Genomic DNA, 144179 nt, shown 5'->3' on the forward strand with positions numbered 1-144179 from the left:
GTCTATTGTGAGCTGAAATTTCCAGCTCCAAACTGGAATGCAAGTGTTATTCTGTTTTGTACATTGCTGTGTGTCCAAACCCAACTCTGAATTTGCATTTGTCTGGCACATAGTAGATGCTCAATAAATGTATTTGAATGAATGTATGAATAATGAACTTCAGACCAATTTATCCAACTCTTTACTGGATTTGTCCACCTTAAGATCCCAGAAACCCCTCAAGTTCAACAAATCCAAAACAGAAATGACCTCTACCATTTTCTCCTTCAAACTGCCCTTTCCCTCTTTTCCCTTTCTCTCTGAGATCGTACAAACTCCACCAAGTCTAGGAGAAAGACAAGACAGAAACATGGGCAACATGTTTGATTTGTTCTTTTTCCACCTGTATCCAATAGGTGGTGAAGTCTTTTCAACTCTATTCTAGAATCCATATCTCCTTCTCCATACCTTCTGGGTATGCCTTGGCTAAAAATTTGTCACCTCTCCCCTGAATTATTACAGTAGTCATCTAATTGTTCATTTCTTTCTGTCTCTCCTATGTAAACCATTTTTCAATCTATTCTGCAGAATACCTACCAGGGTGATCATTTTAAAATACATTTTATTAATTTGTAAAAGCTACACATTAATTCTAATATGGAAAATGCAGAAAAACTTGAAAAAAGTAGAAATCACCAATAATTCCACTATACAGAAGTAAATACAGGTTTAAAAAAATTTTTGTACCGTTTCTTCTAATAGTTTGGCTGTGCATATAGATATTTCTTTTTCTTTCTTTCTCTCTTTTAAACCCAGTCATTGTATTGAAGCTTTGAATTTTTTTGTTGACATTTTATTATGAATGCTTTTCTATACCTTTAAATGTTGTTGAATACATTTGAATTCTTTAAAATATTACATCAATTGACTATCTCATAATTCATTTGATCATTTCCCAATTATTTAACATTTACATTGTTTGCAATTTCATTATTATAAAATGTTTCAATTCTTACACATAATTTTTTTGTTAATCTCTGATTATTTCCTTATGATAAATTCCTAGAAGTAAAATTATTAGATCAAATTACAGAAGGTTCTTAGTAAGTTTGCTAAGTTGCTTCTAAGTAACTTCTTAAAAATGCAAATCTAAACATGTTATTCTCTTTTCAAAATCTCTAAATATAGATTTCAGAAAATAATTCAGACTTCTTACTTAGATATCCTGTGCGATTTGTCCTCTATTTACTGCGACTGCAGTTTCTACCACTTCTGCACATGAGCCCTTTACTTCAACCACCTCAAACTGCGTAACAGCTCATGAATGGGTCAGACCTTTGGATGATGTTTTGTTCTTTGTCTGGAACACCTGGCTTCATTTGCTTTATCTAGCCAATTTCTACTTGTTACTTCAAAATTTAGCATTAAGCATCATCTATATAAAATACATAATAAAATATCCTCCATTTAAATACTTACACTGAGTTAATTTCTATGCTTAAAAAATCACTTTATTTAATCATCACCACCATTCTGCTTAGGTATTATTACGTCCCATGTCCAATTGAAGAAATGGATGCTTAATTAGTAGGTGGCTTATGTAGTTAAGTGGTAAAGAAGAGATTTAAAATCAAGTTTATCTCACTTTATCAGTGCCATTTGCTTCCTCTCTGATCTTCCTGTATTTTAGATTCATCTTATCTGGGTTTTTCATAGCATCCTGGGCTTACCTCTGTCTTTCTTTTTGTCCATATGTCAATCTTGCTGGTTAGACTCCAAATTTCTTAAGGGAAGGAATTATGACTAATTTTTAATGTCGGATCCAGTCAATTTTTATTGAATGAATGATAAATGAATAAACAAACACCAATTGTACTCTTATAACTCTGACCTTGGTTTTCCTTAATTTCCTTGTGGTCACTGATGATGACTTCATGAGCTTGTCTTCTTAGAGGATCACCACTCATTTCCTCTGATGCCTTGATTCATGTTGGGGTCTTCCAACTAAGCAGACATATCATCGTGGTCATGAAACCCCTCTGCCAATAAAGGTGGACCCCAGACAGCATCCCATGAATCAAGCAGAAAGAGAATGCCAGCCATAAGTTTCTGTTTGCCTACACGTGCCAGAGCATAAGAGGGAAAACCCCACAAAAACAGAAGGCAGAGATTTAATGGAATAGAAAGAGACCCCTGTGTGCAGCAGGAACTGGCCTCAAAGGATTAAAGAGAAAACGAAAAGTGAAAACACGGCACATAAACGTTAATTGGATTTGAAGAGATCAGGTCTTTGGGAACCATTGTCCACCAAGGCAGTCCATTTGTGTCAAAACTCTTTCCACCTCATCCTCCCAACATTCTGAACCCAAGAGTGGTGTGGTGTTTACTTACATACAAAAAATTCTGTCACCCTCCCCTACCTCCCTAACAGGCACCTTTCATAGCAAGAGTTTCTGAATGAGAGCTGTTTAGACGACATATTCCACGATTTGGCCACCAAAGTGGCAATTATCCTTTATTTCCCTTCTCCACTTTCACCACAAACATTGCATGCAGCATCTCCACAAATGCCACCTAATAGTTTGTGTCACCCACTCAGGAGAAGCAGAGTGAACATACACATACACACATATACTTAGATGCACACACACACAGACACACAAAGTTGCATGGATATCCAATCATAATATAGTTACAAATGCATAAACATATTCTCACATATAAATAACATAATGCACACATACACTTCTGCATATAAAAAGGGGAGACTCTACAGTCATCTATTCAATCAAAAAATATTTAACAAGTGCCTACTCTGTGCCAGCTACTATGTTCTAGCCTAAGGAAAAAATGAAGGATAAGACATTGTCACTGACCAGAAATAAAGTTGCACACATACAGTCAACTGGTCAACAAAGCTGACAAAAATAAGCAATGGAGAAAGGACTCCTTATTCAATAAGTGGTGCTGGGATAGCTGATTAGCCATATGTAGAAGAATGAAACTGCACCTTTCACCATACCCAAGATGCATTAAAGATTTAAATGTAAGACCCCAAACTATAGGAATCGTGGAAGAAAATCTAAGAAGCACCTTCTGGACATTGGCCTTGGGAGAGAATTGATGACAAAGTCTTCAGAAGCAATCGTAACAAAAACAAAAATTGACAAGCTGGACCTAATTAAACTATAGAATTGCTGCACAACAAAAAGAAATGATCAACAGGAGACAATCCACAGAACAGGAGAAAATACTCACAAACTATGCATCTGACAAAGGCCTAATATCCAGAATATACAAGGAACTTAAACAACTTAACAAGAAAAAACAAATAACCCCATTAAAAAATGGACGTAAACAGACACTTCTCAAAAGAAGACACACAGGTGACCAACAAACATATAAGAAAATGTTCAGCATCACTAATCATCAGAGAAATGTAAGTCAAAACTGCAATGAGATAACCATCTCATACCAGTCAGAATGGCTATTATTAAAAAGTCAAAAAAAAATCATAACAGATATTGGCAATGCTGTGGAGAAAAGGGAGCACTTATACACTGTGGGTAGGAATGCAAATTAGTTCAGCCACTGTGGAAAGCAGCCTGGAGATTTCTCAAAGAACTTAAAAACAGAGCTACTATTCAACCCGGCAATCCCAATACTGAGTATATATCCAAAAGAAAACAAATCTTTCTACCAAAAAGACACATGCATTCACATGTTTATTGTAGCACTATTCACAATAGCAAAGACATGGAATCAACCAAGATGCCCATCAATGGTGGACTGGATAAAGAAAATGTGATACATATACACCATGGAATAGTATGCAGCCATGAAAAAATGTGATCATCTTCTTTGCAGCAACATGGATGCAGCTGGAGGTCACTATCCTAAGTTACTAACACAATAATAGAAAACTAAATACCACATCTCACTTACATGTGGGAGCTAAACATTGAGTACTCATGAACCTGAGGATGGCAACAACAGACATTGAGGACAACTAGAGCGGGCAGGGACAGAAGAGGGCAAGGTCTGAAAAACAAACTATTGTGTACTCTGCTCATTATCTGAGAGGTGGGATCATTTGTACTCTAAACCTCAGCATCATGCAATATATCCAGGTAACAAACCTGCACAGCTACACCTGAATTTAAAATAAAAGTTGGGGAAAAAAGACTTTGTCATTTCCCTCAAGGAGTTCACAGTCAATAGATGAGATGATAGATGATAGATAGATAGGTAGGTAGATATAGATAGTCAATTACAGAGCAAGAAAGAAGTGGAAGGCCAGCAAAGCCATCTAATCTAATTCGGAGCTCAGTTTTCCCAGTGAAGGTGGAGGTGGATCTGATCCTTGAAGAGGACTAGGAAGAAGTAATAAATAGGCCAAAGCAAAGTGGTATGAGTTTGGGAAAACTCCAAGTAGTTCAGCATGGCTGGATTTTAGGGGATAAAAGGAAAGAAGATTTGTATTCTGGAGAAGGTAGCTCTGGATTAGCTAAGTCTGCCATGTTATTAGATTTGGAATTTCAGGCTGGGCTCAAGGAAAGGTGTGTTGAAAGAAATAGTGGTAGAGATATAGGCAAATTCCAGATCGTAAAAGGAATCTTATTCTGAAATTCCAAATCTTTGTTTTTGAGACAGACTTGCTCTGTTGCCCAGTGGAGTATGATGGTGCAATATCCACTCACTGCAACCACCATCTCTGGAGTTCAAGTGATTCTCCTGCCTCAGCCTCCTGAGTAGCTGGCATTACACGTGTGTACCACACTGACTAATTTTTGTATTTTTAATACAGATGGGGTTTTACCATGTTGGCCAGGCTGGTCTTGAACTCCTGACCTCAGGTGATCCTCCCACCTCTGCCTTCCAAAGTGCTGGGATTATAGGCATGAGCCATAGTGCCTGACCTGAAGTTCCATATCTAATAACATGGCAGACTTAGCTAATCGAGTGCTACCTTCTCCAGAAAAAAACAAAACAAAACAAATTTAAAAAAATAGAAAAACAACTTTCTCTTCTTATTAATATAGGACCAGATCAAAAGACATTTTATATATCAGAAAGAAAAGGGGAGTATATAACCAAAGTAAGGCCGAGTGCAGTGGCTCATGCCTGCTGGGCAGATCATTTGAGGCTGAGAGTTCCAGACCAGCCTGGCCAACATAGTAAAACCCTGTCTCTACTAAAAATACAAAAAATACAAAAATTAGCCAGGTGTGGTGGAATGTGCTTGTAATCTCAGCTACTTAGGAGACTGAGGCATGAGAATCCATAAACCTGGTAGGAAGAGGTTGCAGTGAGCCCAGGTTGCACCACTGCACTCCAGCCTGGGCTACAGAGCAAGACTCTTCCTCAAAACAACAACAACAACAACAACAACAACAACAACAACAACAACGAAAACCTCAGCAATAGCTTCAGGCTGAAGTTGGAGAAGTAGAGGCCAAGTCATTCAGCGTTATGTATCTATCCAAGCTGTTTGAACTATTTTTTTGAAAATTTTCTGTAGAGTGTTTTGAAAGAGAATGGCATGATTAGATTTGCCTAGCACAGGGCCAGAGAAGCCCCTGTGTCTCCTTCCTGACGAGCAAACACAAAACTGCTTTCTAGAGATCAGGCCATATGGGATTCCCAGAAAAGACACAAGCCCTGCTATAGATAAGCTCACGACACAAAATTATAAACCATACAACTGCAACCTATTTAGTGTCAAAAATGAAAATTAAAACCCAAAGAGATTTTTCTTATTCATCCTTATCAGACTGTTTGAATTTAAAAGTATATCAATAACTTTGTCATACTTTCAAATAGTTGAGAATGGAAATCGATTGTTGTCAATCTCAGATGCTGCTGCTAAAACCATAAATTTGATACAACTGTTTTGAAGAGCACTATTTATTAAATATTTATTAATAAATATTTATGGCAATATTTATTAAAGTCAAGATGTAAATATTCTACCATACAGTGATTCCATTTGTAAGTCTATTGAGACTAAGACTCTCTGACTTGGATAAGGAGAAAACACAGGGTCTCTGCTACTTCATTGTTTGTAATAGTGAAAAACTGGAAACAATCTAAATGTCCATCAATATTATAATGAATGAGTAAATTATGATTTATTCATATATAATGACACCACATAGTGGCTAAAATGAACCACATCAGATCTATGTGCCATCTCATATACACTGCAAAATACAACATAGAATAATCAGAATCTGTTGTGAAAATGCATACTTCTTTAATAATAATTACATAGATAAGCATTTAAAACTCACAATTAGTTCTTTATATTGCATGTGGATACATACATATTTTGGATCAAGTAAGAAAACCTGAATTTAAAAGACACATACACATACCAAAATTCAGGATAATGGTTGGCTGGAGGGGGAACTGTGTGGAATGAAGGGACTGGGCTTAAATGGTACCTTCATGGTTTATTATGTAACAACAACAACATTTGATCAAGAAAAATAGGGTGTAATGCTAATTTGTTATAGCTGAATGGTAGACACAGGGGTCTCATGTTATTCTCTGTATTATAGTATATTTTCAAAATAAAATAAAATTTAAAAACAAGAACAAATTCCATGTAAGCATTTTTTTCCCTAAGCAAGTGAATGACCTGGTTAGATTTGTGCTTTGGAAAGGTCCCCTAGCCTGTGAGTGGAGGAGGTCTTAGCAGAGGGTAAATGGAGGCAGGAAGACCTGGTAAGAAGGCTGTTTGCAATAGGCTAAGAAAGAGTTAATGAGGCCTGGCATAAGTTAGTGGTCAGAGATGGATTTGAAAGCTATTTAAGAGGTAATATTGCCAATATACTATCAGTCTCCTTTTTCTTTTGGTGTCTAAACATTTTGTTCATACAAGCTTCCCTCATTTCTCCTTTTCAATGAAGTATGACATACGAAAAGACAAGTGCATAAATCCTAAATATGCGGCTTCATACATTTTCACAGTGACCTCCCCCCAGATCAAGTCTTCTCCCAGTCAACGTGCAGCTCCAAAGGTAACCACCAATCAGAGTTCTATCACCATCGATGAGTTTTGCCTGTTTTGAACTTTATTAAAATGAGCCCCTATAGTATGTATTGTTTTGTGTCAGGTTTCATTTATTCCATTTTTTTTGTGCAAATCATTCCTATTGTTGTATGTACAAGAGTTTGTTGGTTTTTATTGCTAAATGGTATTCTTCATGTGAACATTTAATTCCATTATTTAATTGGTGCTCAGTTGTGGATGGGGACTCCCCATCCACAACTGATAGGGCTGTCATGAGCACTCTTGTACATATCTTGAGCACACATATTTCCTCCTGTTGGATATATATTTTAGGAGTGAAGTTTCTGGAGAAGAGGGTTATGTGTATTTTTGGCTTTAGTAGATACTGGCAAGGTTTTTCAAAGTGATTGTAGAAATGTACATACCCACCAGCAGTGAATGAGAGTTCCAATTGTTTCACATCTACACCAACACTGGGCACTATGGCTGTTTTTCGTTTTCTGTTTTTTAAATTTAGACCAGAATGTCATAGGTATGCAATGATATTTCATTGTAATTTTCATTTGCATTTCCCCATGGCTAAAAAGTTGAGCATGCTTTTATATGTTTATCTCTTACTTGTATATCCTGTTAAGAAGTTTTAAAAATAGATTGTCTCCCTTTTTCTTATTATTTACACAGTTTGGGAATCAAAAGAATACTACCAAAGCCTCCCGGATACTAATATTTATCTCTGGTAATTCACTTATTTGTTGTCTTCTTTTAGAAGACCTGGAAAGGCTGAGGTGGTGGATCACCTGAGGTTAGGAGTTCAAGACCAGCCTGGCCAACATGGTGAAACCTCGTCTCTACTAAAATACAAAAAATTAGCCAGGTGTAGTGGTCCGTGCCTGTAATCCCAGCTATTCGGGAGGCTGAGGCAGAAGAATTGCTTGAACCTGGGACAGTGAGCTGAGATTGTGCCACTGTACTCCAGCCTGAACGTCAGAGCGAGACTCCACCTCAAAAAAAAAAAAAAAAAAAAAAAGGAGACCTGGAAGATCAGCAGCACCCCACTGTACTGGTGTCAATTTACTGTATTAGCTCATTTTTACACTGCTGATAAAGACCTACCTGAGACTGAACAATTTACAAAAGAAAGAGGCTTATGAGACTTACAGTTCCACATGTCCGTGGAGGCCTCACAATCATGGCTGAAGGTGAAAGGCACGTCTCACATGGCAGCAGACAAGAGAAGAGTGCTTGTGCAGGGAAACTCCCCTGTATAAAACCTTCTGATCTTGTAACACTTATTCACTATCACGAGAACAGTGCAGGAAAGACCCGCCCCCATAATTCAGTCACGTCCCACTGGCTTTCTCTCACAACACGTGGGAGTTCAAGACGAGATTTGGGTGAGGACATATTAGAGGGGTTTATGCAAAAACAAACAAACAAAAACAAACAAATCTCGCATTTCTTGTCAGAGTCAGATTTTCTAGAAGGGATGCTTACACAGGGTGGGGAGCAGATCCACCATGAAGAACTTCAAGGTCTTTCTGACCTCTTCCATGCCACAGCGCTTCATAAAGCCCTCTCCTCCCCATCACACTACTGTGATTATTTACTCCTTATTTACTAGACCTACATTCTAGGCTTTAGGCTCACGAAAGGCCAGGCTCTTTTCTTTCATTTTGTTGAGTCAGGCTTTGCTGAGTCAGTGGTGTAACGAGGCGTTAGCCCTAGGTGGGTCTCAGGGAAGTCCTTCTCAATAGCAGGTCCTCCTGCTGAGAGCTGTCATAGCTCCTCCTGCCTTCTTTCTTCAGAACACTCATGCCAGTTCTTACTTACGCATTTGTAATCTGACTGTTTGTATTCCCCTTTAGACCATAAGCTCCTTGAAGCTGGCATTCCATTTTATCTACTGTTCTACTTCCAGTGTTTACCAGTGTCTGGTACACAGGAAGTGATTAATAAATATTAGTCAACAGATAACTGAAGTTGTTTAGATCAGAATCCCAGATCTATCCCGTATTAGATGCGTGAACTAAAGCAAGATTCTTAACAGCTTCAGTTTCTCACTCAGTAAAACGAGACTATTCGTAGCTATGTTTTTTCTTTTGTTTTTTGGTTTTTGGTGTTTTTTTGAGACGGAGTTTTGCTCTTGTTGCCCAGGCTGGAGTGCAATGGTGCAATCTCAGCTCACCACAACCTCCACCTCCTGGGTTCAAGTGATTTTCCTGCCTCAGCCTCCCGAGTAGCTGGGATTATAGGCTTGTGCCACCACGCCCACCTAATTTTTGTATTTTTAGTAGAGATAGGGTTTTTCCATGTTAATCAGGCTGGTCTTGAACTCTGGACCTTGGGTGAGCCTCGGCCCCCAAAAAGTGCTGGGATTACAGGCATGAGCCACCGTGCCCAGCCTCTTTTGTATTTTTTTATTGATATATCATAGTTGTACAAATATTTGCAGTACAAGTGATACTTGATACATGTATGTGATGTACAATGATCAAATTAGGGTAATGGGAATACCCGTCACCTAAAACATTTATCTTTTCTTTATGTTGGGAAAATTGCAATTCTTCTCTTCTAGTTATTTTGAAATATACAATAAATTATTGTTAACTACAATTTCTCTAATATACTATGCAACATTAGAACTTATTCCTTCTATCAATTGTATTTTTGTACTTATCAACCAACTTCTCTATTTCCCCCCAATCATATCTACTTTAACAGTTGTTTTTGAACATTTAAATGAAGCAGACTGCATGAAAATACCTAGGTCAGGATTTTGCACATAAAAGCTTCTTTGGAAACATTTTAGAGTAAATGAATAAACGTATGAATTCATTCTAACTGGCAGAAATCTAGTGCAGATTTAGAACTGTTAAAGTTTTTCTTTTTTTGTTTTCTTTTTTCTACCTCTACCTCAGAGAAAATTTAAGTCCTCATTAATTCCTAACAGGGTCAATGTTTTGCAACTCTCTATACCCTGTGGTCTGTTTAATTGGATGGTTACCAACAGTCATGTGACTTTTTGACCCAGATGATTATTAATTGGTTCAAAATTGCCGGGAACTATTCAGTGCCAGGCAGAAATGCAGAATTTGCAGAGGATAAGACTTGCTTTTACCCATGAGAATCTGACAGTCTTGATACAGACCTTTATACATGCAATTTTGGTACATTAAGCTAAGAGGTTACTGATGTCTGCACCCAGCATGCTCTGAGCCAAGCCCTGGGGTGTGGCTGGGGGGCAGCACACCTGAACAGAGTCTGCAAGTTTAAGGAGCAAAGAGTGGGGGTATTTCTCAAACTTTACTGTGCATGTGAATCACCTAGGGATCTTGCCCAAAGGAAGATGCTGATTCTGTAAGTTGGGGTGGGGCAGGGGTCTCCCAGGTCTATATTACTACCAAGCTTCCCAGGGATACAAATGTTTTTAGTCCACGAAAAACAATTAAAGAAGCAAGTGAAGGCCCACAGAATACCATGAACAAAGAAGAATCTCATCTTTACTGAGCAATAACCCAAGGCTCAAAGAGGTTAAGAAACTTGTCCAAAGTCACATCACCTAGCCAGTAAGTGGCAGAGCCAAGACTGCAATCTGGGTCTGAGTCCCCAGGTGCTTGTTTCCTTCTCATCGTACTGCTCCTCACAATAGCATGCAGCTCCACTGTTTCCTTAGGTCCCCATGAAACGGGGCTACTTCTGGAGTTTGGTTTGTCAAGTACTATTGGAAGGTAAAATGGAAAGACTTGGGGACTAGGATCATAAGGCTTGGGCTCTGGTCTCACCAGTCCCTCCACTCCCTGGGTACCTTCCCTCTCCCACCCCCACCAACAAGAGTTGTTCTGTCCCTCTGGACATTGGTTCTTCAGATTTGAAGTGAAAATTTGGACTCTGTCCTTAAAGATCTTCCTAGCTACATTGTGGGGCCCAAAGAGACATCACCACTTACAGAAAAATGCGTGAAACTGCTGAGCTATTCTAGGGGCTGGAGGGAGTTGATTTGCGTAGCAGCAAAGAGCAAGCTGAACTTGGTGGCAAGAAAGGAGGCATACTTGGGTCTATTTCCAATCCTCAAAGCCAAATGGAGCTTCCCTAGCTGGATTTTTTTTTTTTTTTTTAAGATAGAGTCTTGCTCCGTTGACCAGGCTGGAGTGCAGCTGTATGATCTTGGCTCACTGCAACATTTGCTTCCTGGCTTCAAGTGATTCTCCTGCTTCAGCCTCCAGAGTAGCTGGGATTACAGGTGTGCGCCACCACACCCAGCTAATTTTTTTGTATTTTTAGTACAGACGTGGTTTTACTATCTTGGCCAGACTGGTCTTGAACTCCTGACCTCAAATGATCTGCCTGCCTCCGCCTCCCAAAGTGCTGGGATTACAGGTATGAGTGAGCCATCATGCCTGGTCCCTGGCTGGATTTTGAAGTTGTTTGGGATTGATGACTTCTTTTTTTCCTTCTATTTTTCTCCCTTTTTACATAGGAACGCCTGTAACTATTATCCTATGCCTGTCCCACCACTGAATTTAGGGAGTAGATAACTTAAGTTTCACAGGTTCAGAGAGAAAAACTGTATTCCAGGGTGGATTAAATGTGGAGCCCCCTCTTTACCTAATTTGAATGGATTAGTTTAGATAATGAGATTTGGGATTTTTAAGTCATTAAGATTTAGGATTTTGACTTGATGCTGCCATATGCTAGGTCTTTGGGGAATCTGGGGATAGGGTGAACTCTTTTGCATGTGGGATGGATGTAGATCTTTTGAGGGCCCAAGGGTGAACTACGGTACTCCGAACAATGGTTCCCTAAATATGTCCATGTCTTAAATCCCTGGCATCTGTGAATATATGTTCCATGGTAAAGATCTTTTGAGGGCCCAAGGGTGAACTACGGTACTCCGAACAATGGTTCCCTAAATATGTCCATGTCTTAAATCCCTGGCATCTGTGAATATATGTTCCATGGTAAAGAGGAATTAAGGCAGCAGATTGAATTAAGTTTGCAGTGAGCCGACTTTAATATAGGGTGATTATCCTAGATTATGAGCAGGCCCATGTAATCACCAGGGACGGCCCTTATATGTGAAAGGGGAGGCAGAAGAGCAGAACCAAAGAGACAGCAGAGGGAGGACTCAACCCAATGTTGCTGGCTTTGAACATGGAGGAAGAGGGTCACAAGCCAGGGCAAGTGGGTGACCTCTAAAGAATGAAAAGGCAAGGAAACAGTGTCTCCCCTCGTCTCCAAGATTGTAGACAATACATCTATCTACGTTGTTTCAAGTTTGTGATAATTTGTTGTAGCCACCATAGCAAATTAATATAAGAACTGTCCTACAATTTACTGCTCTAGGATCTTAGACAAATTGTTTCATGTTTGCATTCCTTAGTATTCCTTATTTCTCAAAATAAGAACTGCTGTGAAGATCAGGCAGAAATCCCTGTCACACAGGTGTTTGATAAATGTGAATTTCTAGCTTCCCCTTTTCTTCCAGGTTGCAGAAGAAACACAAGGAAGGGAAGCAAGAGCCTCATGCCATTCCCAGCGGTGCACGCGCCTTCCTTTGATGTGAGCTGTGTACAGGATTCCCTCGGTAAGCTCCCGCAGCACACCTTATCTAGAGTGAAGGCCGCTTATCTGCCTTTGGGGTTCCCACAGCTCCTACCTCCCTGATGGAAAAATCCCCTTTAGAATACAAAAACTCTTTAGAAGAGACTGAGATGAGAGTAGAGCCAGGGCCTCATTCTGCAAACGGGCTTTCAGAGATGAAAGAGCAGGGCAGACATCCGTATCTACCCTATGACCACCACATTCCCCACTGAAAAAATCAGGAGTTGGTGCCCTGAGATGAAGCAAGCCCGCTCAAAGAGGCCAGCCCTCGATTCTTCCTCCTCCTTCCCACACACCCGAGACAGACCTCTCTCAAACACTCCAGGCTTGTAATCCTTAATTAGTTGTGTTATGAGCTTTTATTTAAAAAGCACTTTTAATACAAGTATAGTTTCGCAGATACAAGTTTTCACTTTGTATGCTACAAAAGTCTTTGAATATTATTCTCTTTACAAAATGGAACCTTACAAAAATACTGACAATTTAATGTTTTTATACAGTTTTCTCTAGTTGCAGTTATTTCTTTCATTATAAAACAATGTCTACCACAGAACTATGATACTTTAGTTGATATTTTAAAAAAATTAACTCAATGCTTTTTAAAGCAGCTAATGTAAATAACACAGGTCGAGACACAGTTTATAATCATAGTGGATAGAGCTAAAATTGTTTCAGAAATAATATTTTACATAGTTAACTTTTAATGTTTTATACATTATTTATATAATATTTATATATAAAAATCATAGCTTGCTATAAGTTGAAATGAAAGGACGGATTCTGTATTACTACAGGATGTGCATGTGGTTGATCCATATGGTTACATGTAACCCTTTGAAAAGGTCTGCATCCAAGATCTATTAACGCATTTCTTCCTTCCTCCTTTCCTCAAAGGTTCAGTAGAAGGGGTCCCTGTCTACCACCTAGAGCGGGACCTTGCATGGAAGGACACTTACGGATAGAGGATGAGGAAAACTCTCTACCGAGATTTAACCCATATGTTCTGCCCAGCAGAACCTACCAAGAACTGCCCTAGGGGTCAACCCCAAGACAATAGTGCTTTACACAGCTTAGCAAGAGCAACTCCTACAAAGACCCTCAGCTCTGTCATCCTGAAGGGTAGCCGCTCAGGCATGAGACTGCCTGCTTCTCTGGCTCCTTCTGATTTGCAACAGCCAAAAGGTTGGTTCGTTTTTCATTCTGCCCCCTTCACTCTCCCATCTGTTGTGCAGAAAGAAGGCTGCTTTCCATCAGCTGGTAGCAGACCATGCCTTGCTCATCCCTGGGCCCTCAGGAAATCCTGGTGGGCCCGCAGCAAGGATTTCAAGGCAGTAACCGAAGTTGAACTGTTTCTAAGAGTGTGCAAGTGCCCGGTGATTGATGCGCACAACGTCAGCATCCTGCAATTGACATTTCAACATCACAGGATGATGCGTCGAAAGAAGAAAAGTGAGGGCCCGTGCCCTCGATTTCTTCTGAAATTGTGCTATTTGTGAAATTCACTCGTCCACAAAGAGTCCGCTAATCACTAATGTGAGGAACTACGGTTGTTGGCCTACGGGCAGGGAAGGTGATAAGATCTTAGGACTGGGAATCTGGATTCAGGATCTGATCACTTGACTGAGCAAACTTGCTCTTTCCTTCTATTTAAACAACAAAACAAAACTTCCTGAACTAAAGTCACAGTACAGAATAGAATGGGATGGACAGAGAGACTCAAGAGGGCAGCCCCGCAATGGCTATTTTCTCAATTCAGTGCTATTTCTGGCATTGTGTGCTACAATGTGAATTTTTGCTTTTCTCACAGGCCTGGGATTCCTCAGGTCACAAAGGTGACCAGCAGCCTCTACTCACATCATTTTAGTGTTTGTTCCTGAACAAGCCGTGTTCACTAGAACATGAACACTTGAACCAATTCCACATTCAGGACTCCGGCACTTGGTGTTAGTTTGCTGTGTTTCCACATAGGTGAACACTACCTATTTTGGAAGGCCACAAAGTAAAACATTTTTTTTTTCTTTTTAAAAATCAGTCGGGCAAAAGTTTTTCCCTACATTCTACTGTCTGATGAGATTGGAGAGCAGCAAGAACTTGCTGTCAGCAGTCATTTTACAGACACAGCTCAGGAGGTGGGCGGCACCTACACCATGTTGTGGTGATTGTTCCTGTCAATAATGTCCACAGGTGAAAGGATTTCCTTCCGGATAGTGGGGGCAGGCAGGGATAGCGTCGTCTTAGTTTTGAAGAGGTCAGACACGAAGAAAACCTAGAAACACAAAACAGAGATTAAAGTCAGTAACTGACCTGTGGGGTCTGGGTACAGTGGGAAAAGGAAGGTCAGAGGAGCATAGACTTTAGGAAAAGTGGCCCCAGATCATAACTCTTTGAATAGGGAAGGACAATAGAGATCATATCATCAAGTCTTATTACACAGATAAGGGAAACTGAGGCCTGGGAAAAGGCCGTGACATGCCCCAGGTTGCACAACACCGGTTTGGCAGAATCCACTTTTTTTTTTTTTGAGACGGAGTTTCACTCTTGTTGCCCAGGCTGGAGTGCAATGGTGCGATCTTGGCTGACTGCAACCTCCACCTCCCAGGTTCAAGCCATTCTCCTGCCTCAGCCTCCTGAGTAGTTGGGATTACAGGCATATACCACTACGCCCAGCTAATTTTGAATTTTTAATAGAGGTGGGGTTTCTCCATGTTGGTCTGGCTGGTCTCTAACTCCCAATCTCAGGTGATCCACCCGCCTCAGCCTCCCAAAGTGCTGGGATTATAGGCATGAGCCACTGCGTCCAGCCCAGTAGAATCCACTTCTAAGGACTCTCAGGTCCAGTGCCCACATCTGCAACCCATGCTTCCTTATTTCTCAAGGCAAACAAATAGCAATGAAAGATAAGTTCCTAAACAAAGGAAGCAGATCATAATTAGTTACAGTCATTAATTCACACTACTTTCCCTTTTCTCACAAAGGAATCCAGGGTGTAACCAAAAAAGATCAGCCAACATGAACTCCTATCAGCAACAGTTGAAGTCAGGCAGTGGTGACTATTTTTCTTGAAAACCCAGTGATATCAACTATTTGATGGGGGTCAAGAAACCAGGTTCTCATTGCCAAAAAAGTCAGCAACTAACCTGGAGGAAAGGTTAATGAAAAATCTCCTATCACTTATTCCCAGCGTTCTTTTTCCTCATGGGGATGTGACCTCACTGAGTCTTTCTTAGAATACTTGAGAAACATTTATTGAACGCCACTTGCAAAGCTGTGAGGATGGCTCAGGCATAGTTCCTGCCTCAATGAGCATACGATGAAAGATTCAAGGACTTGATGAGCTACTAGAGTAAGAAAAATTTATGCTTTGTATTAGATGGCAAAATGAATACACAGACATCCATTTGAGCCATTTAGTAAGAGGAGTTTTTACTAAGTAACCATAAGCGGCAGCTATCAGTCACGTAATTTAATAGGAAACATGGTTGGGTTTCAAAATAGGGCCTAAAATACTATCAAAGTTCCTATGTCCAACAGCTTTCTGAATTGAAGAGTCTTTGTCCTGCGGATGGTAATGTGCTCATTACTAATGACGGCATCGTGGCTTCACTCTGGCCACATTACAGGCAGGAAAATGAAGTTCTTAATAAGATTTGTCAAAACTAAGGCTCTAGCAATCCAGGTTCCGGCCACAGTAGGGAGTTGAATTATTTGTTAAACTGATTTTCACAATGTCCCTTCTGTAGCAACACAGCCATCAAGACAGTGCTATAAAAATCACAGCAAGAAATTGGTAATGCTGGTTACCTCAAGAGAGGGGAACCGGGTGGCTAGAAGGCAAAGGTGAAACAGACATTTACTGGCCACTGTAAAACCTGTTATACCTTTAGATTTTGTTCCTATGACATATTTTACCTACCTAAACATTTAAAAAGTATTATTTTGTTGTTAAAAAATAAAGCTAGGCTATTTCTATGCTACTACAAGAAAATGAAATATTAGCCAAGAAGTGTAAAATCAGGCTGGACGTGGTGGCTCATGCCTGTAATCTCAGCACTTTGGGACGGCAAGGCAGGTAGATCACGAGGTCAAGAGATCAAGACCATCCTGGCCAACATGGTAAAACCCTGTCTCTATTAATAATTCAAAAATTAACTGGGCATTGTGATGCATGCCTGTAATACCAGCTACTCAGGAGGCTGAGGCAGGCTTGAACCAGGGAGGTGGAGGATGCCGTGAGCCTAGATTGTTACCACTGCACTCCAGCCTGGTGACAAAGCGAGATGCTTGTCTCAAAAAAAAAAAAAAAAGAAGTGTAACATCTTAATACATTCACAGTTTGAGGGCTATTAGATGTACCACTTTGCAAGGGAAAAAATTAAGTCTCTTCTCCCTTTCTTTTGTCAGGAGGTGAGAACCATGGTACCAAAAGATTTGTCTTCCAGTCAGAGTCAAACTTGAGAATCAGGAAAGAAAAGATCTGTGCACCGCCTGCCAGTAGGCTCTAGGCTCCCCTGCCAGAAAATTCTCTGTAGTTGGTTTGGGAAAATGTTTTCAAGTGCCCTCAGTATAAGGAAACAGACTCGATTAAAGCTCAATGTGAAGATAATTAAACTTTTCAACCCTTCTCCACCCCAGCCCCAGCCCCACAGTTTCCCTTATCTCCCCTAGTGGACTGACTTCTTTTTGTACTAAAATAGTGTTATCATCTGAGAGGTGCAGACAACAATGTCCTCATCTCTAGCTCAAAATTATCCTCTCCTTTTTCCTTCACTTCGTCTGGGAGAAAGAAGTTTTGATAAATCCTTCCATCACTACTTTTATACTTTTTTTTTTTTGAGATGGAGTCTCACTCTGTTGCCCAGGCTGGAGTGCAGTGGCACGATCTCAGCTTACTGAAACCTCTGCCAACCGGGTTTAAGCAATTCTCCTGCCTCAGCCTCCTGAGTATCCAGGACTACACGTGCACACCACCACACCAGGCTACTTTTTGTATTTTTAGTAGAGACGGGGTTTCACCCTGCTGGCTAGGCTGGTCTCAAACTCTTGACCTAGTGATCCGCCCTCCTCGGCCTCAAATTCTTGACCTCATGATCCGTCCTCCTTGGTCCATCACTACTTTTAACTTCACTTATTCCAGCTTAGCAGCTAGATTCATGAAAATAAGTCGTACAGGCCTAATTTCTTAAAAATCTTTCTCCCAGAATCCATCCCATCTGCCAGGGACAAATACAGCAGGGGAAAGCTCCCCTATCCCCAGAAAACACCCCCTTCCCCTTCAAGATCTTGAACAATCTGCCACCTCAATCTACTGGCTTATCTCCCAATCTAATTTTCTGAGCTCATAGTCACTACATCTTAGGGTTTCCATTTCCTAACTGCAAGACAGGAATCATGTGAAGATTAAAGACAACAATGAACTTGAGAAGATCTAAACCTGTGACTGCTGCATTGTTCAATAAAAGGCGTTCCGTTCTCTAATGATCTGGATACCAAAGTAATTACTGGGCCCAGAGAAAGCCATGCTCTCCCATGTGCCCAGAACTTTGCTTATCGGCCTTTCTTCCTAGATGGGAGACTTCTGGAACCCTCTCCCTAATCACCCTGAATCACCCCAAGCACTTAGCTTTGAGCCTTATACACAACAAGGGCTTAATAAATGTTTGTCGTTGAATTTCAAAAATTCTCTCTACTTACTAGAAAGCAAGCCCTCTGGCCTCGGACCTTACTGACAATACAACTCCTACGGACTTGAAGGGGAGCCACATACTCAAATCCGCCCTGCACAGAGCCAAGCGGGGAGGGGAAAAGTTGAGTCACGTCCAGCAGAATCCCAATTTAAGCTGTATTTCACTTTCAGCATGACTTGAGGTTACACAAACACTTTTTTGGGGGCTCATGAAACATAATACTGTCAAGACTGAAACAGGGCTCAATCTTCCTAATATTTGAACAGCAGAGCACAAAAAGAGCTAGTAAAAGTAAAAGCTTCTTGGCTTGGAGCAATTCCATTTCCTACAAAAGATGATCTCCACCCAGAAAGAAAACCCAGAGGCCCAGGCTGGGAAGGGTCTATACAAATTAAGTAGCTGTCTTAGGTCTATGGAATAAACCCACTCTCAGCCCACAATCCTACTCCACAGATCTCTGCTGTGCAAAAGGACACATTAGACAATAAATACAGTCTCAGCAAACAAGAAAAACTATACCCTAAGCACCAAGAAGAGATCTAAGTTATAATGCACAGAACATTTGTTTTCAATTCCATCTCTCCAAATCTTTGAACTTTATAAATTACCTTTTTTTTTTTTCAAAAATGAATGAATGCGATCAATAAATACTTACTGGATTCCTGCTGTATGTTAAACTCCAAAAATATAAAGATGAATATATATAAGACAGTCTTTTACCCTCCAGGAGTTTACAGGCCAGTGAGTTAGAGAGCCAGGTTAACAGATGACCACAATACAGCATATTAAGGATTATGATGGAGGGAAGACAGGGTGCTGAAGAAGCAAAGAGGACATGGCATTTAATCCAGACTGAAGGGGAGTGGAAGCAAGCCTTAGAAGGCTTCTCCCAAAGGATGTCTATTTGATCTTAGCTTTGAAGGATGAGGAGGAGTTAACCAGGCAGTGAATGCTAGGATGTTGTTACAGGCAGGCAAAGGGAATGGCGTGTGCAAAGGCACAGGAGAATGGGAGTACAGCACATCCAGGAGCTGCAGGAAGCTCAGTATACCTAACGCAGAGCAGTCAAAGAGGCTGGAGAGGAGAGGACTAGCTATTGAAAAGCTTCCTGAGACACGTTAAGCAGTTCAGATCTCATCCTTTTGGCTCTAGGAATCATTGTCAAGGCTCAAGTGAGGAAGCAACATGTTGGAAAGACTTGCATTAAGATCATGTTGATAACTAATGGGGAGATGGAGTCAGAAAGGATGCAGTGAGTCTGGAGGCGGGGACTGCGGAGTCTGGGAGAGGATGAGGCCCGAACAATGCCTATGCAGTAAAGACAAACAAGAAGAGATGGCTTTGGAAATGTTGAGGGTAGGAATGCAGGTGGTAGGGGTGGTGTGTGTGTGTGCAGAGGAGGCAATGTTTTTCTTTCTAGTTCTTTTTTCAACTCTAGAAATCTTTGCACTTATTCCCATAAAAACTCTTAAAATTTGGGCAACTATGCTAGAAAAAAAAAATATATATATATATATATATATATATATATATATATATATATAAAACTCTTCTTTCCTCTGCCTCTGACATTGTATTGGGGGAGTGATTTTTTTCCCCCAGTGGCATTTAGTACTTTATACTGTTGTGTGACCATCACTTCTATCTAATTCCAAGACATTTCATTAACCCAAAATAAAATTCCACAAACCAGTCATGTCCCATTCCCTCCTCTCCCCAGTCCCTGGTAACCATCAATCTGCTTTCTGTTTCTATGGGTTTATCTACGAGGAAGTGATTCTGACCTCCTCCTGAGTCAAAAGGAGCAAACTGTTCTGTGATCCCAGAGTGGAAGATGATTTAATTTACCCAAGCACTGTGGACAATGTAGCCCCTTCCTTCAAGAGCAAGAGTACAAACAAGGCAACTCTAAGCTGTAAGAACCCCATTCACTGTGATGAGGAGATAAGAAAAAACAAACCAGAAAAAGAAAAAAAAAGCAGGGGGGTGTTGAAGAGTGGTTGAGAAAATGAATGAACATGTGAAATCTGACACATTCTAGCTGGATGTAGAGACCATATGCTGATGGGAGTTTTCCACAGGGCAAACGGAATCTGCTCTCCAAGTCCTACAATTTCTAGGGCTATCGTTGCCCAAGAGTTGGCATATTCAAAGAGGAAGATGCTTTCAATGTCTTACTGCCAGCATTCACACTCCGGAAATGTCGGCCTCCCATGGAGCACACACAGTTCAGCCCTGCTGGGGTGCTGCCTGCCTAGAGGTTACCAAGAACCAAATACACCAGAAACGAGAAGTCTGGTAGGTAGCCAGGTTCCTACTTTCATTGCTAGGAATGGCTGAACCAGCAAATTTTGGGGGTCATTTTGTTAATTTTGTCAAGGGCAGATTATGACAACAAAATTACCCTTTAACTGTTCCTGGAGTCCTTGATGTAAGTGAACTCCTTGAAAACAGGACCTTATATAACACTTTGAACTAAAATGCTGCCAAAGGGTAGATTAACTATAAAAGCAAAATAATTTTAGAATCTTAGAACCACAAGAAAACAGAGTCATCTCTTCTGGTATTTCTTAAGGTGTTGTCCTCAAACCATCTGTTTCAGAATCACCTGGGAGCTTCCAGAAATAGCAGATTCCTGGGGCCATCCAAGACCTACTGAGAGTGTTGCTTGGAACCTGCATTTTAGCAAACACTACAGTTATTTGTTATGCAGACTACAGTTAAGAAATCCATTATCGGACATTCTGTGGAGATGAACGATGGGTTCAAATCCTAGATCTGCCATTGCATGAGTGTGTGTCTTAGACGATCTGTCATCATTTTTTTTTTGAGATGGAGTCTTGCTCTGTCCCCCAGGATGAAGTGCAGTGGCGCCATCTCGGCTCACTACAACCTCCACCTCCCGGGTTCAAGCGATTCTCCTGCCTCAGCCTCCAGAGTAGCTGGGATTACAGGCATGCACCAACAGTCCTGACTAATTTTTGTATTTTTAATAGAGACAGGGTTTCATCATGTTGGTCAGGCTGGTCTTGAACGCCTGACCTCATGATCCGCCTACAGGTGTGAGCCACTGCTCCCAGCTGACAATCTGTAATCTTTTTAAGATCAGCTTTCTTGTCTGTACACTGGGCACATTACCTTCCTCGAACCACACTTATCTTCTCTCTTTAGTACCCAGATTGAACTTTTAATAACCTTCCACATTAGCATTAGGCCATAGGCCTTGAGACGTGATGCTTTAAATGCTGTGTCATATTTCCCCTTCTAGACCGAGCTACTCAAAAGGGCATGGATTGGGTTGAATCATCTCTGTGTTCAGAGCCCAGAAATTGTAGCTCTCAATAGAGTTGGTCCATCCAGCGTGTGAGCATAAAGACCATGGCTGTTGCTTCTTTGGCATGCATTCCCATGTGTTTTGGCCTTGGGATTTCCTTTTAGCTTTCTGGTCTACTGAACAGTCTCATGGATTAAGGAAGGAATCACTTTCTTTGGAGGAGAAAGCCTTGGGACCTGGCTCACCCTCAGGTCCTAAGTACAGTAAGTGCTGTCTAAAGAAAACCCATCTTTGGCAGCCTTGTGTTTTGATTAGATGGAATTACCCAATTGCAATAATTATTTTTTGACCTCAAAAAAGGGCTTTTAGCGGCATTTTGCACTGGGAGTGTGTGAGCACTTCTGTTGAGTGACTTCCTAATATATCTGAGAGTGAAAATGATGAGGTGGAAAAGAGTGTGACATTGAGAGTCAGACAAAATATAGTCTCCAAATCTCTACTGCTGTGTGACCCAAGCTGTCACACTTGTCTTGAATTTATACAAGACAAAAAGGTTTTACACTTGCAGATGATGAGTCTGCCTTATATTTGTGTGCAAATGTTATTTTTAAAATCCACCAGGGCCGGCACAGTGGCTCCCGCCTGTAATCCCAGCACTTTAGGAGGCCAAGGCGGGTGGATCACCTGAAGTCAGGAGTTCAAGACCAGCCTGACCAACATGGAGAAATCCCGTCTATATTTTAAAAAAGTAAAAAAATAATGAAAGAAAAATAATAAAATTTTAAAAAAAAAGGAAAAAAAGAAAAAGAAAAAATAAAAATCCACCTACCCATGATTTCTGTAAGGTTTATACAGAATATATGTAGAAACACTTTGTAGCTATGAAGGACTACTCATTCATTCATTTATTTATTTTGAGCAGAGTCTCACTCTGTTGCTCACGCTGGAGTGCAGTGCACGATCTCCACTCACTGCAATCTCCACCTCCTGGGTTCAAGAATTCTAGTGCCTCAGCCTCCGAGTAGCTGGGATTACAGGCATGTGCCACTGCACCTGGCCAATTTTTGTATTTTTTTTAGTAAAGACGGGATGTTGGTCAGCCTAGTCTTGAACTCCTGACCTCAAGAGATCCGCCCACCTCAGCCTCCTAAAGTGCTGGGATTACAGGCATAAGCCACCACGCATCCAGCCTTATGAAGAACTATTCAAATCCTACCTCGGTTATCACAATTAAGGATCATCACTGCTACCGAGGAATGTGAAAGAAATTAGTCCCACAAAATGAACAAAGAAGGTTTAGAGGAGCAAAGAAAGTTGAGAGCAATTTTGCGAAGCATGCTGCTCATGCCTGTGGTCCCAGCTAGTCAGGAAGCTGAGGTGGGAGGATGGCTTGCGCCCAAGAGTTTGAGGCCAGCCTGGGCAATATAGCAAGACCCACCCACCCATGCCCCCTCTTTCTTTAAAGAAAGTTGTGGGCAATTCTGATGGAGAATAGGAATCTGTGCCAAAGAACCTTCCAGGAAAATATTCATAGACTATTAGGAAGCCTATGACTATTTTAAGGAGGACCCAGGGGACTGACAGCTCTGTCTATGGGGTACTAGATCCAGTAGGAGCTGGAGCTTAGGAACGTGGTACCCAAGGATGACCGAGGCTTGACAAAGGCAGGGGGTCCCATTCCCAGAAACCATCCAATTTTGAAGCTGAAAGGGAGGAGGAGGCTACTATTCATTGAGGTCACCTCTGCCTATTATCCCACAAGTTCCATTGTTCTGCATTGCTAGGGTCACAAAACATATCAAGTTCTCACCCATCTCCATGTCTTTGTGTCATTCCTTCTGCATGGAATTCCCTTTTTTATCTTTTGTATCTACAGCAAATGGCCACTCATTTTAAAAGAATTACCTACTCTAAAAATTCGTTCTAGTCTTCCAATACCCTCAAGAAGAATTAATCACCCCTTCTCTTGTAACCCCACTGTCCTCAGTAGTGTATCCCATCCCAGCAGCCGTGCCTTTCTATCATACTTGTCTGTTTAATGTCTCTTCCTACTAGATCATTCTCAAGCCATAAGCAAGTTACAAAATCAACTAACTGTGTGGTCACCACCAGCATTTTTGAAGGTTAATAGAAAATATTAGAATGTCTCACGCAGGAAGAGCAAGTCTTATTTTATGAAATATTTGTTTTAGTTATGTATGAGTACCTCTATTGGGTTCTGATATAAAATATATTTCTTATTATAGATGGTGGTCAAGCCTTGGAAAGCTACTGTACTATATAAGCTCTTTAAGGACAACTTCTTTTAGCTCTGAATCTTTAAAGAAAATATAGTACTTAATGTACAAATCACAATCAATATGTTATATGTGCCAAGCATAATGCATCTTTAATTCACTGAATCCTCAATCCAAAAATCAGGTGGGGATTAATCATCCCCACCTCATGGGATTGGAAAAGGTGGCAGAGAAGTGAAGTGACTTACACTAACAGACTACCTAGCAAGTGGCAGGAATAAAACTTCCCTCTCTGAGCCTCTGCTTCGTCAGCCCATCCATCTTAGCAGGACAGCAAGAAAGGAAGTTCTAAAAGTACAGTTGATCCTTGAATAACATGGGCTTAAACTGCACAGCTCCACTTATACACAAATTTTCTTCTGCCTCTGCCAATCCTGAGACAGCAAGACCAACCCCTCCTCTTTCCCCTCCTCGTGAGCCTCCTCAACATGGCAACAACCAGGATGAAGGCTTTTATGGTGATCACTTCCACCTAATGCACAGTAAATATATTTCCTTTTCCTTATAATTTTCTTGATAACATTTTCTTTTCTCTAGCTTACTTTATTGTAAGAATACTGCATATGATACATAAAACATACAAAATACGTGTTAATTGACTGTTTATGTTATCAGTAAGACTTCCAGTCAACAGTAGGCTGTTAGTAGTTTTAAGTTTTGAGGTGAGGGAGTTCAAAGTTACATTTGGACTTTTTATTGTGCTGGGGGTACCCATGTTGTTCAAGGTCAACTGTACTTTGGACAGTGGTAGAGTACTACAAAGGTACTGTCATTATCTATTGGCGACCGAAGTTTATTTATTTGCTTCCTTCTCTCTCCCACATCCACGTTTCTGCCTGCGTAAGAGCAGGGGCCAGCAGTGGCAAGGTCACATTACCCTCAGGGCCTACTGGGCAAAGAGCTAGGCTTGTGCAGGGTCAGAAGAGGTCTGGAAGCTCATTTCATCCATTCCCCTGTGCCCAGGCTGCACCGGCATAAATCAGAAGGGAATAGATGGGACTCTCTCCTGTTAGAGAAGGAAGAAATCTTGCAAATTCATGGCCAAGCATGCTTGGAATTTACTGTTGAGCCCTTTAGATGGAATCTTAAACTGAAGACTTGGTTCCTACTCTGCTACCTTGGGCGTGTCCTGCCCTCTCCCTGCCCTGCAGTTTCCTTTTGCATGGGCAGTCATTGGTGAACTCTTCTTCACACTGGCATTCTTGCTGGTGTCTTTTCCCAAGGTCACTTCACTGGGGCAGAGACAAAGAACGCCCTCGCCCTTCCCTACATCTGGAGGAAGATAGCAGCATAGAGCGAGCGGAGCCACACCCCCGGGGAGAGGAAAACCAGGAAAGACTCTGCTGTGTATTTATGAAATTCATGAGCAGCTGCTTCCTCTGCTGAACCCACAGCAATGGCAGCCGGGCCCTCCCCTGACCCCTCCCAGGGGCCTCTAATTTGCCATCTGTTAGAGGGTCAGGGAGGAGGTGACTAGATACGCAAGTTGTCACCAGACAGGAAATGAACTGGTGTCTGTTCCTTCATCCTAGTACCTGGGTGAGTTCAACTGCAGAGTTCACATCTCTGGTAGGGGTGACTTAGTGAGTGTGTAGGCAGGAGGGGGCTGGGAGAGTTAATATGAGCCTGTGTTTTTTTATTCGTCTGTTTGTGTGTCTGTGGTTCTGAGTTCTGGCGAGACAGATAGAATGGATGTCTGTGTATCTGGGTGCGACTGGGTCTGCCCATGCACCTCGTGGTCTATCTGGGCTGTGGCTGTCTCCTTTGTCCTGTGTACCTCTGTCCAGATCTCTGAAGGTGTGCAGGCAGGCCTATCTGACCCTGAGTGCTTGTGTCTTTGTGTTGAGTCCGTGACACTGTGTAGGTTTTCTGGCTGTGCTGGTTTCCATTGTCTTCCCTTTCTGGAAAGCATTCCATCAGTAAGCAATGGAGGAGGAAACCAGACTTACTTCCATTTGGCATGTGATTTTTGTCTAGACAAGTCTGCCTGCTGTGACAGGATCTACCTTCAATAGACCTAGGTAAGAGTGCCTGGCTGTCATGCCTGTTGCCCAAGGCTCTGCAGTAATGAAACCAACATTCTAGGATAATGCACTATATACCTCGGTCAGTTACTACAAAGTCAGCTGTGCCATAGAATGTCTGTGCAAAGAGATCATGGAGCTACAAGGCCTCTAGATTCAACTCACAGGTGAGGAGACTAGGCCCAGAAGGGAAGTGTCCGGCCTGAAGCCACAAGCTAATTCATCATTCACCATTTACCCAATGCTGATCAAGCACCTATTGTGTCAGCCACTGTACCAGGCACTGAGGATAAATAATCAGAAGATTAAGCCATGGATTCTGCTACTATGGCACCCACAGTCTAGCTGAGGAGACAGACATATGAGCAGGCAGTGAATAGATCAGACCTAAAGCCACGGCAGGAAGAAAGTACAAAGGGCCACGGGGGACTGGAAGGAAGTGAGACAATAGTGTCTTCACGGAACGGGGAAGTTGTGGGAAGCTGAACAATGTCCCCCAAAGATGCCCACATCCTAAGTCCCCGAAGCAGTTAATGATGCTACATGACAAAATGAGATTAAGACCTTGAGATGGAGAGGTCATCCAGGGTTATCAAGGTGGTCTCAGCATCCTTAAAAGAAGGAGGCGAGAGGACCAAAGTCAAGAAGAAGATGTGAAAATGGATGCAGAGGCCAGAGAAAGTGTGTGTGTGTGTGTGTGTGTGTATGTGTGTGTGTGTGTGTGTGTGTGTGTGTGAAAGAGAGAGAGGAGAGAGAGAAAGAGAGAGAAGTGAAGATTCTATGCTGCTGGTTTTGACAATGGAAAACGGGGCCATGAGCCAAAGAACTCAGGTAGCTCCGGAAAGCTAGAAAAAGCAAGGAAACAAATCTCGCCTTAGATCCTCTAGATGGAACACAGCCCTGCCAGCACCTTGTTTTTAGCTCAGTGAGACTCATTTCCAACTTCCAACTTCCAGAACTGTAAGAAAATAAATTTGCTTTCTTTTAAGCCACTAAATTTGCGGTAATTTGTTACAGCAGCCAGGGGCAACTAATACAGAAGGTTTCCAGAGGTGAAACTGGAACTGTGTTCCATCAAAGGGGACAGCCATCTAATACAGAAACTCAGGTGCTGGAAAATATTGAAATGTTTGACATGCCAGGAGGTGATGGGGGTGGAGAGACGAGAGGAGGCCTGCCGAAGCCTGGGTCTTGGAGTGCCAGCTCTGTCTCAGGCTGTCTGGGGTCAACTCCAGCTCTGCTACCTTCTGAGTGCCTGGGCTCTCAGTAAGTGTTAGCCACGATTACACTCAGTTAACAGGGAGTCCACAGAGGCTTGGCTCAGGAGGTTATCTGGCAGAGTGGAATAGCGGATCCTGTGTTTTCTTTGCAGATCATGCAATGTCTTTTGTGCCATACGTGCTGCTCCTTTCTCCATCCTCCTAACCTCAGGTAATGTCTCTGTTTCAAAAACCATTCAATACAGCCGTAGTCATGAGTTAGAAGATAACTTGGTCCTTCCTGGGATTCACTGGGACAGCAGCCCTGGTTCGTGGGGAAAAGTTCTGTAATGCGGCACAAGCAGAGCAGAGGCCACAGACTCCTGCTGAGCACATAACAGCTACATTGCACAACCCTGATAAAGCTGCAAAACCTATGAGGCAGCTGCCCATCATCCTCCTCACAGTCCCCTCTCCCGGGCACCTGGTATCTTCATCACATGGTCTCTGGTTCTCCACACCTCCTCACAGATCTACCCATCTCTGCTCAATCCAGGGTCCTGAGCTTTGCTTCAGTCTCCCTCACAATCAAACCCAAGACAACAGAATCCTGGGAGCTTTATGACTAGAAAAGACACTACCTTCTTTTCTCCCAGCTGAACATTCCCAAACATTTATGCTGAATAGCCACAGCTTTCAGGCACTTCCCTGCCCTGGCCTCGCAGATAGCTTCAGTGAAATGAATCTCTCAGTGCTGCAATTCCAAGCCAATCTGGACCATCAGGTCCCACTGAACACGAGGCTGGGTGGTAGGCATTTGGAGAAAAACGATAAGTAAGATTGAGTCCCTGTTCTTGCATGTTCACAGGTGAGTGGGCAAAAGGCAGGGAAAGATATTTATCACCCCTTTCCTAACCATCTTTACATTGTCAAACAGGCTTTCAAACTCAAAGCAATAACTGTATCCACCCAAAGGGTTAGGAAGGACCCTGTGACACAATCAAATGACAATCTTTAAGCAGCTAACTGTGCAGCTTCTGGTTCAGGTTAACTGCAGGGCCTTCAGCTTCAGGAACTGCCCTCTCCTTACAGAGTGCAGAGGCAGAGCTGTGGGTCCATGAGAATCGTGGGGCAGCTATCTATTAGCTCTTCGACCCTGGATGACTTTAGTTACCTCTCTGAGCCTAGTTACTTCTGTAAAACGGCTGTAGTACAATGGCTCAATGTGGCCAAAAGAAGACAATGGGTGAAGTATCAGAATAGTACTAGCACAGAGTAGGTGCTTTGTTAACGCTAGCATCAAATTCCTATACTGTGCTACAATCAGTGAGAGCCAAACAGGACACAAGTCAGAACCCTCATTTTACTTCTTGAAAATAAGCCACAGTCCTCCCGAACACTCTGTCTAATTGCTCATGGCCCGTGTTTTAGGATATAAAAGAGAGGAGGGCTAGTAAGGATATCCTCACCTTTTAATTTTTTCAACTAGGGTTGCAGGGGACTCTAATTAGGGCAGTGGCGCCAAGAAGGAACTGCATAGCAGACCCCCGCAGGCTGTCCTACTGCTGAGAGCAAAGCTCAGAAGGGCACGGTCAGCAAAGGGTTACCCTTCAGTGCAAATGCCCATCCCCCACCGTCACCTCACATTAAAGGGCCAGGCACCAGAGAACAAGTGAGTCAGTGACAGCTGCTCTCATTAACGGTTTACTCCCCCAGTTTCTCTCCCTTCTGGCATTTATGTTTTTTTTTGAGACGGAGTCTTACTTTGTTGCCAGGCTGGAGTGCAGTGGTGCGATCTTGGCTCACTGCAACCTCTGCTTCCCAGGCTCAAGCGGTTCTCCTGCCTCAGCTTCCCAAGTAGCTGGGGCTACAGGCGTGCACAACCATGCCCAGCTAATTTTTGTAGTTTTTAGTAGAAACGGGGTTTCACCATATTGACCAGGCTAGGCTTGTCTCAAACTCCTGACCTTGTGATCCACCCGCCTCGGCCTCCCAAAGTGCTGGGATAAGACACGAGCCACCACGCCCTGGCCTTTATTTTTAAAAAGAAGGAAGAAAAAGAAAGCAAGGAAGAAAGCCATTAAAACAGCCTGTCCAGTAGGCTGGGATTCCCATGTCAAAGGCTGGCAGGCAGTTCACACGCTGCGTTCTTCATAGTGCGAACTCTGAACACTGCAACTGTTTCTCCCTCTTCTTAACCCTTGCACATGGAACCAGGTGCTTCCCTGCCTGTGGAAGCCCCCTGCACATGTCACTACGACAGCCCCCATAGCACTGAGCTCCTGTGCTTGGGCCTGGCTGTGAAAGGAGCTAGAATGGGATTTCCTTGGGAGGGATGAGCCTTATTCATCCCTATACCTTCAAGATAATACTCTACAGTGTTCTCAAGAAAGGTTAGATCAACTCATTGATTCTGAGTTTTTGCTTGTCAAGCACACATTTACTTAGTCTGAGCTGGGATCTCTGAGAGACCTTGGTAAGACAGGAAGAGTAACATAATATTATATTACATATGGTCCCCTGCCCCCAAGAACTTACCGTGTAAAGGAAGACACCCATGGACAATTTCAATCCAGAGTGTTAAGTGCTGTTACAGAGGAGTGGGGGAGAGGCTGCAGAGGGAGACAGGAGCCTGCAGCCAGCCTCAGAAACCAGGAAATAATAAGAAGCTGGTTTAGATCTCTCTATTGTTCATAATCCTTACTGTGAGTAAGCAAGGATAATACTAACAACAATACATCTTACAAGTGTGGTGCTTACATATCCAGCCATTATTGTATTCTGGATTCCTACTGGACTGGGGTGAGGTCCCCTCAGTAGGGCCCAGAAGGCTCAATATCAAAGTAGGTGCTCAGTCATGTTTGCTGAATAAGCCCCTCAAAACACTTAGCAGGCAGGAAAAGCAGCGCCTACAGATGGAGGCTCAGAGAAGTGGAATGATTTATCCCACCTTCCCTTGGAGTCAGAGATGAAGTACGTGAAAAGGTAATCCATTCATTTGGGGCAAATCAGTATGTGGTCCATCCCAAGTTGTCCCTAGGAAGTCTGTGACTTGATGTACAAAGCTCTGAGGCTGGGGGAGGGCTTAGCCTTCAGAAAACCTCCTCTTCTCCAAACAACACTGACTTTTCGGTCTGTCTGAGTCACCCAAAATGTCACAGAGGGAAAGGGAGGCATTTTGCAAGAAGCTGAGAAGTCCCACTGCGTACTGAGTGTCATCAAAGCAGCATGTGAGTGCTCAAGTCAGGAGACTTAGATCTTGCTACTGGGTCAACAGACTTAGCATGACACTAAGCACGACCTGCTGACACATGACCTTGGGTAAGTTTCTTCTCTAAATGTCCTCAATTATAATATGAGCAAGCTGGACAATACCTCAGCTGTCTTCCAAATGCAACATTCTATGAGCCCAAACCCTCTGTATTTATAGAGAAGATTTACAGACCCTATTGGATCAAGACTCACAGGCTGGGAAGAAGCAGGAATTATTCTCATTTTACTGAAGGAGTCCTAAAGCCGGGTTTCTCTTCAGACACCAAGCAGAGAACAGGAACGAGGGCTCTCTAGCTTTAGTCACTGAGCTGGAAACATTTAACAAGCAACAGTCCAGGGCTCCACTTGCATACTGAGGACAAGACGCTACTTACTATGCAGCAAGCCACCAGGGCTCCTTGTGCAAATCCTGCCAGCACATCACTGGGATGGTGCTTGTGGTCTGATACGCGGGACAGTCCTGTGTAGAAGGCCATCATGATCAAGGTGAACTGCAGGAGGGGCCGGAGCAGGCGGGCTCCTCGCCAAGTGAAGCGGGCCTGCAGGTATAGCTGAAGAAAGGAGGCAAAAGGAACAGACATGAAGTGACTCCCCATTCACATGCATTATAACCTCAGGGGACACACACTACATTTCTATGAATGGGAACCATCTGGACCTTGGGTGACATGCTGTAGATAGAACAATTTGGACATGACCTCAAGCCAGTTATTTAAATGCTGAGCCTGGCTAGGCACGGTGGTTCATGCCTGTAATCCCAGCACTTTGAGAGGCCGAGGAGGGCAGATAAACTGAGGTCAGGAGTTTGAGACCAGCCTGGCCAACATGGTGAAACCCCATCTCTACTAAAAATACAAAAATTATCTGGGTGTAGTGGTGTACGTCTGTAATCTCAGCTAATCGGGAGACGGAGGCAGGAAAATCACTTGAACCCAGGAGGTAGAGGTTGCAGTGAGGCCAGACTGTGCCACTGCACTTCAGTCTGGGCAACAGAGTGAGACTCTGCATAAATAAATAAATAAATAAATGTTAAGCCTTAGTTCTCGCACTAAAAAACAGGAAAAATAGAGTTTATCTAGGGAGATAATCTAGGGAAAGCTCAGCAAAATAATATACAGAAATGGCTTAGCACACTGCTACGTAGTAGGAACTTTATCTTCCTCTTGACTGAAACTAATCATTAAAGAACAGTAATCAGGGCTAGTAAAGGTTTCTTTTCTTTTCTTTTTTTTTTTTACAATTGATGACAACTTACTTAACACATTTGTGTATTTCCCTGGGGATTATGGCTATGTAATCCCTACACTACCTGGTCTCAGCATGGAAATGAAATATGCAATGATAAGGGGAAGTTATTATATCCCCAGTGAGATGCTTCTGCTTCAGAAGAAAGCAACTCTATCAAAGGACACGTTTCTAAGTCACCACTTAGAACTATGGATATTGCATTAGAATATAAGGAAACACATAAACCAACAAGACAATGCCAGGGAACTTTCAAATAGAGGTTGACAGACACTAGACAGGGTGGAGCAGAAGAGTAACCTGAAGAAAAATGGAAGATTTAAAAAAAAAAAACCACCTCTAGCTGAAGCAAAGTAGTTGAAATGACGTCAACTGGGTATTGTCCCGTCAGTTATCTTGCTGCAGTTTCCGTTCTAACCTCTGGGCACAACCTATTTCCAGGTTCCTGTGGGAACTTGGGAAATGAGGGGGAAGAGGCGAATGGACAAGAGGAACTTCCGACTACAAATCAAAGCAGGAGAAGGGGAGAAAGGGCAGGGAGGATGCTGATGGCCTAAAGATAGACCTGTGGCAGTGCTGAAGACATGAGTTTGTCCTTCCTGAGACAAATGGACACCTTCCCTTGCTGGCGAGGAAAGAGCAAGCCAGTGGCCAGTCTTGAGGAGACAGAACAGTGGAAGATCCCAGAATCACATCCTCAACTACGTGGAAAACTATTTCAAATCAGCAGGCATGGAAGACAGCAGACAACTTTATAATCATTTTGAAATTATATAACTGTATTGTTGGAAAAACGTAAGAGGAAAAAATAAGAATACTGACGAAAGATTGCACTGAGGTTGTTGCCTGCTAAGCAAGTGATGAAAAACAATGTTTTTCTCATTTATAAATGATAATCAGTTAAAAATGTAAAAGAATATTGCACAGAGCCTTTATGGAATAAAGGAGGGAAAGGACAATTTGAAGAGACAGAAAGCGAGAACTTGACTTAGAAGAATACTCAACTTTTAAATTCAGAAGTTGATATGTAAATATTATTAGATTGCCATAGATATCCTAAAAAGATCTGGAGAGTTAAATTTTTTTAAAAAAGAAAGAAGCTAGGCACTATGAAAAGTGCTAAAGACAAAGAAAAATGAGAAGTTATAAATCCTGACATATAGAGCAGACAGTCGGGGAATACAAGAAAACAAATAAGTGTACTAATGTGTTTTATAGGAGCTATGGAAGAAGTTAGGGTCCAGGAACAATTAATAATTCAAAGGGGACTTGACCTGAATCCTAAAGGTAAATGAGTATTTGCTGAGATTTAAGAGGACAGGAGTGAGGATATATATTCCAGGCAGAGGGGTGGCTCAGAGGCCTGCCATAGAAGTTCCCCAAAACTTGAAATAGTTCAGTATAGCTGGAGAAGAGGGTGTTGGGGAAGTGGGGTGCACAGTGATGAGAAATAGGGCTACAGGGACAAGGAGGTCCTAGTTCACAGAGGGCTTTCAGTCAAACTAAGCCACCCAGACTTAACTCAGCAGGCTGGTCTTTCCCAAACCATATTCCACTGAATATTAAGGGCTTCTTCAAAAAAGGCAGATGAATGTTCTATACTAAATCCTTATTTTTGTCACTTATCATGCTTATAAGATTACTAAAGCCTCTGAGAAGTCCTGCAGGAAAGAATACTTATTTGACCTTTAATCGCTATTTTCAGAAAACACCTACCTATTTGAATCACAATTGGAAAATATTACTGTAAGCAGTGGTGAAAATTAAATTATTTCATGCAAAGCACTGAGTACCACACTCTTGGTGCTTTTGAAGAGCTCTAGGCAAGACTGGGTCACTATAGGCAATACCGAAGTTAGTGAATCAGAGGTATAGGCCAAAGACTTCTCCCTTAATGACCTATCAGTGGACTCTATAATCGTGAATGAAAAGACGCTTCCTTTTAGAAATGGGGATGAAGAAGGTGTTGATCTAGCTCTAACTCAACACAAGTCTTCAGGACAATGGCAAATTCAAGGAACAAGGAATTGTCCACTTGCAGTGTGCTCAGTATGTTTGACCTTCCTTCAGCTATTCTTGGCAGTGGACAAGGGTGGGGCGCATAATAGGACACAGATTTTATTTTATTATTTTATTTTATTTTATTTTTTGAGACAGAGTCTTACTCTGTTGCCGAGGCTGGTGTGCAATGGTACGATCTCGGCTCACTGTAACCTCTGCCACCTGAGTTCAAGTGATTCTCCTGCCTCAGCCTCCTGAGTAGCTGGGATTATAGGCACCTGCCACCACACCTAGCTAATTTTTGTTGTTTTAGTAGAGACAGGATTTCACCATTTGGCCAGGCTGGTCTTGAACTTCTGACCTCATGATCCACCTGCCTCAGCCTGTGCTGGGACTACAGGCGGGAGCCACCGTGCCCGGCCAGCGCACAGATTTTAATCAGGAAAACCTCCCTGAGCCTCCATTTTCTCACATATAAACTAAGTGTAGCAACCACTCTTTTAGAGGCTATGGTCCAGTTTGGTTGATAACGTAGAGGATGGCATAAAATGCTACTCAATAAATAGGTGATTTTATTGTTTAACCATATTTCTTAATTTGGAGCGGCAAGATTTTCTAACTTCCCTTGCTGAAAAATCTGTAGGTCCGCAGAAAATGCTTGTTATAAGTCCTCCAACCATTCCCCCTGACCCTGCATGCAGGCTGAGGTCACAGGCCTTGGAAACCAAGGGTGGGGCAGAGGAAGGGCGTGTTTCCCAACCGGACAAAGCCCACATCTCGCCTTCCACTGATTCAGATACTTAAGGTTGGAGCTTAATACAAGAAGAGAGGAAAAGACCAGTCATCACAATAGCTCCAGAAAGGAAGGGAGTGCTTATGAATGAGAAAGGAGTAGGGGACCAAGGGAAAAGAACGCCTTTGGGAAGCAGTCAGACATGGAATCACAGTAAGCAGATGGGAGCCTGTTCCCCGATAACCATCAGTAACTAACACAGTTACGGAGGAATGCCTTGAGGTCAGGACTGATCCTGGTGTCTGCAGCTGGGGTTTTTGGGGAAATCAGTGCAGTAGTAAAGTGCGTTTTGGGGTACAATAGCTCTGATTCCAATCCTGGCTCTGTCACTTACTAAGTGTGTGGTCAGTTGACTTCTATAAGCCTCAGTCTCCTCATCTGTAAAATAGGTAGGATAGTATATCCTTCTCTGGGTTGCCAGGATCAAAGGAGACAACATGGAAGGGAAACTGTCTGGCACAGGACGGGCACTCAAGACACTTTTCAGAAATCTAGGTTACCCTTTTGCCCTGGTGAATGATATTTACTCAATGTCATTCACCAGGGCAAAAGGGTAACCTGGATTTCTGAAAAGCATCCTGAAATACGGCAATTTCACCAAAACAACAAAGAGGAGTTGAGAATGAGATTGCACAATGACCTTTCATCCTGTGGTTACATCTGATATGAGAAGTAAGCTGGTAGCAACAGGCTTTGAGATTGATGAGAGGATCCAATGACCTTCTCCATCCCAGTCGAATTTCACTGCTGCTAAATGGATTAGATTTTGCCAGGGTAGAGCCCAGTTCACATGAGCCACCCCAGGCCAGAGGTTTGGGCCTCGCTAGGATCAGGGAGTACATTCTGGAGCTGGGGGACAAGTAACTCTGGAGACTCCATTCATTCCCACTCCACAGGAGACAGGTAAAATGTATTGAAGAAAGTAAGTCAAACCCTGCTGATAGATGATGCCATCCCCCTACTCTGGACCAAAACATACTTTCCCAGATCAGAATGCCTATGGGGGTTTAGTAAGGTCCTAGGTGCCCTGAAAGGGTAAGTAGAGCTGGACAAAACCTGAAAGCCTAAATCAACTTGACTTCCTCTAGTCTATTGCTGATATTCTGTGTTCACTTCCCTATCTGCATGAAGGCCTCTGGGCTAGAAAATCAGCCCTCTGAAACTACCTCCCAAGCACCAATATGACACTGCAGAAAATGATTTGCAGCCAGAGCAACTAGATTGGAATCTTCTCTCTGCTACATACAAGCTGTATGGCCCTGGATAAGTCACTCTGCTTCTGTGAATTTCTTTTTTCTCATATATGGCGTAAGAAGATTTGTTTATTTTTTAAAACGTTAGAAGCATCTATTCAAGACTCCGTGAAAGACACAGATATTAAAAAGTCCATTCACTAAAACAGCACATAATCTTAAAGACCTTTTCTTGTACTAAGATTTTGCTTTCAGTTGCTAAAAAAAACAAACTGCTGATTGTGGATATGATAAAAAGAAAGCTGTATGTCTGTTTCCCATATCCTTAAATTATGTATGTAAGCTCTGGCATGTAGAACTCACTCTATCAGTGGAGTTCTCTTCTCCTTCCTCGTCCTAGCTTCAGAACCAGGGTCTTGTGGAATTCCAACAAAACCTCCTTAGAAAGGACCGACTGAATTTGAGGCCGCTCCACTGGTCTGAACCAGCAGAGTCAGATGAGTGGGTGAGTCACAGTCTCGTTCTTGCTAAGTCATTTGTGTTTCATTACATGATTTGCATACTGGTGGAACAGGTCTGTACTGTCCTCTCACTTCATTTCCATTGCTCTTGGGACAGCTCTGCTAAGAGTGAAAGGGAGGCTTTTGTCCTTCCTTAGGTCCCTGCCTACCCTCTTCCTGGAAGCCAGTCCAGACCACTGACACTCAGTGAGAAACTTTCTCCCTTCTCTAATCTCCTCTATGGCTCTCACTGGGCTCTGGTTCATGTGCCTGGTGGGTGGCTTGCAAACATAGCGTAGAACTAGAATTTCTTTCTGGAATGTTCTTTACTTTCAGGACAAAATAATTTTCTATTGACTTTCTCCTCCTTTAGAAGAAAATCAAATCTTGTCTTCTGTCACTATCAGAGGGAGGAAAGAAAACTACCATCTTGATGAGCACTGTTCCAGAGCCTGGGCCAGGTGCTTTAAGTTACATTATCTCCAATTTTCACAATAATCGTGTTAGGTGGATACCACTGGGTCCATTCTACAGATGCGGAAATCAAGGCTAAAAGAGGCCATGGTACTTGCTGAAGGTAACTGAAAGATATGATGTACATTGAGCATATTTGCCTCTTTCTGAGTCTGTGCTCTAATCACAGAACTGCCTGGCTTCCATAGGAAATCACTGCTTCACCGGAAGTCTTCATCTTTTTATACTGGACCTCTGTCTTTCGAGAAAAGCAGCAGTTTGAGGGCACTACACCAAAGGACAACCTCCAAGGGACATTTGGAACTTCAGGCTCCTCTAATTCACCTGCACACACTTCCATCAACCCCCACATTCAAAACACAAGTATACAGCTTTTCTGAGAGTTAGAGTGGAAGAATCTCTCGCCTGATCTGAAGCTCAAGGGGGTCTAAGAGCTGACTCAGTATACCTCGTAGCAGAGGTGAGAGCCGCTTCCATCCCCTCGCCCACCCCAAGCAGAGAACGCAACCAGCTGTTTTGCCACTATTTACTTCTCTGGCTTTCCACACACAATTATGAGCTCTTTTGGTGTCCCCAGGCGCTCACACAGGGTCTGTCACAGAACAGGTACTCAGAAACAGATGGATGTGTGGCAAGGTAAATGAATGTTACAGGGAGAAAAAGGAAAAACATCTGGCGCAGTGGTTTATTCCCTTTGGAAACAACAATCTTGCTCCCGCCAGGAGTTTCCACGGCCACTCCCAGGATCTGTGGGTACACCTCGTGGGCATACCAGATCCCGGGTTCCAGGACACCAAACATGCAGAATAAAACCTCAATGACTAACAAGCACGGCCCAGAGAAAGGGCTGTCAGAGCACAGCCACTTCCCCATTTCCTTGGCACCCAACAAACCCTGTGAAAGACAAGCAGTTCTCGTGGGACAGCACAGTAAGAATGAATAGAGAAAGAGTTCAGCAAAGACGTTCCCTACACTACACAGGCCCTTAGCAATCTATCAAGTCCGTGATAAGGAGACAAGGAATTGGAATGAAAAGGAGGATGGCCCAAGAGTGTCAGAAGAACTGAAATTCATTCATTCATTCATCAAATATTCATTGTACACTTACCAGGTATCAGGCATTGTTTTGGGAAATAGGACACAGCAGTGAATCTAAGAGACCAAAAAAATCTCTCCCCCGAGAATTTACAATCTTTTTTTAATAATTTTTTTTTTAATAGAGATGGGGTCTCACTATGTTGCCCAGGCTGAACTCCTGGGCTCATGCAATCCTCCTGCCTTAGCCTCCCAAAGTGCTGGGATTACAGGCATGAACCATTGTACCCAGCCAGAATTTATAATTTAGTTAGAAGAAACAAACAAGCACGTAAATATATAGTATGTCAGGTGGTGAGAAGTAAGGCTCAAAGGGGAATAGGGAGAACAGTATCAGAGGAGGGGTCTGTCATCTTCAACAGGGGAGTCAGGAAAGGCTTCTGGAAAGGGACCTGAAGAAGGTGAGTGGACAAGGTGCAGAATTCTGGGAGAGGGGGGAGAACAGCAGCTAAGGAAAGGCCTTAACACAAAGTGCTGCCTAATCCAACCTGCAAAATGAGGAGCTGGGAGTGATGATCCCAAAGGTATTTTAGACTCTCAAGTGTGCTCTCAATTCCCTGGTTCCTACCAGCCATCCCAGCTGTACTGAACTGAATACCTGCTGTACTGAACTGAATACCTGCTGTACTGAACAACTGAATACCTGCCGTACTGAACTGAATACCTGCTGTACTGAACTGAATACCTGCAGTTCTCCAAATCGCCATCGTCCTTTTCACCTTCACACATGTAGTTCTTCCAGTCTCCTCTTTCTTGATGTGACTACCTCTACTGCCACCCCCTGCTCCAGGTTAGCATAGGGGACACAATTCTGAGAGTCCATAATATAACCTATACATCCCCTTGTCCCTGCTGGACAATGTACCAGACTGTTATGTACCAGCCAATGTACCAAAGCAGGACATTGTCTACTGCTTCTCTAGACTACATTATGCAAGGATGTAACCATCTCCCCATTCCCACTCCTAGCATGGTGCTTGATGCATAATAGTCCCTCACTAAGTATATACCAAAAGCTGAATGTTGGATGCACAGGTGAGTTCCTTAAGGGCAGGGCCCAGGTCTTATTCACCTCAATATCCCCAAAAGGTAGCAGAGCACCCAGCCCAACAGAGGAGACACCAGGGGTGCTGCATGAATTGGCGTCTGCCCTCGTGTTGGCATTTTATCCAGATAGCATGTCATCCTCAACCTCTGAGCAAGGAGGTTCAGGGTCAATCCAGATGTGGTCCTCTGGGGTTCAGGCCAGGGCTCAGAGGTATAAAGCATAGTTTATGCTTACATATGCTGTGGGTTTGTGTGTTTCTTTAAATTAGAACTTGCATTAATCTCTAACAAGCCTTAATCTCACCCTTAAGCTTCTGTGCCCAGAGATAATTTGGTGTTTCAGGCATGGTTTTTCCAAGCTCATCATTTGGCAAAATTTATTCATTGACCTAACATGAAGTGCCCTTAAAGCTATGGAGGTTCTGGAAGTGGCTGCTGCTGAAAGGCCTGGAGTGGAGACACTGGTGCTTCCGGTCTGACATTCCCTGAACTTGACGGTAATGTGGCATAATTTTGTCTCAATAGCTTCCCATCTTCCTTTTTAGCACTTAGGGAAGTTCAAACTTCTTTCAAATAGAGCCATAGTGATTGAGAGATAAATAGACAGGCCATCTCATCCCATTCTTTCATCCGACAGATGGGGAAAGTGGAGTTCAGAGAGGAAAAGTGGTAATAACTGCAAAATAGACATGATCACCTCCACTTTACAGACGAGTACACTAAGGCTCTAAAGCTATATAAAGCACTCATGGTTTCATAGCTAGTCATGGATACAGCCAGATTTGATTCCACATCTACTTGATTCCAAAGACAAAAGCTGTCAATGCTAAACCAGGCTGGCTCAAATGTGATTCTCCCCAATACCCCAGGGAAGCCATGAATCACAGGCTGCATGAATAAAAAAACAGCATGGGGTGCACCTGGGAAGCCAGTCTATTTCCCCAACTCCAGCACTTCCTGAAGCCCAACATAAAAACCCTGGGGGAGGGTCTAAGGGCTTCTTGGACTGACTGCAGAGTCTCCCACTTTCTCTGGTGGCCCGAAATGGTGTCCTTTCAACTTCCTTTAGAAAGTTTTGCAAATCACCTGAGCACAGTGGCTCATGCCTGTAATCCCAGCACTTTGGGAGGCTGAGGTGGGTGGATCACCTGAGGTCAGGAGTTTGAGACCAGCCTGGCTAACATGGTGAAACATCACCTCTATTAAAAAAAAAAAAAATATATATATATATATATATATGTATATATTTTAAAATAAAAACATAAAATAAAAATACAAAAATTTGCTGGGTGTGGTAGCACGTTCCTGTAATCCCAGCTACTCAGGAGTCTGAGGCAGGAGAATCACTTGAACCTGGGAGGCGGAGGTTGCAGTGAGCCGAGATCACACCATTGCACTCCAGCCTGGGTAACAGAGCAAGACTCTGTCTCAAAAAAGAAAAGTTTGTAAATCAGCCGAGCACAAAGGCTCACACCTGTAGTCCCAGCACTTTGGGAGGCCAAGGTGGGTGGATCACTTGAGCCCATAAGTTCAAAACCAGCCTGGCCAACATGGCAAAACCTCATCTCTACAAAAAAATACAAGAATTAGCTGGGTGTGGTGGCATGTGCCTGTGGTCCCAGCTACTCAGGTGGCTGAGGTGGAAGGATCACCTGAGTCCAGGAGGCAGAGGTTGCAGTGAGCCAAGATCCACTGTGCTCCGTCCTGGGTGACAGAGTGAGACATTGTCGAAGAAGAAAAACAAACAAGAAGGAGAAGGAGAAGGAGAAGAAGCAGCAGAGGAGGAATAAGAAGAAGAAAGCTTTGCAGATCAAATGTTACAAGAGCTGGGATTTCTCTGTAATATCACATAAGCATATGCCCTGGCAAAGAGTGCTGTACTCATTTTTTGGCCCTTATCTTTGCAGGTTGTTTTAGGGCAAGATAACCTTAGAGCTAAAAATAGAGTTGTGTACATATACCTCGCATGTGTGAGTTGTGAGTGTTGAATGTGTGTTTGTGCAAGAGTTCTGAAGAGTGTATATGCACAGTAGGGTGGGAGGTGGGGGATATAATGATATGCTAAGGAGAGGATGGATTGATGGATTAAGGAGGCTCTCCTTCTCTTCTTTTTTAGACACAAGGTCTCCCTATGTTGTCCAGGCTCCTCTCAAACTCCTGGCCTCAAGGGATCCTCTCACCTTGGCCTCCAAAAGTGCTGAGATTGCAGGCATGAGCCACCGTGCCCAGCCAAAGGAGGCGCTCCTCCCACCCTCTCTCTTCCTTTCCCCTCTCCCTTTTCTCCTTATTCCCTCTTCCAGCAATATGGAAGCACTGCAACTTTTTCCTCCCTCTGAGTGATGCAAATAAACCTTCAATCAAAACATACTTCTCACCCATCATCCCCATAGAGATCTCCAGCTGGTAAGGAGGTAACTGGAGTTGGGGGCAGGAGGGAGGGGATATCTCAACCATCAAAGCAAAGGAGACAGATGGTCTCCTTCAGGCAAAATTTAAGTTAGGGTTAAGAGGTAATATTCCTTAAGTTCATCCTGAAGAGGTCTGGTTTTTGTTTGTTTTTGGTTTTTGTAGCATAGTACAACGAAAAGAACACACAACAATGCTAAAGTCTAGCCTGCAAATACCTTTTCTTTTCTTTTCTTTTTTTTTTTTTGTGACAGAGTCTCGCTCTGTCGCCAGGCGCCAGGCTGGAGTGCAGTAGCACGATCTTGGCTCACTGCAACCTCCGCCTCCCGGGTTCAAGCAATTCTCCTGCCTCAGCCTCCCAGGTAGCTGGGACTACAGGCGCATGCCACCACACCCAGCTAATTTTTTTGTAGTTTTAGTAGAGACGGGGTTTCACCATGTTGGCCAGGATGGTCTCGATCTCTTGACCTCGTGATCCGCCTGCCTCGGCCTCCCAAAGTGCAAATAGCTTTTCTGTCTCTTACTGACAGTGGAACTTTTGTTACTAAACGTCTTAGATTCAAGTTGGAGAGGACAATCAAAGCACACCTCATCAGGTCACTGAGAACCAAATGTCATAGAGTAAGTAGATGTGGTGCCAGGCACAGAGGAGGCACCCAAAGCGTGTCAGCATCTTCACCTGTTGTGCAGCTGTGAAGGCCACAGTGCACAATGCTGGCTTCAAAACAATCCAACATTTTTCTCTTGGAATAAAATGAAGAGACATGAAAAAAACGAACACATACCCGGTTCCTCTAAGCACTTTTATAAAAACACCGAAATTACATTTTTAAAATTGTTTCCAGCCCTGGGTAAAATATACACATGGAGCAGGAACCTAAGTATCTTTGCTGAATTTTCCTTTCTAAGAGCAAAACAAAAAGAAAAAGATGAAGAATGGAGGGAAGTGCTATTCATGAACATTTAAAACTCATGTTTAATGTTGTCATAGGTTGGGGCTCATCTTTCAGCTCTGCATCCTTGGTAATGGGAAGCCAATGTTGGCTTAGTTTAGAGGCCTCTACACTTGGAAACGATTGAGGAAAAAAACAAAACAAAAATAAAACAACCTCTCTGTTGTTTTTCCCAATTCCTAATTATGCTTTTTAAATAAGTTGAAATAAAAATGTTCTTTTTCCAAACAGTCTGTGCTCCTCTGAGCTACGTCTGACCTCTCAGCACCTTCTCACTCTGAACTCCACCAAAGCGGCTGAAAGCAGGAAGTGCCTTGGCACACACGGATCTCATTCAAGGGGAGAGGAAAGGCAGGGAAGCCCACGTGTAACTGACAAAGAAAAACAGAACAGCCCTCTGTCTGTACGGCAGCTGGAGGCGAACAGGGCACTTCACCTGCATTGCCCAACAGCCTTCAGGAAATCAGAGCAGACACGGCCATGAGAAGAGCAACATGGGAATCAAATCATGGTTCCACCACTGGTTGAAGGAACTTAAACATGCTGCTTATCCTCTCTGGTCCTTGGTCTGTGGATTTGAGAAATGGGGCATGGATTGTGTACTTCACAGTGTTGTTATGAAGTCATGCACTCTCACGGAGCAGAAGTATTTCGCAAAACTCAAAATTATTCTAAATACTTAGGTAATGATAATCCTTAAAGCCCTTCCTTCAGTAGAATACGAAGGATTGACATGGCGAACATTGCAAAAATTTTACCAGAAGGCTCGGGCTTGAGCAACAGTCCTGGTGTTTAAGTAAATTCTGGCAGTTCACTTTAATTCTCTGAGCCTTACCTACCAATCTTTTCCCACAATAGATTTTCCGAAAACGGTGCTGGCACCCTAAAATGTTATATTTAGGTTGATGCAAGAGTAATTGTGGTTTTTGCCATTAAAGTAATGTAGTCCAGGGGTTTTTGTAATGGCAAAAACCTCAATTACTCTTGCACCAACCTAGCACAAGTGGCTTTATCACTTTAAAATTTCAAAATGCATCCATCATACTTATCAAGCAGCCATGGCAAATGCTATTTTTATTTGAAAAATTGGGGAAAAAACTAAAAAGTAAAATAACTTCTGCTAAGGCAGTGACAGAGCTTAGATTCACACCTAACTTTTCTAACTAGCCTCTTTTTCAAGGATTTCACAGTGATGTCATGCCCCTAACTCTTTTGAGGGCTATCTTATCAGAAGGGATTGAAGCTGGGGCTGAGCACTGTTCAAATCAAAGGGTGGGTACTTACCACCAAATACAGCATGGTGTACATGGAGAAGGAGGCATGGCCAGAGAAGAAGGACTTCCTGCAAGAGCAAGAGAGGGCCATATTCACATCCCTGAAACACACTTGTCTGTCTGTCTTCCCTCCCTAGACTGTAACCTTTAGAGCAGACACTATTCCCTGTTCATTTTTGCATCCCTGGTAGTGCTTTGGACCCATGCCTGGAGGATAGCAGGCAGCCATGAATTCATGAATAAACTAAAGAATGAATGAATGGACTTACCAATGCTATTATCAGAAGTATTGATTTACATATCCATCTCAATCATCTGACTGTGAGTTCCTCAAGAATAGGAACTATGCCTTATTCACCCATCTAAATCAGAGCCCAGCTAGGAAGTGCTCACTGAACTGCACTGTATCAAAGGGGTCCATGCTCTGGCCATGGGGAGGTGGTGTCTCACCTGGCTTCCTGGACTTTGCTGTCATCGCCTCTGCATCTGTAGTTCTGAATGTAGCCTTCAGAGCAGTTGATCTGGCTGAAATCAGGGTTGCAGACGCTCAAGAAGTGAGGACGCAGGCGCCCTATGGACACTTTGGCAATGTCTGTGAAAGACTGGCTGATGGCACAGCCAAAGAGGAAGCAGCCCACTTGCTTATAGAGTGCTGCCACGTAGGGGTTCTGAATCGTCGACCGTGACTTCTTCAGGTAATAGATCCGGTAGAATTCCCCCGTGATGATCTAAAAGGAATCCAATAGGGGAATTAGGTGTATCAAGACTCCTCATCAACACTGATGCCATAAAGGATATTTAATGACATAAGAGAACATTCAGTATTTGCAAAGGAGTGTCCTAATTTTCTATTTATGAAATATACAGACACAAATACGCACAGAAAGAAAGATCAAAGTGCTAACATAGTTGGGTTTTTTAAGCCCAACATGACCATGTAATACCTTTGTAAAAATATACAACCAAATATATTTATATGTCTATATATGTGTGTATATATACATATATATATATATATATATATTTTTTTTTAAAGGGAGAGACAAATAAGAACTTAGCCATATAAAAGAAATACTAAATGAAGAATCAAGGACAAAGTTAGGGGTAACTATGATGTCACAGGGTCTGAGCAAATCTCAGGATTCTGGGATTGGGGGTAAAGGATCACCGACAATGACCTGACTGTAGTAAGGGCCTCAGCCTCGTGCTGACATTGGCCATGGGGAGAGTTTCTATGTGAAGAGGTGAATACACCATGGTTAAGTCCTGGGGAATCCAGATTCTGTCGCCAATCAGGTGTCCTTCAGCAATAATCTACACCCTCCAAGCTTCAGCCTCCTGCTCCATAAAAGAAGGCTGCTCACCTTTGTAGTTAGCTGTTGGTTCAAATAGGATAACATTAATGGGAAATGACCTGGATCATAGAAAGTAGTGCTTTTATTTTGCTTTGTAGAAGCATAGTGTAGTGAATGGAACACCAGTCTATAAACTAAAAAAACCTTGCAGTACGATGCCCTTCAGTGTTTGTGAATTTCCTCCAGTCAGCCTGTGCTGTCTTCTCTGATCCTGAAGATCCTTCTCAAATCATTCTTGATTTTCATACTGTATCTATGATATGATGCTTAGAGGAGATTTATCACTACTAAAAACAATCCACCAAGTACTGCTTACCTACTATATACCAGACATTGCTTTTATATTCTTTATGTCATGAAATCCTGATGCTTAAGATAGCTATCTTGACATCATTTACATCAAGAATGGGTGACAGCTGATGCTCTGTAAGGTAAACAGCCATGATGTGTACAATCACATACCCTGCTGCCTTTCTCTTAACTCTACAGTCTAGCCACAGCTACTTCCTGGTTGTAACCACAGCCCAGAGACAGTGATGGTCAGCTTATCACTCACCACAAAAGTCTCTTCACACTTCCTCCCAGGACAGGATGATGAGCTACACTTGCCCTTTCAGAGGGCAGAGAGCATGTGCACAACCACAAGGGAAGCAATAGGCTGGCATATCCGGACACTCCTTTGCAAAGGCTCCCATTATTCTTTTATAGGGGAGGAAGACATGAGGTCTGAACAAGGTCCTCGAGGGCTCCAAAGTCTGGGGAAGGACGACCATGTAGGAAGGAAACACCAGCTGGGCTCAGGGACAAACAGGTGCCGCAGTAAGACCAGCTATCACTGCCAACGTTGACACAGTGAACTCTGTGTTTATAAATGCTTTATATGTAACAGCTACATTTTGTTTTTCCAGATAATACTGAGTACAATTCCGTTTTAGAGGAACATAGTCAAAGGCCACTCTAGCCAGCATCTTGGCATAGCCATTTCCTGAGAGAGCAAAACTCGTATGTGACCCTGCTCAAAGACTATCAATTGAAGGAACAAACGAATGAAAGGGAGCAGAACGGTAGTCGTCAGAGCTGCCTTATTACAAAATTGGAAATATCCCCTAAAAGTTACCAAGAACGCTTTGATAACACGTTGCAGAGATTAAACTCTGAGAAGCATGGCAATTCATTAATGAAAGAGACCATTATATTTAGAAGAAACTTAGGTCCAAATTAGCTCGCATCTAAAGATTAAACCCAGGTGCAATGACTCCCTGCCCAGCATTCTTTCCTACCATTCATGATCTAATTCCCCTTTTGAACCTGTTTATACATTTACCCTATGTAACCTCACAGGCAAACAAGTTCCAGATGTTTATTACCACAATCATGTTCTCTTACTCCTTTTTATTCTTCCTTATTTATAAATTATATGAGACTTTATATGCAGGGGAAGAGCACTGAACTAGGAGTCAAGTAGCCCAGGTTCAAGTCCCTACTTGTTTAGTGAAATTGGGATAAGTTGGTTTCTCCATTTGCAAAATGAGGGCGCTAGACTCTGATTTATTACTTCATAACTGCAATGACATTTTTCTCAACTCTCCTGGGCTATGTCCATCATCCACCACTAGCCTGCTAACCAAGCACAGGTAAGAAGCAACAGCAGAGGAAAGTTACTTGCTCAGAGATGACACCACAAACAGGGAGCAGAATCAAGGCCCCAGGCAAAATCTCTGACCTCGGATTGCTCCCACGTTCCCTGAACCAGCCACTGCTACAGATTAAGGAACTGTTTCTAAGCAGGCGTGGCCTGAGGATCAGTCAACACAATTTCCTGTTTGATGCTGAGAACATGTGAGTTTCCACTGCAAATTAGCATCTCTTGCATGAATTTACTGATTAATCTCAGATGAGTCACCTTTCTGCTCCAGTCACGTCAGGGAGAAGGGGTTTGATTACAATTTAAGGATTCTTTTCAGCTCAAATATCCCATAATTCTAAAACTTCCATTTTTAGTGCCACACTCTTTTTTTTTTTTTGAGACAGAGTCTTGCTCTGTCGCCAGGCGCCAGGCTGGAGTGCAGTGGCGCAATCTCAGCTCACTGCAACCTCCACCTCCCGGGTTCAAGCAATTCTCCTGCTTCAGCCTGCCGAGTAGCTGGGACTAGAGATGTGCGCTACCATGCCCAGCTAATTTTTATATTTTAGTAGAGACGGGGTTTCACTATGTTGGCCAGGATGGTCTCGATCTCTTGACCTCGTGATCCGCCCACCTCGGCCTCCCAAAGTACTGGAATTACAGGCGTGAGCCACCGCGCCCGGCCACACTCTTAAGAAATTAAATTGCAAAGTAAGATGTTTCCTTCACTCATGAGAAGACAAGGAAATGAAAAAGACATTTTGCGGTACCTCAAATTCTTAATAACAATGTTAACAGCAGCCATCTCTTATATTTATTTTGTACTGTAATTTCATTTAATCTTATTTGTGAAGAAGATATCCCATTCCACAGATGGAGATACTAAGGCTCTGGGAGACCAGTGACTTTTCTGAAGGATTTGAGGCTCATAAGTGACAGAGTTGAGAGTAGAGCCCAGGTATTCTGACTCTTAAGTTCAAAGACCCACAGCAGACTACAATGAGATAATTTCATTATTTCTATCATTATTAAAACCAATTTCCACTGTAGAAGAGCAATTGCAGGTTTTTAAGGAGAGAGCCAGGCTGAAGCCATTTAGCAGACACATGACTCCAGGACCACATGGCTTCTGGGGCAGCCTTGACAGATTTTGGAGTTAATGAGCAACAAATTATGTATTTTCTCCATCCCCTTGTACAGAAGGGTCGGGGAGTTGACAACACAGCCATAAATCATCATTATGAACCAGCCGGACTTGGCTTCTTGTAATCCTAACCCTTAAAAGTCTATTTAATGAAATTTGGGCTGTGAAAGGCAGCCTGAATACCTCACCTCTACAGACGAGGCGAAGGCTTAAATTGTTCTCCAACACGTTACGCACCTAACTCTAGAGTCCTAGATTTACTGCTTTCGGACTTTATTCATTACTCACAATGTTTTTATTCCTGGGTAATAAAATAAATTATCCCCTCCCCCTCCCCCTACAAAGGGTCTGTCCCCACTCCCAGACTCCTGCCCCCAGAGCCCTCATTTCTGCCTCAGTCAGCAAGGTTCTGATATGTAAATTGTACTGCTGAGAAAATGCCTTCAATGTTGATCCCTTTCTGAAACAGCAAGCAACAGATTCTGGGGGTGATGGCAGGCTGCCAGGCAAGCAGAGAATTCTCCCCTACCTGCCTTTTAAAGCACTTGGCACAGAATCTGGAAACTAATAAAATGGGAAAGCATTGCAATTAAGCTACAAGGGGACAGAAAGGGATCAGTCCTCCGGCTGCAGTTTGCAGAGAGGTTGGCTCCAGCTCCAAGACAGCTCCTCTTCTTGTCTTTCCTGGTGAAAAAGAGCTCAACTGTCCACATATTCACAAGTATTTAACTGTTATGGAGAGGAAATATGAAGAAAAATTAGGACAGACTTTTGGAAAAGGATAGAGCATGAGGTGGTGAAAGAAGCAACAATGTGTAGCCAGAAAAACCTGAATCTTGCCTATTGCCTTAGGCATGTGACTTTACCTCTCTGGGCTTACAGTGTCCTCATCTATAAAATAAGGTTAATAATATCTACCTGGCAGGATTGTCAGGGAATTAGATAAGGTGATATGTCAGTCACCTGGCACCTAGCCGGAGAGACCTCCAAACGTTAACTTTTTTCTCCCTCCATTGGAGAAGGGGAAAACAAGAACAAAACAACAACCACAAAAACATGTTTTGTAGAGAATATCTCTTCCAAGAGCTCCTTGGACGATACTATACCTAACTGAAGAGTTTAGAAGCACCACCCCTCCAGGGTAGGACCAGAAAATGTGTGTATGGATGACACTGTTTTCAATCATTTTATCTAGTAAGCCTTTTTTTTTACACTTTTTTTTCTTTTTTTTTTTTTTAATATAGAAATAGGGTTTCGCCACGTTGGCCAGGTTGGTCTCAAACTCCTGACCTCAGGTGATCCACCAGCCTCCGCATCCCAAAGTGCTGGGATTACAGGCGTGAGCCACCGTGCCCAACCTAGTATGTCTTTTTCAGCAGATCAAGACAGAAGCAAAGTCTAAACCCAAAGCAGAAGGGACAACCCTACTCTACTGTTTTGTGTTATTTTTAACATTCCACTCTATTTATAAATAATCCCAAGAAAAGTAATATTTTTGCACAGCATCCTAACAATCTCTCTTTCAGAGACTGAGAACTCATCTTCCGTCTCTGAGTATGAAGGACAAACTTTCCTATACTCTGATCTGCTTACATAATAATATTTGTTTAGTACTTAAAGCTTACAAAGCACTTTCACATCCACTTTACTGTTTCCTTCTCACAACACCCTTTGAATTACTAAATTATTACCAACACTTACATAAATGAGTATGCTGAAGGCCTGAAAGGGCAGTGAATCACTTGATAAAAATGAGATGGCAAGAAGACTATCACTGAAGCTGGGACTTCCTTGTTCTAACGCCTGCGCTGTTTCCAATAGCATCAAGCTCGCTTTCTCTTAGAAGTCCTACTAGGCAGTAGTATGTGTGTCTCCAGAGAGACAAGTGTTCACAGAACACCCAGTAAAGGCCTGTCATCTTGAAAGGCACCTGCACCTCTCAGTTCCTGCTAGCCACAGAGGGTCAAGTTATTCTTCTACATCTCAGTTACATAAGTTAGTGAACTTCTTTCTGCCCAGAAAAGATTAATTCAACAAACCGTTGATGATGGAGAATCGTAAAGGGAGAATCACATTTCTCACTTTAGTTCTCAGTCCCAAGGGAAAGGAAAAATACAATGTATCTGGGTCCTGTTTCTAAGGATGTAGACAGATGTATGGCTGTATTTTCTCTGGAGCTGATTGCTCCATCTACTGCAATAAAGTGCAGTTAACTAAAAATAGTTGATTGGAAATTTAATCTCTGATTCTTCTGTCACTTGGTTATCATCTTCAGCCTTTTTCAGGAGATCAGTGCCTCACCGTCTGGGAAAGGTAATTAATGAAGATAAAAGTGTAATTTCTGGCCTTTATGGGTAAATCAAAACTCCAATATCTAGAATAAAGACAGCAAAGAGGCCAGAGATGGGCTACAGAAGCTATTTATGGTTGAAATTAGCAGTGGCTGCCCTGTGCCCACAAGTTGCATGAAGAAGAGTGTCTGAGGGATAAAGCATCATTATTTTCCGAAAATTCAGGGCTTAGAGCCATGGGCCTCCTGAATACCCAACTCTACCAGTCCACGCAAGAATCTCCTGGCTGTTCTTTCTGCAGCATTGCCTACTGCATCCTCTTACTCTTTTTTAACCCTGAATTTCCTAGTCTTCCTTAATATCACACCACCATGCTTTTGTTCCTATTTCTAAATGTATTTCTCCTTCTTCTAGTGGTTCTACATCTGGCTTCTACCCAATAAATGTGGGTCTTTCCTAGGATTGTGTTCCTGGCTTTCTGCTGTGATCTCAGCTGCTTCAATAGCTTCAATTATTACCTCTGTGAAGATGACCTTCAAAGGGCATCTCTCTCTCTAGCTTTATCTTACCCCTTTCCCCTAACTGACCCAATTCCAATCTTCTGCTCACTCTCCCAACTGGAGATGTTATCAGCATGTCAAATTAACCAAGTCCTAAGGTCACACCCATTCCCACTCCTGTCCCAAACATCACTTCTCTTCCCTCTTAGACTCCTTCCTCTCCCTTATCCCATTGTCCATTCAACTTTTGCAAGGTCTCCCACATCTATCTTTTTCTCTGTATTTCCCTTGCATTGCCACCACCGTGGTTCAGGCCTCATCCTTACCTTGGTTAGAGAATTGACCAAGCTCACTTAAAATACTCTCATCAACCTCTAGCCAATTAACTGGAGTAAAAATTCCTCAGCATTTAGGGATCTTCACGATCTTGCCACAGTCTTCTTTTCCTGCTGTAGCCTCGTCTACTACCTTATATTCCATTCATCCAGCCAAACAGGTCTGCTCCACCTTTCCTGAAGACACTTCGTTGTTTTGAAGTCTCTAAAATTGTTGAATCAACTCCTTCTGCCTAGAGGGTCAGCCTCTTGGATGAAAATCTCATTCATCCCCTAAAGTAGAGCTGAAGTGCCAACTAGTGTACTGGGTTAGAGTTTGGCTCTTCGACTTAAGAGTCTTGTACAACTGAGCTCTCTGACTTCATCTATAAAAATGAAGATGATGACAAAACCAAAAGCAGGGTTGTTGTGAAAATTATGTGGGATGAGTGCTCTGTGAATGACGATGATGATGAAGCTTTGGCATAAGCCTCAGCCTTTAGTGCTCTTCCTCTGAACCCTTTAGACCTCTGACAATCTGCAGCATTTGATACGTTTTGTCCTGGAAGCTCTCCCCTCCCTAGTACCCACCTCCGTACTCTGTGTACTGCCCTGACTCTCTTCTTATTCTCAGACTAATGCTTTCTTTTCCTTGAGGGTCTAATCCTGTAGTCAGTCTTGTACTTGCCTTGAATTCCCTTTAGACCATTAAGATCCAAGAGTAAGATCTGTATCTTACACATCGCCTTATAGGCCAAGTTGCCTATCACAAAGCCTGCTTGTTGTAAGGGAGGTATCACTCAGCACCTTCCTACACACAGCATGTGATCACCATCATACAAACCACTGATGCACACTGTCAGTCTTAGGCAATCATCTGCCCAGTGGTCTAGATGTTTTGTCTTCTTCCAAACATTTAGCTCTCCAAGCCCAGTAACTAAAAGCTTTTATAGCTAGCTAAATAAAGAGCACCCTCCATAGCACAGGCCGGAGCAGGCCTTCATTAGCATCTGTTAAAGCACTTAGGCTTGAAAGCCAAACAGACTCAGGTTTTAATTCCTGATCCCCCATTCACTAAGCAGAGTAACCTCAGGCTAGTCACTTCACCCTTATAAGCCTCAATGTCTTCCCTCATTTGTCAAATGCAGTAAATAATACCAATCTCACATAGCTGTTGAAGAGGGTTTAAGATAAGACATAAGTTTCTGGTCCATTAAATAGCTCATAAACGTTATTTGATTCTCCACACCATCCCCAACACACCCTGCCCCTCACAGAAAGTATTTCTCGGCCTCCTAAACGTTATCATTTGAAATGGAGAATATCATCACCTTCATATTAGATACGTTTTTCAAATAGTCATGAATCCCTAAGAGCTATACCTAAGGAAGAATTTCTGCTGTTCTCACTTCTTCCAGGACATGAGAGCGAGTGCAGGTGGTGGAGAAAGGGAACAAATGATAATTTAGTGCAATCTCCGTGCCTGTGTTTGTTAAATCACGAATAGATTCCCCCTCCCTGTTCCCCCAGGGATAAGAAGGTCTCAAAAGAACTCTGTAGCCATCTGATCAGAGGACAACACAGTTGAAAGATTAATGTGGCCCCTCTCTGTTGGTGGTCTTGGTAATTGCACAGATGTAGCGGATTGTAAACTGGGGGACTGGGTCTCCCACTAACGCACCACTGGGCCAGCACAACTGCACTTTTTTCAGAGTTGAAAACTCGACTAGCCTTTAATGAGGAGGCAATGTTGGGGAACCTTGTTTTCTTGGCAGGGTTCTTGTAGATAAAGGGAGATGGAGGGGTGGGGAGGAACTAATGAAGTCCAGATGTGGGCAAACTGAAGCCTGATACTGAATAAACAAGTCTTGCAGGTACTAAGCTCTTCTTCTTGTCTCTCCAGCAAGAAATTTGCATGTGGTACAGAGCGTGTTCCCATGTGCCTCCTGGCACATAGCTGAGATTTTAAAGAAAACAGGACATTTTTCTCTGCTCCATGAATCCTCTGATATCTTTTGGCCTAATGCTTTTGGTTTTCTGCCCCCAGCTTATGGCCTCTTCAGTGATTTTTCACAAACATATATTGAGCACCAAGGTCTATGTCTCACATTAGCAATACCAAATCAAGTCAGATCTAACTCTCCCCTGTGCAGCTAACAGGGTAGCCAAGAAATAGACAAGTAAACAGACATGGCAATCAGCCGGTAACTACAGTCACAGAGGTGGATCGAGTTCTCTGTGACCTTTGGAAGGTGAGGGAGGAGACAGCTGAGGAATGCTTCCTGGAGAAAGTACCTACCATGTGCCCAGAGGAAAAGACCTGGCCTCTGTCTTCAGCAACCTATTTTATAGCTTTTTTTTTTTTTTTTAAGACGGAGTCTTGCCCTGTCGCCCAGGTTAGAGTGCAGTGGTGCAATCTTTGCTCACTGCAACATCCATTTCCTGGATTCAAGCGATTCTTCTGCCTCGGCCTCCCAAGTAGCTGGGACTACAGGTGCGCACCACCATGCCCAGCTAATTTTTATATTTTTAGTAGAGACGGGGTTTCACCATGTTGACCAGGCAGGTCTCGGACTCCTAACCTCAAGTGATCTGCCCGCCTCAACCTCCCTGAGTGCTGGGATTACAGGTATGAGCCACCATGCCCAGCCTAAGACGGTATTTATTAAAGGTGTTATTTGCCTGCCCCAGGTGGGGCAGCTGCTAAGTTTCATGACAAGAGACACAAGCAGCTGGTTGGGCTGAGGTTCATCACTGTGTCCCCAGCACCTGACACATCAGAGGCACTTGATAAGTAATTGTGGAAGGAAGGAAGGCTGCAGAAGACAGCAACAGGATTCAGAGGACTCCGGGTCTGGTCATGCCACTACTTAGTTATGAGAGAGTCACTTGATATCCTTGAACCCCAGCTGACTTAGCCGTAAGAATCCACTTCCCAGCATTCTCTTCTTCTACCACAGACAAAGAAGAACGTGCACATAAAAGCCACACTGTAAACTGTACAACACTGCAGAAATATGAAAGATGATTCATTCTCATCACACACATCCTATCACGTGATTTGACAACCAAAACAAGCCTATAGCTTTGGTGAACTATTGTGACCAATTTATAGAAAGGGAAAGTATAGCTCCAAGGGGTCCAATGGCTCTTCTGTGAGTGAAGGGCAAATCACAGAACGAGTAAGCCGGGAAGTTGGGACATGTACCTAAGGCAAATGATGCCAAAGTTTGATTTTTTTTCTCTAGCTAGGAATATTGTTACAGAAGTCAGATTCAAGCAGGATAGCAGTTTTACGGCTAGGGAGAGAAGGGGATTCACCCATGACTCAACCACGCATCAATTCCTAGATTTTTTTGTTTTTTTGAGATGAAATCTCGCTCTGTCACCCAGGCTGTAATGCAGTGGCACAATCTCAGCTCACTGCAACCTTTGCCTCCCAGGTTCAAGCAACTCTTCCGCCTCAGCCTCCAGAGTAGCTGGGACTACAAGCGCACCCCGCCATGCCAGCTAATTTTTGTATTTTTAGTAGAGGTGGGGTTTTGGCCAGACTGGTCTCGAACTCCTGACCTCATGATCCGCCCACCTCAGCCTCCCAAAGTACTGGGATTATAGGTGTGAGCCACTGCACCTGGCCCAGTTCCTAGATATTAAGAATCTGTATAAACCCCTTTTAGGGTCTGAGCGAAGCAAGCACTGAGCCCATGTGTATTTAAAATGAATACTTAGCATTGCTTCCAATTTTAAATCTTTGCCCATGATACTCTTTGTAATAGAGTGCAAGACAAAATTGAGAGATAGGAGATGATATTTTACTGTTTGCTCCTAGTCTTATTGCTGCTAGAGTCATTAAGCCTTTGCAAGGCAGGGATAGGAACCATTGCTTTGTGGATTTGGAAGGAATTCCTGTTATGCTATAATTCCAGAATCTGAGATACATCTGAAAAAGAGGTCAACATGACTAGGTTTTTCCATATCTCCTGCCATTGAAAGGTGTCTGCTTTCTCCATAACGCCTGATGATTTGCATCCCTAAACTACACTGGTCTACTCCGCTGCCATTCCATTCCTTTGTTGTGGGGATCATCTAGATGGAAGCAGGGGCATCCAAATCAGTCACGGCCTCTCTTGCTGTTTTAAACAAACCTGACATTCAGCAGGAGAAGGTTCAAGATAGCAAGCAGCAGGATGATGGGTCAACTTCCAACTCTGGGGCCCTCCACCCTCCACGACTGTCACTCCTGCCCACTCATCAGAACTGGGTTCTGGATGGGGCCAGCTGAGAAAGTGGGATATGTGTCATCGTCATTGTTGCTGTTGTTAAATTTAAATTCTCTAGCTTTTCCAGAACTGAGCATAAAAAAGTAATTTATTCCCTCCACCTCTGAGGTCTTTGTTTTTACCTTTTTCTGTGAGTACCCTTGGTAGTTATGACAGGTAAGCAGGCTAGTAGGCTTCATTAGGAGCCCCCAATTCACATGTGCCTCCAGCTGAAATGCAACAGCAGTTAGACCAAGAGGTAAAAAAGTCCTATTGCAAAGAGGAGTACGAGTCAAGAGACCTGGGTTCTAATTAAATAACTACAAGAAAAGAGTGGGAGATGTGTAGCTAAGGCTGGGGTTCCTTTCCTGACTATATTTTTGCCACATATAATGTCTGGCTGTCACTTCACCATTTTTTGACTCTGTTTACTCCCTTAAAATAAAAATGGCTAATATTTACTGGGCATACCATATGTATCAGGCATTGAGTTACTTCATATACATTAGCTCATTTAATTCTCAAAACCTCAGTAAGTAGACGTACTATCTCCATGTAACAGATGTATTTCCTGAGGCGCCATGAGGTTCATTTGCCACATGGTCCACAGCGGAGGGGTTCAGGTCTGAACCAGGGTACGTGTCTTTAACCCTGTGCTAAACTGAAAACTGTAAGAATACTTAGCTCTTGGGGTTTCTTCAAGGGTGAAATGCATCCACATTGTTCATGTGTCTCTCCCATACACAATAGCACTGGACAATAAATAACAATTATTGCAGTAATTTCTTTGCTTATGTTTCTCTGGAGCTATAGGAAAGCACCGTCTAACCCATTTTGCTGCCATTGTATGGGTGGGGGATGCAATATAGTTGCTCATTGCATAACAAAGCCACAGCACATGACTGTCTCAAGAAAACCTGGGAGGTCAGAAAGCACAGTAATTAAAATATCAACATGACACAAGGAAAGGGGCAAGAAGTTCTCAAAAGCACATTTTTCTGAAAACTGCTGGCATCCCTTAAGGAGAAAAGGATTGGCCTTGGCAAGCAGCAAGCGAAGAGCTGCTGACCTGAAGCTTTGCTTGAGGAAGGAAGGATGGGAGGAGACACATAAACTCCAAAGAAGCTACTTTAGCATTTTCCTTTGCCCATCCTGGGACCAGGTCAGAAAACCAGAACCGCTCCCAACTAAAAGACTCTGCACGGTCCAGTGAGCCCACTGCTGCAAAGTGCAATTCCAGGGCATTATGGCATTCATTTGATTCCTACAGCGATCCCCAAGGGAATCCAAACAGCAATCTCATTTTACAGATGAGGAAAATGAGAGTTAGAGAAATCAATGATCCACCTAATTCACATAGCTAGGAGAGACTCTCACAGGGGTCTCTTTCCATTGCCCTGTACCTTGAAGCAGCCCCCTAGGCAAGCTGGGAATAATGCCACAGAGAGTGACAAGCGTGTGACATTCCTGTCCCTGTGCTTTTCTTATCTCACTGCACTCTTGGGTATAGTGGGTTCCTTTGAAGCATTCAATGAACTGATCCTCCAACTTTCAAAAACACCTGTTCAAACCTCAGTACGTGATACTGTGCAATTTATTTGCCTTCCATGACAAACACCTTTTTCAGGGAAAGCCATTCTTCCTAAAGAACTCAAGCCCACAACTGTCAATTTGGAGCACATAGGAAAACTAGACCTTTCATTTTTCAGTTTCTGAACACAAAGATCCTTAGTCCACCTTTAAGAAACTACTACGGTTGCCAAATGGACTGTTTTTCTTTTAAAGGTTGGAAAGAATTCTACTAGCCTCCCTTCCCCCTCCCCAAATTCAAGCTGTTGATTGTGTGCCTGGTTTACGATGTTATTAAAAAACAAAGAGGGGTCTCAAAGTTTACAACCAACCTCCAGAGTGGGCAAGTCAAAAGAAAACTACATGAAATGTGGTACATGTGACATCAGCAGCTTACATTTGATCCAGAGTAGGCGAGATAAGCTAACTGCCTATCCCCTTGAGCAGTTCATTTAGACAGATTAGCCGTCCTGAACTGTAAGTCTGAGAGTTGGAAAGGGGGCTTTGAAATCAGCCAGACACAGGCTGAACCCAAATTTTTTGTAGTTGTAGACTTTGGGCATGTCATTTAACTCTCCCATCTGTATAATGGTGAAATACATCCACGATAGCACTTATACCTTCCTTCTTGGCTAAATACAGGCCAGAGAAAGTTGGCTTCTACTTGGTATAAGTCTCTGTTGGCTCATTCTATAATATGGCAATACAGGAAGAAGTCAGACAGGACCCACCATAGCAGAGTCCAGACACTTACCGCGAGGATGGCAATGACGATCCCCACGGCGCAGAGCACAGCGTCATTTATTGTCTCACCAGTTTTCAGCGGGTACTTGATGCTCTCATCATTGCAGTAAAACCCTCGGTGGTAAGGCTTGATGGTGCTTGTCTCGATAATGAGGAAGGGGAGGCCCGCTGGTCCAGGTGGAACCACGGCATACACCAGGAAAAAAAAAAAAGAAAGGGGGAAACATCAATGCAAGAAAGTCAGAGAGGAACCCCAAGCAAAGACCACCCCAAATAACACTAAGAGTAATAATCATTCCTTCCATTTGTAGAGATCTACAGCCTATAGAGAGCTTTTGCCATGCACATCCCCTTCCTCCTTTCCACACTCCTGTGAGGAGAGAGTCATTATCCTCTTCTCTTGCCCAAGAGCTCAGAGGCAGGCAGTGAAAGAGCCAGAGCAGGAGTTTTCCCACTGTTCTACAATACCCTGCTAAAAATTAAAGCCTGAATCGTAACGTTTACTAATGTAGCCCCAAATCGAATGATACCCCTTTATGCCTCCGAGGGCATTCATTTCTTAGCTCTTAACTATTTCCCCTTTGAGAAGTTCACAAAGGCTGTGCTGTCTGGGATAGTGAAGGCCTTGGAGTCAGAAAACCTGGATGTGAAGCCCAGAGGCACCACTTCCTAGTGATGTGAACCCTGGTTCCCACTCCATCCTCCTGGGCCCCGGGTTTTTCCCACAGTGAAATGAGCTGTGGTGACTAAAGGAGATCAGTGCACACACAACCTCTAGCACAGTGCCTGGTGCATCGCAGCTGTTTCATGAATGTCATTTTCCAGACTTTTCTTTCACTGTTCAGAGAGCTACCAATAAGAGTGAGCAGAGCTGAGCTCGGCCCTGCTGCCTGCAGACCTGGATGGGGGGCCCAGGGCACCCGGGAGCACCAAGTGGCCCTTGCAGCTGCTGCTGGTTATCAGTGGTCAGCTCAGATCCTGTTCTCTCAAAGGTCATGGCAAATGGATCCCACCACCTGCCAAGAAAAGTCCCTCAAAACCTTGACTCAGAAAGCAAAGGCCCATGATAACTCTTGTTTGGATGCTACAACAGCCTCCTAATCAGTCTCATGGCCCCCACTGCCTTCTATATATAGCCACCAGTTTGCTTCCTGAGGTGCTTGGACCATGAGCACCATGTCACACTCTTGCTGTGACAACCATGAGCATGTCACAGCCTTGCTAAAGCCTCTTCCATGGCTCCCCATGACACAGGGTGAAATAAAGTCTCTAAATACGACCTTAGGCATTCCCCTGACCTGGACATCTCTTCCGCTTCATGTTCTGCTACTCCTTTTCAGTAAGCCTCCAAGAAACCAATACACAGTGACTGTGGGTTCATGCTATTCTTTTAGACCAAAATACCTTTTCCTCCCAAACTACCCAGCTGCAATATCAAGCTCCAATGCCACTTTGCAAAGTTAAAGGACTAGCTCTTCTACAACCTTGGAACTAGGGAAGATGACAAAAAAAACACAGTGGCCTTTCAGCTGGAACTGCCGTCTTTTAGTAATTCACCAAAATGATGAACACAAAGAGAAAGAGGAGAGGTACCCGATAGATGTTCTCTAGGCTTTTTAGAAATCATGGAGTAGTTTTTTTGGCCATGTATATGCGAATCTATGAGAAAGGTGATATTGCAGACATCTAAGGGAATGGGTACTGTTCAAAAAAGAATGCCCACAAGTGTTACCATGGCGAAACTGGAAGTTTCAGTGTTCCTCAGTATGCTGTTGGCATTGCCGTAAACAAACAAGTTAAGGGCAAGACTCTTGCCAAGAGACTTAATGTGCATATTGAGCACATTAAGCACTCCAAGAGTTGAGATAGCTTCCTTTCCTTCTACATGAAGGAAAATGATCAGAAAAAGAAAGACGCCAAAGAGAAGGGAACCTGCGTTCAACTGAAGCACCAGCCTGCTCTACCCAGAGAAGTGAACTTTGTAAGAACCAATGGGAAGGAGCCTCAGCTGCTGGAACCTATTCCCTATGAATTCAGGGCATAGTAGGTGTTAAAAAAAATTGAATAAATAAAAGATCTCTGGACTGTAAAACACACACACACACACACACACAATGGATAATAACAGCCATTATTGAGTGCACACTCACAATGTGTTAGTTACTGTATATCCATTTTTGCATTGAAGCATTACTTAAGCACTATCATCCATCTTCAAGTGGAGGGAACAGAGACTCAGAGAGAATGCTGAGCTCATTCAGGGTAGCTGAGTCCACCTCCAAATGCTTAAATCCCTAATTTAACTTTGCAAATTGATTTCATCCAAATGTGAATTTCATTAGCTGAAAAATCCCAAGATAAACAGTTGTTTAAAAGATAAAATCCCACTTTTTAATGTTTTTCAAGAATTAAATTCATGTCATATTGCTCGAAGTCCCAGACTACCTCTTAAAAAAAAAAAATAACATGAACTCCGCAATTTTTCAATCACTTTGCTCCAGACCGGCAGTGATAAAAATGCTCACTTTCTAAAAAGTGTATTTATGTATCACTGTGCATACACACATGGATTTATTTGGTTTTATTCTTTGGATTTATTTGAATTCTATGGCTATTTATTTTGTGACCTATAACTGCTTCCTGCTAGAACAACAATTTACTTTATCAAATTCATACTGGTGCTTTGAAAAGAAAGAACAGCAACACACCGCAGTATTGTGCCTGACCTTCTCAAAGTAAACACAGAGGGGCCCTGACAGGCAATAGCCATTAGGTTTCAAAACTTTGTCTCTACAATGGCGAGAGGGGGCAGGGAAAGGCAGTGGAAAAACATTCTGGCTTAGAAACAATCTTTAGGGGTTACGGGCCTGGGAGAGATCTCATATGGTTCCGAACCATCTGCATGCCACTGCCTAAACATTTTGAAAAGCAACCAAGTTGGCTATGAAAAGTAGCTGAGAAGCCAGCAGTATGATATTATTAATAGTCTGCTTTTAAAGTTCCACATATTGAGATTTAAAAGTTGAGCTGCAGTCTCTCTGGTGCCTAGGAGCCAAAGTGTTGCTAATAAACTCAGGAAGGGAACAGACCCCAAGTTCCTTACATTTGCACTCCACTCTTAGGCCTCCAGCTTCTATTTTTAATAGTGTTCACATGATAGGCCTGTAAAACATATGTTTCTATGGACAATAAAACACATATAAAAGAGCTTTGGATTTAGACAGAACTGGGTTAATGATCTTGACGCTGCTCCCTACTACTTGAGTAAGTTATTTCACATCTCCAAAACTCATTTTCTTTTCTGTTTAATGGGAAGAATGAAATCTAACTTCAGGATGGTTGGGATTATATAATAACTTAAAGCATTCATTCATTCATTCATTCATTCATTCACACATATTTATTGAGTCTTAACTGTATATATTAAGTTACAAGGAATACAAAGATGACCCAGACCCTGCCCTCAAGAAGCTTACAATCCAGTGGAGGAAGACACATATCATCAAAATCAGTCCAGAAGAAAGTCAAGGCAACAGCATTGAGTAATGTCAGCATAGAGTCCGGAGCACACTGTGGACATTCAATGAATGTTAAAAAGAGAAGGGAAAAAAAGCCTCACACAGCAGGCAAGGGAAGAAAAATCTGTCTGGTCAGTCCTTTGCCATCTTTTAAACTGAGAACGGTCCAAATCCTTTTTCCTCTTTCTTTGCCTATGGCTTGGGGAGGGTTTCCGGCTCTGATTATGTGGATGAAGACCACAGACAGACAAGAAGTTGGAGCTGAATATGTTCTGTTTATTTTCTTGAAAGGCATGGAGATGGCATTTACAAAACCCAATGGCTTTTTTTGTCTCCCCTAAAAACTTGTGGTATTATTGAGGGTGATGCCAGTCAAATCTTGATTTTGATCCAGGAAGAAAGTAATCACAAATTTCCTTCAGTTGATGGGAAAAGCATAAACATCCCCCCCAGCTAGGCTAAGAGGTATAACACTGTACCTTGCCCTTCCAGGACACAAAGAGGCAGTTCTTCTCCAACAAACTTTATTTCCAATACCATCACCATCTTTATTACCAACCACTATAGTCTCTTATCACTTCATTTCGAGAAATTTCCCAGTGCTAGACACTGAGATTCTAGAAGTGAATACGTCATAATACCTGTGAGAAGTTCACGGCGTTGTAAGACAGTCAAAAAAGCAAGAACACTGAATTATTTCTAATGTGATGACTGACATATGCATAGAGTACACCAGGGACACAAAGACCATTCTGCTAGGGTCATTTAAAATGTCCAACAGAGGATAGGAGAATTCCGTTAACCCCTATGTGAGTAGAAGGGGTTTCTAGAGTCCACGGGCTAAGTACAATCATAAAGAAATCAGTGTGGTTTAGGGATTTTAATACTGGCAGTCACAAAACTTATGGCTACTAAAGAAATACAATTTTGAAGTTTGCTACAGAGCTAAAAGAGATGAAGGGAAGAAAGGGGGAAATAGCACAGAGAATAATAATAATAGGTAACATTTACTAAACGGTTATTATGTGCCCAAACTGTCTTGAGGATCCCCACATAAACTGTTGTAGACTGACAAACCTGGCTGCCTATCATGATCTAGGCACTGACTGGGCTACTGAAACGAAAGAGGCCAAGTTTCAACCTTCAAGTGGCCCAAAGGCTAATCGGATAAACAGTCATAAAAACTAATACATTAAGCCACCCTAAGGTTCAAAGAGATTAAAGTGAATTACCAGTCACTCTACAAGTAAGTTATGGAACTGAACAGGTTTCAAATGATCTGACTCTTGATCTTGGGTGCTTTCTATAAAGTAAGTGAATCATTCTTCAGAGAAGGAATCATCTATGCGTATTAGTAAATGAATCGAAGCTCAGCAAGTCTCATGGCCTTGGATGAAAAAGACACTGTTCAGAACAATCAAGGCAACAGCACTGGCTCATGTTCACAGAACATTCTCTGTGTATCACACATGTGCTAGGTAACTAATTTCATCAAACTCTGAAGGCAATAGCCTAGAGTTTAAATTTATCCGTAATAAAAGGAGCATTACGAAATTTTTGCAAAGCGTGACCTCCCCCCAAAAATATCTGGCGAGTGCAGACCCAGACCCAGACCCAAGCATTTCTCCTTCCTTTAATCAAGGATCAATTAACTTCCTATACCTCTGGGGATTTCTTGGGATGTGTAGGTTGCAGAGGAGGCGAAATACGAACTCACTGACAAACACTTAATGGGCATAAAATCAAAGCATGAAGAAAGGCCCCTGTGTTGCGTTCAGACCTTTGAAACTTCTCTGGCTTTGAAAAACTAACACTGGGGCAGGTTGGGTGGTTTGGGGGTGGAGTGTAAAAAAACACAGACTAAGTTTTCATGGCCCACCCATTGATAAACTCATGTGGGAAGTGTTACCCAAGTGACCTGGCCCCAAAGCCCTTCTCCCTGCAGCCACAGTTCACCTTTGCACAAAATTAAACACAGTCTCCTTCTCACAAAGTGCTTTTTAGAAAACCCTTGGTGAGGGTAAGAAGAGAATGAGGGGAAAGGTGAAGAAGGAATCTTTGCAGTTTTGCCTGACCAAAATCAGAGCACCAGAAAAGGACTTTTATGTCTCCTACATACCAAGTCCTTCATGTCCTTTTCCAGAATTGTTCAATTTTCCACTCAAACCAATCTGCAGTCATTATAAAGTAAGTGAAGTCCAGGATCTGCCAGAATAATAATTAAACTAACATCTGCAGAAAGCCTACACATCTAACCACAAAATAATACTCGTTGCACAAAAGTAGGCATCTGATATAACATAATTGCTCAAACTGGGCAGCTATTAGAACTCTGTAACAAGGCCAGCTGTGGTGGCTCATTTCTGTAATCCTAGCCCTTTGGAAGGCCAAGGTGGGTGCATTGCTTGGCCTCATAAGTTCAAGACCAGCCCTGGCAACATGATGAAATTCTATCTCTACCAAAAAAACAAAAATTAGCCAAGTGTGATGGTACATGCCTGTAGTTCTGCTACTCAGGAGGCTGAGGTAAGAGGATGACTTCATCCCGGAAGATGGAGGTTTCAGTGAGCCCAGATTGCACCACTGCACTCCAGCCTGGGTGATAGAGCCAGAGCTTGTCTCGAAAAAAAAAAAAAGAACTCCGTGACAAAAAGTTTATACATCTTACCTACAGTATAGGGTTATGAGTAGGTACTGGTCTACCCATCTTACAAATGGAAAAACTGAGGATCAGAAATGTTTGTCAGTTCACCTAAAATGCAGTTAGCAACGGTCCCAATTTGGACCAGCTATTCAAAATATAGGCTGAAGACCCTGGACCTTGAAGAAGTTTACAGTTCAGGAATTAATTAATTTAATCTCCACAATAGTTATGAACAGTTGTGGTTTATCATTTTCATTTATGCCCAACAGAGAACCAAGGCCAGAAGTTTTATAACTTGTCCTTGGTCGGCAAGTGAGTAAATTGGTCACTGGGTTTTGAACCCACGTCTGTCTGTCTTTTGGCTCATAGTTTTTTACTCTATGACTTGACCCTCCCTTTCTTTACAAACATATTCCCTGTTAAAGTATCACTCACTGATTTTTTTAAATCACTTAAGGCCAGAATGGTCAACACAACTATTACTTAGAGGCTCAAAATACAAATATTTGTGTTGCTTGTAAGTGACAGGGCTTCTTTTTAAAGTAATTAATTGCTACTGGTCTTAGAAGTGTGCAAACTTTCTTTGGTTTACGATATTTGTCCAGATTTTTAGACTGGACACAATCCAGATAAGACGAAACTAAGTTTACTATGAAGGCATTTTTCTACCTTTGAAACAGGCTGCCATGAAAAACACTTGCTGTTGGCTGGTGTGAACATGCAATATTCTGGGTCTAGAGGTCTTCCTTGGCAATTGCTCATTCTTCAGTACTGGAAAGTTCAGGCCCTTTCTCCACAAAAAGAAGACTGTTGGAACCAAAAGCAACTATATGGTAGAAACGAAGAAACCAGTGGCAGATCTAGGCCTAGTGCTTGGGTTTCCTGATCCCAAGTCAAGGTCTATAGCCCAATTCAACAAACAAGTATGGATCTTTCCTAGGTATCTGGTACTGTTTGCTGCTGGGGAAAACAAAGGTGAGCAAGATACTGCAGTGCTTTTGAGTTCCCTGCCTTATGAAAATCTCAAGTTTCCATCGCAAAGAGAAACCTGTTTTAGTTTAACCATGGGTGTTAAAAAAAACCTTTGTATGTCCTTTCTTATTTGAAGGTGTTCACAGTGAGAACAGTTTATTTTAAAAATAATTAATATCGGCCTCCTTAAAACCCCCAGCTCCGGCTGTTTTGGTCTTTTCAGTTGGATTTTTAAAGGGTTGCCACATTCATCTGCAAATAAAACAAACTGACCAGCAACTCATGGTTCATATCTTTAATTGGAAGCGCTCCAAACCTCTTTGGTCATCATTATATATTTTGCAACTGAGGTGTTTTATTTCTAGTAAAACACAACTACCAGAGCCAACAGGACTCATAATCCTTCTATCCCTGGTAAAGCTGAGTCACTTCCCAAGACCTCCTTCCTTTTGATCCTTCTTTAAGTAAGAATGAGAGTAAATATACATTTATTGGGCACCCACTATGTGCCAGGAGCTTTGGATACATCAATTGATTTAATTCTCAAAACAATTTTCTAAATTAATTATTAGGATATACACAGAAGACCCAGGGTCAGGGAGATTGCAATTTGTCTCAGTATCCACTCTGCGGATTAGAGGCCTAAACAGGATATGTAATAGAACTGTCTGACTCTAGAATTCATTCAGAGATGGGACCAGTTAGCCTTTATCACTAAGTACACATGAACTATGTCTATGCACATATTAGCAACCTAGAAAGTCAGCTACAAAGCTCTTGAAAGTGTATCCTGGCCTTGGACAAGGGCAGAAACCAAGGTTCCTCTTTAGATGTTAAAATGAAACCATACAGATCCAGCCACTCTCTCTCTGCCTCATAAGTCTCCCTTATGACCCAAAGGCGTTCATTTACAACATGGCTGCCCAGAGTTAAGACACAGCAGTAAGTCCCATTCCATGCAAAGTATTTCTGAGCTCTTATATAAATCATCACATTTGATCTTCCTAACAACTCCATGAAGTAATGTCTTTAACACCTGAATTAAAAAACCACTGGCAAACTCCTGTTTATCCTTCAAGACTTAAATATCTCTCCTACACAGGATTTACTTAGCCATGTAACCCACTCTAACGGGATTAATTGCTTCTTTCTTTTTTCCAATTTAATCATGAGGCAGGCAGACAAGATTTCATATCCCACTTCTATCAACTATCATGCTTGCTGTATGACCTTGGGCAAACCACTTTAACTCCCTGAACTTTATTTTTATCACTGTACAATAAGACTTGGTATATTAATTCCCAATACACAGAGTTGATTAGAAGGAATAAGACATGGTTTATAAAATATGTTAGTTCTTGCTCTTATATGTGACAGGGAGCCACCAACAGCTTTTATATGGGGGTAAGATGTGACCAGATTTCTGTCCAAAGCTCATGCCAGTAGCCATGGGCCCACCAGCTACTTCCCATATGCCATCTAATCTCCAGGGAAACGCATACTCATAAAGTCCTATAATTCCAGGGACTTCTTGGGACTGGGTAGACAAATGGGGCTTTGACAGCGGTTAGCAAGACTCGGCACTCTGACACAGGGAAGAAATATCATAGTGGGAATCCTGCCATATATTCTCAAAAGATCACATGAGGCTGTATGGGAGGCAAGTCTTCAATAAGGTTGAAAAAAAAAACATTCATTTTTCCAGCAGCTAAACATTCATTCGTCAGCATGTGCACTCCTCCCATCCAAGCCGTGCTACCCAGGTGTACACAAAACACCCCGTCCACGTGGCAGGATAAACATGTGGACTGGCAGGACATCAGACACCAGGGAGGGTCAAAGTTCGAGGCAGTCAAAGGGCAAGGCTGGAGCCAGACACGGTGCCAAAAGCTAAGAGGTGAGCATTATTGGAGGCCCTGCCAAAACAAAATCATGCTGATGGGCAATCCAAGGGCACTCCAGGTACGCCACCAAGCTACATGGCCCATGATCTAGGCCAAAGGTCACAAGCTGGCAGCCCACGGCCAAATCTGGCCTGTAGAGATGTTCTGCTTGGCCCACTCAGGGTTTAAAATGTTTTAAATTAGTTGTTAACATTTAATAACAGGTAGATAACATCCAGAGTCCCAGCTTCTTAAACTAGCTCTGCGGTGTGTGGTGATGCAGGCAATAATAACAGTGGCTGCCTCCTTCTTTCAGGCGGCATACATGTTCTCCAGAAGCCACCACTCCCTACTGTCTCCCTCACACGAAGGCTGTCTGTGGGTTGCCATTCTCAGTGAGCTTGCACTGTCAATTTTCTTATAACTGGTCCACTTTAGTCATTTACATTAATCGCCCAGCTCTGTAAACGTTTGACTTTATCCTTGCTGTAGAGAGTAAGAGTCCTTGCTTGGATAAACCTATGAAAACAGAAATAACTCTTGATTCCATAATGTCTCCCATAATAATGCCCACATTAGACATGTATATAGGTGTGTATATGGTTATGTGTGTGTGTGTGCATTTATGTGTATGTCTTAATGTTAAGTCAAGATTGAGCCTCCTATCTATGTTTCCATCAGAAACCCAAAGATCATGTCAAGTTACCAGGGCAAGGTAGTTCATTTTTGCATTTTAGTTATGGGAAAACTGATGCTTAAAAGCTAAGTAACTTGCCAAAGGTCACAAAGTAAAAGGAACAGGGATTTGAAACAAAGCCTTTCTGAACTACAAAGGCCTTAGCAAGTTGATGCCACGAGGCTGGTGGTTAGGCCAAAACGAACAGCTGCCTTACTGGGCAGGTAAACAGCTTATCTTAATAAATTGCACGGTTATGCTTCAGAAGACACAAGTGGACACAATTTATACCCCTCTATGTGATACTAGATGGGATTATCAAGAGTTCTGTTTTCAAAAGCAATCGATATCTAAAATCAAAACAAAAACAATCTTCTGATAGAAGCTCACTAATTCTAAAGAATAAAAGCAAGGTGAGAAGGGAGTTAAAAATTAAAGTCCATCAGATATTTGTGGGTATCATAAATCTTACTCAAAATGGAGTTAGGCATATATCAGTAATATCTTGATAAAAGTTTAGAACTATGAGAGATCTTAATGTCATTTATTTTCATTTAATAGATGGGAAGGGTGAGGGACCCCACTGTCTAACATTGTAATTTTTCCTTTCCTATAAATCTTCTGCACTAGCTAAGATCCTCAGAAAGGGGTTCATGTTATTCATCTCTGTGTCCCTGATACAAGGAAGGATTCCTGGCACATAGTGGGAGAAATGTGTACTAATAAATGTGTGGGAAACAAACCAAAATCTGCAAGACCTGGCTCCCTACCGAATATACTCTAGGACTTGTGGATCGTTTTCTCCCTACTTTCTAAATTTTAACCTAATCTCTCCCACATCCCAAATCCTGTTTTATAATGCAATCGCCCAAAACAGCACAGTATCACATAACCTAATAAAGAGTAGACCATTCCATCAGGAATTATTTACAGGGAACTTAACCAGCTTCAAGTCTCAGATGGGTGGTTGGGCCAGATGGCTAAGAACAAGACACTTATCGTCAGTTTCAACCCTTTTTCACATAGTGACACTAATTAGAAAATACTCTATAGGGCAGGCAAGCTGAGAAGACTGTTGCTCAGTGATTCAGCTGCCATGCCCCACCCCACCCAGCTGCCCAAGAGCTAAGGGATCCATTTCAGCATACCCCTAACCCATTTGCTAGGATCCTCTTGGGAATTTCTGCCTTAAAGAAAGCTCCAAATAAGAGGAGGAGCACAGACCTCAAGAAAGCAACTCAGACCTGGGTTTGAAATCCAGTTTTGCCACTTACACTCTATGTGATCTTCAGCAAGTCGCTTAACTTCTCTGAGCCTCAACTATAAAAAGAGGATGCCAATACCCACTTTGAAAAGCCGTGAGGATGAAACATCAGATGGCAGGTATTTAACAAAGGTTAGTTCTCTTCCCTCCCAGTCCTGAAAATCTATTATCAAGCTGTTTACATGATGCCAATCAACCAGCTTGACTGGTTTCCTCACTGAGGTGGTTGGACTAACCTGGATAGGGCTGTGTCAGCTCAGACGAGGACTGTCACTTGCATTGAGCAAGAACTGGAGCCGTTCCAGGGTGCTGTGGATAAGACAACCCTCACCCTGGGAGCACACTCCTCATTCCCAGCCCTGTCAATGTTCCTTTTGTAAAACACAGAAACTTTCTTCAAATCTGACAGCTGCCACCTGCACAAATAATTCAGGGATGTAATTTTGTAACTGAATACAAACCTTGAAAGCCGAAAAGTTTGAAGTCCAAACTAATCCCTTTGACCTTCTGCCTAAACACTCACTAATCACTTTTTAATTTGTAGCTGATTTCCTCTCTATGTGCTGTCCTTACAGGCTACGTTTTCATTTTAGAAGTATCCAGGGAGTGACTGGCATTACAAAACACCCAATTGTAGTACAACTCAAACTGCTTTTCCCAGACATCTAAGGCTTCTCCATGGCCCACTGAGTTTTCCAAATGGCAATGGGTGGCAAGAAAGTGAGGGAGAAAATTCCTCCTTTGAAGGGGGAAACTCCTCAACTCCTCACTGAGAGAATTATGAGCTACAGAAGTTAATAAGATGTGGTTTCTGCCCGCCTAAAAATTCATACTCTGGGAACAACCACCCATAAGCATGTGACAAGAACTTCCACAGAGGCATTACTGAAGTGAGAGCACTGAGGACGCCCTCGGCACATGACCTGGCAGGCGGCTGGCATGCAATACCTATTTACTGACTAATCCTCTAAATGAATTTCAAATACTCCTTGCTGTCATTTGAATGCCATGTCATTTGAATGCCAATTGGTATAGTCAATTCAAGTCTATACCAAAAAAAAAAAAAAAAAATCCAGAACTGAAAAGGTTTTCTTCCCAAGAAGTTAACAAAACTGCTGCTTTGTTCAACTGTTGTCATCTCCCAACCTTTAAAAAATTAGAAAAGTGCTTTGAGGGAGCCCATCTAGTTCCTAAAATAGATGCTGAAAAGATGCTTGCTAGGAAGGAAGTTGAACTGGCAGTTAAAAATGTTAATGGTGCTGGGCGCGGTGGCTCAGCCTGTAATCCCAGCACTTTGGGAGGCCGAGGCGGATGGATCACGAGGTCAAGAGATCGAGACCATCCTGGTCAACATGGTGAAACCCCGTCTCTACTAAAAATACAAAAAATTAGCTGGGCATGGTGGTGCGTGCCTGTAATCCCAGCTACTCAGGAGGCTGAGGCAGGAAGAATTGCCTGAACCCAGGAGGCAGAGGTTGCAGTGAGCTGAGATCGCGCCACTGCACTCCAGCCTGGGTAACAAGAGCGAAACTCCATCTCAAAAAAAAAAAAAAAAAAAAAAAAAAATATATATATATATATATATATATATATATATATATATATAAATGGTGTTAAATCCAGAAGAATTTTCTTACTTGGGAAAAAAGGCTTCTACTTTAATCATCACTAGAATTATTGTAAAATGAAATAAATTGAAATCCACTGGAGTCATTCTACTCTGTGTGACAGAGCAGAATTTTACTCTGTAAAGGCAGACTGGTTGCTCCTTTTGCCTACCGAGTAATGGAAGGCTCAAGTGGTCCCAGCTGGGTCAGCTCCGTCAATATCCTGGCAGGGAAAGTAAGTCAACACTAGTTACTGGTTCAATGAAGAAACGTCTAATATCCATAAGATTGCACAAGCCAGTTTGGGAGTTAAATAATAGCTGATGTTATTATTACCATCAGTCTTAGTTCTGCCACCAACTACCAGTGTGATCACAGGATCACACTTCCTCATGTGCTCTCTGGGATTCATTTTCTACATGTGCAAAATGAAAGGGGTGGTTTTCCCAGGTGTCTTGTGGACCTTTCTAACTTTAAGAGTTTTCATCTTTATCCAAGGAGTATAGAGTATTTTGTAAGCAAGAAGGTTTCATTTCCGTGGCATTTTGACATGATGGAGGGGCTTCACCACCTACCTTTACCCCAGCTAGGGTAACTGAGGAGCACACCAATTTCTTTTAGGTTTGTGAAGGCAGACTGGCTGAGCAGAGACATCTGAACTTCAAAGACACTCATTTACAAAGAACAGCTCCAGAAAACACCCCAAATCTGCAGATCTTCAGATAAAAATGGAACGAATGTTTGGTAGCCCTTCGCTCTGTCGAAGTAGTAGGCATCAGCAAAAATGGGCGGTGGGAATTAACATTAGCTACCTCTAGAAACTTTCCTGATCACTTGATTGCTGCACCTCCTTTAGCCAGCCCAATAATCCTTTCCAGGTAAGGGGTATGAGCTTGATTTTACAAAGACTGGCAATGAAGGCCTGTGATAAGGCCACAGAGAAGTAGGTCGGAAAGGAACGCTGGGTCCAGCTCACTTTCCATGGAACTGTGAAGCCATCACATATTCTTTCTTTAGGTGCTTTTGACTGGAGCTAAGGAGGGGAGCCTCTCACCGACTGGGCAGCTGCTTCCTGTAGACAGAAATCCAGGTACTCTGGGGCCACCCTGGGCTGCTCCTGCAGCGCTGCCCCTTCCCCCACCAGAATGGGAATAACAAAATGTAAGGCATTCAGATACACTGGGAGAACTGGCTACAGTAAACAACTCCTCGGTGGTTTGCTATAGGAACCCTATTGTTCCAGAGGGAGGCTCATTTGCCAGAACTCTCCAGGAAGCCACTGCTGGGTAATGCATTTTTCAGCTGTTGAGAGAAAAGGGTAGTTCCCGGGATGTTTCTTCAGTGGTTCTGGAAGCCAGGCCCTTAATCCTTGCAAAGCAGCAAGGAGCCAGCTTCTTTCAGAGGGACAGAATGTCTAGAGTCCCTCTTCCAAATCAAAACATAAAAACTCCCCAGCTTCCCCTTTACAACCTCTCAAAACGTGTGAATCAGGCAGAGGGGAGGAAGAGGGCTGCAAAGCCCAAGCGGGGTTCAGGCCTCCTCTAGGCCCCTCCTCCCCTTGTAACCCTGCCCACCTGACCCCTCTATTGCAGTAAATTACAAAGCCCCACTGTTCTCTCTGCCCATCCTCCTTCTCCCACCCACCCCCAAACATACACTTTTTTAAAGGGCGAAATGCCAAATAACATTATTCCCCTTCACCATGGTATTGCCATGAGAGCTGCCTGGTATGTTTTTCTGAGAAATGGAAGGTTTTCATGGAAATATCAGCTTCCATGACAGCTCCCCCTTTGTGGTAGTGGCCTTGAAAAGAAGTGGAAGAATCCCCAACTGGAATCTAATTGGAAGGACAAGAGGGGAGAGCAAGACCCTGGAATTGCTCAAAGGCCCGAAGAATACTTGACTGGCTTTGGGAACCCATAGGCCTTTGCGCACTCTGGCAAAGCCCCACTCTCTAGCCTCCCTCTCCATCCCACTGCACAATGTTGCCCTGTGTCATGGGTAGCCTCACTGCAGAACGGGAACTCTATAATATAATGTGAGGAGGAGGGAAGCACTTACAGTATATATATTATCCACAGGTATCCCTGTGCACAATGTGAATTGCAGAAAACTATTTCACAGCCCGTGCTAATGAACTGAACACCAGAAAGATCAAAAATGGCTTTCTGGGTTTGGTTTGGTTTGGTGGTGGTGTGCAATTAACAGCCTAGATACAAGTCCCTTCTTCCCACCTCTGCCAAGTTGTGGCAGTGTGACACTAGATTAGTGAATTCTCAGGACCTTAGTTTGCTCATCTTCAAGACAGGTTCTGCGGTCTAGAAGGGCTGACATGAGGATGGCAGAAGAGATGGTGTGGTAAGCAGCCTGCCTTGAAACAGGTGCACACACGTTTCCTCCTCCCCTCCCCACTCAAAGCAGGAAGAGGAAGAAGAAGATGCCTGGGAATGGGACAGGATCCGTGAGAAACAATCTCTCTCATCATACTCCAAGTAGTGCTGAGAGCAAACAGCCTATGTGAGCTCCTGCTTGTCTATCAAGATGACAGAATGGGTCTTGGGAAATTAATTATTCAACAAACTTACCCTTCACAAATCCCATCCAAAGAAATGGTTTGATGCCTTTCAGTGCACTGACTATACAAAATACTGAAAGACCAGTGTACTTCAAAAGCCTCACAAAACCCAGGCCAGGGTTTGGCAGGAGTTCCTCAGCCACTGGGTTTTTCTGTGTGTGGTTTATAATAACATGCAAACCTGATGCCAAGTCCTAATCTATTAAGGGACTGCCAATTAGCAGAAGGCTTAGAGCTGCAGGTTTGAGAACTGGGGAGCAGGTCTAATTAGGCTTGCAAATCATTTCTCTCCATAGCCCCTCGCATCTGACACAAGGTATTACTGGCTGGCTGTTCCGGATATGTTCCTTCTATATTCCTATGCACACTGGTTTTTGTTTGTTTCTTTTAAGGTTCCAGACCTGAAGGCTAGGGTATATTTTCACGTCTGCCTCCAAAATGTAAAACTGGGGATTGAACGAGCTTATCCTCTGGACAGTGATTTTCAGATTTAGCCATTCACCATCAGAGGGGCATATTAAAAAAAAGAAAGAAAGAAAAAAAGATTCCAGGCCCTTCCCAGACCTACTTGGCCAGAATTTCAGGGGAAGGGCATGAGAACTGTGATTTTTAGTAAGACCAAGTGATTTTATCCCAAGGTGATTTGGGAATCACTACTCTGAAACTTAAAATCAATTTCATTTTTAAATAAAAGGGCTTTTAAAAAATTGACATATAATTTACATAACATGCAATTTACATATGCATATACCAAGTCAACACAATTTTAAACCACACCGACTATACAATGTTTACCGAGAACCTTATTGTGTGCTAGGGGTGGCTAATACTGAGATGAGTAAAGCAGGGTTTCTGCCCTCAGGGAACTCCTGGTTCTAATAGAAAAACTGATCCTTCCTCTACAGGGACCCTGTGAGGACTCAAACCTGCAGCTCTCCTCTCCCTTTCTCATCAGCCTAGTTGGGAACTTAGCTTTCCAATATCTTTGCCAGGACAACTTTAAGAAAGAAACAGGATGATTTCAGATGGTAAACATCAGCAGCCTATCTTAGAAGAGGAGAAAAGCCTGAGAAACATATGGCTTCAAGATACAGGAGAAAATATGTGCCTCAGGACTGCCTAAAGACAAAAACTGAAAGAGGGCAGTAAAATGGGGAGGCCCTCTGTACAGCAGAAAAAGTCCTGGGCTGGGGGGATTCTTCTGCAAAGGAAGAGAGTCCCTTTTCTTTGCTGAGCTTCTATTAAAGAGAAGAGGTTCGACAGGCTGGTCATGTCCCAAAGCAAATTCAACATGGACATTTCACCCTAGGGCCCTCATCAGAGTTTATTGTTAAGTTTTACCAGGGAGATGTGCAACCCAGAAAAACTTGGGTTCTTCAGAGCATTCTCTAAGAAATGTTGGCCCAAATGACCTCTAATCAGCCCTAAAAATAAGATTCTTGTGTGTGGCTTTCAAACAAGACTGATTTCCTAGCCAGCGGGGCCAATGGTTAATATTTATCCTCTCCACATTGGTGGGTTTCCCAGCAGAGATTCAAAATATGACTATGTCTGGGGAAGGGAGTGGCATGGCCAGGCTGTGTTTTAGAAAGTTCACCCTGCTAGCCAGCTATGTGGAAGATAAACTGGGGTACAGGAGCTTTAGTTAGCCGACTCCTGCTAACCCAAGTGTGACCAATGGCCTTCCCAAGGAAAAGCCTTCTTCACTTTTAGACACATCCCATCCACCCTGAATGAGAGACATTAAGGCCTCTCACAACCATGACACCACACCAGGTCCTGGACGGCACAGCTCAAATAAGCACTGCCTGCTCTCCAAGAGCTTCTGGGGCTGGTTCCCTCTCTCCTTCAAACACCTCTCTGAAACTCATTACTGGAGTTTCCCTACATAGACTCCTTCAGGTTATCCTAACACATAGATTCAGGAGCATACCTAAGATAAATTCAAACTAAATAGCAAGAGGAGGGCAATCTATCTGCTGGCAAATGATGTACAATGGCAAACAGTAGCACATATACTGCTGTGCATGTGGATTTTGGAGTCAGATACTCTTGGGTCCTAATTTTAACCTAAAACAAGTCGATTAACCTTTCACGGAGATGTGGAAGGAATAAAATAGAGTGTGCGAAGATGGTTCATACAATGCGGGGCACACAAAAATGCTCAGTAACTGTTAACTCTTATGAATACGGAATGGTGTGCCTTCTGTAAGAAGGAAAGAGACAAGTGTTGTCTTGGCCCATAAAGAGATCCATTATTTATTTCACATGTTGACCACATATTATGAGAGTCACCAAGACTTTGGCTTTTTCTCCCTGCTTTGGCTTTTTTTTTTTTTTAAATGAGACTTGAGTGGGTGATTGAGAATATGGATAGCAGAAAAAGCACAGGCTTTGAGGTCAAATCGATTTGTGTTTAAAGCTTAAAGCTTATGCCAGGCGTGCATACCTGTAATCCCAGCACTTTGGGAAACTGAGGCAGGTGGATCATGAGGTCAGGAGTTTAAGACCAGCCTGGCCAACATGGTGAAATACAAAAATCAGCCAGTCGTGGCGGCAGGCACCTGTAATCCCAGCAACATGGGAGGCTGAGACAGAGAATTGCTTGAACCCAGGAGGCAGAAGTTGCAGTGAGCCAAAATTGTGCCACTGCACTCCAGCCTGGGTGACAGAGTGAGGCTCCATCTCAAAAAGAAAAAAGAGAGTTTAGATTCTGCCTTTTTTTTTTTTAAGCCCTGTGACATTGAGCAGACTGTTAATCTCTCTAGGACATCTCTAAAACAGGCTAAACCCAATCTTGACCAGTTACTGTGAAGTTTAGAAATACAGTGCCATATATAAAGTGTACTCAATCCATGGGAAGTATTGTTATTCCACAATGGTTGAACTAATTTATACTCCCACCAACAGTGGAGGGATAGCATTAGGTTGGGGGCCAGGGATGGGATAGCAGGGGAGATTGGGGAGGGATAGCATTAGGAGAAATACCTAATATAGTTGACAGGGGGATGGAGGCAGCAAACCACCATGGCATGTGTATACCTATGTAACAATCCTGCAAGATCTGTGCATGTACCCCGGAACTTAAGGTAAAAAAAAAAAAAGTATTGTTATTATTCATGATCTTCTCTACAAAATACATTAGAATAAAGAAAGATGACTAGGGTAGCTCTTTGTCTCAGTGTGAAAGTATTTCCCTCCCTTTAAAGCAGGCAGGGGCAACAGCCTATGTAGAGTTTTAAAAATACCAATGTCTTTTCAATGTTTCATTATTTTCAGTTAAAGAAAAATAACTGGGGATTTTCTTAGCACTCCACACTGGTTTAAATAAAATGTGTCTTGGAACTCCCCAAGTTCACTTCACACTCATAGTCAACCCTATCTCTGTTCCACAGTATTTTTCACTCTCCATTCATTTTTTTCCCAATAAATATTTATGAAGCACCTACAATGAACAGAGCATGGGCTTAGGAGCAGTGGGGGATATGTGGCAATCACAGTTCAAATGCTCTATTTTTTACTCATGTGAGGAAATTAAGAAAAGGAGTTATAATTTGCCAAATCCTACTTAGTGGAAAGGGACAGAGGTGGCCATGCCCTGCACAACTCCGAGGGACACCACTCACAGGCTCCAGCCTCAGTTAGGGCTGAAACCAATGCTGTTGCCATTTCCACTCTTCCATCATGGAAGCAGCTGAGCAGGCCCTGTCCAATCCCTCCTGCTCAGCAATTTACATGAGGGCTTTTGTCTGTCCTGTGCACATGGAGGCCCTAAGGACCACGGGCTGGCTGACTATATTAGCTGGTTATTGTAATACTGGTGGTTCTGGCCTTCCTTAGTGCCTGTTGGGGGGGGTGTGCAATTTGCCATATCACTTATGCAGGAGAAGGAAGGCCAAACACTAAAAAAACAAATCTTAAAAAAAAAAAAAAAAACCCAAGATGAAGAAGCAAGAGAAAAATATCCGATATTGACTACTTTTACTATGGAATGTGGTCCAATTACCAGTGAATTATTGGCATGCCAGTTAGCTTCTAGGTCACTGTGTCCCTGAATGGAACAATTTGTGCAACATGCTTAACAAGAGCCACCACGCTTGGCTAATTTTTAAATTTTTTTGCAGAAACAAGGTCTCGCTACGTTGCCAAGCCTGGTCTTGAACTCCTAAACTCAAGCAATCCTTCCACCTCAGCTTCCCAAATCACTGGGATTATGGGTGCGAGCCAAATACTTTAAGTTCAGTAAAACTTTTAGCTAAGTCTAATGTGTGTGCTTAACCTGGCTTTTAAATAATATGATGATGCAGTCTTCAACTGGCCAAACTTGGTTAAATTTAGCAGTTAATAACCATCAAACATTGTCTCACACTAATCAAATTCAGATCAAGGAAGACATTTTTTCCCCTGGTTCACAGTATTTTCTATTCATGAGTAGGAAACAGGATGTGATAAAAATGTACCATTTTAGAGTCAGGCCTAAATTCAAATAAGCTACTTGGCTTGGGCCTCAATTTCCTCACTTATAATTTAAGGGGTAGAGAGAAGAGGTTTAATGGCGTAAATTGTGCCCTCTCCCACCAAATTCATATTGAAGTGTCGAAGGTCACCTTAGAGTATGAACAAATTTGGAGACAGAGTTTTGGGGACAGGGTCGTTATAGAGATAACCAAGTTAAAGTGAGGTCATTAGGGCAGGAGCTGACCCTGTATGACTGGTGTCCCTATAAAATGGGGAAATTTAGTCACAGAGATACACATAGAGGTGAGATTACACAAAGAAACAGGAATACTTAATACTGAATGATATTAAAGGGTCATTGATCAAGTAATGATAAAACTAATTATGAAGACTACTAGCAACATAGAAGATCATATGTATATATACCTAAATACCTGAAAGAAAATAAACAGGAGTAAAAAGAAACATGACAAAATGACAATAGTATTTGTGGTAGATTATGGGTGATGTTCCCTGTCTTTTCCAAATCTTAGGTTGTATTGTTTAAGGCATCAATAATGATAAATAAATTTACCTTTAGAAACAAAGCAAAATTTTTATGTTAATGTCAAAAGTGACTTGGGTTTTTGAGACCCTGTCTCAAAAGAAAAAAAAAAACAGTTTCACTTCAGGCAAGGTCGGATTTAAAAACTGGTTTGGGTGGTTCAGGGAGGGTCATGTATAGGTGAATGCAGTGTGAAGTGTTTGTCAAGAAGGACTGTCACTGGGCAGGCAGGTGCAGTGGCTCATGCCTGTAATCCTAGCACTATAGGAGGCTGAGGTGGATAGATCGCTTGAGGTCAGGAGTTTGAGACCAGACTGGCCAAAAAAATTAAAGAAGAAAGAAAAAAGGAGAGGAGAGGGAGAGGGAGAGGGAAAGGGGGAGAGAGCAAGAAAGAGAAGGAAAAGGAGAAAGAGAGAGAAAGAAAGAAAGAAGAGAGAAAGAGAGAGAGAAAAAGAAGGAAGGAAAGAAAGAAAGAAGGAAAAGAAAGAAAGATTGATTGTCTCCTTCACTTCAATCTTCCAGTTTTGGTCAATTAGATTTTGAGTTCTTTGAGCTGAATCAGAATTGATAGAATCCTATCTTTTAACTTCATAGCTATATCAACCTGGCATATAGTAGGCAATTGATAAATGTATGATTAAGTGGGTGAATGAATGAACTGATGAATGCAGTTGCCTTGGGTCTTGTAAGAAAACCACTGGCCTTCAGGTCAGACATCTTTACTAGAATGGTAATGTGTATGTACCTCCACGGATCATTTCCCTTTTCTGCTCAAAGACGTATAATGTTGTCAAGTCCACATTTTATAGACATGCTGGTGAAGCTGAGAGAGGAAAGATAGCTTCTGAAACCAACTTTCGAGGGTTTTGAAATCTAAACCCTCACTGTATGGAGAAACCTTATACTTCCTCCATCGATCTCATAGTCCTTCTTCTCTGCAAGTCCCCAGGGTGCTTTTCCAACCCCATATTGCTCTGTGCTGCAGCCAAAGGCCAGTTTCCTGCCTCAAAAGGCCCTTTGTTTGGGCTCTCTTTCCAAATCAGCGTATCCTGAGCTTGAACCCCCTTGCTTTTGAGAACTCTGATGCCTTGGCAGCAGAAGGCTTTGCCAGCAGGTTTGTGGTCCTTAACAGCTTTCAGAAACCTCAATGTGAGGGCATGTCTATAGCTAAGAAACTCTTTTCATGGGAGGGAGGAGAGGGAGTATTATTTTAAGAGTTGCAAAAACAACTTCAAATTGACTCTTTGGTCTTTCATTGCTACCAGAAGACTGAGAACTTCTTGTTCTCTTGTACTTAATTAAGATGATAGTTTTAATCAACTTTAAATGATATTGGTTAATATGCTCTACTCAATCTCCCAACACTGGAATACATTAAAGACAAATCTCCAGCATCTCCTTCCCAACTGGAAAACACACAAATGAAAAGTAAGCACAAATGGAAAGGTAGCTCCATCTGTACAGCTGCCATGTGGTTCTCTGGCAGGACTCCAGGGCAACTTTTCAAAGATCAGATACACTATGTCTAATTCATATTTCATACTTACACATTTTATAAATACAGGCAGCACTCTCTTATGCATTTATTTGTTCCAAAGCTTGCCAATTATTTATGACAGATAAGTTTCTAAACACTTAAGGGTCAGGGTATATATATACATTTTTTATTGCATTTTAGGTTTTGGGGTACATGTGAAGAACATGCAAGATGGTTGCATAGGTACACACATGGCAGTGTGATTTGCTGCCTTCCTCCCCATCACCTATATCTGGCATTTCTCCCCATGCTATCTCTCTCCCCAACTCCCCACTCCCCGCTGTCCCTCCCCTATTTCCCCCAAAACAGACCCCAGTGTGTGATGCTCCCCTCCCTGTGTCCGTGTGTTCTCATTGTTCAACACCCGCCTACGAGTGAGAACATGCGGTGTTTGATTTTCTGTTCTTGTGTCAGTTTGCTGAGAATGATGGTTTCCAGGTTCATCCATGTCCCTACAAAGGACACGAACTCATCGTTTTTGATGGCTACATAGTATTCCATGGTGTATATGTGCCACATTTTCCCTGTAAGGGTCAGGGTATATTAATGTCAAAGTGCCTACTGTCTGTGAGGTTTTTTTTTTATCTTCAGACGCTCTGTAAAGTAGAAATTATTATCACCTGCAAAGTAAAATTATTTTACAGGTGAGGAAACGGAAGTTTACTACAACACTTGCCGCAGGTTATAAGCTAGCAAGTGATGGGGCTGCCTGGAACACAGAACTGTCTGGCCCTAAGACATACCCTCTTTCCACTATGTTCCACTGTCTCCTAAACTTTAAAAACTTTGATTCTGGGTTAAAATTGTGGTCACTCATGGTGGTAAATCTTTTCATCTTTCCTCCTATTTGCACCTTGTGACAGGGTGAATTCAACACAGTCAAGACCTCTGATGATCAGGCACTGTCCTAGAGTCTTTTATACTTGATGCCTCTGCAGTTCTGAAAGACCATTTAATTCAACTGCCTCATTATCTAAGGAATAAAATGTAAACCAACAGAGTGCAAGTGACTTGTTTAAGGTCACTAACTAGTGCCAGAGCTGGAATGGCTTGAGATTAGGAGGTGAAATCACCTCAGGTTGGAGTAGTGAGGGGTAGCGTGAGCAGAACCCAGCTTAAAGAAAGGATACTCTTTGTATAGGCAGAGAAGGAGAGGATGTTTTAGCAGAGGAAAGAGCATGAACAAAGGCCAGAATACAGATTTCTGTGTGTTGTTTCCAGGAACCAAGGAGACCTGTATGGATAAAGGTGGATGTCAATGAGAAGACCTGTGCATTCAAAATAAGGATGGCAGGAACCAAAAACTGTTAACGGTAGATGCCTCTGGGGAGTGGAATTTGGAGGAACAGTAAGTGAGGAGTTACTCCATTTTAATATAATCATATGGTTAATTTTTTTTTTTTTTTTTTTTTTTGAAGAAACTAGGTCTTACTATGTTGCCCAAGCCAGTCTTGAACTCCTGAGCTCAAGTGATCCTCCCACCTCGGCCTCCCAAGATGCTGGTATTACAGGTGCAAGCCAGCACACCCAGCCTTGAAATTTTTTTTGAACACTAAGAATATATTACTGTGCTTTGGAATGCTGTGTCAAGATTTAAATGGCTTTGTAGATTACTCACACATGGGGCTAATATCTGATTTGCAAAATAACCAAATGCATTATGTAAAGGGATGCTTTAAATTATGATATTTACTGGATTTAAACTTGAGCCTGCACAAGGCAAGAGTTTTGTTTTCTCTAGATTCTACCCATTTTCTAAGACAGTTCATTTGTCTGAGCCTAGTTTTCTCATCTGGAAAATGGAGATGAGGAAGGGAGAACTTCTGATGCTTGGTCCCTCCATCTCCTGTATTCTAAGATTATTCTAAACGATGGTCATTGGTACTGGGCAGAGCTGAGGCAAAGAAACCACTCTGCTAAAGGGAATTCTTCAGTGCAGTCCCTTCCTTGACAATGCGGCCCAAAACCATTCTCCTAATCTGCCCGTCCAAACAACCGTGATGTTACCACTTTCAGAAGCTTTCCCCCAGAGCCCCTTAAACAAAGGGTTAATAATCCCTTCAACTTGGCTACCTCTGTACAGTGTATACATTGTATTTCTAGAACTGCACCTGCCCAACATCTACTCCAGAAAATTCAAGAATTGAAACCACTCCTCATTCATCACTAGGCCTCAACATCCTGCACAGTACCTGGTGCATTAAGGGTGCTTAATGCGTATTCGTTGAAATGACTCATCACCGTCATTTATTCAGGTACTTTCAATTATAAAATTGATAGATACTATTATTAATGCTACTAATTACCAAAACTGTACCAAACGTAGTTGATGCTGGGTTAAAATTATGGGAAGGTTGATTTTATATCAACACAGCCTTTTGAACAATTAGAACTGCCTCCATGGAATACACTCACCATCACTGAAAGTAATAAGCAAAGGCTTGATATTAACCAACAAAAGATGATCTAGAGGGATTGTACCCTCTAGATGAGGATGAAAGTGGGAGGGTTGATTAAATGACTATAAAACCTAAGTTTTAAAATAAAGACAGATCTGGGGTTAACTTCTAATACCTTTATACCCCAGTTTTATCACTTGTAAAACTGAAGTAATATACCCATTCCATGACATTATGGCAGGGTTTGAATAAAACGTGAAACATGAAGAACACATTAGATACTCTATATTAGTTATTTTCTCTTCTGAATCAGATATTTTGGTATTTTAGTATCAGCCCTCTCACAACTGTGAGAAGCAAGACTGACCCAGATAAATATCTAAAAAGGTGAATATACAAACCTGCATACCATGGGATTATTTTTAAAGGATTTTCCAATAGCCAAAAGCAATGAGACTAAATACATTTGAAGTAACAGAAGGTCAAACAGAAAACGTTTAAAGAGAAAATCATTCCCTTTCTCCCTTTTGGTTTCAACTTATTCTAAGGAACAGAGATTTCAGGGGAAGTGACCAGCTGCACATGAAAACTAAATAATTTTTCATATTAGAAGATTTCACTGTCACATTTCACGGATGAGGCAACAAAGTCACCGAGAGAGTTATGTGGCCGAGGTGATAGAGTAAAGACATGTTTTAGTCTGTTTATGCTAACACAAAACATCTGACTGTAATTTATAAACAAGGGAAACTTATTTCTCACAGTTCTGGAGGCTGGGAAGTCCAAGATCAAGATGCCAGTAGATTCAGTGTCTGGTGAGGGCTTGCTTTCTATTTCAAAGATGGCACCTTCTAGCTATGTTCTCACATGACGGAAGGGCAGAAGGGCTAAAAAGCTCCCTCAGGCCTATTTTATAAGGGCACTATTTCCATTCATGAGCACTCTGCCCTCATGACCTAATCACCTCTTAAAGCCCCCACCTTCTATCACCTCAGTGATTAGATTTCAGGATTTGAATTTTGGAGGAACACAGACATTCAGACCATAGCAGTTAGTAACAAAGTTAAGACATGAACTCAGATTTCTTGTCTTCCAGCTTGCCTATGTTTTCCCTTCAGAAGTTTTCCTCTCCCTGTTCAGAGCCCTCTTTAAGGCAAGAGAGGAGGATGAAAAAGTCACCTTCTAAATACAGCCCTAGCTGTATTTAAAAAAAAAATTTTTTTAATAGAAGCTATCATGGTTAGCACAAATTTTGTTTATTAACCAAGTTCAAAATACTACATAAATGCAAAACTGAACATAAAATACCTAGCTGTTCTTTTAAGTTAGTTACACATTCCCAATTCTCTCAGGTTAGTTAATACTTTATTATGACTGTTACAAACTCTAGCAAGTAAAGGGTTTTTCCATTTCATCACACTGACTGACAGGAAGCAGGCCTTAAGCACCCAGTGTTTAGCTTTATAATTATACTTAATAATAATTCAGCTATTTATAGAAAAGATAAACTGTACCAGTGGCTACCTCAGGATTATGTTATCATAGGCAACAAAATTTTTATTTTTCTTACTTCTTGTTTATATTTTCTGAAATATTTTTATATACTTTTTCTCAATAAAAATTTTTCAGCACCTATTATGTATAAGGAGTTCAAAATCTATTAAGACAGAACCATATAAAACTATAACCAAAAATTTTTACATTACAGGTCAACACAAAGTGCTATGGAAACCCAAAGAAGTACTAAATCTGTCCAGAGGAAATCAGGAAAGTTTTCAGGGAGGAGGCAGGCAGGATTTGAAGAGACTATCAAGAGGTGAGTAGCACACACCAGGCAAAGAGAAAGAATGGCATGGTAGAAAAGCACTTGGAATAGCCCCGGAGTGGAGAAGGGTGTGAAGGGGTGAGGGGAGGATGGGGTAGAGGGGATGAGAAGCAAGAAATGGAAAGGTTTGGTGGGGTTAGATTCTGAAGGGTCTCAAATGCACTGAGAAATGGATTCTGCAGTCCAGAAGAGAGCAGAAAGTCCTGTTCTGAAGAGACAGGCCTATGTGATCGGGATTGTAGTTGTAACAAATGACCGTGTATACTCACTGCATAAAGAATACATGGGGGAGGAGAGACTATCACCCTAGAAATAAAATCTGTAAAGACATTTTTTCGGATCTGGGTAAATGATAGCACGTGCCTAAAATGGAGTCAAATTGGGAAGGATGGAGAACAGACAGCGCATCCAGAAACAAACAAAAATCATACTCATTATACAAGCATGAGTTTGCAGTTGTAAAGTATTCTATACCTGTGGAATACCATACCATTTGGTCTCAACAGCTCTGTAAGGTAGGCAGGGAACAAATCATCATCCCCATTTTATCATTTATAAAGTAGGAGACTTTTACCCAAGGTCACTCAGTTAATACAGCAAAGCTGGGACTGGAGCCCAAATCAGCATCAAGCTATCTCTTAGACTCCACATTTTTAAAATCTCATTTAATTATCAGCTCAAGACACCTGGCCATGTTTCTTTCCATCTGTGCATCCATCTTCTCATCTTGTCATCTGCTTCCTTAGGGCAGGTTCCACCTCTTATATTTCTTAGACTTTCCCTCAGCACTTTGTATTTACCTCCACAAATACTAAGAGAAAGATAAGATAGGCAGCAGACTCCCAGGCATGTGCTTATCTGTCATTTTCTGGTAACAGAGAAAATGATCAACAGCCTAGGATATGCTTTCCCATTGGTCTTGTGGGTATTTCCTATTCATCCTTGGTCTGCAGTGGAGGAAGAGCCCTTGCTATGATTCCTATGGTCTGAGGGGCCTCTTGCCAGCTGCTTTGCTGCTCTGCATTCTAAGTGTGAAGAATCTGTACAAAATGGACCCGCTCTAAGTCCTATTTAACTTTTCCATGGGTCTGTGTTTGTCAAAGCTTCATGCCAACTCTTTCAGAAAAAGAAATGCCACAAAACTTCTTTTCGGAAAAGGAGAAAAGACCTACTTTATACACTTGCTTTCATGCTAATCACACCACCATTGAAATCCCAACTGAATAGGGGCCCTGCAATAGCCTGGGAAATACACGGAGCATTTTCCAAAGTGCAGGCTCCTTCACTCAAAATGTTTTATTTCCCTGGCTTTTTAACTCCTTTGGAGAACACTGATAAGAAGAATTAACAATACAATCTGATATTGCTATCCCTCTGCAGAAAAGATACTCCATTTCTGTAGAAAATTGGCTGACTGTTCTCCTACTGTGGCTTCTGACCTTTTCTTCTAAGCCTCTACAGAACTGGAACTGAGATTCTCACTGATATATTTTCAGTAAAAGTGGATGCATGGCCCAAGTGACCACTCAAAGCAGATTCTAGCAAAGCATTTTCCCTGAAATGCTAGTAAATGACCTCTACTGCTGATTAGCTGAATTATTAATAGAGTGTCACCAACCCATCAATGAGGATTGCTATAGACATTGCTCACCAAGTTCTGAAAAAGACAAAATGAACTTCAACCTCCTCCTTCATAGTGTCGTTGTGAAATTCAAGCAAGTTAATAATATATGAAAAGCCCCTAGCTCACTGCCTGCCACTGACTTAAGTATTCAGTAAAGTTCATGCCTCTCCCTTCCAGTGTCAAGGTTTGGAGTTTACTTCTATCCTCCAGGGATTTAAAAAAGAAAGAGGAAATACTGAAGTATTTCAAGTATTTCAGTATTTTCAAGTTGCCTTTAAACTTGAAGGCAAATCTGAACACTTTACAAGGCGTAATAATTTCATTTTTAAATTTTCGACTTGCTTGCTTTCTTCATATGCTCATTCTTGAAACTAAGAGTGAAAAGTCAAATGGCAATCTTGATTCTTGGAGGAAAGAGCCTAGGTGTGGGTTGGTTCATACCCCACAAGCTCCACCATTTTCTAGTACCAAGACCCTGAGCAAGCCCCTCAATCGCTCTGCACAATGATTGTCTCATCTATAAAATCAGTTAGAGGAATAGCTCCCCTTCAGGCTTGTATGATTTGAGGAGATTTGTGAATGTGCCTGACTATACTGTCAGTGCTCAAAATGTTTGTTTCTCAGCTTTTTTCCAACTGACATGTGAACAATAGTATTTTGCATGTGGTGGCATTGATGTTTTGCTTGCTTTGAGGGGCTAGTTAACTGGAGATCTACCATGGGAAAAATTAATTGAGGCAAGGAAGAATATATAAATTCAGGTCAGGCACGGTGGCTCACGCCTGTAATCCCAGGACTTTGGGAGGCGGAGACGGGTGGATCACTTGAGGTTGGGAGTTCAAGACCAGCCTGACCAACATGAAGAAACCCGTCTCTACTAAAAATACAAAATAAAAATAAAAAATTAGATGGGCGTGGTGGCACATGCCTGTTATCCCAGCTACTTGGGAGGCTGAGGCAGGAGAATTGCTTGAACCCGGGAGGCGGAGGTTGCGGTGCAGTGAGCTGAGATCACACCATTGCACTTCAGCCTGGTGAACAAGAGCGAAACTCCGTCTCAAAAAAAAAGGAAAAGAAATAATATATAAATTCAAACTCTCGGATGCAAACATTATCATTTGGTAGAATTGTTCAGTAAAAGGGATTATTGATTAAATCCTTGGATTTCAAAGCTAGGGCAAGCACAACTGCAAACAACAAATTTATGGCAAAATTATAATTAAAGATCCCTCAACTCCATTAATGCCCTTATGAAAATTAAACCTAAAATCAAGACAGGTTATTATTTCCCTCGGATTGAAACCCCTGTATTTTGAATGTTTCGACTCAAGAAGTATTTCCTGGCCAGTCCCTAGGAATTCTACTTTCATATAACATCTATACAGCTGACCTTTCAAAGCAGTCTGTCACAAAGGTGAGTGGAGCCTACCATCCCTCCTGTGGTGTCACTGGAGCTGCTACTCTTCAGACAGACTTAAATGACAAACCCACTAAACAAAAGATTCTCCAGTCAGTTGGCAACAATTTTGGAAATATCTTCAAAATCTCAGCTTGCTGGAAGTTCCTCTCTCTGATCATATGTGCAGTTGCTTCCAAGGAAGACACTGTGCTTCTAATCAAAACATCCATTAAGGCCAAGGTGACAGCAAGACAAATGTCATGATAAGAAATAATGGACTAGGCCATTCTTCTCTAGAATCCTACAGAGGCCAAATTGACCCGAACAGCTTCTTTGGGAGAGTGTCTAATGAAATCTGCTGTGTGGCTGCGATGCATTCTGCCACTTCCTGTCGGTGGTTGCTAACTTTACAACAATGTGGGTCATTTGTGGGGAAGAGGCTACTAGTAGAAGTTCCATGTACTGCATTTAATGAAGGCACTCATCCGCAGCCACTAACCAGAGAAACTCGAAATCTTTCAATGTGACCCAAAGGTTACCCCAAACCACAAAAACAGTAGCTCAAGCCAAAGGTACAAAAAGAGTCACTAACAGAGTGACCCATTACCACTGCCTGATGTGAATGACAAAAGGCCTAGCTAAAGTCCATCCTTTCTTTAGAAAGCCTTCTATAGGATCCAGGACCCAGTGGTCTTCCTCGCCTCAAAATTCAGAGCCGATAGTCCATTCTAGGGTGTCCAGCCTTTTTGCCAACAAAGATCTCTCATAGTTAATTCTTCCCGCTCTGTGACACATCTAGAAGACATGTGTACTTACCAAGGGAACTATATTTCACATCATGTCTTTATTTTTGCTAATCAAAGCACAAAAAGTGCCAGTCTTATCTCATGATTAGCAGAAATAAATAAGACCAGAGTAAACTCACAGCTGTCATTCACATCACAAACACAGCATGCTGATACTTTGACTAGTCTAGCCAGAGGCTGATGCTGTGAGTTACACTTGACAAGTTAATTACTGGTGAAAGTTCAGTATGCCTAGATGTTTTTGAAGTACTGAAAATAATAGAAGATGCACCATGATTGACCTAACAGACCTTCACAGGTCCAGAGAACCCAGGGTAGGAATCACCAGTCCAACTCAGTTTGGGGGACGCTTGAGGGGTTGACGATGTGAAAGCCAGCATGGAGTAGTGGAGAAAAGCGTGGGCTTCAGAAACACGTGGGGAACATAGGCAGTAGGGACTAGTAGTAAAGAATGACCTCACCAGGCAGATGTCTGACCCCACCTCTCAAACTCCCTGCACCACCTTTGGTAAGTTATTTTTCACCTCTCTTACCTCAATTCTGTGAAATGGAGACAACAGTAACAAATACTTCATAGGCTCATTGGGAGGATTAAATAAGAGAATGTGCACACACTGCTTAACCTGGTGAGAGGTACCTAGCCAGTACTCAATAAATGTCAGCAATGGTCACCATTTAGTCAAGATTAAGTCCAAATTCCAGCCCCGATACACATCAGCTGTAAAAACTTGGGCAAATCATTTACCTTCTTTGAGCTGCAAAACCAGATTTTAAGCATATCCCTTATTCTGTTATTAAAAGGTTTAAGTGAGATATCATGTGAAGCACCTAATAATAAATGTGGATTCTTTTTCCTCACCCTTTTATGATATTTGAGGTTTAACTTTCACACACTTACAGCTTGATTTTTTAGTGCATTTGTAGCTCAACTAATGATTTAAGATTTGTATTTGTGTCTTATATTTTTAATATTTGTTGGCATCCAACACATGAGTCTAAAAGATACATGGTAATTCTAGTTCCTAAGATGACAACTATAGATACACAGCCACATATCCAGAGCGGGTAAAGGGGCGAAAAATCAGCCTTATCAGAAACGGAATAGATATGTTTCTATTTCATGCCTTTAAAATATTGTAAAGCACGGCCAGGCGCAGTGGCTCATGCTTGTAATCCCAGCACTTTGGTAGGCTGAAGCAGGCGGATCATGAGGTCAGGAATTTAAGATCAGCCTGGCCAACACAGTGAAACCCCGTCTCTGCTAAAAATACAAAAATTAGCTCGGCCTGTACGGCGCCTATAATCCCAACTACTCGGGAGGCTGAGGCAGGAGAATCACTTGAACCCAGGAGACGGAGGTTGCAGTGAGCTGAGATCACCCCACTGTATTCTAGAGTGGGTGACAGAGCTAGACTCCATCTCAAAAAAAAAAAAATTGTAAAGCAGATCCTAGGGATATATAGGTTTTACTATTTGCACTTTTAACTGTTTTTGAGGTACTCTGAAGATCCATTCTTCGTTCTGCTGAGACAAGAGTCTGTATGTCACAGCCTGCTTTGTAGAAGTGCTACACAGTGGGTGAGCAGGTCTAGCTGACCACCCAGCATCTATTTCCCAGTCAGCTTATTGTTCTCCGCCCACTCGTCTTAAACCCAGTGGCACCACTAAACTGATTAAAAACGTGTTTCTTTGTGAAAAATCCCTCTTAAAACAAAGTGATGCTATAGTGGTTTTATGAATATGTGAATTCCAAATCTTTAGGAAAATTTTGGCATTGTTTCCCTTACATATTTGTATTAATTTTCAGATATTTCTAAAACAGTGCAGCCACTATGGAAAACAGATTGGCAGTTCCTCAAAAGGTAAACATACAGTTACTATATGATCCAGGAATTCCACTCCTAAGTATATAGTCCCAAGAGAACTGAAAACATTTACATGGATATTCACAGCAGCACTATTCATAATGGCCAAAAAGTGGAAATCACCCAAATGTTCATCAAGTGATGAAGGTATAAATGAAATGTGGTATATCTATACAATGGACTATTATTTGACAATAAAAAGAAATGAAGTAAGGATACATGCTACAATATGAATGAACCTTAAAAACAGTATGCCAGGCAGAAGAAGACAGTCATGAACGACCACATATTATGTGATTATACTTATATGAAATATTTAGAACAGGCAAATCTATGGAGAAAGAAATTTAATTTGTGGTTGCTGTAAGATGTGGGAAGGTGGAGGAAAAATGGGGAGTGATTGCTAGTGGGTATCGTTTCTTTTTGCAGTAACGAATGTTCTAAAATTGGTTGTGATGATGGTTACCTAACTGTGAAGATACTGAAAACCAATGAATCGTGTGCTTTAAATATATGAATTGCATGGCATGTGAATATCTCAATAAAGATCTTTGAAAAAAATCCATCGCAACCCAGGAAAAACTCTTTCTCTAAACCAAGAGGATTTATAGCCCACTTACTTTAAGGGGCATTAGAGAAATTTAAAAATTCCAGAACAACAAAAGAATATAACTCATAGCCTTGTCTTCACAATAAGGCTGTGCACATAAAGAAGCATTTACTAATCTTATGTGGATTTTGTAACTCTCCTATAAATCCCGCATTTAAAGTGTTTCTGGAAGGACTGGCCTCACCACAGTTCAGAACTGGAGTTCAGGAAGTACCTGTCACGTCCTTACCGCAGTACCCTTGGTTCAGCTTGCACGTGCCGCCCCACTTGTCTTTTGCTCCTCTGCCTCCAGTTTACCTACTCTCAGATCCAGTCATCTGTCCCAAACCCGAATAAGAATAGATTAATTCCCTCCTCCAATCTTTTCATGAATATGTTCATTCCAAAGATCGTTTATAAAACTCTTGTATTTTTCTTACATATTTTAAAACTAGCCTTAGATTTTTTTTTTTTTTTTTTTTTGAGATGGAGTCTTGCACTGTCTGTCACTCAGTGCAACGGCGCAATCTCGGCTCACAGCAACCTCCACCTCCCAGGTTCAAGTGATTCTCCTGCTTCAGCCTCCCGAGTAGCTGGGATTACAGGCACCTGACACAACACTTGGATAATTTTTTGTATTTTTAGTAGAGACGAGGTTTCACTATGTTTGTCAGGCTGGTGTCAAACTCTTGACCTTATGACCCACCTGCCTTGGCCTCCCAAAGTGCTGGGATCACAGGAGTGAGCCACTGCGCCTGGCTGCCTTTAGATATTTCTAAAATGGTGCAGCCACTATAAAAAACAGTTTGGCAGTTCCTCAAAAAGGTAAACGTGGAGTTACCATAGGACCCAGCAATTTCACTCCTAGGTGGTAGGTTTCTCTATGATATCTTCCAAAATAAAAAGAAAAACAGAAACAAAACTCCATTTGTTCTCCTGGTTTGCCAGAATAAAGCTCAAATTCCTTAGCCGCCTGCCATACCCAGTCCCCTTTCATAATCTAGCTCTAACCTATCTCTCCAGCCTCATCTCCAACAGCCTCCCTTCTCCACGCCCTACAATGCAAACACATAATATTTACATTCCAGCCTCCAGCTACTCACCCTTCCCAAATGGGTCCGTGCTTCCAAGTCTCAGTACCTGTGCTTCACTCTGCTGCAATCCCTTCTCCCCCTTCCTGGCCTGTAAGCTATTATTTATTTTGCAAGACCCAGCTCCACATCTTCAGGCAAGCTTCACCACCCTTCACTGTGCCGCCAGAGTAGGCCCTCCCTTACGGCTCCAAAGTCATCACTTACATAGTGTTTGTCATTAGGCAAAAGTCTGTTTCCCTTTCACCAGCCTGGGAATGCCTTAAGGCCATGGAAACTCTGGGGCCTGGCACATAGTAGGTGCTCATCTGCAGAAGACAAGCCTTATATGTGAAAGACAGGTATAAACAGACTTAATTAAATAGGCTCTCTAGAAATTATACTGATTGATACCATACACTAATTTGGGGGCCAGATATAAAGAAACCATCAGTGAGAATGGCTTCCTTCATGTCAATGTAATCATGTGTATTATGTGTTTTAGGGATACATAAACAGAAACCAAAGCACACTGCTTATTATAAGAAGGCGCTTACACTGATTTGCATTTCTCTGAAAAACTCTTTAGGCATATAATTTTGTTAATTTGTGACAAACCTCAAAAACACACGTACCACCAATACCCTGATTGCAAATATACTTTCAAAGCACACAGAAATCAAGTTCCTTTCAAAGGTTTCCAAAAGAGTCTTATGTGTGTTGTTTTGTTCGGCTTGTTTTAAATTTGAGAATTTTAGTGCAGATCATAATTTATCATTTAACCCAGACTTAAGGGAAGAATAGTTTCACAAGGATGTTCAAGAACCTGACCTAGCCTTCTTTTGAACATTGGCACTGACAATTACTGCATGACATTGATAAACCTGTTTAAGCTGAGACTGTTTCATCCTCAGTCACATGAGAGTTTGTTGCAAGGCTTTTAAAAAGCGAAAATATATAAACAGAATAAAAAGCAAAAACTTCAAAAACATGGATTCTCTTTCTTCTACCCTGAGATACATCATGACTTGAAGAAGGCACCTGTCCCAGCTCAAATCATTCAGCAGTGATCTTGGTAATAAGCACTTTCACAAATAAATACCAGTTTGAAGAAACGTAATATATCAAAACACTGCCTAGTCCTTCACATTTGCCCTATGTATTTTTGGCCTCACTCAGCTAACATCCACTGATCTGGATTAAAAGTTAAACCTGTTTGGCTTGTTCCTTTTTCTACTGACGCAGGCGAGAGAGAGAATAGAGCTCTCCGGAGAACTCTATTTCACGAACAATATCAAATTTCAAACCAACAATTACACATCCAAAAAGCGGAATGGTAGAAAGGCAAGACCTTGGTTCTAGGTCCTGCTCTTTCATTATCACTGGACAATTACTAGCCAACCAAGGCCTCCAGTTCCCATTTGTGAACCAAGGGCACTGACCAGGACGTGGTGACAATAATGACAGCAGCAACCACCTCTTGAGTGTCTCTATGAGCCAGATATTGTACCAGGCATGTCCCCACCACATCACAGTGCATACAGAACCTCATGTCACAAATGAGGAAACTGAGGCCTCACAGAGATTAAGTAAACTTGCCTAAGGTTCTATGGCTAATAATAGTGAGCAAACTCCATTCTGATTCCAAAGCCTATGCTATTCCCCTCACACCTCTCACCCTTCTGCCAGCTCAAAATGGCCTATTTTTCTAACTGACATTAAAAAATGACCTTGATATTGTTGATAATGCAAACTCCAAGGCACTTCCAAATTCTCAAGATTCCATGAATCTAGGCAATGAGGAATTGCTCCAATGGTATTTTATGTCTACAGAGAAGCTTATTCATCATGCTTTAAGCTGTTTTGCAATTATTTATGTACTACCCTGTCTACTGCCCAATAATATCCTTGAGTTAAGACTCTGAAATTAATGAAATAGAAAGAAATGAAAAAGACTGACTTGATTGCATTAATTGCATTGAAAAGTGGGGCAGCAAGGTAAACTGACACGTGCTCTGGAAAAGTTGGTGACCACTTTCTAGCTGGGTACCCTTGTGCAAGTTACTTAACATCTCTGAGCTACAGGTCCCTCATCTATAAAATGGATCCAGTCTCAATACCACATGATTGGCCTGCATAATAAATATGGTAGCCTAGCATAGTACTGTCCTTCCTTAGCAGATACATTAGGGTCCCCTAGATGGCCAGCGTTTTGATCATTCCCAATCATTGCTGTTCTTTTTTGAGACAGAGTCTCGCTCTGTCACCCAGGACTACAGCGCAATGGCACGATCTTGGCTCATTGCAGCCTTCGCTAACCAGGTTCCAGCAATTCTCCTGCCTCAGCCTCTGGAATAGCTGAGATTACAGGCACATGCCACCATGCCCAGCTAATTTTTGTATTTTTAGTACAGACAGGGTTTTACCACATTGGCCAGGCTGGTCTCGAACTCCTGACCTCAGGTGATCCACCCACCTCAGCCTCCCAAAGTGCTAGGATTACAGGCTGAGCCACAGTGCCTGGCCTTGCTGTTCTTTTTAGCTAGGTTTTCCTCTGGGCTGTTGAATGACACGAAGTAAGAGTTGACCCTAAAACAGGCCATTTTTCTAAATTCTCTCCCACCCTTCCTAAGGCATATTTGTCTTTCGCTCAAGATGATATGGCCTTCTCCCTTTCAAAGGCGGAGAATGCAACCACCAAAGCCTATTGAGGTTCCTGCACTTTGACTTTCCCAGAAAGGGTCAGGAAACTTGCCACTGCTTGTCTTTAGCTAATGGAAAACATTTGTGTCCATTCTCTTAGGTTTTTTTCTTGGGATTCTTCTCAGGATCTTTTTCCTTAATATAGTTCAGCAACTTTGCTGCCAATAAATAAGATGATTTTATAGAACCATTGAGGGGTAAGAAAACTGGGAAGAAAATGAAAATTCCACTCTTACATGAAGAACAATAACCAACATAATTCCTACCTGATAATGATAATATGCTTTTGAACTTTTCAGAGTGCTGTCAGATTTATTATCTCACCTGAGATTCACAACAAACAGGTGTTACCAGGTTTGCTTATTTTACAGATGAGAAAACTGAAGCCTGGAGGAGATTAAGTAATCTTCGCCCAAATCACACCTTGGCAAAAGGTGGCTGTTAGCTTTATGTCAGGATTCAAACACAGATTTGGGGAAATCTAAAGCTTGTATTGTTTCCACACTACTTTGCCAAGCTTATTTTATCTTTTAAAGGCTCTCTTCAGGAATCTAATTTATTCCTGCTTTACCTTGCACTCATGCACAAACTTCAATATCTCAAAAGAAAGTATTGAGAATTAACACCTTATTTATCCAAAGGGGGTCACGTGGTTGGCAACTTCAACTACATAGAATTCAGTTTAAAAACAGAAAATACATAAATATGGCATTAGAAATAACACTAAGTCTTCACACTGAAAGTCACGGGACACTTTTAGGTCTGTGCCCAGAAATAATTTTCCGTTTGAAAGAATTCTAGCAAACTTGATTATCTTAACTGAAAAAGACAGGTGCAGTAGTCAAAAACAAACAAAAATACAGACAACCTCACAACGCAGAAACTGCCAGAACATTCAGTGCAGGGACGAAAGCTGATTACATAATTAAATTGCCCTTAAGACATCAGCTGTTAACCAACATAGTGATTCTAAAACTGGCATGATAAGAATCAACAGCAGTCTATAAAATATAGAATCCCAGGTCCTGGCTCAAAGCCAGCTGAATCTGAATATCCTGGAGAGGAGTCCGAGAATCTGTTATTTCATACCAGATAGGCCCCATGTTAGGTGAGTTTATGAAATACTGGCAAAGTAGGCAACACCCCCCAAAAAAGTATTACTCCTCAAATAATGTGCACTGGATTGAACTGACACACAGCACAGGGTTCCCCATAAATATAACTGCCTACCCAGGGAAGAAGCCCTTGACTATGGTCTCATTAGCATCATGCTGTGACCAACTGGGCTTCTTAGCCCAAACAACTGCACAGGAAAGGTAAAGGAGGAATCTAAAATTGACAAGTAATCAAGAGTTAAAAGCAGAAAAAGCCATCAACTCTGGCTTAGCAGTCTCCCACAAAGGCAGCTAGGTACCCACATGGTATATCTCTTAAGTATAAAAGAAAGTTAAGGAAGATAGAGAAAAGAGCTAAAAAGAAGAAGAAGGGAAAAACAAGAAAAAACTCTAGCCATTTGGACAATGAAGAAATAGAAGTTTTTAACCATACTAGAAAAGTAAACAGGGCTTACCTACTAAATGATCCCAGGCTGGAGTGCAGTGACACAATCATGGCTCACTGCAGCCTCCAATTCCTAGTCTCGGTATCCTCCTTCCTCAGCCTCCCAAGAAGCTGGGCTACAGCTACAGGGTTGCACCACCACACCCAGTTAATTTTTTATTTTTTTTGTAGAGACAAGGTCTCACTATCTTGCCCAAGCTGATCTCGAACTCCTGAGCTCAAGCAATCGTTCAGCCGCTGCCTCCCAAAGTGCTGGGATTACAGGAGTGAGCCACTGCACCCAACCGAGGCCCTCTTCTTTAGTTTAATCCATTAAAGATGGTTGGCTATTCAGTTCACCAGTTGATTAATGAAAATATGTAAATTTCAAGAAGCAGGTGAGAGGACACATCCAGCCAAGGAAAATCTAGTCAGTTTCTCAATCTATTGCCTTAACCTTAGTAAAAGCAGTGCTTACCTCATCTGGAGAATTAACACCAACTCAAGCTAATTTTCAACATTAATTGTTTGGTCATACATATATAACAATTCAATTAATGATAAATAGTCCAAGAGAGGCAGTGAATAGGTTTCCACATCACAATATCTGCTAGCCCAGACTTATAAAATTGTTAGAGCTAGAAGGACACTGAAAGATGATCTAATTCCTTCCCTTTTTTGCAATGGTAAAGAAACTGAGACTCAGAAAACTCAAATTAATTTCTCCAAAGCTGTACAGTGCAGTGGCAGTACAAGACTATAATTCCCGTCTCTAGTTGTGATGATTCACAGAGCCAATATGTAATGAAGAGCTTAGAAGAGCAGATGCATAAGGTAGACATTCAGCAAATGTCAAGTCTCTAATGTCAAGCCTCTACTAGAAATCAGTCGCTACATGTTTAATGGCAACATTAGACACAATCCCACACAATCAGTCATTTTGCAGATGGAAAAAAACCAAAGCCAACAGAAAACCAATTCATCCGCACAATGCAACTAGATAGTGGCACTGGCCAACCTGGAACCTGAAGCTTCTGACTCTGTCTCTTTTCACTATACCATGCTGCCCCTCTCTCACTATTAAAAGTAAATAATAATAAATGATGACTCTATGTATCCCATATGTAGAACCAGTTCTAGAATTATACCTTAACCATTTAACTGGAAGTCAAAAAACATCCCAAAACGTGGTGGAGCAACAAATTAAATAGCATGGTTGCTGACCACCTACATTCTGTATCACTGACCAGAACACTGGAACCAACTTTATTTATCTGCTTTGGTGCAAATGGGTAACTGGGAAATCCGGAGAGGCAGAACTGTCTGCAAACTGAGCTTCAGAATTTTCTGATGAGAACCTGAATTTCAAGATTCTTCAGGTGCGGAAAGGACCCCACTCACGCTAAACTGAGAATTGGGGATCAACTCAAATCGACTTCAGTGTTAATCTATTCTTCCCTGTTCTGAGACATGGTTTTCTGATTTATAAAATGGAGATAATCTATTCATAGGGGTTGCATTAAAGAGTGCATGCATGAATTTATATTAAAAAGAGACTAACAGAGCTTAGAAAGACAATAGTTATTCCTCCCTTCTTACCTGGGATTCGTCTGTCCCTCTCCCGTAACCCCACATACCACAATCAATGCACAAAAACCAGGCGGTGATAAACATTATTTAATTGAAAGGAAAACAAAATCAATTTCAGAAAAACTATCCCCAAAGATCCTAACTGTATTTAAAAGCAATTAATTGGCAAAAATAGCTGTCCAGTGAAAGGTAAGCTCCCACTGGTGTTATTTAACACCAGACTCTTGGTTTCAAACAAGAGTGAACCTTTGTTTTTATCACCAAGAATGTCACATTCTAAAAAGGTATGTGAAACAAGTCCGACTACTTGCATATTTCCACTTACATAACACTGACAGCACATCAGCTTTTATTTTTTCCAGATACTAGATGAAGCTTGGTATATATTCCTGTGGGAGAATAAACAGAAAACTGTCTCTCTTCTAAATATATTACTGCCCTGTAATCCAGACCATATGATCAATAAACTATATAAAAATTAAATCATACTGACGGTCTTAGGCAAAAAGTAGAAACAATTTTTTTAGGACTGTGGTGTATGGAATATTAAAATCACATGTCATGCTATTAATTTTTCTTTTGGAAGCCAAATAGAGTTCTCGTGCATAAATATCTCACCTAAATATTTCTCCTACCAAAATTTTTCCTATTAAAGGTGTTTGAGAGACATTTAATTAGTGATATTGTAATTTGGCCTGTGCTCAGGGGAGACACTGATCAATAAGTCACTTTGAAAATGACTGTTGCCATGGTTTTAATGTCAAGGCACCCCTTAAAACAAGTAGCTATGTGCCTCTATAATAAAATACATGGTCCTGAGAGCATACTGCTTTTCTGAGATAAACAAAATCATTTTGTTCAAACATAAGACTGGCAGTGAATAACTATAATAAACAGGTTAGAATACTAGCTTTGGGGAGACAGGATAGTTGGGGCAAATGAATAACTGAAACATGCATGTGCACACACATGCACACACACACACACACCTTATTTACACCTTCAATGTACAACAGAGTATCCTGGGTTTTTACATCCCTGGCTAAACTATAGCTGATGGGTGTGTCTTCTTGCAAATTCCTTTATATCTCTTTCCTTTTCACTTTCATAAGACACCATCTCTTGGGACTGCTATCTGAAATCACAAGGGTGGAAAGGAAATTGTACAAAGGCTGTCAAGCATGCTCTAGCTCTGCTTTCTTAATCACAAAGTAGGAGGCAGGAGGGTACCCTGCACAGGCAGTCTAAAAGTCTAGAAAGACCCTGTCACCAACAAAACACACTGAGTAAACACTGGGAGTTCCCAGGCAAGTTTACAGCAAACAGCTTCCATGTGTTTAGTGCTTCCTTGTACTCCCCTAGGACCAGGGAAGGTCTTTTAAAAATTCAACAACTTGGTTACAAGACTTTAAGTAGGAATCTATCCCACTGCGCATGATAATAAGCCAGCTGCTTTCAGGAAGGTAGGCCCCCCAGCGACAGTTCCTTTACATAGCATCTTACTGTTGAATTAATACTGTGCAAAAGGGATGTGCCACCTGTAGTGACCTTTCTTCCCTTCCACAGAGCACAATTATACCTTCAGTTGTCTCTCCTTATCTGAAGGGGGCCATTCTTACTGATTTTTAATCTCTAAGAATCCTATCTTTCTTTGCTATGGACCATCAAGAGGACACTGCACAGTAAAGACAGTGCTACAGAAAGAGTCATGAACAACAGGGAGGTATAACTCCAGTCTAAGAAGTCTCTGGTCTGCAAAATCTGCATGGGCAAATCCATTTCAAAGAGGACTTAAGTCTCTGTGCAGGAGTTCTATTTTTAAGGGAACGGAATTGGGAACACAGATGTTTCTTCAGTTAGCAGAGCTGGCAGAACAGCTCCTGGACCAAATCCGAGTTCTTAATGCAGGAAGGGGCCTTGGAGAGCATCTACTTCAACCCACTCATTCAACTGCTGAGGAAACTGAGGCCCCTGAGGCAGTTAGGTGGCACACCCAGCAAGTGGCAAGAGTGGTAGTGTTCTGATGACAAGTACTGTGCGCTTTCCATTACACCACGATTAGCTTAAAAAAAAAAAATCCTAGGCTGACTCCAACCTTGGAAATCCTGTTCATTCGGGTGAAGCGCTTTCTCCCTCCCCTACCGAGTTCGTAAATCCTCCTCACCCTCCCACTCCAATTCCTTTAACTCCCACCGCTATTCCAGCTGTGGCTTCAACGACTCTGGAAAACAGAAGTGGACCATCGCCTCAACTTTGTGGGAGTGCAATTAAATGTGTGGTCCCCAAACAAGACGGCACTGGCTTTCCCAGTGCCTCAGTGTGCCCATCTGGGAAATGGGGCTCCTCACCCCTGCTGCACCGAGTTAGGGGGTGGGCGAGCTAAAACTGTTGCCCGTGAAACAGCCTACCACCTGGCACACAGTAGGCACTGAAGTGATTGCCGAAGCCGTGCCCAGCACCAAGCCCGGGGAGAGCACTTCCACGAGGGAAGCAAGTGACAAGGCTGGCTTGCCAGTCTGGCGAGCCTGGGCAGCAAAGGCGGAAGGGTTGGATGTTTACATGGAGCCGTGGGAAGGCAGCTCGGCTCCCGGCAGGAGCCGGGCTCTCCGGGCGATCCATTTCACTCGGATGGAAGGCGACCAGCTGTAAGCTGGCTCCAGAGCACGGCGCAACCAACTTCCCCTACGCTAAAAGGACGAACCCACACCTTCCTCGGGTTTCCGCCCGGGCTTCCAGCCTGGAGATGACTTTTATGGAGTTGGTTTACAGTTGCCCGCGAACGCACAAGCACGCCCAGACCCACTCAAGTACAGGCCTGGAAGTCAGTGGGATCGGGGAGGGTGGGGGCCTCGGGCACAGGCGGCGCGAAGGCTCCCCAGGAAAGCTGCAGGGGCCCCGCGGAGCTGACAGTGCAGCGCGGCCCCGGGCTGGGCTGGGACGCGCGCCGAGGGCCGAGGGCCGAGGGGCCGAGGGACACGGAGCTGGGCTCACCCATGAAGAGGCAGAAGAGGTCGAGGCAGATGAGCAGCACCCTCTTGCTGCCGCTCCTTCTCGGGTTGTTGTTGAGCGCCGGGCTGCCGCCGTTCTTGCTCTCCGGGACGATCGCCTTGTCGTACTTGTAGTTTTGCATGGCGCTGGCTGCGGCGCGAGCCTCGCGTCCCGCAACAGCAGCCACACACCCAGGCGCCCGAGGCTGCTGCGGAGAGTGGCGGGTCGGCCCCGGCTCCGGGCGCTACGGCGAGAGTGCAGCCCTGGCTGCCTGCCTCCAACTGCAAAAGGTGGTGTTTTCTGCTCCTCCTGCGCGCCTCTGCTTTCCTCTCAACCCTAAATCGTTCGAAAGTCCAAGGGGTAGAGAGCCAGATCCCGAGCAGAAACTTTTGCAGAGCTGCGCTGCTTGGGGCGCGCTGGGCTGGCGCGCGTCTGAGTGCGCGAGCGAGCGAGTGGGCAGCGCGGGCGCTCCGCCACCTTCCTCCGCAGCTGGTTCCTTAATGAATGGGAGCTGCGCTGAGTCCAGCAGCTCCGGAGCGCCTGCCCTAACTCCAACTTTTCCTCCTCCTCCTCCTCCTCCTCCTTCTCCTCCTCCCGATCCTCCTGCTCCTCCTGCTGTTGGTGCTGCTGCCGCGGCGGCTGCTGCTGTGATCGCCTGGGTTTGTTTTCTGCACTTTTATTTCACGAGGTCCTTTAAAAAGAGAAGACGTGGGGTGGGGAGAGAGAGAGAGGGACCTCCTTACTTGGCTCGGATGGGATTCAGAAAGCACAGCCCCTTCCTTAAGCTGCCTAAGACGTAGGATAAATAAGGCCACATTTTCCCCCACCCCCTTCAAAAAAAAAAAAAAAAAAAAAGTCCTAAAAGGAAAAGTTACTCTCAAACCAGAGAATCCGGGAGCCCCTAGCGTTCAGAAACACCAAATTGTCACAAAAGGAAAAAACTATATAAATAAAAAGAAACATTTTCTTGCTGGCCTTGAGTCAAGCAAAAGTTAGGACTGTACAGTTAAAATGCATTTTTTCTCCCTTACAAACTGAGGCTTTCAGGTCTTTATTGTGACTTGAATTATATTATCCTGGAAATATCATTTTCTTTTTCTTTTCTTTCTTTTTTTTTTTTTTTTTTTTTTGAGGCAGTCTTGCTCTGTCTCCAGGCTGGAGTGCAGTGGCGCAATCTCAGCTCACTACAACCTCCGCCTCCCGGGTTCGAATGATTCTCCTGCCTCAGCCTCCTGAGTCGCTGGGACTACAGGCGCGCGCCACCACGCCCAGCTAATTTTTGTATTTTAGTAGAGACGAGGTTTCACCATGTTGGCCAGGATGGTCTTGATCTCTTAACTTCGTGATCCGCCCGCCTCGGCCTCCCAAAGTTCTGGGATTACAGGAGTGAGCCACGGCGCCGGACCTCTGAAAATATAATTTTCAAGGGAAACTGGTTTTTTGTTTGTATGTTTATTTAAGATCTTAACACCCAGTACTGTGCTAGATTTTGAGAATACTAAAATGAAAAAGACTGCACAATTGTAGAACCACTTCTCCTGGATTTGAATCCTGTTACTCTGTGCTTCAGTTTCCCCATATATAAATAGAGATAATCACTGTTCCTTCCCATATAGGTTGGCTGTGAAAACTTAATTAATCTGTGTAAGCTCCTGGAACAGTGCCCAGTACATAGAAGGTGCGCCAGGAGGGTTAGCCATTACCTTTTTTCTGCGTGAAGAAGTCCCAGGCCATCCAACCCCTCTGCTGGCCCCAAGAGTACCTGTACTACTATGGAGAATTCCAGGGCAGCCAAAATGCTCCCTGCTTGAGTTTCAGACAATCTAACACTTTTCCTTGGAGGCTGGCATCTTATTTTTAATTATTGTATGTGAGTTACTCTTTCTTCCAGATAGAGAATAAATATTTCCAGGGCAAGGGCCTTCCCTTGTATCTTCTATAGTGCCTAGCATGGAGCTGGGCACAGTGGACAATAAATGGATTTTTTTTCCAGATACTTCTTTGTGTGCATCCAGAAATGGAAACAGTTGTAGGTTTTTGATACATCACATGAATCATGTTCTTTCTTACACTGACTTGTTTGGGTCTTGATAACTATACACAGCCACCATCAACCACTTGTCCTTTTTCGTACAATCCTTTCACACTCCACACCCCACACCCCTCCTCCCCTACACATTCTGCCTATAATGCATACCCTTTCCTCCTCTAGTTAGAGAAATGCTTATCTTGTTTTCATAGCCTCTGAAATGTCACCTCCTCTCTGAGTCCTTTCTTGACTCCTGCACGGAATTAACTTCACTGTCAACACTTTGCTTATAACTCTTTTGTAACACTTATCTCAGTCTGATTTGGTGTTAGATGGTAAAAACTAGCAAGCTGTGTAGATTACCAGCACCACGGCATCTCTCTAGTATATAGCACAGGGTTTGCTGTGTACTGAATTAAGTCAAGTTGGGACACGTTAGTAAGTGGGGCTGGTGAAGAAAGACAACATCGCTATCCTCTGGAAGCAAGAAGATTGGACTCTCCCAATCAGTTTTGGAGCTGAAGCATCGCAAATCAGACACAGCACTCTCAATTCAAATAGCACAGGTAAAAGCCAGGGTAGTTAAGAAGACAGATTTTTGAGATAGCTTTTTATTGAGAATCACCTTCTCTTGAAATGTTAAAAGAACAGAAACAAAACAAGGCCCATGTCATAATTATTGACATTCTAAGAAGAATTCAGGATTCCAGGGTCTTTGCCTACTCAACCCTCTTTGTAATTATAATCAACCTTGAAATTCTTAGTCACCAAACCATGCTTTTGGAATTCCAATGTAAAAACAAGCTTTCTTGAAACTTCAGGCCTCACTGATCTTTTCCTCTTTTGAGCACTGAAGACCTTGAGTGTCTGTGCCTCCGATGGCCACTATATTCCACTGGACACAACTCTATTTTATTAATTCACTTTGCAAATAATCAAACTACTTGCAAAGTGAAATAATGAGACAGGGTCATGTGCAGTGGAATATAGTGGCTCTTTTTACTTGCAAGTGGTCATAATTTGTCCCTAAAAGATTGTTAACTCCTTGAGGGGAGAGGGGAGAGTCTTGACCCTGATATTGCAAGAAATAGTGGTGAAATCCTAAGCCAAAGAAAGACATAGTGACTACATGAATTGTATAGGTACCTCCCTGTATCTTTCCTGTCTGCTTTTCCTTATCTGTGAAATGACTTTTATTAGTTTAAGAATAAACATATTTTTAAAAGTCAGACTGGCTGGGCGCGGTGGCTCAGGCCTGTAATCGCAGCTCTTTGGGAGGCCGAGACAGGCCAGGACTCTGAGATCAGCCTGTCCAACATGGTGAAACCTCACCTCTACTAAAAATATGGGTGTGGTGGCGCAGACCCATAGTCCCAGCTACTCCCAGAGGCTGAGACACGAGAATCACTTGAACTGGGAAGACGGATGTTGCAGTGAGCCCAAATCACGACACTGCACTCCAGAATGAGCAACAGAGGGAGACTGTCTCAAAATGTCTGTTATTTTAAAAGCAGATAAAAGAGAAAATTAACGAACGTTTAAATAAGAGTTTGTATTTCCATTTATAAGGCTCTGTGGGCTAAAAAGATCATAGTGTTAATTGATTTAAACTAAAAGATCATAGTGTTAATTGATTTATGTAGTTCTATGCAAACAGGTATTATATTTCGATAACTCTTCAAGGGACTGCTACAAATACTTGTTATTATAAAACTGATTTGAACAAGTAATAAAATATAATGTCAATATCATTCTTTAGGTAATGGGAAATAAAGCAACCTAACCAGACGTATAAATTTGAAGGCCTCTTCACCTTAAACCCTAAACTTGCATAATCTTGCCACCAAATAAAATGCAACAGAACAGACTTGATAATTTAGAATGGTGTCATTTCAAGGTAATTAAGTAATTAGAATTTCTGGCAAACAAACTTACCAAAATTCACACATTAAAATGACATCCTGTGATTAAATTGGTCTGTATAAACACTATAACATCAGCAGGGATAAATGCCTTTTTAAGATAACTTATTACGTGTGGCAACTACAGCACATCATTCTTAAATAACTGATAACTCCCAACAGATTTAAATGACCTTCATTTCTAAGATCTCTCGTTCCCTCATAATTTTCTTCCTCTCTCCTTTTGACTCCTAACATTTAACAATGAATAATTTTTATTTTTGAAAAGGGATGAATTGATTCTGAAAATAAGAGAAAAGTAGCTGAAGGCCGGGCGCGGTGGCTCATGCCTGTAATCTCAGCACTTTGGGAGGCCAAGGCGGGTGGATCACCTGAAATTGGGAGTTCAAGATCAGCCTGACCAACATGGTGAAACATCGTCTTAAGAAAAAAAAAAGAAAGAAAAGTTGCTGAGTCCCTTTATATAAAATTGTATAGTCAAAAGGTAAGAGCCCACGTTTCTTAAGCCATTAAAATTAACTTAAGAAGACATAGATGTTTTGGCTAAGAAGCGTCTGTTTATCCAGATTCTTTCAAACTGTTATATATACATTCCACCTCTGGTTTTTACTAAACAAAAATTGCTAGCTTGCTGCTACAAGTGTTGGATTTGATATCACGAGTGCTTCCAGAGGACTGAATAGAAACATCTACAGTAATACTCCTGAGAAAAGTCAGGAAGGGGCAGGGGTTTGGAGGTCGGAAAATCTTGGTTCTGCTATTTGGCCGGAGGCAAGCTGCGTAAACTCCCTGAACCTCAGTTTCCGCAACTTTTAAATGGGGCTGACATTTTTCTCTAGTTCTGAGGTAGGTTAAAAATGATAAAATGAAATAATACATTTGAAAATGCCTGGTACACAATAGGCAATCAATAAATATTATTTGAATGTTAATTTTGTTTTTTCTTTGAGACAGAGTCTTGTTCTGTCATCTAGGCTGGAATGCAGTGGTGCAGTCTCGGCTCAAGGCAACCCTTGTGGGTTCAAGTGATTCTCGTGCCTCAGTCACCTGAGTAGCTGGAATTACAAACGTGGCCACCACGTCTGACTAATTTTAGTATTTTTAGTAAAGACGGGGTTTCACTATGTTGCACAGGCTGGTCTTGAACTCCTGGCCTCAAGCAGTTTACCCACCTTGGCCTCCCAAAGTGCTGGGATTACAGGTGTGAACCACTGCATCTGGCCAAGTTGAATGTTAATATTTTCAATGAACACTTTATTTCTACAAAATACCTCATTTAAATACAGCTATTTTAAAAGCATGTATCAAGTATCACCTTGAATATACCGTTTAATTGGTCACCCTTCCCTGAATAAAATAACATCTTCGGCCTCTCAACTACTGTCTTTTAAAAATATGCAATTTCTTGAGGTTTCAGAAAGTAATAACTCAAAATACTTATTTTCTTGAATGATTTACTTATACATTGTTTTCTTCAGAATTGTTTGCAAAATCCAAGAAAAGCTATTTGCTTAAGCTAATAATCTTGTGAGAGTACAAGTGAGAGTACTTTCATTTTAAAAGCACTTTCACATCTATTATCTTATTTTATCCTTACAACTCACTGAAGTAGGTGGAGTTGCTATCATTAGTCCCATTTTACAGATGAGAAAACTGAGGCAAGCTCATTTAACTGGATAGAACTGGTTTTCCCCATAAGTAAAATGAAAATGATTCTGCCATTAGGTCATGCAGGGTTAAGTGTATAATGCTTTACAGTTTATAATTTTATGATACAGTTATACTTCTTACAGTTTATAATGCTATTTACATTCACTGATCTCGTTTTCGAATAGGTAAGGTGGAGATTATTATCCTTGAAATAAGGAAACTGAATCTTGGAAAGATAGGAGATTTGATTAAAGTTGGAAGTGAGGAGATTCCTCAAGAACCACTAGAATCCAGGTCTTTTAATTTCTAAACTACGATTCTTTTCTTTATCCCACAAGGTCTCACACTCAAAGTGCTCAGAAATTTCTGCTGTTCAACAGTGAATTCACAGAGTTACTTAGAGGGACTGAAGAATTAGCTTCATATCTTTAGTAAAGAGACAGAGAGGAAGTTGTATCTTGTTTTTAATTTCTTACAGGCTTGGAAGGGAACAATATTGTTGCACCTTGTGTCTCGGAAACACGTTTGGTTTCATAATTTGTCAAGCAGTTTTTTGTTACAAAAGGGAGCTTTAAGAACACAAAATTGTAGTGGTACTGAAAAACAGTCTTGGATTCATGTCAACATTTTTTACCTTTTTACAAGTAGTAATCTTCTCTTAGCTAGAAATTAGAGCAGTTAACAGCTAATCTTATGGCAATTCAAACAGATAATGTTGTTCATTAAAAAAAAAGAATCTAGAATGGATGGAGGAACTTGCAAATAAAGATGATTCAGAAAATCTCCAAAACTGGTCAAACTAGAGCGTGGCTGATAACTTAAAAGGAGACTCATGCTGCCACCTTGTGTCATCATAGGAAAATGCCATGACTCCCAAAGTGAAAATGGCAGTAATTGGGGGATGGAGAATGACTGAAATGAAAATTAAGAACTTTTATAGGCCAGGCGCAGTGGCTCACGCCTGTAATCTCAACACTTTGGGAGGCCAAGGCGGGCAAATCACGAGGTCAAGAGATCGAGACCATCCTGGGCAACATGGTGAAACCCCGTCTCTACCAAAAAATACAAAAATTAGCTGGGCGGGGTGGCCTGCACCTGTAGTCCCAGCTACTAGAGAGGCTGAGGCAGGAGAATTGCTTGAACCCAGGAGGAGAGATTACAGTGAGCTGTGATTGTGCCACTGCACTCCAGCCTGGTGCCTGGCTACAGAGAAAGACTCTTGTCTCAAAAAAAAAAAAAACTTTTATAGCATACATAAAATAATAGCCAACAGTTAGTAGATTTTGACTATCCACATATTGGTTATTCATTCAATAGAAATGTATTGAGCATCTGCTACGTACCACTCTTCTATAAGCTAGGGATAAGGCAGTGAATAAAACACAAAAATTTGTGTACTCAATGAAACTTTATGTGTTAATTATTTTATAAGTGTTAACTCCTTTAGAATTCCTAACAACCCTGTGAGGAAGGTTTTTCCATTTTACAGATGAGGCTACTGGAGCACAGGAAAGTTAAGTAACTGTTTAACTGCTAGGTGTAGAGCCTAGGCAGGTGATTTGAACCCAGACAGTCTGAGATAGGAGCCCTCAAGTCTTTATTATTATTATTATTATTATCATTATTATTATTATTATTATTTTAAGATGGAGTTTTGCTCTTGTTGCCCAGGCTGGAGTGCAAATGGCATGAACTCAGCTCACTGTAACCTCCACCTCCCTGGTTCAAGCCATTCTCCTGCCTCAGCCTCCTGAGTAGCTGGGATTACAAGCATGTACCACTATGCCTGACTAATTTTGTATTTTTAGTAGAGATGGGCGTTCTCCATATTGGTCAGGCTGGTCTCAAACCCCCCAACTCAGGTAATATGCCTGCTTTGGCCTCCCAAAGTGCTGGGATTACAGGCATGAGCCACTGTGCCCAGCCTATTGCTATTATTTTAAAATTATTATTTTTCTGGCGAATATTTAGAATTAGCCAGACTTAGCTTAGATGATCCCAGTTCTGTTGGTAACATCTGAAGCATTGTAAATCAGGAGGCAATTGAACATATGCCTTCTTCTCTCCACCAGGCCTGATCAGGGTGTGGACCTTGGCAACATCAGTGTCATAGAGCTCCTTCATAGCCTGTTTGATGTGGTGCTTGTTTTTGGCTTTGGCATCCACAATGAACCCAAGTGTATCATTGTTTTCTTTTTTTCTGTTTACACATTACTTCCTTTATAGTTTATTACGAAGACTTTCAAATATACAGAAAAGCTGAAAATAATTTACGATGAGCATTCATATGCCCACTCTCTAGAATCCACCATTAATACTTTATTATACTTGTTATTTTTGAGACGGAGTCTCACTCTGTCACCCAGGCTGGAGTGCAGTGGCACAATCTCAGTTCACTGCAACGTCCACCCGATTCTCCTGAGTAGCTGGGACTACAGGTGCATGCCACCATGCCTGGCTAATTTTTTGTATTTTTAGTAGAGACAGAGTTTCACTGTCGTGTTAACCAGGATGGTCTCTATCTCCTGATCTCATGATCTGCCCTCCTTGGCCTCCCAAAGTGCTGGATTACAGGCATAAGCCACTGTGCCTGGCCCTATTATACTTGTTTGAGAACATATCTATCATGTTATGCATCAATCCATCTTGATTGTGATGTTGTTTTCTATCTTCTTGACTCAGTGGTCAGTGGAGCCGATGAGGCAGAGTGAGTAAGCTTGTTTCTCCTGGGACCGCTCATCCAGGGACATTTGGGCTGCTTCCAGAACCACAGTGCCTTGGGCTACCAGAAAGAGGGTGATGTATGGATCTTCTTTTTTTTTGTGGCCAAAGCCTTTGCTTTGGCATCAGCTTCAGGAGGGGCAAAAGCTTCCTTCTTCATCTTTGGTGCCATCTTGTGAAAAGGCTAAGATGTTAGTCATTAATCTATATTGAATAAACTTTGTCTGTCTAAGGCAGCAGTCCCCAACCTTTTTGGCACCAGGGACTGGTTTTTTGGAAGGCAATTTTTTCATGGACCAGGGAAGGGGCCAGGGGATGGTTTCAGGATAATTCAAACACATTACATTGACTGTGTACTTTATTTCTATTATTATGCATTGGGAACCCTGAGCTTGTTTTCCTGTGAGTAGACGGTCCCATTTGGGAGTGATGGGAGACAGTGACAGATCATCAGGCATTAGATTCTCCTTCTTGCAAGCCTAGTTCACTGTAGGGTTTGTGCTCTTTTAAGGATCTGATGCCATGGATGATCTGACAGGAGGCAGAGCTCAGGGAGTAATACAAGCCCTCAGGGGCAGCTGTAAAGACAGATGAAACTTTGTTTGCGAGCTGGTGTCTCACCCCCTGCTATGCAGTCCAGTTCCTAACTGGCTATACACCACTACTGATCTGTGGCCTGGGGGTTGGGGACACCTGATTTAAGGCACACGGGAAAAAGATTAGTGGTTTCTGAAGTGGTACTTTAATTGTGTGCATCTGGGAGGAAAAAGTGGAGGGTTGTTTGTCTATGTGATATGCATATATATATAGAGAGAGAGAGAGAAAGAGAGAGAGAGACACTCACTCTATACGTATGTGTATATTTATTCAGTGTATATGTATGTGTATCTATTTGCTCATTTAATTATTCATCAAATTGCATAATCACCTTTTCTCTATGCTAGGATTTATGCTAGGTACTAGAGATAATCAAATTAATGCTATGACCTCTTTCTTCAAATAACTAATTTTTAGAAAAACGTGAACAAATACTTGCAATATTATCATATTTCATTGTAAAGTTTAAATTGTTTTCTTAAAAAAAACTGTAATTTTCTTCAGGCACAAACCACACCATGTGCCTAACATGGTACATAATAAGGCTTCAAACAGTAGTTGTTGGAAGAATGACTAGAGGAAAGCTGCAAGCTCAAGGTAAGGGTATCAGGGAAAGCTTCAATGAACAGATAAGTCATAGTTGCATAACAAAGTTGAAAAAGATGCATAATAACTTAAGTACATGGAAACAGATGTGTGAAACCTCTATTTTACATGATTCATAAAACTTAATTCCAGATGGATCATAGACATAAGCATGAATAATAAAATGAAACTTCTAGAATAAGATGAAGGATAATATAGTCATGATTTTGGGATAGGCAAATATTTCTTAAATAGGAATAAAAAAGCACTGATGACGAAGAAGATATTGATACACTGAAATTCATTAAAATTCATAATTTGTATTTATAAAATACACCAGAGCTGCCAAACTATGGACTTTGTATTAGTCTGTTCTCCCACTGCTATAAGGACATACTCAAGACAGTAATTTATAAAGGAAAGAGGTTTAATTGACTCACAGTTCCACAGTGATGGGAAGGCCTCAGAAGAGTTACAATTATGGCTGAAGGGGAAGCAGACACATCCTTCTTCACTTGGTGGCAGCAAGGAGAAGTACAGATCGAGTGGGGGCCTGGCAAAGCTCCTTATAAAACCATCAGACCTTGTGAGAACTAACTCACTATGATGAGAACAGGTTGGGGGAAACTGCCTCCATGATTCAATTATTTCCACCTGGTCCATCCCATGACACATGGGAGTTATGGGAATTACAATTCATGATGAGATTTGGGTAGGGACACAGCCCAACCATATCAGACTATAAACTTAATCCAGCCTGTCAAGTCTCTTTGTACAATCTGTGCACTAAGAATAATTATTAAATTTTTACATGGCTGAAAAACAATCAAAAGAAGAATGATATTTCATGATATGTGAAATGTATATAAAATTCAAAGTTTAGTGTTCATAAATAAAGTTTGAGTGGAATACATCCATGCTTATTTAGTAACATATTGTCTATAGCTGCTTTTGCACTACAATGGCATAGCTGAGTAGTTGCAATAGAGACCACATGACCTGAAAAACCTAAAATATTTATTATTTGGCCTTTTACCAAAAAAATTTGCTGACTCCTAAAACATAAAATTAAGAAAATGAAAAGGTAAGCCACAAATTGGAACAATACATATATTCACTAAAAGAACATATATCCAGAGCATATAAAAAAACTCCTACAAATCAGTAAGAAAAAGACAGACAACCAACAATGTGGTGATGGTGTCGTTTTTAAAAAAATGGGAGGGGCAAAATTCTTGAATAGGCAGTTAACAAAAGAGGATATACAAATGACCAATATACAATGACAAAGCGCTCAACATTATTAGACATTAGGGAAATGCAAATTAAAACTACAATGAAATACCACTCCATACCTCTATATACCCATCAGAATGGCTGAAAGTTAGAAGCTTGACAATATCAAATAGTGAGGTTATGGGCCAACTGGAGAGGTAATAGCCATAGCTTCTTTGGAAAACTCTTGGATAAAATCTACTAAAACTAAACCTATGTCTATTTGATGGCCCAACAATTCCACTCCTAGGAGTAAGCCTAGCAAAAATGAGGACACATGTCTACTAAAAGACTTGTACAATAAGGTCCATAGCAGCTTTATTCATGATAATACACAAATGAAAACAGCACAAATTAGAATAAATATATGTCATACACAGTGAAATAGTATGCAGTACTGAAAAAATAAACCACAGCCACAAAGAAGAGCTTGGATGCATCTTTCAGACATATGTCAACAAAAAAAAAAGAAACTCACACAAGAGTACATACTATATCACTTTAGAAGTTCAAACACAGGTAACTTGTCTATGGTGATAGAACTAGATAGAATAGTGGTCACCTTTGGGGAGGGGATTGTTAAGTGGGAAGAAGCCTTCTGAATGTCTGATTTGTGTGATGGTTACATGAGTATACAGATATGTAAAAATTAACAGTTTGAAATTAATACGTGAACAAAAAGCTTTTGCACCTATTGCACATATGTTATACTGCAACAAAGACTTCAAGTGTAAAAAAGTAGAAAAAGTATAAATGAAAGTATGCATAAGAATGGCAACTTAACTACGTATAATATGAATGGGAAAAGAGATAAATAGAAGAATTTCTTCAATTTTCCAAATTGTGAACATCGGTTATATTTATCCATTTGCTGTTTGGCCAACAGAGAAATAACTAATTATTCTGAAATTTTAACCTACTTACTCATTGCAGTTCCCAAACATGCCAACATGATTTTGCCCTTGAACTGCATTAATGGCTATGGCCGTATGAATGTCTCTATCTCAGATAATTCTCAGTCATCTACTTCACTTATGTCTGTATAGACACTCCAAGAAAGAAAAAGAGAGAGAGGGAGGAAGGAAGGTAGAGAGAGAAAAAAAGAAAGGAAAAGAAAAGAAAAAACACTTCTAAAAGACAACTTTTCAACTCGGAGAAAAAAGATGAGAAACATGAGAAAGCTCGTAACATGGACAAACAAGAACTAAAACACCTTTATTGAGTGTAGTGGATTGAATGGTAGCCTCCAAAATGATGTGTTTATATCCTAATGGCCAGAATCTGTGACCTTGTTTGAAAAGGAGTCCTGGCAGATGTAATTACATTAAGGACCTTTAGATCATCCTGAATTACTCAGATGGGCTCTAAATCCAAGGATAAATGTCCTTGTAAGAGACAGAAGAAAAGACATGGACATCCAGAGAAGACCACGTGAAGACAGAGGCAGAGATTGAGGAAATGCATCAAGAAATGCTGATACAACCCCCAGAAGCTGAAAGAGGCAAGGAATGGGCCCTTTCCAGAAGCTCCCTGACAGAATGTAGCCCTGCTGGATTTTGGACTGCTGGCCTTGAGAACTGTAAGTTAACATATTTCTGTTGTTGTAAGTTACCCAACTTGTGGTAATTTGTTACAGCAGCCCTAGAAACTAATACTAAGAACATTATCTTCCTCAGCCCAGTGAAACGTTTCTGTTTCCCTAAATTTTGCAGGATGGAAAAATGAAATCGAGAATGACACAGACATAGTAAGTGGGGTCTTTGCATGAAATGTTCCCTCTGTTGGCATGCTCCCCTTCTTCAGACCTTCACTATGCTCACTGTTTCTGCATCTCCTCTGACCCCCATGCTTTATTTTTCTCCATAGAATTTATCTGACACTGTATATCTACTTGTTTGTTTCTTTCCTGTCTTCCCCCACTATCTTTCATACTCTACTGACCTAAGAACAGTCGTCTTTTCCCCCCTTCTTTCTCCCTGATGCTTGGTGCTTGGTAAATATTTGTTGAATAAATTAGAAAATAAATAAATGAGCAAGTGAGTGAATGAATCAAGGACTCATGGGGATGACACACACACAAAGGTCTCAGGCAGAGTGTGTGATGCTTTTAGATACTGTTGAATTAGTGTCCTTATTTGAGGAGGCCTGCTTCATTGTTATTCATTAGATGAAACAGACGGCTGTGGGGGGTTCATCTCATAGCAGCCCATGTTCCAAACCAACCCCACTGTTCTCAGGAATTATACAGTCTGGTTCACTGTTCATATTTGCTGATTGCTTTCTGTCTCCCCAACCTGGATTGTCCCTCCCCACTCAGACATCCTTTTCTCATTCTCCTCTCCTGTGGCAATATTTATTGGCTTTTACCTTGCATCTTAAACTGGTGGTAATTTTTTTTTTCTTTTCTTTTTTTTTTTTTCAGATGGTGTTTCACCATGTTGGTCGGGCTGGTCTTGAACTCCCGATCTCAGGTTGATCCACCCGCCTTGGGCTCCAAAGTGCTTGGATTACAGGCACCACACCTGGCCCACTGGTGGGCAATTTACTAGGCTTTACTATACTGAGAAAATGTCCAGGTTAACCTCGTTCAAATAAAAGTGAAAAGCTTAATTAAGACAAAATTCAGGTGAAAAATAAGGAAGGAAACCTTAGTAACATTCTTTGATTATCTAATACATGCCGGTTCCTTTCATATGTATTATCTCTTCATATCAACTCAGTGAGATAATAGCATTAACTACCACTTACTTCTGTTTACTATGTGCCAGCCCCAAGCAGTTTGCATATATTATTTAATGCGTATCTTATTCAACAACCATGTGAGATAGGTGCTATTATTATCATCCCTATTTTGGGATTAAGAAAATGAGACTTAAAGAGATTAAGTAACTTGTTCAAGATCATACAACTATACTCAGGACAGAGCCAGGCTCCAAATGCAGGCAGCTGGAGGTTCAGAGTCTGTGCCTTTAACCAACAAGCTGTGATAAGCCAGTAGATTATTAGTTGGCTACTGTAGGTTACGTTATCTCCATCTTACAGATGACGGAATCAGGAAAAATAATAATGATTTTCAATGTCACATAGCTAGTAAATGGCAGAGCCAATATTTAAACCCAATCTAAACCATATATCAGACTATCGATGTATGTGTCTAATTGGTTGTTTTCAAATGCATCTCAAATTTAGCTTATCCAGAACTACGCCTAAAACGACTCTTCCCCCAGGATTTCTCAATCTAAATAAGTGGGATCTCTCCATCTGTTCATATCCTTCATGCCCTACGTCCACTCAGTCTGCAAACTTTCACTGATTCTTTTTCCAAAATAGACACCAAAGTCCATTTCTTATATCTGCCTTTACTTCAACCATCCTTTCTTCCTAGTCCACTACAATAACTTAATTGCTCTCCCAGTCTCTACACTTTCCCACTTCTAATTCTCTCCACACCAGCCACAGAATTTTTTTTAATGGAAATTGGATTATGTCATTTGTTAGCTTAAAGCCCTCTAAATCTTTTTTTTTGTCGGCGGCGGGGGTGCTTCTGAATAACATTTAAAATCCTCATACTGTGGCCTTATCTAACTGCAGCTTATTTTCCAACTTTTTAATATACCTTAAGGATATTGGCCTTCTCTCTAATACCATAAGTACTCTGATATCTATCAACTCATTGCTATTAAGTTCCTTCCCAATATGGGACCTTAACATACACTACTCCATTTATTATGTTTTTTCCCTCCTTTCTTCTTTTTTTTTTTTTCTTTTTGAGACAAAGTCTCGCTCTGTCTCCCAGGCTGGAGTGCAGTGGGGTGATCTCAGCTCACTACAAGCTCTGCCTCCCAGTTTCAAGCGATTCTCCTGCCTCAGCCCCCCAGGTAGCTGGGACTACAGGTGCATGCCACCATGCTCAGCTAATTTTTGTATTTTTAGTAGAGATGAGGTTTCACCATGTTGGCCAGGATGGTCTCCATCTCCTGACCTTGTGATCGGCCCACCTTGGTCTCCCAAAGGGCTGGGATTATATGAGTGAGCCACCGTACCCAGTCTTTTCCCCTCCTTTCTGTTACCTTACTCTCTTCTTTTAAAAACAGATTTATAGCAATATAACATAGAAATGTAATTCAGATATCATAAAATACGCCCACTTATAGTATACAATTCAATGGTTTTAGTATATGCACAGAGAACGTACCATCGCCACAACCCATTTTAGAACACTTTTATCATCCCTAAAAGAAACCACAGTGACCGCTGTACCAATTAGCAGTCACTCCCTCTTTCCTCCAACCCCTCTAGCCCTAGGTAGTTCCTAATCTACTTTATGTCTCCATGGATTTCCCTATTCTGGACGTTTCATGTAAATAGAGTTGCACAATGTGTGATCTGAAACAGTTTGTTTAAGTTCTTTGTAGATTCTGGATATTATCCCTTTGTCAGATGACTAGATTGCAAAAATTTTCTCCCATTATGTAGGTTGCCCAAAGAGATTGAGTTGAGAGGGCACAGCTAACCAGATACAGAGAGAGTGGTACCTATAGATATGGAGTCATCCCTCCTTGACCTAGGTTCTTCAAGTCATTTTATTAATGTAGGTCTGTATCTTGGCCAGACACAGTGGGTCACGCCTGTAATCTCAGCAATTTGGGAGACCAACGTGGGTGGAGTTCGAGACCAGCTTGGGCAACATGGTGAAACCCCGTCTCTACCAAAAACACAAAAAAATTAGCTGGGAGTGTGGCGTGTGCCCGTGGTCCCAGTTACTTATCAGCTACTTAGGAGGCTGAGGAAAACAAGAAAGAAAGAAAGAAAGAGAGAGAGAGAGAGAAAGAAAGAAAGAAAGAAAGAAAGAAAAAAGAAAGAAAGAAGGAGAGAGAAACAGAGAGAGAGAGAGGGAGGGAGGGAGGGGAGAAAAAATGCTTGAGGACATTAGACATTTCTTCACATTTAATAGGCATGTTTTTTAATTCTCTATTGGAAGGGAGTAGCTGTCCTCCTTGAAGTACCAAACTGATTCATTTGATTAACCTTGACATTGTTACAGTTAAGAATTTGGAGTCAGACAGACTTTACCATTTACTAGCATGGATAACTGTGGGCAAGATACTTCAGCTCCCTGTCTCTGAGTTTCCCCTTCTGTTAGATGAGGAGAGCGCTATTTGTTTTACAGTGTTACTGTGTAGATTAAATAATGCATATAAAGTTTTAAATAAAATGCTCAATTTTGGTAAGTGTTTTATATTTCAGCAACGTAATGGGACTGACTACTCTTTAGGAATGTTATTCTGTAATGAAGGATTAACTCTTCAAGTTTGGTAGGTATTTAAAAACTCAAATTTCTGAAATACAGACAGATGAGAAAAGAATTGTAGCATCTATCCCAGGAAAACATATTCATCCAAACAGAAAGGGTTAAAGAGGAAAACACAAAACTGAAAGTTCAAGAGGCTGTTTAAATTCTTCTTCGGCTTTGTCATGTTGACTTGTGGATTATTTGATTGCATCTCAATTCGAGGAAGGGTGATAGAATCTAAATTCCTCCCTTCTGTGACTTACAAGTTGCAAAACTGGTTTGAATGTCCACCTTTGCCACATAGAAAAAAGGCACCTCAGAAAAATTATTCCTTCAATGCATAAAAATAATCCACTCTTGGAACTAGAAAGACTCTTGGTGGTAGCTTGGACCACGGCCTCATTCTACAAGAAGGAAATTAACCCAGAGAGACTAAGGAATTTGCTTACGATAGAAAAAAAACAAAATCCCAGGTGTTCTCATTCCCAGTTCTGTGCATCTTCCACCCTACCACATTGTTTTTGTCTTGATTTGCATGTGAAGGATTCTGTTTTACCAAAGAATTGAGAGCAAGAAAGAACACTTACCTTCATATATCTATTCCTATACTTTCTAATTCATAACTCTTTCACACGTGGTTTTCAACCAAAACTATTGGAAGTGTGTGATAACATTTTTTCATGGTCACTATGACTGGGGGTTGCTACATGTAACTAGTGATTGTGACCCAGGAATATTGCATAATACAGCATAATAAATATCCCAAATGAATACAACAGTGGTCCTGTTGAAAAAAAAAGTGACACACTGATATGGGTCGACTGTGTCCCCACCTAAATCTCATCTTGAATTGTAGCTCCCATAATTCCCACATGTTGTGGGAGGGACCCAGTGGGAGATAATTGAATCATGGGGCCAATTTTCCCCATACTGTTCTCATGGTAGTTAATAAGTCTCATGAGATCTTATGGTTTTATAAGGCGTTTCCCCTTTTGATTGGCTCTTATTCTCTCTTGTCTGCTGCCATGTAAGACTGCCTTTCACCTTCTGCCACGATTGTGAGGCTTTTCTAGCCACGTGGAACTGTGAGTCCATTAAACTTTTTTTTCTTTATAAATTACCTAGTCTCAAGTATGTCTTTATCAGCAGTGTGAAAATGGACTAATATACACCCTGAATATGGTTTAGGGATTGTGCTGCTAAATGCTTATATAAATACATGATATCCCATTTACTTCACATACTGAATAAGAGACATACTATCAAAATTTCCACTTTACAGAGTAGAAAACCGAAGCACTGAGGGGAAGACCCGTATGAATGTAGATATGCACATATGTGTATGCACTGGCATTTTCCTCAAATCCCTCCTTTTTAGTATCAAAGCACAGAATACAGGCATCCCTCATTTTATTGCACTTCACTTTATTGTTCTTCACAGATAGTACACTTTTACAGTGGAAGGTTTGTGGCAACCCTCTAGGAAGCAAGCCTATCACTGTCCTTTTTCCAACTGCATGCCCCGACTTTGTGTCTTCATGTAACATTTTGGTATTCTCACGACATTTCAAATGTTTTCATTACTATTACCTGTTAAGATGATCTGTGATCAGTGATCTTTGATGTTACTATTGTAATTCTTTTGGGACCACCACAAACCATTCCCATATAAGATAGCAAACTTCATAAATGTTGCATTATGTTCTGACTGCTCCACTTTCTAGCCATTCGCCTCTCCTCTCTCCTTCTCCTCTGGCCTCCCTATTCTCTGAGACACAACAATATTGAGATTAGGCCAGTTAATAACCCTACAATTGCCTCTGAGCGTTCAAGTAAAAGGAAGAGTCATATGTCTCTCACTTTAAATCAAAAGGTAGATATGATTAAGCTTAATGAGAAAGGCAAGGCAAAAAGTGAGATAGGCTGGCAGTGAGGCCTCTTGCACCAAACAGCTAGCCAAGTTGTAAATGCAAAAGAAAAGCTCGTGAAGGAAATTGTAAGTGCTCTTCCAGTGAACACACGAATGTTACAAAAGCAAAATAGCCTTATTGCTGATATAGGAAACATTTTAGTGATCTAAATAGGAAATCAACTCCAACATTCCCTTGACCTAAAGCCTAATCTAGAACATGACACTAACTCTCTTTAAGTCTTTGAAGGTTGAGAGAAGTAAGAAAACTGCAGAAAAGTACAAAGCTAGCAGAGGTTGGTTGATGAGGTTTAAGGAAAAAGCTATCTCCATAACATAAAAGTGCAAGGTGAAACAGCAAGTGCTAATGGAGAAGCTGTACAAATTACTCAGAAAATCTAGCTAAGATCATTGATGAAGGTGGCTACACCAAATGACAGATTTTCAATGTAGATAAAACAGTCTTCTATTGAAAGAAGATGCCATCTAGGACTTTTCTAGCTAAAGAAGAAAAGTCAATGTCTGGTGTCAAAGCTTCTCAAGACAGGTTGGCTCTCTCATTAGAGGCTAATGCAGCTGGTATCTTTAAGTTGAAGCCAACACTCATTTACAATTCAAAAAATCCTAAGGCCCTTAAAATTTGTTACATCTACTCTGCCTGTGCTCTATAAATGGAAAAACAAAGCCTAATTGACAGCATATCTGTTTATAGCATGGCTTACTGAATATTTTAAGCCCACTGTTAAGACCTACTGTTCAGAAAGAAAAAAAAATCTTTCAAAGTATTACTCTCATTGACAATGGGTGTAGTCACCCCAGAGCTCTGATGGAGATGTACAAGAAGATGAACACTGATTTCATGCCTGCTAATACAACATCCAGGCTGCAGTCCATGGATTAAGAGGTAATTTTGACTTGAAGTCTTACTTAAGAAATACATTTTATGAGACTATAGCTTGCCATCTCGCCAATTTTTTAAAAGTTCTTCTGTGGGTAAAATGCTATCAAATAGTAAAACATGCTACAGAGAAATCTTTCATGAAAGGAAGAGTCAACCAATGCAGTAAAATTCATTCTGGTCTCCCTTTAAGAAATTGCCACAGCCACCCCACCCTTCAACAACCACCATTCTGGTCAGTCAGCAACCATTGACATTGAGGCAAGACCCTCCACAAGCAAAAAGATTATAACTTGCTGAAGTCTCAGATGATCATTAGCAGATTTTAGCAATAAAATATTTTTAAAGTAAGGTATGCTTTTTTTAGACATCATACTATTGCACACTTAATAGACTACCAGATAGTCTAAACATAACTGAAAAGCAATTTGTGTGTCTTGCCTTAATGAGATCTAGCTTTATTGTGATAGTCTACAATATCTCCAAAGTGTGTCTGTATCTGAAACATTAAAAAGTAAGGGAAAATCGTTTTCTGTGTAGCTCCCTCTGCTTTGGTACTCTGCTCTGAAAATTCCAGCTGGCTCAGCCTCCCTAACTTCTGATTTCTTTCTCTCTTCAATTCAATGAAACTTCAGTGCTTTGTCTGTGCCCTTTCCTGAGAAGGATCATACCATTATCCATTATTCTTTATTTTTATTTTTATTTATTTAAGTGGATATTCACTATCCATTATTCTTTATTTTATTTTATTTTGAGACAGGGTCTTGCTCTGTTACCCAGGCTGTAGTGCAGTGGCACAATTTCAGTTCACTGCAAACTCTGCCCCCTGGGCTCAAGTGATCGTTCCACCTTAGCCTCTCAATTAGCTAGGATCACAGGCACACACCACCATGCCCACTCCTGGCCAACCATTATTCATATTCTACCACATTTGTACAATTATTTTTTAGTACTTTTCCTTATGATATTGTTTCCTCTGCATGTGATTTTAAAAAATAATTATGATATTAGTATATATACAAATGTTTATATTCTGACATTTTTATTTAACATGTTATAAATATCCCTCACTACTATATAATTTTCATAACCGTCACTTTACAATTCCAATGTGATTAAGAAATTACAATGTTCAAATCAGTGCCTATGTCTTAATTAATTAAGCATCCTTTTTTAGTCCTCTTTGCTATATTAAATACCAAGGAAAACATTCATGATTGATTTCCTCCTAAAGAATCTCTTTATTCCTCTCCCCCTTTCTCTGCAAGTCTTACTGTATGCTTCAGCTATATTTTTGATACTTCTAGGATGCCTCTTTGCCTCTGTGTATGCTATTTCCTTATCTGAAATATCCTAAAATATCCTTTTCCCCTTCTCCTTTTGGCTTCTATTTTAGAGGAGGCATTTTTTTCTCTAGAAAGCAGTATTTGCAAGACTACGCTAAGAACACTGTGGTTGGATTATTTGCCTATATCTATCAAAACACTTACTATGCAAAACTTCCACTTCCATCATAATGGGATAACTAGTATTAGACTTGCCCTCCTACCATTAAAAAAATTAGAAAAATGGACAAAATATGTGAAAAAATTGTCTTCAGAATTTTGACAATAAGCATAACAAATCTCTGATCCCTAAGGAGAGGGAAACAAATGAGAAAAGCCCTATGATTGCCCCATTTTTTTACTTGGAGGTACTCTACAGACTATGATGCAGGGAGAAAGAGCGCAGATGTCTCACTGAATTGAAGGGAGAAAGAGATAGAAAGTTAGGAAGGCTGAGCTGGCTGGAAGTTTCAGAGCAGAGTACTAAAAGCAGAGGGGGCCACACAGAAAAAGATTTTTAGTGAACTGCATGGGAACCAACTGAGTCTGTTGTTGAATACTAAGTTTTGAATACATAGAGTAAAACTCCATAAGACTGGAAAACAATAACTGAAGACCTGCAAGCTGAACGATTCTCAAAACTCACAAAAGAGTGGAGAGATATTCAAATAACCACAAGCTAAAGAACAGAGACATTATTAAACACCTATAGCATATGATAGAAACCTGGGAAGGCTCACACCACAGTAGTAAGAGGCTCATACCATAGTAGTAGAACTCAACTAGTCCTACAGTAAAGGCTACAGAGTACAGGGTTTACCCTAATAAAACTTAAAACAAGCCTCAAAAGTATCAAGCTGATCTTAAAACAGCTTAGCATTCTTTCTACAAAGACACCAAAATTTAGATATTGGAGATCATAAAATCACAAGGTCTAACGTCCAATCAAAATGTCTGGGCATACAAGGAAGAAGGAAAAGATGACCCATAGACCAGACGTGGTGGCTCACACCTGTAATCCCAGCACTTTGGGAGGCCAAGACAGGCAGATCACTTGAGGTCAGGAGTTCAAGATCAGCCTGGCCAACATGGTGAAACCCCATCTCTACTAAAAAATGCAAAAATTAGCCAGGTGTCATGGTGGGTACCTGTAATCCCAGCTACTGGGGAGGCTGAAGCAGGAGAATCACTTGAACCTTGGAGGCGGAGGTTGCAGTGAGCTGAGATCCTGCCACTGCACTCCAGCCTGAGTGACAGAGTGAGACTCTATCTTACAAAAGAAAGAAAAGAAAAGTAAAGAAATGTAATAGTAAGAAAGGCCAAGTGGAAGTCTCTAAAATTGCTCCACTTATCCCCAATGTCAATATAATAACACTATATCCTGAGGAGGATAGAATGGACTTGTAGCATTCTTAAGGTCCTTAAAGATGCAGGGGTAATGATCCTTGTATCTCCATTTGTCCAGCCAGTCTGGCCACTGCAGAAACCAGATGATAGATCCTGGAGAAAGACGATAGACCACTGCAAGCACAACCAAGTAACAGTCCCAATTGCAATTGAAATGCTGGACATGGTATCTTTATTAAAGGAGATTAATATGACTTCAGGTGCATGGCATGTATCCACTACCTTAAAGGATGTACTATTTTCTACCCCAATCAAGAAAAAGGATCAGAATCTATTCACATGGAATGGACAACTATACACACTCACAGTTTTTCCCCCATGGTTATTGTCTTCTGCTATTGAATATTAACAGTCCAAAGAGATTTGAATTTCCTGGATGTTCTGCAAAACATCACATCAATCTGTGATAACATCATACTGATTTGGAGGGATGAGCAAGAAGTGGCTATCACATTGGAAGCCTTGATATGGTATGTGTACTTCAGAGGGTGGGTGATAAAACTTATGATAATTCAGGGACTTGCTATTTTAATAAAATCTTTTTTTCTTTTTTTTTTGAAACAGGATCTCCATGTGTCGCCTAGGTTGGAGTGCACTGGTGTGATTTCAGCTCACTGCAACCTCCACCTCCTGGGTTCAAGCGATTCTCCTGCCTCAGCCTCCCAAGTAGCTGGGATTACAGGCACCTGCCACTACACCTGGCTAATTTTTGTATTTCTAGTACAGATGGGGTTTCATGATGTTAGTCAGGCTGGTCTCGAACCCCTGACCTCAGTTGATCCACCCACCTTGGCCTCCCAAAGTGCCGGGATTACAGGCGTGAGCCACCGCACCCGGCCTCAATAAGGTCTTTAGAGCTCCAGTGGTCAGGCATATTTCAGAACATGTCCTCCAAAGCAAAACACAAATTGATGCATCTTGCATCTTTTCATAAATATGGAAGCACAATGCCTAGTAGGCTTCCTCTGATTCTGAAGGCAATACATTTCACACCTAGAAATACTGATCACATATGGGGTATCATGAAAGTCTGTCAGCTTGGAGTGGAGCCTGGGATAGTAAAAGGGCTCCGCAGCAGATCCAGGCTGTAATGCAAGCAGCTGTGCTACTTGGGTCATACACTTTGGCAAACCCTATGGTGTTGGAAGTACCAATTGTGGAAACAATTGTGTAGAGTTTGTGATCTAGTAGAAGAATCACAATTCAGGTGGTTGGGCTTCTGGATCAAAGAAATTGCATCTATAGCAAAGAATTGTGTACCTTTTGAAAAACAGTTCCTGGCATGTTACAGGGTCCTTGTAGATAGAGAATGAGTAATTACAGGGCACTAAGTGACCAGGTGGTAAGAACAGTCCATCACGAGCTGGCTCTGTGAGACCCCCAAGTCATGAAGTTGGGCAGTCCCAGATACAATCCATCATATGATGGAAAATATTACACCTTGGATCAAGGACAAGCCAGATCAGAGGGCACAAGTAAATTGCATAATCAGATATCTCAAACTCCTAGAGAACCCTGGAGGAGATTCTTCCTCAGGAGAAATGGACTGCATGGTACAAGGGGTAGACTGTAGTGGCCATAAAGGTGCACCACTCAGCTCTCCAAGAAAGAGCTTGCTGTTCAGCTGTAGCTGCAAAGAGTAAAGTCAGTTGACAGTATCCTGTTTTAGCACCTTCAGGATTCACTTTGGATTGAGATTGCTTTTTCCAGGCAATCTCAAGCAAATGACTAAACATAGTGTGTGTTTGTATTGGACTGAATGTTTGTGTTCCCCAAAATTCGTATGTTAAAGCCCTAATGTGTTAGGGCTCCCAAGCAGCTCTGCTACTTGGGTCATACAATTTGGTAGACCCCCCACTTTATGACTTGGGGGTGTCTAACAGAGCCAGGTCATGATGGACTGCTCTTACCACCTGGGCACTTAGTGTCCTGTAGTTACTCATTCTATATCTACCAAAACTGTGAATGTATTTGGAGATATGGCTCTGTCTCAGAGTGAGTACAAAGGAAAGTCCATGTGAGGATGAAGCGAGAAGGTGGGTGTCTGTAAACCAGGAGGGCCCTCACCAGGAAATGAGTCCTGCTGGACCTCAATCTTGAACTTTCTAACCTCCAAAACTGTGAGAAAGTACATTTCTGTTGTTTAAGCTGCCCAGTGTATGGTGTTTTCTTACAGCAGTCCAAACATACTAAGTCAGTATACTATAACCTGGCCAGTTAATACTCAATCAGGACTCTTAATCTTCACTCTAGAGCACCCCATTAGGTTGGTTAAAACTTTGTCAGACCTACATTGCAGTCTTACGCCCTCCCTATATTGGTAATCCTTCAAAATGTCTATGGTTTGGTATTTCGTTTTTGTAATGCAAACAAATACTAATATATTTTGAATCCTCCTCTTCTTTTCTTATATAGATAGTAACATATTACCTTTGACCCTTGAGCAACATGGATTTAAACTGTGTGGGTCCACTTATACATGGATTTTCTTCTGCCTCTGCCAACCCTGGATAGCAAGACCAACTCCTCCTCTTCCTCCTCATCCTTAGCCTGCTCAAAGTGAAGATGAACAGGATGAAAGCCTTTATGATGATCCACTTTCACCTAGTGAATAGTAAATTATTTCTCTTCCTTTTGATGTTCTTAGTAACATTTTATTTTCTCTAGCTTACTTTATTATGAGTATAGTATATAATACATATAACATACAAAATATGTGTTAATTGGCTGTTTATATTATCAACAAGGTTTTTATCAACAGTGGGCTATTAGTAGTTAAGTTTTTGGAGAGTCAGAAGTTATATGCAGATTTTTGACTGTGCAGGAAGTCAGCACCCCTAATCCTCAAGTTGTTCTAGGGTCAGCTGTGCATATATACATATTCCCCATTTTGTTTTTTACACTTATCAATATATCCTGGAGCTAACTGCATGGTAATATAGATACATTTTTATTCTTTTTAAAAAATATCAGTGAGGTACTCTATTATGTCAATGTGCCATAACATTTTCTCTGATCCCCTATTGAGGACATTGTGCTGTTTTCAGTGTTTTGCCATCATCTCATTTATTTTAGATGGAGCCTGTATTAGTCCATTTTCACACTGTTGATAAAGTCATACCCAACTCTGGGAAATTTACAAAGGAAAGAGGTTTAACAGAGAACTCACAGATCCGTGTGGCTGGGGGAATCTCAGAATCATGGTGGAAGGCAAGGAGGAGGCAGTCACGTCTTACATAGATGGCAACGGGCAAAGAATGAGCTTGTGCAGGGAAACTCCCCAATATAGAACCATCAGATCTTGTGAGACTTACTATCATGAGAACACCATGAAAAGGACCCACCCCTATGATTCAATTATCTCCCACTGGGTACCTCCCACAACATGTGAGAATTCAAGATGAGATTTGGGTGGGGACACAGCCAAACCATGTAATTCTGTCCCTGGCCCCACCCAACTCTTATGTCCTCACATTTCAAAACCAGTCATGCCTTCCCAACAAGTTCCTCAAAGTTTCAACTCATTTCAGCATTAATGAAAAAGTTCATAGTCCAAAGTCTCATCCCTTCTACAAGGCAAGTCCCTTCTGCCTATGAGCTTATGAAATCAAAAGCAAGTTAGTTATTTCCTAGATACAATGAGGGTACAGGCATTAGGTAAATACAGCCATCCCAAATGGGAGAAATTGGCCAAACAAAGGGTTTACAGACCCCATGCAAGTCTGAAATTCAGCAGGGCAGTCAAATCTCCTTTGACTTTATGTCTCACATCTAGTTTACACTGATGCAAGAGGTGGGTTCCCACGGCCTTGGGCAGTTCTGCCCCTGTGGCTTCGCAGGGTACAGACTCCCTCCTGGCTACCTTCATGGGCTGACATTGAGTGTCTGTGGCTTTTCCAGGCAAACGATGCAAGCTGTCAGTGGATCTACCATTCTGGGGTCTGGAGGATGGTGGCCCTCTTCTCACATTTCCACTAGGCAGTGTCCCAGTAGGGACTCTGTGTAGGGGCTCTGATGCCACATACCCTTCTGCACTGCCCTAGCAGAGGTTCTCCATGAGGGCCCCACCCCTACAGCAAACTTCTACCCAGGCATCCAGATATTTCCACACAACTTCTGAAATACAGGCGGAGGTTCCCAAACCCCAATTCTTGACTTCTGTGCACTCACAGGCTCAATGCCACATGGAAGCTGCCAAGGCTTGGGGCTTACACCCTCTGAAACCACGGCCTGAATGCTACATTGGCCCCTTTCAGCCACTGCTGGAGTAGCTGAGTTGCAGGGCATGAAGTCCCTAGGCTGTACACAGCATGTGGACCCTGGGTCCAGCCCATGTAACCACTTTTTCCTCCTAGGCTTCTGGGCCTGTGATGGAAGGGGCTGTTGTGAAGACCTCTGTCATGCCTTGGAGACATTTTCCCCATTGTCTTGGGGCTTAACATTCGGTTCCTCATTACTTATGCAAATTTCTGCAGCCAGCTTGAATTTCTCCTCAGAAAATGGGATTTTCTTTTCTATTGCACTGTTAGGCTGCAGATTTTCTGAACCTCTATGCTCTGCTTTCCTTATAAAACTGAATGCCTCTGACAGCACCCAAGTCACCTATAGAATGCTTTGTTGCTTAGAAATTTCTTCTGCGAGATACCTTAAATTATCTCTCTCAAGTTTGAAGTTCCACAAATCTTTAGGGCAGAGGCAAAATGTCCTAAACATAGCCCTTTGCTAAAACATAACAAGATTCACCTTTGGTCCAGTTCCCAACAAGTTCATCATCTCCATCTGAGACCACCTCAGCCTGGATTTTATTGTCCATATCATTATCAGCATTTTGGTCAAAACCATTCAATATATTTTTTTTTTTCTGAGATGGAGTCTCACTCTGTTGCCCAGGCTGGAGTGCAATGGCACAATCTCAGCTTACTGCAATCTATGCCTCCCAAGTTCAAGTGATTTTCCTGACTCAAGTTCAAGGGATTCTCTTGACTCAGCCTCTTGAGTAGCTGGGAATTACAGGTACATACCACCACACCTGGCTAATTTTTGTATTTTTAGTAGAAATGCGGTTTCATCATGTTGGCTAGTCTGGTCTAGAACTCCTGACCTCAGGTTATGTGCTCTTCTTGGCCTCCCAAAGTGCTAGGATTACAGGCATGAGCCACCATGCCTGGCCAAGTTGGCTTTTTGATTTTTTTTTTCAAATCTTTTGAGATAGGGTTTCACTCTGTCACCCAGGCTGGAGTGCAGTGGTGTGATCACGGCTCAGTGTAACCCTGACTTCCCAGGCTCAAGCAATCCTCCCACCTCAGCCTCTGGTGTAGCTAGGATTACAGGCACGTGCCACCAGGCCCAGCTGTTGCCTGGGTTGAGTTGGCTTTTTAGATATGCTGAGACTGAGGTGCATTTGATATTCAAAGATAAGTTAGTAAGCACTAGATGGAAATAAAGGTCAGGGGAGAGGTCTCAGTTATTGCCATACATTTGTGAGTCATCTGCACATGGTGTAATTTGAAGTCATGGGTGTATATGAGAATGCCTAAGTATGTAATGAGGACAGGAGAGGCCTAGACCAAGCCTCAAGGACTGACAAGGCAAGCAATAGAAAGAAGAGGAGGGGCACACAAAGGAGACAGAGAAATATCAGCACGTGAGTGTGAGTGGGGTGAAAAGGAAGCCAGCGAAAGGAAGTATACAAACGAGAGAGTGCATCGTTGTGTTGATTGCTGCTTGAGGCTGAGTTAAAATGAAGCCATAAAATATTACCATTAGATTGAGCAACAGAGAAGTCATTAGTAACTTCAACAAGGGCAGTTTCAGTGAAGTGATGGAGGCAAAAGCCTAATTAAAGTGAGTTGAGGAGTAAATAGAAAGTGAGGTGAGAGAGTGGATACAGCTTTCCCCTCAGAGAAGTTTAACTGGAATAGGAAATACAGAAGTATAGAAATACTATAGCTGGGATGTATAGGCACACGTCAGCACATCCAGGTTTTTTTTTTTTTTTTCCATTTTGTTATAGAGCTGGAGGAGAATGTGAGATTAAGGGAGGTCTTTTACAGATGAGAGAGTATTTGAATACAGATGGGAACAATTCAATGGAGTGAGAGGGTGAGAGAAAAAGTGGAAAACAACGAAGAACCAACCCCCTGAGGAGGGCAAAGGGACTTAGATATGTACTGAAGAACTGGCCAGCTATAAGAGAAAGAACACATCATCAGGTGAAACAGGAGAGAAGAAGCTGAGGGCAGATACAGATGAGTTCATAGATCTAGTGATAAGATTATGAGACTGTGCCCATCTGATGGTTTCTACTTTCCCAATTTAATTTGAAAAGAGGTTGTCAGTTGAATGTAATAGGGACAGAGACAGAGATTCTGTGAAACAGGTATCTCAATGAATAGGAAAGTGAGCTTACAGGAGAAATGTAGTATGATGGTTGGACAGTGCTGATGGCTCATTTTACTTGCCAGTGGGCAATAGGATTGTTCTTATGTACTTAACATCCTGTGTTGTAAATTAATCCAAATTGATCTCTGCAAGAGATAGGTCTGAAATAACAAAATGAAGACTTCACATATCTCTTAGTCCAGATCTTCCAAAAGCAGAGTCTGAAGCAGTGAGTTTATGTTCTTTTATTTTATTAGGGAGTACAATCCCAAGAAAGAATCGTTAAGGACAAGGACAGTGAAACGAGGAAGGAGGAAGAGTCAAAGTGAGGAAGTCATGTGAGTTGCTGCCAAATGCTATGCTCTTAAGAACCAGAACACACTGCATCTCAGGACTGCCCACTTAGAGGGGGAGGCAGAAGAAAAGAGGAAGATGTTATCCATTGGTTGTGATCTATGAGATCGTAAGTTCACCTATTGGGCTTCCAGGTTGCACGTATCTGGATACTTGCCTCTACTAGGGTCTAGAATGGGCTGCAAGGCAAAGGAAGCCCTGAGATGAATGGAGACAGGTATAAGGAACAGCCAGCAGAAAAGTGCTTTCAACTTAGGCCTTCAAAGGGACAAAGAACGTCTACATCCAAAGAAATATCTGATACAATTTACAACTAAGAATATGGCTTACCTGATTTGGCTAAAGTTGAGTAATACTTTAGAAACACAGATAAAATGGAAATCAGCTCATCTATTTCTAAAGTCATTCACAGACATCTCTTTATCTGGCTGTTGAGCTGATCAGAGATTTTATAAATGTTTTCTACATAGCAGGAGAATTTCAGATTTTATTTGGACAGACATACAGGAAACAATTTTAAAATTATTATCTTAGCAGGGCATAAAAGTCTCATGGGTTCTTAATGGTTTTTTGCTTTTCTTTTCCTTTATTCTTTCCTTTTTTTCTTTTGTGAGACAGGGTCTCAAAGTGAGTTGAGAAGTAAATAGAAGGTAAGAACATAGAGACAGCTTTTCCTTCAGAGAAGTTTAACTGGGATAGGAAATACAGAAGTGTAGAAAATAGCTGGAGGAGAATGTGAGGTTTTTTTTTTTGTTTTTGTTTTTGAGACAGTGTCTCAAAGTGAGTTGAGGAGAAAATAGAAGATAAGAACATAGATACGGCTTTCCTTTCAGAGGTGTTTAACTGGGAAAGGAAATACAGAAGTGTAGAAATAGCTAGAGGAGAATGTGAGATTAAGGGAGGTCTTTTAAAGATGAGAGAACTGTTGCCAAGGCTAGAGTGCAGTGGTGCAATCCCAGCAGCTCACTGCAGCCTCGACTTCTCTGGCCCAAGCAATCCTCCTGCCTTGGCCTCCCAAGTAACTGGGCCGTACAGGCACACGTCACCACTTCCAGCTAATTTTTTCCATTTTGTTATAGAGACGGATGGTCTTGAACTCCTCGGTTTAAGCAATTCTCCCATCTCAGCCTCCCAAAGTGCTGGAATTGCAAGCATGAGCCACCATGCCCAGCCTTCTTTTATATATATATATATGTATTCTATTGCACTTTAGGTTCTGGGGTACATGTGAAGAACATGCAGGATTGTTGCATAGGTACATACATGGCAATGTGGTTTGCTGCCTCCATCCCCATCACCTATATCTGGCATTTCTCCCTATGTTATCCCTCCCCAACTCCCTACCCCCGACTGTCCCTCCCCTAGTCCCCCCCAACAGAACTCAGAGTGTGATGCTCCCCTCCCTGAGTCCATGTGTTCTCATTGTTCAACACCTGCCTATGAGTGAGATCATGTAGTGTTTGATTTTCTGTTCTTGTGTCAGTTTGCTGAGAATGATGGTTTCCAGGTTCATCAATGTCCCTACAAAGTACATGAACTCATAGTTTTTTATGGCTGCATAGTATTCCATGGTATATATTTTCCACATTTTCCCTGTCCAGTCTATCATCGATGGGCATTTAGGTTGGTTCCAAGTCTTTGCTATTGTAAACCGCGCTGCAATGAACATACATGTGCATATGTCTTTATAATAGAACCATTTATAATCCTTTGGATATATATCCAGTAACAGGATTGTTGGGTCAAATGGAATTTCTATTTCTTGGTCCTTGAGGAATTGCCACAGTGTCTTCCACAATGGTTGAACTAGTTTACACTCCCACCAACAATGTAAAAGTGTTCCCATTTCTCCACATCCTCTCCAGCATCTGTTGTCTCCAGATTTTTTAATGATTGCCATTCTAACTGGCATGAGATGGTATCTCAATGTAGTTTTGATTTGCGTTTCTCTAATGACCAGTGATGATGAGCATTTTTTCATATGTTTGTTGGCCTCATGTATGTCTTCTTTTGTAAAGTGTCTGTTCATATCCTTTGCCCACTTTTGAATGGGTTTGTTTGTCTTTTTGTTAATCTGTTTTAGTTCTTTGTAGATTCTGGATATAAGTCCTTTGTCAGATGGGTAGGTTGCAAAAAAGTTTTCCCATTCTATTGGTTCCCAGTTCACTCTAATGACTGTTTCTTTTGCTGTGTAGAAGCTCTAGAGTTTAATTAGATCCCATTTGCCTAGTTTGGCTTTTGTTGCCAATGCTTTCAGTGTTTTAGTCAAGAAGTCCTTGCCTGTGCCTAGGTTTTGAATGGCTTTGCCTAGGTTTTCTTCTAAGGATTTTATGGCCTTAGGTCTTATGTTTAAGTCTTTAATCCATCTGGAGTTAATTTTAGTGTAAGGTGTCAGGAAGGGGTCCAGTTCCTGCTTTCTGCACACTGCTAGCCAGTTTACCCAACACCATTTATTAAACACGGAATCTTTTCCCCATTGCTTGTTTTTGTCAGGTTTGTCAAAGGTCAGATGGTTGTAGATGTGTGGTGTTGCCTCTGAGGCCTCTGTTCTGTTCCATTGGTCTATATCTCTATTTTGGTACCAGTACCATGCTGTTTTGATTACTGTTGCCTTGTAGTATAGTTTGAAGTCAGGTAGTGTGTTGCCTCCAGCTTTGTTCTTTTTGCTTAGAATTGACTTGGTTATGTGGGCTCTTTTTTTGTTCCAATGAAGTTTAAGGTGGTTTTTTTCCAGTTTTGTGAAGAAGGTCATTGGTCGTTTGATGGGGATAGCATTGAATCTATAAATTACTTTGGGCAATACAGCCATTTTCATAATATTAATTCTTCTTAACCATGAGCATGGAATGCTTCTCCATCTATTTGTGTCCTCTCTTATTTCATTGAGCAGTGGTTTGTAGTTCCCTTGAAGAGGTCTTTTACATCCTTTGTTAGTTGTATTCCTAGGTATTTTATTCTCTTTGTAGCAATTGTGAATGGCAGTTCGTTTTTGATTTGGCTCTCTTTAAGTCTGTTATTGGTGTATAGGAATGCTTGTGATTTTTGCACATTGATTTTGTATCCTGAGACTTTGCTGAAGTTGCTTATCAGTTTTAGGAGATTTTGGGCTGAGACAATGGAGTCTTCTAAATATACAATCATGTCATCTGCAAATAGAGACAATTTGACTTCCTTCTTTCCTAAGTGAATGCCCTTTATTTCTTTTTCTTGCCTGATTGCTCTGGCTAGAACTTCCAATACTATATTGAATAGAAGTGGTGAGAGAGGGCATCCTTGTCTAGTGCCAGATTTCAAAGGGAATGCTTCCAGTTTTTGCCCATTCAGTATGATATTGGCCGTGGGTTTGTTGTAAATAGCTTTTATTATTTTGAGATATGTTCTGTTGATACCTAGTTTATTCAGAGTTTTTAGCATAAAGGACTAATGAATTTTGTCAAAGGCCTTCTCTGCATCAATTGAGATAATCATGTGGTTTTTGTCTTTGGTTCTGTTTATGTGGTGAATTACGTTTATAGACTTGCATATGTTGAACCAGCCTTGCATCCCTGAAATGAAGCCTACTTGATCGTGATGGATAAGCTTTTTGATGTGCTGTTGCAATCAGTTTGCCAGTATTTTATTGAAGATTTTTGCATCTATGTTCATCATGGATATTGGCCTGAAGTTTTCTTTTTTTGTTGAGTCTCTGCCGGGTTTTGGTATCAGGATGATGTTGGTCTCATAAAATGATTTGGGAAGGATTCCTTCTTTTTGGATTGTTTAGAATCGTTTCAGAAGGAGTGGCACCAGCTCCTCTTAGTATGTCTGGTAGAATTCGGCTGTGAACTCATCTGGACCTGGGCTTTTTGTGGTTGTTAGGCTAACTGCTGCCTCAACTTCAGTCCTTGTTATTGGTCTATTCAGGGTTTCAACTTATTCCTGGTTTAGGCTTGGGAGGGTGCAAGTGTCCAGGAATTTTTCCATTTCTTCCAGGCTTACTGGTTTATGTGCATAGAGTTGTTTGTAGTAATCTCTGATGGTGGTTTGTATCTCTATGGAATCTGTGGTGATATCCTCCTTATCATTTTTCCTTGCATCTATTTGATTCTTCTCCATTTTCTTTTTTATTAATGTGGCTAGTGGTCTGTCTATTTTGTTGATCTTTTCAAAAAACCAGCTCCTGGATTTATTGATTTTTTTGAAGGGTTTTTTTCTGTCTCTATCTCCTTCAGTTCTGCTCTGATCTTAGTTATTTCTTGTCTTGTGCTAGCTTTTGAGTTTTTTTGATCTTGCTCCTCTAGCTCTTTCAATTTTGACGATAGGGTGTCAATTTTAGATCTTTCCTTGCTTCTCATGTGGGTATTTATTGCTATAAATTTTCCTCTAGACACTGCTTCTAATGTGTCCCAGAGATTCTGGTACATTGTATCTTCATTTTCGTTGGTTTCAAAGAACATCTTTATTTCTGCCTTCATTTCATTGTTTATTCAGTCAACATTCAAGAGCCAGTTGTCCAGTTTCCATAAAGTTGTGTGGTTCTGAGTTAGTTTCTGAATTCTGAGTTCTAATTTGATTGCACTGTGGTCTGAGAGACTGTTTGTTATTATTTCTGTTCTTTTGCATTTGCTAAGGAGTGATTTACTTCCAATTATGTGGTCAATTTTAGAGTAGGTGTGATGTGGTGCTGAGAAGAATGTATATTCTGTGGATTTGGGGTGGAGAGTTCTGCAGATGTCTATTAGGATTGCTTGGCCCAGGTCTGAGTTCAAGTCCTGGATATCCTTGTTAATTTTCTGTCTTGTTGATCTGTATAATATTGACAGTGGAGTGTTAAAGTCTCCCACTATTATTGTGTGGGAGTCTAAGACTCTTTGTAGGTCATTAAGAACTTGCTTTATGTATCTGGTTTCTCCTGTATTGGGCGTGTATATATTTCGGATTGTTAGCTGTTCTTGTTGCATTGATCCTTTTACCATTATGTAATTACCTTCTTTGTCTCTTTTGATCTTTGTTGGTTTAAAGTCTATTTTATCAGAGATTAGGATTGGAACTCCTGCTTTTTTTTTGCTCTCCATTTGCTTGGTAAACCTTCCTCCATCCCTTTATTTTGAGCCTATGTGTATCCTTGTATGTGAGATGGGTTTCCTGAATACAGCACTTCGATGGGTTTTGACTTCTTTTTATCCAATTTGCCAGTCTATGTCTTTTGATTGGGGAATTTAGCCCATAAGGTTAATATTGTTATGTGTGAATTTGATCCTGCCATTTTGATGCTAGCTAGTTGTTTTGCCCATTAGTTGATGCAGTTTCTTTATTGTGTTGATGCTCTTTACCATTTGGTATGTTTTTGGAGTGGCTAGTACTGTTTTTCCCTTCTATGTTTAGTACTTCTTTCAGGAGTGCTTGTAAAGCAGGCCTGGTGGTAATGTGATCTCTCAGCAATTGCTTGTTCATAAAGGATTTTATTTCTCCTTCACTTATGAAGCTTAGTGTAGTTGGATATGAAATTCTAGGTTGAAAGTTTTTTTCTTTAAGGTTGTTGAATATTGGCCCCCACTCTCTTCTGGCTGTGAGCCTGATGGGTTTCCCTTTTGGGGTAACCCAACCTTTCTCTCTAGCTGCCCTTAGCATTTTTTCCTTCATTTCAACCCTGGTGAATCTGATGATTATGTAACTTGAGGTTGCTCTTATTGAGGAATATCTTTGTGGCATTCTCTGTATTTCCTGGACTTGAATGGTGGCCTGGCTTGCTAGGTTGGGGAAGTTCTCCTGGATAATATCCTGAAGAGTGTTTTCCAGCTTGGATTCATTCTCTCCGTCACAATCAGGTACACCTATCAAATGTAGATTAGGTCTTTTCACATAATCCCATATTTCTTGGAGGCTTTGTTCATTTCTTTTACTCTTTTTTTCTCGAATATTGCCTTCTCATTTTATTTCATTGAGTTGATATTCAGTCTCTAATATCCTTTCTTCTGCTTGGTCGATTCAGCTATAGAAACTTGTGTATGCTTCTTGAAGTTCTCATGTTGTGATTTTCAGCTCCATCAATTCATTTATATTCCTCTCTAAGCTGTTTATTCTCGTTAGCATTTCATCAAATCTTTTTTCAAGGTTCTTAGTTTCTTTGCATTGTGTTAGAACATGTTCTTTTAGCTCAGAGATGTTTGTTATTACCCACCTTCTGAAGCCTGTTTCTGTCAATTCATCAGACTCATTCTCCATCCAGCCTTGTTCCCTTGCTGGTGAGGAGTTGCGATCCCTTGGAGGAGGAGAGGCGATCTGGTTTTGGGTGTTTTCATCCTTTTTGTGCTTGTTTCTTCCCATCTTTGTGGATTTATCTACCTGTGGTCTTTGTAGTTGGTGGTTTTCAGATGGGGTCTCTGTACGTCCTTTTTGTTGATGATGAAGTTATTTCTTTCTGTTTCTTAGTTTTCCATCTAAATGTTTGTATTCATAATCCTGTCTCTTATCTTTATCAGTAATGTTTGTAGTTTCCTCTGTGCTTTTCTCATGATAGTGAGAGAGTTCTCATGAGATCTGGCAGTTTCCCCTGCACTCTCTCTCTCTCTCTCTCCTGCCACCATGTAAAATGTGCTTTCTTCTCCTTTGCCTCCTACCATGATTGTAAGTTTCCCAAGGCCTTCCCATCCACATGGAACTGTAAGTCAATTATACCTCTTTCCTTCATAAATTACCCAGTCTCCGGTAGTATTTTATAGCAGTGTGAAAACAGACCAATACAATATCTAAATATTAAAGTTATTATCTTTTCTGGATGATGAAATTAGGAATGATTTTAAAAAATGTTTTGCTTTATACTTTGCTATTTGTATTAATTTTCCTGTTATTAGCATGTATTATTTTTATAAATCAGAAACAATAATATTTTTAGTTACTTTTCTAGATGTATGTTCTGTATCTTCACTAAATGGAATAATTTAAGGTCCAACATAATACATTTGGGCTCTATGTATGAAAGAATCATTTTCTAGAGTGATACAACCTTCCCAAAATGCCCTGTAGTATCTCTCTCTTCATCATTACATTTCTTTTTATTAAAATGTGATTAGTTTTTCAGGTTATGGACTAATTCCCTTGATTCTTCTTCTCTCATTCACTGACTGGTTAAACTATTCACAAAACAGTTATCAGTAATTTTCTTGTACTTAATAGCCTCACCTTGAGAGGCAGTGAGGTATGGTAATTGAGAACACAAGTTTCAGAGACGGGAGCCTAGGTTTGACTTCTACACTACAACTCACTATTTGTGTGACTTTGGTAAAGTTAACTTTCTGTGCTTCCGTTTCCCCATTCAGAAAATATGATGCCTACAATTCCTGTTTCTTATATTACTGTGAGGATATGTGAGTTCATCCATTTGTAATGCTCAGAACAGTGCTTGGTATATATCAAATGTTAGCCATCATTATTATAAATTTTAATTTTCCAGAAGGTAGGGACATCATTTGTTTTTTCTCTATGTTCTTAGCTACAATTAAGCACAGTGCTAGAAACTGTATCCTATCCATTTATACCCCCAGGAGCCAACATATGTAGGGAACAGCAATTTTTGGGGTGGGGATGAAGAACAAAATGTCAAGCAGTTTTATATGTTATCTTTGTAATTCCCTCTCCATCATTCTTTGCAGTAGATAGGAGATATTAAAGCTGAGGTTCTGAGAATTTGAACATCTCACCCAAGATGAAATGCAAATTAAATTCATGTCTGTTTGACTGTTTTCATTGTACTATCTGTTGGAAATAAGCAGGAATAAATGGATGAGTAAATCTGAGAAAGATCTGGAATTGTCTTTGGAGCACCTCCTGTGTTTATTTACCACTGTATTCCCAGAACTTAGCACAGTGCCTACTCCACAGAAAGAGCTCAATAAATATTTATCGCTAAATGACTGAATAAATAAAGGACAAAGGAACAAATCAAGGAATGAATGGTCAAAAATGACCTCTTAAAAGGGTATTTTCAGGCTTAATATTCAGTCTCATACATTCACTCTATAATGAATTTATGACAAATGCTTCCATTCAGTACCTAGAGAAAGTAGAGGAAGTAATTCATACTTATTTGTTGTAAGTGTAAATTCAGACCAACTGGTTCACAATCACCTGTGGTTTTATTTTTATAAAATGAAGAAGTAATAAGTCTCCAGCTGTGCAACCACAAGTTTCATTTGTTTGGCTGTGGGTTCACTTGGAATTGGCAAAGGAATTCAAATACATTTGTGTAGTGTATCCTAAACATTTTTTGATTCAGAGAACTTTAGGAAAAAAATTTGTGTTTTCATTTTAGATTATTATATTCTGACCCCTCCCCCTCAAATATTTGGTCTCAAGTTGGTAAAAAAAAAAGGTCTACAGGGACTCCTGGAGGAACTATTAGATGCTTCCTTGATGCAAATTAGCCCCTAGCTTCCTCTTAATACATGCAAGGCAGAAACACCTAAGTTTAACATAAAATGGATTTGTTTCTATTAAGATGTCAACATGATAAAAACACTTTCATACATCTGCAGGGTACAATGAAAAACTGTTGCAAAAAATCAGCTGTAAAAATACTTTTCATTTAGATCACAAATACCAGATACTTGAGGAATGGGTAAATGTCTTTGTGGAAAGAAGTTTATATCCCACTGGTACTTATAAAACCTTTCTCAATTTATAAAAGTAGGCTTTCTTGCATGATTTTAGAGTACATAAAACTATCCACCCTGGGAATGGCATAACATCATCTTGGTTTATACAATTATGTTTCCTCCCCTCACACATACAAATCTTCAACATTATAATTAATTTTAGAACAGTTAGGCTACTTTGAGACAGCCAACTGCCTATAATATTGCAAATATAGTGTAGTGAGAATAGCAGAAATATATCCAGGATAAATGTTAGTCATAGATCCTTTAAAATTTTGGGATCCATTACGAATGTACAATATTGAACAAGAAATCTTTCTCACTGTTTGAACCAGAATCTTGCTACAAATGAGGGAAATTACTCATGTTTGGTGTTCTTGTTCTTTTTGTTATCACAATATCCTTGGTGTATAGTTATGTAACATTGTAGTCATACAATACTGTTTTATTTTATTTTGTTTTTCGTGGTCACTGGTACTACAGAGGACTGTCTGAAGCATTTACTAAGCCTTAAGTTCTATTTTATTAGGGTAAAACAGAGTTTCTGTCTCATGAAAATTATTTGCATTGAATTAGAATGATGACAATAGATTTTACCATAAAAATGACTCACTGTCCTTTTAAATTTTATAATATAAGAAGAATCATGACAGATCCACAGCTATTAATCACACAAATATACAGACACATAGACATACCCATAGGTTACTGCCTGGCTCCTAAATATTTGCATCTTATGCATACACTCTGGTACTAAAAGGTGAAAAGGTAGTTGTGTTAAGCATATTCCATAATCTGTGTATAACATTAGCTTCTTTTTGTTTTGAAAGTAAATTCAAATATCCTGCCTTTTGTTTATGTTGCTTGTGGCTTTTCACATAAGTGTGCTTATAAAGTCGACTCTTGTATTAGTCAGTGTTTGCTAAAGTAACAAAAAACCCCAAGATGTCAGTGGCTTATAATAATAAAGATTTATGTCATGCTTACAGGTCTTTTCATTGGCTACAGCTTTGTTGGGCTGTGTGTTTTTGCAGTCCTGGACTGTCTGAGGAAAGCACCTCTTCTGGCAGATATAAACTCAAGAGACCAAGCCAATTCATGCAGGCATATTTTTAAATAGGTTTTAACCTCTGTAAGGATGTGGTAAATTACATCTGCTGACATTCCATTGGCTAAAGAAAGTCACATGGACAAGCTTCTTGTTAATGTAGTGACATACATTCTTCCCATGGGGTGGGCAAGGATATAGGAGAGTAAATATTAGTTGAAAAATAACACAATCTACTATGACTACAGATTAAAAAGCTAAATCATAGGCCTGAGTGACAAAAAGAGTTAAATACTAAAATGTCATTGTAAATTTAAGGAAATTTAAAATATTTATTTGGACAATTCCTCGCAAAAAACATGATTGCTTGGAAGCCAGAGTGGAAATTTAGAGAAATAAATCTAATACATTAATTAAATGTAAGAAAGCATAAAACTAGAGAATATGTATGCCTCTTCTGGGTTTCCTTGGTACCTTGTGCTTAACTCTATCATTTTACTTGTCATTATGCTTTCCTCCGATTTTTCATTTCTGAAGATAAAGCTTTTTCTTTTCTTCTTCTTTTTTTTAATCTTCATATACCCAAGGCCTAGTAAAATCCTTAGCACAGAGTGGGCACTCAATGAATGTTGAATGACTAAATGAATGCATGCATACGTAATCCAGAATATATTGTTCTTACTATTCCTTTTTCAGTGGTAAAATTATTTATATTATGTAACATGGGAGAACTAACATACTGTACTTGGTTTTCTTCTCCCCATTTTCTTTTTCTACCTGAGAATTTTCATTTTTCCTTCCCTCAATGAGGTTATTTTAAAGAAATGAAGTTGAACACTCTCTGTTTGTCATATACTAAAGTACTTTCCTGCTAAGCTCTCTCTCTCTGTGTGTGTATGTGTTTGTGTGTGTGTGTGTGTGTGTAAGAGAGACAGATCTGTGCAAACTATTTTTATGCATTTAGAAAATATCACTGGGATACTCACTATTCATTTATTATACTACTGATGAAAATCAGTTCTTGAATCAGTTCTTTCTACATTTTTTTCTTTTGTGATTTGCTTACTGGGAAAACCTTCAGAGATTGACATCATGTAGTTAAGAGACTGTCAGGAGGACTGTTACTATACTAACACCATTAAGAGCATTTCAGATAGGTTCTATAATGCAGTGCCTTCACAGTAAATAGTAGACAATAGAAAAGAATGACAAAGCTGATGTTAATTTTTAAAAAATGGAAATAGTAGAATGCAAACTGTTTTCTATTACGATTCAACACATATAATAAACATTTCAATTTCTATAAAATTATTGCTAAACTCACTTGGCTCAATTGTGTATTTTTTATGATTTAAACTTCACACTGAAGTCATGAAGTACTTTAAAATTAAGTTCATACAAAACTGCATCTTTGCAAGTCTTCCAGAAATAGTATAGAGATATCATCTCTACAATTCCCCTTGCTCCTCCAAACCAAGACTTTACAATCTGTAGTTATAGATTAAGCATGTGTCAAAAGTAGAAAATACTATTTTAATGTGGCTAGACAAAAGGAAAAGAGATCTTGACACTTAATTGTTCATGACAAAATTTTTGAGGACTCTGATGGATATGATTTCTTAGTCTAGTGTTTGTTTAAGTGATGTTGACTTTTTTCCTTATAGGTCAAAATGGGATAACAGTATAGAGACTAGATGAATTATCCAAAAATTGACAAAAAGCCTAGCTTGTTTCATAAAATACCAGATTTGTAATGAATATTCAGAAAGTTTAAATTAATATCTTAGACATATTATGGAAGAAATAGTAAAAATGATTAAAAATAGTTACTATTTGAATTCTCAAAATTTTTGTTTAGTGCAGAAAAATACTTGGAATATAGTAAGATCAATTTATTTTTATCTGATTATTACATCTAGTTGAAGGATTCCATCCAATGCAATCTAGGCTAAGACTCATGACACAAATAATATAGAGCTCCCAACAGTAAAGGAGTGAGAACATACAAATTCTTGTAGGGATTTATTTTTAATTTATATTTGAAAAATGTTCCTAACAGATGGGAAAAAGTAAGGGACTATTCATAAAACTTTTGGCTTGATTCCACGAAAATGCTCCATTTATTGAACAGGAAATAAGGTATAGAATATGCTTTTAACCAAACTAGGAATTCATTTCACCAATTCATAAAAACTATTTATTCCCTCTACAACCTATCCACGTTATCTCTTCAAATGATACCTCTCAATAGATTAGTCTTTAAATAGAGTCCAAGAATAAGTGTTTATGGCACCCTCTTTCATCCATCTCCCAGGTTCAAGTGATTCTCGTGCCTCACCCTTCATTACAGGTGTCTGCCACCCCCCGACCCCAGCTAATTTCTGTATTTTTTGCAGTGACAGGGTTTCACCATGTGGACTAGGGTAGTCTCAAACTCCTGGGCTCAAGTGATCTGCCCAGCTCAGCCTCCCAAAGTGCTGGGATTACAGGTACAAGCTACCACACCTAGACCATAATCCTGTTCTTAAATTTGTTCGTTATTTAATTTACTTGATTACTCACATAGATTACTTAATAAATTGTGTAGAATTTCAGGCACACTTAGGAAAATAATAAAAATTGTAATGTATAATGCTGGGGATATAAAGATAAACAGGATAAAATCCATGCCCTTGAATATTTTAGGCAGGGGACACATACACTAAAAAAAAAAAAAAAAAAAAAAAGAAAGAAAAATAATGTCGTGGAACAAATACAGTGTCATACCACAATGTAGTGCTAGAGCAGAGGTGATACAGGGCCTCAGAAGAATAAATAGGAAGAAGTCTTCAGTACTACCTGGGAAGGGAGAGGTAAATTATGATAAAGTTATTTCTGAGGCCAGGCAGGGTGGCTCACACCTGTAATCCCAGCACTTTGAGAGGCTGAGGGTGGGGATCACTAGAGGTCGGGAGTTCGAGACCAGCCTGGCCAACATGGTGAAACCCTGTCTACTAAAAATACAAAAAATTAGCTGTTATGGTGGTGAATACCTGTGGTCTCCACTGCAACCTCTGCCGCTAGGGTTCAAGCGATTCTCCTGCCTCAGTCTCCCCAGTAGCTGGGATTACGGGTGCCCGCCACCGCGCCTGGCTGATTTTTATGTTTTTAGTAGAAATGGGGTTTCATCATGTTGGCCAGGCTGGTCTGGAACTCCTGACCTCATGATCCACCACCTCGGCCTCCCAAAGTGCTGGGATTACAGGTGTGAGCTAACGCGCCGGGCCAAGATAAAGTTATTTCTGAACTGAGATTTCATTCACCTGTTAATCATTAATTTAACTAACATGCATTAAGTGCCTATTACGTTCACAGTGCTTGCTCTCAAGGGATTAATAGTCAAATGGTGGAACAGACAGACATGTAAACAGATAAGTACAACGATGGATTTAATTAAATACACAAGGTGCACAGCATTATTAAAGACAGTGAGATCAAATGTGTGTGGGAGGGTGAGGAGAGGCTTCATAGAGGAGGTGAGTTTTTAAAGATGTGAAAGTATTTGTTAGGCTGACTGAGATGGGGAATATCAAAGATGAAGGAAGTTCCAGACAGTAAGAGTGGAAGTAAAGGTGCAGTGGCCTGCTCCAGCTTGGTGTATACACAGAACTGACAGGAATTTGACATGACTAGAGCTTTGGATAACAAAGATGAGGCAAGAAACCAGGTCGGTAGGAACCAGATCATAGAGAGCCTTGAATCCAGATTTAAGGACTTTGATTTTTCTCTGTAGACCAGTAATTTTTAAACTGGATTCCACTACCTTCTTGAGTTTCAGGGAAGTTCATTAGGAAGGTAACATGATTTGGCTGTGTCCTCACCGAAGAGCTCTAATTGTAGCTGCCATAATTCTCTTGTGTTGTGGGAAGGACGTGGTGGGAGGTAACTGAATCATGAAAGTGGATCTTTCCCATGCTGTTCTCGTGATAGTAAATAAGTCTCTTGAAACTGATGGTTTTATGAAGGGGAGTTCTCCTGCACACACTCTCTCTTACCTGCTGCCATGCAAAACATAACTTTGCTCCTCCTTTGCCTTCCACCATGATTGTGAGGCCTCTCCAGCTATGTGGAACTGTGAGTTCATTAAACCTTTTTCCTTTATAAATCACCTCATCTCAGGTATGTCTTTATTAGCATTGTGGGAACAGACTAAATACAGAAGGCAAAGAGCATGCCAAAAAGGCCAACTTTTGGGGTGTTGTGAACGCTAGGCTACAGAGTTTTAAACACTGATCTTTAGGCTATGTAAAATTATTGAACACTTTTAAGGAAGGAGGTGATAAGTTAAGAACTGTTTTTGGATGATCAATCAATCCACAAGATTTCTGTACTATTCCAGAAATCTGGAAGTCATCCCAAATTGCTTCATTGTTCTTCTAATTAATAACTAAGCAGTTGCTAAATCCTATTCATTCTTTCTCCTAAACAATCCTCAAATCCATTCTTTCCCTTCCTTCCTTACTGGGACTTCAAGTGGCTCAGGTCCTCATCATTTTTCCCCTTGTCAAATAAAAGAGCCTTTAACTTACTGCTCAGTAGTCTTTAGTCAATCCTATGCATAACTTTGTCATATCACTTCTTGCACTATTTTGAAATTTATTACCTATTTTTTCCTTTTATTTTTTTTAAACAGGGTCTCACTCTGTCACTCAGGCTGGAGTGCAGTGGCATAATCATAGCTCACTGCAGTCCCGAATTCCTGGGCTCAAGGGATTGCTCTGCCTCAGCCTCCCAAGTTGCTGGGACTATAGCTATTTGTCACCATGCCCAACTAATTAAAAAATTTTTTTTTAGAGACACAGCCTCACTTTGTTGCCCAGACTGGTCTCAAACTCTAGGCCTCAAGTGGTCCTCCTGCCTCAACCTCCCAAGTCTCTGGGATTACATGCATGAACTACCGTGCCCAGCTGAAATGTATTTCTGAAGTATATATGTGTTCCATTAGAGTACAAGTTCCTGGAAAACTGATGTGGAAGGTCTTGAAAGACTGTCATTAGGATTCACTGCTAAATGTTCTTCAGTTATTCATTCTCTCACACATCAGTTTGTCCTTTTCTACGAATTGTACACATAGCATACAAACAGTCTATATTTTTCCCCATCTTAAAAAAAATCTACCTTTGTTTCCATATCCTCCATTTGCTACTATTCCCTTCATAGCAAAACTTAAAATAATTGTATAGAACCACTTTCTCTATTTCTTCACTGCAATTTCTTCATAAACTCACTTCACTCTTTCATCTCCATCACTCCACTATGAAGTCACTTGTCACAGTCGTCAGATCCAGTAGTTAACTCTTCATCCGCATCTTACTTGACCGTTGAGTAGCACTGGATACAGTGGAAAATAATGTCTTAAAATAGCTGAAAATATTCTCTTAAGTTTCCCGTTGGCTTAGGGGATATTTCTTTTTGGGATCCTTTGCTGGCTCCTCTTCCTTTAACAGATCTCTTAAATCTGGGATGGTTCAGTCCTGGAGTCTCTTCCTTTTGCTGTCTACATTCACTTCCTAAGGGATCTCCAGTCCTGTGGGATATATGCTGATGATTTTGAAACTTACATTTTGAGTTTGGGCCTCTTCCTGAATGCTGACGATTTTGAAACATATTTTTGAGTCTGGGCCTCTTCACTCTGATCACAAACTACCTACTTGGCGTGTCCCTTGGGATTGCTATTAAGCATCTCAGCTTAGCATGGGCAGATCAGAATTTTGTCCCTCAACCTCGCTTCTTTCCCCCAACTTATTTCTCATAAGTCTTTGACATTCCAGTGGCACTCTTGTTCATCTCACTGTATGAGCCAAAAAATCCAAGTCTTTTATTTCCCTTTTTTGATTCCTCTCATACTTCTAATCCAATCACCAGCAAATTCTCTTGGTGCTAACTTCAAAATCTTTATGCTAACTTCAAAATCTTTATGCCAAATCTGAATACCTCTCACCATTTTCACTGCCACCATCCTAGCGTAAGCTACTATCAGCATTCATCTGGTCTACTTCAATAGTCTCTAAATTAGTTATTTTGCTTACACTTTTGACCCTTTATACTCTTTTCCACACAGCCATCTGGAGTCATCTTTGTTTGTAATTCATATCTTGTCACTCTCCTGTTCAAAAACTCTCAGACTATATTTGACCATGATTTTTTTTTAAGCCTGAAGGTTTTAATACAGTTTACCCAGCATAATCTGGCTATAGGCATTCTAACTACAAACTCCCAATTCTCCTCCTTGCACACACCACTCTGGACACATTGACCTTCTTGCTATTCCACCAATATGCATTTTTCACTGTCTCAGGACCTTTGCACTTGCTATCCCAACTACTTCAATGGCTCCTTCCTGTACATAATTTTCAGATGCTACATCCTCAGAAAGACTTTCTGACAATCTATATAAAATGTCTGCCCAACCCTCCCCCATTCCAACTTTCATCTCTGTATTCATTTATTCTGCCTTTCCTTCACAGCACTTTTCACTAACCTTACATTATATATTTATTTGACTCTTTATTTTCTGGTTCTTTCAGTAGAATGTGGCAAAGCACTCCTTTCTTGACTTAACTCTAGTCAGACTCCTCTGAGCCCAGTAGGTCCTGTCCTTGGGCATGTCTTCAAGAGCCCAGTTTGAGCAAGAATTCTGCTAAGCCAATTTGGCCAAAATTCCCCACCCTCACTACCTGATCACTCTTGATATCTAACCAAATTTCTCACCCCTGCTCCATTTCCTGGCTAATGGCTGATCACCCTGGCCTGCCTTCAGCAAGAATCCTGTTAGGTCAGTTTAGCAAAGAATTACCCCACCCTCCTAGTAATTTTCCATTCATCAACATATCTCATCCCTCCTCCTTGGCTATAAATCTCTACTTTTCTTTATTGCATTTGGAGTTGAGCCCAAGCTCCGTCTCCTA

General features: G+C 41.3%; 1 protein-coding gene across 1 annotated transcript; it reads right to left on the bottom strand.

Annotated features, from left to right (window-relative positions):
- Nucleotides 1-12938: 12938 nt before the first annotated feature.
- Nucleotides 12939-100017, bottom strand: PLPP3 (phospholipid phosphatase 3). Its single transcript, XM_012442668.3, has 6 exons — nt 99209-100017; nt 57141-57298; nt 43781-44058; nt 43341-43398; nt 30724-30900; nt 12939-14864 (listed from the first exon to the last, which is right to left on the bottom strand). The coding sequence occupies exons 1-6, from the start codon at nt 99345-99347 to the stop codon at nt 14739-14741; spliced, it is 936 nt and encodes a 311-aa protein (XP_012298091.1). The 5' UTR covers nt 99348-100017; the 3' UTR covers nt 12939-14738.
- Nucleotides 100018-144179: the final 44162 nt, after the last annotated feature.

This window comes from Aotus nancymaae, unplaced genomic scaffold (assembly GCF_030222135.1).
Source record: "Aotus nancymaae isolate 86718 unplaced genomic scaffold, 86718_ANA_hifiasm-v0.15.2.pri h1tg000007l, whole genome shotgun sequence".
Taxonomy (NCBI): Eukaryota; Metazoa; Chordata; class Mammalia; order Primates; family Aotidae; genus Aotus; species Aotus nancymaae.

Excerpts from the sequence above, each read along its gene's own strand:
- PLPP3 (XM_012442668.3), bottom strand. The coding sequence starts at position 99,347 with ATGCAAAACTACAAGTACGACAAGGCGATCGTCCCGGAGAGCAAGAAC. Across the intron at positions 57,299-99,208 it reads CCTCTTCTGCCTCTTCATGG|CGGGCCTCCCCTTCCTCATT; the intron begins GTGAGCCCAGCT and ends CACCTGGACCAG. Across the intron at positions 30,901-43,340 it reads ACACCATGCTGTATTTGGTG|CTATACCTGCAGGCCCGCTT; the intron begins GTAAGTACCCAC and ends TCCTTTCTTCAG.